The sequence below is a fragment of the Parasteatoda tepidariorum genome, chromosome 3, assembly GCF_982258835.1.
Source record: "Parasteatoda tepidariorum strain Cologne lab strain chromosome 3, Ptep-v5.0, whole genome shotgun sequence".
Taxonomy (NCBI): Eukaryota; Metazoa; Arthropoda; class Arachnida; order Araneae; family Theridiidae; genus Parasteatoda; species Parasteatoda tepidariorum.
The window spans coordinates 64579187-64723365 of NC_141757.1; positions in this window are offsets into that span (position 1 = coordinate 64579187).

Below are 144179 nucleotides of genomic sequence, written 5' to 3' on the forward strand. Positions count from 1 at the left end.
GGAAATAAATTTAAGCAAATAAATGGTTTTCATGCCCTAATCTAAGACATCATGATAAAATTATCAAATTTTATCACATAGCATTAAACCAAATTTTATTCTTAATTTTACCGAAATTATTATCAATGCGCATTAGTAGAAATCGACGAGGTTTTTTTGTGCTCCCCTAGAGCCTGACGCAGGGTAAACTTTACTATATTCGGGTAGATTTGGCCATTTTTTTCTCAATGCGTAAACAATAAAAACAAAAAAGTAGTTTAGTTCAGAATATTATTTTGTATGGATTAATTTTCTTAATTACAGTGCAGGAATATGATGACAATGGCTGTGCAGTAACTGCCTTTCTGTGGACAGCCCTTTTCAAAATTGGACAAAAAATTTATGCACCTTGAAGATCAAAGTTCAAATATTAAAACGAAAGAAAAACAAATTTTTGACATTCAACGACTTTATTGATACTCAAGGAACTACTGAAGTTAAGACCAAAAATATCGAAACCAGTTCGGTTACCTGACAAAACTTGGCGATGATTCCAATAATCATTTTTTTAGGCATCTCTATTTCTTTTGGAAATCAAGCAAGTCAATCCTGCTTGATTCATCACCACTTTCCTTGGTAGATTTACTTAAAATTTATTTTTTTGCTTCCAGAAATAAAACAAGTTTTGGTATTTTCAATCCCACCTTCCTTGGTGATTACTATAGCATTATTTTTTCTTTCGTTGTAAGAAATCAAACAAGTTTTGATATTTCTAATCTCACTTTCCGTGGTAAAAAAAATGACTCCTTAGATTACGACAGCATTTTCTTTCTTAAATATTATTTTAAGACTCCTAACATGTAAACCTTTTTTGCTCTTCTCTACTTTTTCAATTATTTAAAACTATATATTTAGAAATAATATTTATTAACATCTGAATATTTTTTAAAAAAAAAATTTAACCTGTTTTCAAGAATCTAGACCTTTTAAGAAATGGAATATGACAGCTGTCACATTATTATGAATGTAAATTCATTGTAACATTTTAAACCATTCATGACTTTAAGTGGAAGAAAACTTTTGCTCTAGAATGCAATATTTTCCCCCTCTCTAACCTCATACAGAAATAATAGTAAAACTCTTTCTGTTATTAAAGCTTTTTCAGGGAAACAATAAATCCAGTTAGCTTTATCAGCCATTTCGAGTTCTTTTTGAAACCAATTTCCGCTTTGCCGAAAGAAATCTTATTTCAGCAAAATATAATTATAACTGTAGAAACACAATAAATTATTAAAGTTTTAGAAAAGCTTTCTAGATGACACTTTAAAAAGTTTCATTATGATATTTCTATTTCTTTTGCTGTTGAGAGGATAGCAATTTTAAAAGTTCAGTGTATTTTCTCTTTTTATGTAGCAATGAAACATAATTAGAATGCTGCGTTTAAGAAAAACAATTAGAATGATTTTTATCCAGTATAACGGTAAGATATCTTATTTTTTAATTCTTCTATCTGTTAACGTCTATATTATAAAAGATTCTGGATCAAATTATGAAAAAAGTGCCTGTACTTTTTTGCGTAAAATTCATTTTTACCCGAATATGAATCGTACATTTTACAATAATAATTTCAGCAAAATCCCTGCTTTACTTTAATTAAATATATATTACTATACAAATTACAGAATAATATTTTCTGGTAAAAACTGATTTTTGGTAAAATAGGTTTTACGGATGAGTATTTCCTCTGTGTTTATGTTAATAAATTTGTTTATCTCTTAAATACAAAGACATACAACTTATTTAAATTTAAAAGCTTATTATTTCGAACACAAATCCCAATTTTTCTTTATTTGCATCTTCTGTTAACTATTGAAGCATATATATATATTTAAAATTCATGAATTATTTTCTACATTACCTCTAAACGAGTACACAAATCATACGTACGGTTAAAAAAGCAATTTTACAAGCAATTTTAAAAATACTTAATAATTTTAAAACAAATCCAATTTTACTCTATTCCTGTAGAGATGTCTTGAGAATTTTCTGTCTAGAGCAAGTCTTTATTTTTTGAGAAAGTAAAGTATGATTATGCAAATGTGTAATCGTAATTGAAGTTTTATTGAACATTTCTGAAATCTAACATGAGCTTAAAGGTTTAGTCAAAGCAAACATTCGAGATTAATCCTATTTCGTAAGCTCCGAATGTAATGGAAAATTTAAACTCTGATTCCATATGCTTGCTTAACTTCTTACGAGACAGAAAATTACTTGATGAGAAATACGTTTACCTTAACTATAGAATAAGAAACCAAAATATTATATTGTATTAAATTAAATGTACGGTATTTATTATCTATATATTTTATATATTTTCGAATTTTCATCAGTCATTATTTTTTTAATAAAGAAGAATTTTATTAAAAAATATTAATAATAAATGTTGTTAAGCAGAAAGATATTATGCACAAGCGCAAAATTTCAGATTTAGATATTTCTGATTGCGGGGAATACTGACATGAATTAAACTAATATGAGCCATCGAATAATGAAATAAAACTAAATTGCCAAAATAAACTATTTATTAAAAACTTTAAAGTAAGAACTTAATTCGAACATACTTTAACTTCCAAAATAATTGAGGGAAAAAACTTTGCGCCTTGAAGCTCGCATAAAAGCTAAAGTAAACACGTTGTACAAAATCGCTAATTCAACTGACAAGCAGGCAAAATATTCTACTTAGCAAGAGTTTCAGAGCGCATGCGTTACAAATCAACAAATTACAAATGAGAAGAGATTTCTCTTATCAAGTTATTGTTAGATTATTCATCTACGGCTGAACACTGATTTAACTTTTGCAAGAAGATTGGAACTAAAAATAAAGCATTTATATTAAGTATTAAGTCATTTTTTAATGAGTAAAGAAAAAGCCAATTGAGAACTTAAACATTTCTGCTCCATTATAATATAACTTAATTCTCCAATATAAAATCCTTTCAACGCTGTGTCATAGCATCGGTCCTTTGAACCTTATTACGGTGTATACTTGCTGAAACATTAATTATGCGCTAAATTGAACTATGCTTCCATTCAAATTGAATCAAATAGCATCATGTAATCAAGTTTTGCTGTTGTAAAGCAGCATGTGGTTATAATGTATAATGAGTTTCAATTTTACAGCGTACTATAGCGACAGGAAATTCGAATGAAATTGTGATTTAACATGCAGAGCAAAATCCCTAACTGTGTACTGTTAATAATCAATTGTGTTAAATTTGCTGTCCATAGTTTTATTTTTTATTTGCTAAATTAAAGTTTCCCCCAAAATGAAAAATAATTGAATAAAGTTTTATTTTGTGTTTAATGATAAACAAATCATATTATGATCTTTTCTATACTGTATTTTATAGTAAGAAAAGTTGTGTATTATCTTATAGGGAAAATTAATTATTAAGGGCAAAAAAAATTTTTAAAATTAGTTTTAACTACTTGAGTTACTTAAAGTAAGTTTTGGTCATCAAATTAAAAAACACCACAATTAGTGACGACTTTTTGCATAATTTATAATTTTGATCTTAAGTAGTTTTCTGATTCAGTTCTGCTTTCGTAAATGAATTAACAGAGTAAAAAGAGTTCACTCATCTGATGAGGTATAATACCAACATGCGGTATTCAATGTTAATTACTATTGGATTTTAACGAGAAATTATACACCTGAATCTCCATCCTTAACCTTTTGATACAGATAGAACACCAGTGACATCTTCATATATCTCATTCGATGATCTAATTACTCTTTAATTTAAAAAACTGTCTGATAGCTACTAAAAAATATCTGTCAGATTATCAGAATTATATTTGCTTTTAAATATAGAAACTAAACGAAAGTAATTTGAAGTTCTTAAAATTTATAAAAATTTATCAGTAATAGATTTTGTAAATTAAAAAAAAATTCAATGTTGAATAACTGTTTCGTTTGGACAAAAAAAAACTTCAAATTTGTGCAAATTTAAAAAATTATAGTTTGGAAGTGAGCTGCGTTTGGAAGATTTTACCTTTAATGCAGAAATAGTCACCGGTGTTTCATGTTGTATTTCATATTCCAAAAATTACTTATTTTGAACTAAATTAATGCAAAATAATGAAAAAAAAGTATAAAAAATATTATTGATAAAAATTCTTCGTCAAAAGGTTAACCATTTTCAACGCAGAGCCCTTTAACTTGAACATCTTATTTTAAAATTATTATTGCACACAAGAGTCTTAAAACTATTTGCGTTTAATATCTCCTTCTTTGCATTAGGATCTAATAAGCTATACACATTACAGAAATGAAATAAGTCTATTTATTTGGAATAATAGAGCCTATTTTTATGGAGTCACATTCTTTTTTTAATTAGTTTTTTCCGACATTTCACAATATTGTAAAAAAGTTATATTGGATAATCAGTCGTACCTGAGTAATGCAATAAACTCCGAAAAACTGACAGCTCCCAATGATGCTTCAGTTCAGTTACTTGTTTTTTCCTTATAGTTAAAAACTTTTTAATGCCATCATCTTTTTTGTAAATTGCCTTCTAAGTCAAATTAAAGCATCATTTTTAAAATCGATATTTTCTTTTTAATTGAATATTTTTTTGCTTCCCTTATAATAGAAACAAGCATGTGATTTTTTCAGTATATTGTAGTACAGCTTTCAGTATTTTATATACTTATTTATTTATTGTAATTGTGCATTAATTTCTCAAAATATACTGAAAAATAAGCATCTTCGTTCCGATTCAATACTTTTTCATTCTAATTATGCACATGTCTGTAGAAAATAATTTACTTATTATTTGAAAATATCACAACAGCTCGTATATTATCATACAAACAGCTATACCTCGAACATGTATCTTATATTAACCTGTTTAATTTTAATATTATTATACCTCATTTAAAATTCATTCTACTGAAACTCACCGCATACTGACGAAATCCTCAATAAAGATACTTTTATCAAATTGACTTCATATATTGAACAAAACTAAAGTTTTATAAATAATTAATAAGAAAAAAATTATTCACTAAATAACCAATGCTATAAAATCAAATATAAACATTTATAAATTTAAAATTAATTTAAAAAATATTTATAGCTCACTTTATAGTATCATTTTGCTGAAACTCGCCTATTTCAAACGGGATCCCCAATAGAGAAGTTTTCGGCAAATCAACTTTGTATACCGAATTGAACAAAAATGTATGAAACAATTTATACAAATTTTTTAGTAACTAAATAATCAATATTTTAAAACAAAATATAAACGTTAATGAATTTGCAAAAAGTGATTAAAATAAATTTATTAGTAAATCAAGTTATAGAAATCAAAAATAGTAAACCATAAAAATCAATTATAAATTATAGTAGAATAAATTATAGTAAATCAAGTTATTATTAGTTCAATTTCAGATAGATAGATTAAAAGTTTGATTAAAGCTACAAGTAAAGGTTTATTATTTTTTTTTACTAAGGGAAACTGTTCCCAGTTGGTTGGGCGGGGACTTCCTCCATTTGGAGTTGGTAGACTGGCTTCTTTTGCTTCAAAGAGTGGATGTAAGCTCTTAACAGGTACACAATCATGCTCTCAATAATCTTAGCTACTCCCAGATGCATGCGAAGATAGCTCCAAAAATGTTTAAAAGTGAAAACTCATGTCAGAACCCAGTTTATTTCTTTAATCGAAAATCTTCTTTATTTTCTTTTATGAAATTTGCTTTTTTACCTTAAATTTAAGAAATATTTTTTCCTGCTTTATATTTAATTAAAATCATAATTACCTTACTTAACACAATATCAATACAAGTAATTAGAAGTAATTTAATACTGCTGGAGTATATACATAATACAAATTAATTAAGCCATAACAAATATAAAATAAATTTAAAACCTCAGCAGTAGTATTGCAGCATATGATTAGTCAAATTATTTATTCTTATCCACCATGTTTTAAATAAGCCAAATTCATGAACGTACGTTTGCTTCATTTACTATGCTTATTATTTATTTTCCAATCATTAGTCTCCTTTGAAATCCTCTTTTCAGCGAAAATCTGAAGACTGAGGTTGATAACGGGATAAAAATGCATTTATTTTATGAATAATAAAAAGAGACTTTTCCGAAAAGGGTAAAAAAAAAGAAACATTTCGTTTATTTAAAGTGTCTCTCTTTCGAAACAAAATCTTCTTTACAAACGACTGTTGTTTTAGTACATTGAACGAGATGTGTCAACATAATCATTTCACTTTGATAAGATTGTTAAATACAAAGTTTTTCGAACGAAAATGGGTCATAAAAGATTGTATTGAACATTGAATTCTCAAATGAAACCTCTTTTTTTCCGACAAAGGGAAAAGGATTTTGTTTAGTGTATTTACATTGAAGAATATTTTGGATATTTGCTTATGAGTACTGCCTATTCACTTTTATAAATTAAATTTATTTTCTCTCGTCTGAAAACTACATTTATTTCTTTGTTCAAAAGTTCGCAGTTTTCTAAGAGATTACAGATATCCGTTTTATATGCAGTTTTCTAATAAATGATTTGTTTAATTTAAGTACATGGAGTAACATAAAACTATAATTAAGATTTTATCCAAATAGTTTTATTATGCATAAATATCTAAATATTTACTTTTATTATTCTAGCATAGTGATTGTATAAATGAATTAGTTGTAGAAAATTATGTGTTGTAATTTTTAATTTGATTTATCAATATTATTTTTACAAGTTAAGTTAAATTCTCACAGCAGTTATCCTGGATTTATAAAATTTCAAGTAAATTATTATTGCATCTATAACAGAGAGAACTAAATTTTATTTCATTTTGCAATAAAATTTTATTTCAATTTATGACCGCCGTTGAACAGTTGACCCAATTTTTGGGTTTACGACCACTAATGTTCAACGCCGTAGCCTTGTAATTTTGAACCAATCCAGAAGACAAGGAAACTCCTGGATCGGTACTCCCAGAGGTATCGATTTAAGGGAGTAGGGTCAGTGGTGTGGCGTGTGTGGTGATCAGTCACGTTGGCTGCTATTGTGAGCCATTCCGTGGTTGATTGTGTGATATGTATGTTTTGTTTATGTTGTGTTGCGTGTTTTACCTACTTTTATTATGAGTAGTAGTTGAGACAGTGTTTTGGTGGATCATGATACAGATTAGTGTATTATTGTGTGTGCGTTTATCGACAGTTAAGTCATCTCTTGTTTGTGTGGATCGAGCTTGTGGGTTTTTTTAAAATTATTATTATTACTATTAGCCTCACGGACAACAGCTTGTGTTGACAGACTGCCTGCCAAATGTTTGCTGGTCAGGGATGGGGTCAGAGTGTGTTTTTATGTCGTATAAAAATACACTCTGGCCCCATCCCTGACCAGCAAACATTTGGCAGGCAGTCAGTCAACACAAGCTGTTGTCCGTGAGGCTAATAATAATAATAATAATTTTAAAAAAAATTTTAAAAAAAAAATAAAAAAATAAAAAATAAAACAAATTTCAAAAAAGTAATTATTTGTAGTAGATTAATTATTATTTTCTACATACGTAATTACACATTTAACCGGTAACAGTAGCCAGTTAGAAATTCATGAATCACGAACAAATAAGCAACGCATTATATACTTTTTACTTTCTTCATCTAAAAACAAATATTACTTAATTGAAAATCTGACGAACTGCAATTTTTTTTGATTTATAAATTATTTTCTTGGAACTGAAATTGGTGTAAATTTAACAGAGTAATTATTTCATTATGATTAATATAAGATTATGAAAAACATCTGTGTAGAGAGCACAGAGCAAGGTAATTACTTTAAAAAAATAATTCTTCGAAATGCCGGGCAAGTGAGTATAGAAAAAAGTCCCATATATCTCTACTGATATGGATAACCTCCTTAATAAGATTATTAATAAGGAAAACTAAAACTTATCTCTTATTAAGGAAATAAATAATATCAACTTACTTGTCGCACCAAGAAATTTTTTTAATCTAATGCAAATAAATCATAGTCATAGCAATTTAAAGTATGAAATAACAATCAAAGTTCATAATGTGTATATTTTGCGTAAGCTATCCATATTGCCTCAGTCACGGCATTGGTCACGAATTCTTTTAATCTTTCCCAATATGTTGAACACAAAAACATTTTTAACTTTGCACAAATTTCACAGGATATGCGGGAAATGTTTTATAACTTAAAATTCTTCTTTCGTAAGTTTAAGACATATTATTTTAAACCAAGTTTACAGGTAACATTTATAAAATATAAATGCATTGGGACATTGCTGAATTTCCTATGTGTTTATTTGATAAGAATTTTTTGTAAATATTAAAACTTGATTTAAATTTTAGCTGAATTTCATGATTGATAATAAATAATTTCTAATGTAATTATTACAATTATTCCTTGGTATACTCTCATTTCGGAATTTCAATCAACTTATAATTTATCGGCAAAGTTCATGATACATGAATTATTTATTCAGATTTTAGTTAATAAAGTTCTCCAGAACTCCATAAATAAACAAATTTATTTAATAAATGGTACGTGAACTCATCATCGTTGCGTGTCGTCATTGATTAATTTAAGCTCAACATTATTGTTGAGTGTCACATATATTGCCTTTGCAATAAAGAGCAAACTCCAAGATTGAAATTGAGAATAAATACTTAATTTTATAGACTTTGTTTCAGGAGCCTTGAGGGTTATTTATAAAATGAAATAGAGAGCAATCGAAATCTCTCAAGATAGGAAAAGGAAATTGACTTCAAAGGCGAATTAAACTGGATAAAATTACTTGAAAACAGTCTATAAAATGTAACCGGAAATTTGTTACATTGAAACTGTTCAACAAGATTGCGTTAGTCGAAGTTTAAGAAAATTGTATTTTCTCAAACTTGAAAACTTGAACAAGGACACTATTAATAATGAAATAGCGTATCAAAAAAAGTAAAACAAACATTTTAAAGATGTTTTTTTCTCAAACAATAAGAAGAGCTTTTCTTGTACGATATTGTTTGAGAAAATAAGTAGTTTTTTTTTGTTATCTGATACAAAAGAGGTATTTTTTTTGTCAGATGAACTTTTTGTTTCTGCATATATTTAAAATATTTCTAGAAATTTCTGAACATTTAGTTCATTATTCGAACAAATGTTCAAAAAAGACTCTCAGGTAACCTTTTAATTAATGATTGGATTTTTTTATTGAGATGCCATCATTTAGTGGTTAACTTCTGAAAATGAAATTAATTTACATAATCAGACTCAAAAATTAACAATTAATGTAAGCAGATATTTTTTTTCTTTGACCATATGGGGATTCACGCATACTGATACCTGAAATAGTTTATATAGAAACTTGTTCCAATATTTCGAAGACTTAAAAATCTGACAAAGTAAAGATATGTATGTTGATTCAGTGAACATTGGTTTGGTTAGGTTGCTTGGGTTTTTGGCGCAAGAGCCAGTTTTGGCTATATCACGCCTGCAACTACAGTGAATATTGATTAATATCGTATCTTACCTTAATACGTTTACGCCAAAAAAAATTTAACATTTTTTATGCATAGTATAGTTTTGCGCATTTTGCAATCTATCTCTATGCAGCTATTTTTGAAAATTATATCATTTAAACGCATAAGATTATTATGTTAAAGCTGCAAAGGTTTCTGAGCTAAAAACTTTGATATGAGTAAAAATTATAAAGAAAAATAAGTTTATAACCCAATTGTATTTTTTAATGGTGGCTGAATCTTCTAAACTATTATCGCTCAAGAGAAAGAGAGTATTTCTACAAAAAGGAATCAAACAATTTTATTGTAATGTTTTTACCAAACATGTAATTTAAAATGATCGTATTATATAAATATATATTGTTAAATATTAAAAAAAAGTTTTTTTCTACAAAAGCAATACATTTCTTTTGTAGACATTTTGTCGATAAATCGCATCTTGACACCTTACATTGTTGATTTTGACAAAATCGTAACTGTATCTTTCTCCCAAACTCCAATCAATCATATCCAGAAAAACAGTACATTACTAAAAGAAAAGAAATTTAATATGCTGTTCTTTTCTTTCTTCAGGTTTCTTTTTTTTTTACTTTTTTTCAAATAGATATGATTAATACTTCAAAGTAGAAATGTATGAATTTCAGAAAATATTAATCAATATAGTGTGAAATGAATCAGTAAATCACACATAATTCTTGAAAATGCATTTGAAAATCGAGCATTAAAAGAAATAACGAACAATTGAAAACAAAACAAAGACGGACTTTGTAACAAAATATCTTTCCTCTCATGCAAATATAAAATCATAATTTAAAAATTAATACGTACTCAGTTAAAGTAAATGGTAATTTTAATTAATAATTTAGTAATTTTTTTATTACATTTAATGTTGGTGCTTAAAGTGGTAAATTATTATTGTTGTCTTGATACAAGTTACATTTTTAGTATATTTTAGTTACTTATTTTCTAATAGTATAATTTTTTTGAAAATTTTTTGGACGATAATATGAATTTATTTTATTGGAAAAAATGTACTATATTTATATGCAACGCAATTTGTTCACAAAAGTATCTCGAGAAAGAAAAATAGCAACGATAGTTTTTCATTGAAGAACGCATTTATCGTCTGTAATATAGATATGCTTTTAACTGAAACTCAGTTCCCATTTTACTATGCCTTTTAAAAATTCATACATTTTTAAAAGGTGCAACAGCAATTAACATAGGGCATTTACTTAGTGTAACATAATTATTGCCAACTTAAATAGAGAAATATCTGTGATTTTGAAGCCATTGAAAACTTATGATACTTTCCCTCAATGCATACTAGGCATTTTAACGTATAACATTCAAAATTTCTAAGGGATATCAGTTCCTTCCATCCATTGTATTAACACACTAACGAATATCAATGTTTCAATACCGGCTAAATTAACAGAACTGCTGTATTTAATAACATTTTATAGATATTTGTGAATTTGTTACTGAAGAAAATATTTTTTGGGGAAATTTCTTAAATATCTAGTGCAAAAAAGTTTCACTCGGTATTTTATATACATAAAAATATATTGAAAAAGGTATCATTTTAGGATATCTTAACAGTGGAATAGTTCAGCTTTAGAAAACCTCACTTGACAGAAAAACTTTCCCTTTCAAAAGGGATGTATTTGCGGGGAAACTGGGGAGTAAATATATATTTCATTCCGAATGAACCCTACTTTTTTATAAAAATGATCAAGTAACGTTTGCAAAAATCACATTTTGTCATATTTCAAACACAAGAGCACAATTCTTTTAACCGAACAACTAGATTTCTGGAAGTTGAGTTATAATACTTATAAATCACTAGAATAGTATTTTTAACGTTTCCAAAATAAAACAAAAAATATATTGCGTTCATAACAACGCAGTCAATCCGCGCAACAGCCCGTTGTCGGTCAGAAAGGTCATTAAGTTTACAACTCTACAATTTTCTGACTAAAGCAATGATGGGGACTATGTGGTCAGCATTGTGAACAGACTACCTTTCTTTTTTTTGACCTGGAGTTGGGTGGGTTGAAACTAAGTGGGATTCCTGAATCTCGATAGCTCTGAGCAGCGGCAGGAGATAGAGGCTAAGTCTCTTACGATGACAGTCTAACTGATCCCATATCATTAAATGTATAATTGAAATGAAAGCTTTGTAACCTGAAAATTTTTAAAATTTTTTTTATGCCAAAAATTTAGCTTGAAGTATTTACTGATATTTCAAAAATTTTTAAATCGACCACCAAATGAAATGCAAAAAATGTATTCTTTAAAGCAAATTTTCTATGATGAATCAGTATGCAATTAAATGATCTAAATGAGTGGCTGAAACAATAATCAAAAGAACTTGTAAGATCAGTATAATTTTGTTAAAATCAGTATAGTATTTGTAGGATCACATGAATAAAGAATCATTCAAATATCGTTATACCTAAAGAATAAATCCCTCTAACAAGTTTCTTCTTTTGACTAATCTTGTTGTTGAGTACAATGTAAAAAATCTGATAAGAAGTATCGATACTCAGAGTGCCAGCACTTTTTCCGTATAATCCATTTTTATCGGAATATGTTCAAAAATCAAAATACTGGTATATGACAAAAATCATTTTAAAAAGCAATTTTTATTCAAAGAAAACAGTGGTCAGTTGAAAAATAAAGAAAACAAGAATTGGAGTTGAAATATTCTTTTAGAAATTCAGCAAAATAGTTCAACAATTCTCTAATACAAACTATAATAATCTTAGGAATTATTTTCCGATTGGAAATCTATTACTTAAGTAATTATATTTAAATTTAGAAATTTAATATGATATAAATTCAAAACAACGATGTCAAAAAAATAAAACATTATATTTTTAAAATATATTTTTTGTAAGTAACGTAGCGAGTTTCAAAAGGCTGGAAGGAAATTAACGCCGAGTTTCTATTTGCATAAAAAAGGTAAATTATAATAATTAATAATGAATAAGTAATAGTGAAAGGTTATATTGCTTTTTTAAAAAATTAGTTTTTGGAAGTAATACAGCGTATTTCAAAAATCTGAAAAAAAATATATGGTTGAGTTTCTAATTGCACAAAAGGAAGAAAAACAAAAATTATTTATAATAACGAAGTAGTGTAATTACTAATAAAATATACATATTTTCTTTTTAAAACTTACAAGCTCGTTACATTATTTATATAAAAATTTGTACTTTGTTCTGCTCATTTATTTCATGTTAGGGAAAAATATTTCAAAAAAGACTAAAATGTCTCTATAAAATTATTATTCCATGGAATTTGATGATTTGCACTTCTTAGCAAAAATTTAATAAGAAAATATCCATTAAAAACTGCAAAATTAAGGTCTTATCAAATTGACCTTAATTTTATGCAAGCTTAAACTCTAACGCTATCAATAATAAGAATTGCTTACATACTAACCATTTGGATATACATAATTTTGCACGTTTACGAGGGTTTGATTTATAAAAATTCTAATTGACAAGGTTTAAGGGATCCAAAATGGTGTTTCGTTGAGCCCTTGGGTTTCGTGGAAAGGTCAAAGAAGTTCCACGAGTTAGTTGATCGACCACATTATCAGTTACAAAACCCTGTAATAAAGTGTGTATCCAATTAATTTTTCATTAGTTATTTATTAATCTGATAAGTATTCTCTAAGTTTATTTTCGCATTTTTTTTTTCCTTTTAATTTTATTTAAATGAGAACCAGCATTTCAGTTCATTCATTTTAAGTTTCAAATCAAATTGCAAACTAGTCTAAATGCTCCTTTAGGTCTGTAAATTCAACTGTCTAATATAAAACCTGACTTTAAGACTAGTATTGCTAAAACTATACGATGAATAATTTTCTTCGTCATTCACTTATTAAATATTTTAAAAAATAATTTTAGATAAAAAGATAAATTCTTTCGTTGTTTATTATTTTTCGCATTTGTCAGTGAATTTTTTCTAAGTCTTGGGTTTCCGCTATCCTTTATAGTTCCGTAGAAGAGCAAAATTTTGAACAGCTGGTCTAGAGAGATTTTTCTAGCAGAATTTGTTGATTTTTTTGTAAAAAAATTTTATAATGTTATTATACTGAGAAATTTGATTCCAAGTATAATATGATACTCAAAAACGTTCTAATTTTATAGCAAAAATATTGAAAGAAACTCTTAAACTTAAACAGAATATAACATGCCCATTATCTAAATTGGAATCGTTTGCAAACTCACGTATATGTTAGTTATTATAAGTTATATATTCAAAATTTTGTCTAGCATTTTCAGATCACATTTTCTCTCCTGACGTGCAAGATTACTTGACTTATTTCTTTATCAAATAAATTATTTTATAAAAAGGTATTCAAAAAATGTATTCTACTTTAATTTAAAAAGCATTTTTTTTTAATTTTTAATTTCGTAAGCTAGTATGGTTTTAAAAAGACATATTTAACTGCTTATTAAAACATTTCAAATCATTAACATGTATTTTGTAACTTTAAACATGCGCTCAAAACAACATACCATCTCTTTTTTTTCTTCAAATCTTAGTTTTATGGAAAATCAATATATAAAAATTCTTTCAACTATTTTACCAAAGTTTTTGCATGTAAATAACATATTTGCTTATATTAAACCCCTATAACAAATTCTGAATCCTAAGTTAAAATTTAAATAAGAAAAAAAAAGTACATAGAGTCTAAAAAGTACATAGATGTTATCTCAATGAAATTAAAACAATCTGGACTCCATAATTAGAATATACCCCTCAAATAACTAAACAACTAAACAACAAATTAAACAACTGAATCTATACATCAAATAAAATTAATTTGCAGATCATTAAAAATATAAAGTAAGTGTTATTTTTTCTATTTTGTTTTAAAATTGTAAACCTGAACGAAAATATCTTACACTCCGTTAAACAACTCATAAACTTGCTTTTATCGGTTTAGAAAACAATTTTATTACCTAATCGGTACTTCGAAAAGTCATATGTTTCATGTAAGTCACATAAAACGGTGTTTTCGATACTGTTCATGTTGAAAAGTTTATGCCTGAAAGCATTATTCGGCAAGAAACAAAAATACGATGTACGTTCCTCTTAACGCCATTACTTCAATAATATCCTTGTACAATTATTCACACACATCCATTAAACAGCAATTTTCTACATTGGTGTTTATTTTTAGACAGAGGTAAAAATGCTCTGTTCTGAATCTGAGTCATTTATTGAATTATACACCACATACTTGTATCAAATGTGTAGATCTTGCATATTTCAGTAAAGTCGCCACGTGGATATTTATAATTCAAAAAAGTTTAATTTTCTCTACTTGCCGGTAAGATTTTAACTTGTGTAATACTCAACAGAATTCTAAAATTAATGAAAAGTATATATATCTATCGTCGCCTGGTGGCTAAATGGTAGAGCTTCGCGCTCCTGTGCCACTGGTCTTGTGTTCGATACTCGGACCAGGCAAAGGTTGACTCAGCCTTTCATCCCTTCACCTTCAGTGGGTCGATAAATGAGTACCAAGCATGCTTGGGAGCTAAACACTGGGGGATTCTCGCTCGTCTGACCACCTAATCGTCTGCTTCTGCACCCCAAAGCCAAAGATCAAGAAAATTGAGATCGGCGCAGTATAGGCCTTGGCCCTCGATGAGCTGTAGCGCCACTGAGTTTAGTTTATATATATTTGTCTAAGTAACATGCAATTTTAAAAAAAAAAATTCAATATATTTTTACAAATTATGCATGTGAGCTTAATAAGGAAATAGTTTTAGTAAAACTACTATTAATTTTGTATAAGATATTATTGCAATCAGCATTCAATTAATATTTTTATTGCATGCATCTTAGATTGTATGCTTGTATCAGCGGATCTGTTTGCTGAGATTTAAGGCGTGTGAAATTTATTCCCTCAAGATAAATCACGTGAATTGAAGTATCGTTGCACTCAAAGAGTTTATTATGGGAGCCTTAACTAGTTAATATGTCTTAATTAAAGTTTTTTAAATGAATATTAAACCCAAACTGAAAATTAAAGATGAAAATTTTAGAAAAATTAAAATCTAAACAAGTTTCAGTATCTAAAAATAAAATCATTAAAAAGTAAAAATATTAATTAAATTTGAAAAAAATATTAATATAAAATAAAATAAAAAATAAATAGAAATTTAAATTTAAAAAAAACTAACATTTAGTAGAATATATAAATTAAAATTATCATTTAATAGAATATTAAAATTTTTTTAATTAAAAATATAATTAAATTAAATTAATTTAAAAATTCTAACGCTCCCACAACATCCCATAGTAAGCTCGCGAATAAATGAAGGCTACGGCTAACATAGCAGATGGTTACGAAGCGCAAATTCAAATTTCATTAAGCTTATATATAATATTTTTTAAATATAATTTAATGTCAACATTTTGATTTTAGCGCAAAACAAATAAAAAACTTTATGGCCTAAACCTAGCACGAATTTTGAATTTATTAATGGAAATTATAATACCGTAGCAATTAAATAATTTAATTAATTTAAAATAAAGCCTCCGCAAGAACAAAAGTATAATAAATAAATAGAATGGTTTTATTTTAATTTCATTTGTATTAGTCTATATCTGACAGTTATGAGTGTGATTCAGTACTGTTGTTTAATGCTGATTTAAAGATTATCTACTTTTTTTAATACAGTAAAAAGAATAGGTATTCATATTGTATTTTACTAAGTTTACTGATTTAAAATAAATATTTCTTTCTTTTACATTTGTTTTCTAAATCCCTAAATTTTGTTGAAAAAATGACGCAAATTTTAAATAAAAGCTTTTTTTGTATACAAAATAAAGTAATAAATGCAATTTCTCTGTTCACGAAAGATCAAGACTTTCTTTTACGTCTTTTAAGCACTCTGAAACACAAGTCGCAGTATTAAAATGCATATTTCTTGGAAACAAAAATCAACGTTTAGCCGTTTTTCGCTTTCCAAGCACACTTTCAATTTGTGAGTATTCTACAGAAATGTCTAGTAAGCAAAATCACCAATTTTAAAAATAAATTCTTTCTTCTACGAAAATATCTAATACAGAATCCATTTCGCAGCATGAACATAAATACATTTTGAATTCAAAGGCTTAAAAATATGAGTTGTATTTTTTCGGAATTTAAAAGTGTGTTGTAAATCACATGCAACAGAAGGCATGCAAGAAACATCTGAAAGTAAAATAAATTTCTCCAAGCAGACTTTCGACAACGGTATCTTTTCCCTTTCCTTACTCTTTAAAACGATGAAGTGCGAATTTCTTATTCATGAAATCCGCCTTCCAATCTCTACTCGCTGAAAGTATTCATGCGCATATTCGAAGTTTGTAACGGTTTTGACTTAGCCTATTCATAAAGTCGAGCGAAAATCTTATCATCAACTGAAAAAAATATATTGTACAATATACGGAAGATATTGTTCTTTTGCTTCAAAATATTGAAAAGTCAGACTTTGGTCGCCATAGGTTTAGACAAAAAACTGATTTATTTTAGTTGGGTTTAGAAGAAAGTAGGTTAGCATGCAAGGGAAAGCTAAAATCGAAACTTTTATGAAAATTGCATATGAAAATGTTATGCATTTAGATTAGAAGTAGAAAAAATCATTCATTCATTTTTATAACTCAAAAAGATTTAAAAAATGTCAATAATTAAGAAATACACTATACCCGAAACCGATAAAATAACAGTTTGTATACATTTAGTTTTAAGTTAAATTATTAAAAAATTGTGCAAGTCATAAAATGGAATGGAATTGATGATAGGTAATTTAGCTTTTAGAAGGGCACGTTGGAAAATGCACAATATTTAAATATATTTCTTTTCAAACTTTTTAAAATAATTCCTAAAACTTTACTAAATTTTGAATGATAACAATAAATTGTTCTTTCGTATATTTTTAAATTGCTTTTATCTTTTTTTGAGTATTTTTCAAATTGTAAAGTGATGCAAATTATGATTAACAGGCTGATACAAAGATTGAAATATAATTTATTGATTCCTTTTTTTCTGTATTTTATTATAAAAAGTATATATAAATATATATTTCTTCATATTAATGAATACTGTCCCAGAAAACTTGGATGTCAGTAATTATTTCGAACCTTTGACTAAGAAATGCTCTGGTCTAAGAAATGCTCTGGTTTCGTGATTTTATTCAGACGCAATGTTAAAGAAGTAAAAGCATTTGAGGCACAAATCTGGAATTATATAAGTAAACTAGCTGACCCGGCAAACGTTGTATTGCCATATGAATTATTTCTAGAGTATGAAAATATATCTATATTATATAAAACGCTAATACGTATGTATCAATAAAACCGATGATATTTCTTTTCTCGCGTTGGCAACAGTTTTCATTTTTAATTGATAGGATTCGGCTCGCAAGAGCACGTAGTGAGCATCATATGGCTAATCTATATTATATAAAACGCTAATACGTTTTAATTGATAGGCTTCGGCGCGCAAGAGCACGTAGGGAGCATCATACGTCTAATCGGGTGAATTCTCACCGAATTATCAAAAAAATTCTCACAAAATTATCTTCATCGAAGCCGATGCTTTACATCCGGCGTTCAGTACTATTTCATATTGCTTTACAACACATGGTTTTAGCCCTTTGGTGGGAAAGACTTTAAAACAAAACTTACAACAGTTACTTTACTCAACAACTGAAATTTAGAATAGTGTGATTAAGAAAAATATGCGAACTGTTTGCAATTTCAAATTAATATTGAAATGCACAGGTTTAGAACTTTCTACAGTGAAAAGTTTTCGGAACTTCAGTGTTTAAAAAGTATACAAAAGCTAGACGTTAAGAACGTATCCAATGAGCGAGCAAAGCGAGCATCGGATTGCGAAGCAATCCGAAATGAACTGTGAAAGCAGTTTCGGGGGTTGGCGAGCGCCAGCGAGCAGGGGGTGAAGCCTCCTAGTCCTATTTATTGTGTGTGCGTATGTGGTATATGAGTGGAAGAGGCATGGAGCGCTGTGAGCGATGACGGAATGTGAAAATAAAAACACACCAAATAATAGTTTTTTTAATTTATTGTAACTTTTTTTTTATAAATTGTATATACAACGAATTCCGAAAATATTATTTAATATTAATCTCTTAGTGCAATGGAGTGTACAATATCTCTTGTCATCCCGTCTTTAGCAAACACAAATAAATTGGATTGTTTCCCCACTCGAGAGCATGCCACGTATAATTGTCCGTGTGAAAAACATGGTGTGCTCAAATCTAAGACACAAACAGACATTGCTTGACCTTGCCATTGCAAATGCTAATCTAATGAGGAACTGAATGCGTTTAAATTGAATTGGCACATCTGTGGGTATAATAGAGATTCGTGGAAGTAATATACTTTCACCCCGGAATTTGTCATTTAAAATAATGACTTCGATAACATTGTTCTTTAATTTTTTAACGACTAATCCCGTGCTGTTGCACAGACGTGGTGGGTTCAAATTACGAAACAAAATAATTGGAGATCCAACTTTGAGTGCAAAATTATGCGGTGGTATGCCTGATAAATCCAATGAGTTTAAAAACTCTGTTGGAAAATTTGGAGCTGATGTACCGGCCAATTCGGTACTGCGTTATTTCGTCGTTGTTATTCACTGGAAGAGCAGTCACATTAGTATTTTCAACTCGAAATACTGCCATATTATATACTGCCTTTATTCACATACTTGCAAATATATTTGATGTTCTTCTTTTAAGGGCGAGCGTAAGTATTAAAGTTTAATATGACTTGTTGCAACGTGTGTGAATATTACTTTTGATTAATTATGTTTCTACGTCTAGTTTGGAATCGTTTAAATAAAGATATATTTAAAATATACGTTAAATTTGCCCAAAATATGAAAAAACATTAGTTATAAACCTATTCTCAGACCTACTGAATATACATATAAAATTTCATCAAAATCGGTCGAGCCGTTTAGGAGGAGTTTAACCACTAAAACTGTGACAAGAGATTTTTATATATATAGATGATATGCAGGAAATCATTACAACTAGTTACAAAGAACATTATTTTACTAAAATAATTTTAAAAAAAGGCGTAATTATTACTTTTAAAAATTTGAAACTAGACTGAGAAAAAGATATGATGAAAACTACCAGACAAAGGTAAACTTTACCGTGTTTCTGGGTCTACAGAAACTCCAAAAAGTTGGTTTATTATTAACAAAACGCTATTGGTAAAATTATCAAAAAATACGGTTTTATAATAAACACGGTGATAAAATTTGGCAAACGTATTATACAATTTATTAGTTTTAAATGGATACCTTAAAGTGCAGGACAAAAATCTTTTACTCGGTTGAATTTACTTTTCAGCTTTGTATTTTTTACTAAATATGTGGTAAAAAGGAATATAATTTGGCAGACCAGAATGTTTGACAAAATATCAGAACAACGAAAAACTTAAGGTTTTTTTTTAAATCAGAAATTTCCTTTACCAGTTACAACCAGAATGTTACCAGAATCGTTTTTTCCGCGTAATGTAATACAAAATAGAGAAGCTAAGAAAATATAAGAAGTTGTTTATTATATAATCACAGTGGCTTATAACTTTTTACAATTAGTGAGTAGTATATATATTCACAGTGAGCAACATAAAAAAATGGTCTATCCAGAATAACTTTTGATCCAATGATCGGATCTTCACGCTCTAGGACTCAATAATAATGCTTCAAGGGGTGACCTCAGATATGCTAACTAATTAGAGTGGACGATATCTTAAAGTATTAAATTAAACACTAAAACGTACTTTCTCTGAATAAGCATAGTACCTTTTTTCGACTGATTCAGATTTCTGATGCCTAAAATATGGGCCGTAGCCGGAAGCGGGGAAATGTGGTCCCAATAGTTTTGTCAGGAAAGCGGTGCAAAGTTTGAACCAATTGATGTTAATTGTGCTTTTTGTATATTTCCCCATATCCCAAGAATTTGTGAAACAAATTAAAAAAGTTTCACACAATCATAAAAGTCATTTATCCAAACAAAATTAAATACACAATATAACTTTTAGAAAATATTTATTATTTTATATCATAATAGTTGAAAACTTGTAATAAAACAATAAATACAATATTAAAAAAAATTATTAAATTTTACATCATTTGAACGAATGTAATTTTAAATGGTAAAATAGGAAATTTGAGCGAAATTGGTCGAATAGCTCCTGAGAAATCAAACTTTGAAAAGAAACGTATTTTTAAATATAGATTACTCAGTTACTATTCCACCGATTTCACTCAAATTTTGTGTTTCTCCATTTTAAAATTGCATTCGTTAAAATGATTTAAAAATTCCATACCTTACAATTCAAAATATTTTCGACTATCATTAAAAAAAAGTATTCAAAATTAATAAATAGTAACTAAAAGATATTTTTTGCATAAATTTTTTTTCAGATAAGCAAATTTTATAATTGTGTGCAAAAAATTCTCAATTCATTGGAAAAGTTCCCGTAATATGGCAAAATACACTTAAAGTAAAAATAACATTAAGGGATACAAACATCAAGTCACTTTTCTTACCAAACTGCAGAAACAATACTTTCCATTCAGGGGGTCAGAAATCCGAATCTGAGTAAGAAAAACGGTATGTTTATTCAGAAAAAGTAGGTTTTTGTGTCTGATTTTGCAACTTAAAGTATCGTCGTCACTAATTAATTAGCATATTTGAGGTTACACTATTGATGCGCACTGTGCATATATTAACGTATACATTTTATTTCTTATAGTTAATTAGCTATAGAGTATAAAACTACCATTGTTCGCATTTGTACACTAATATATCAGTTAATTTAGTTATTTGTTCAATTAATGTTACTACTCAGAGATATAATAATTCTGTAAAATGTAAACTAAATAAAGAAAAAAAGATTCTCGTACGAAAATAGAAACACAAACTTTAAACTGAGTTGATTATATAATAACGCTCTTATATTTAATGGCTCCTTAAACTCAAACTAGTCTTATTAGACTTTAAGTATCTTTCAATATAATTACATAATAATTAGATTATACGAGCGGAAATATTTATTGTCGATCGTTTTCGATGTAGGTAATTGCTACTCTTAAAATTATACTTTGAAGTCTATTCAAAATATCACATTATAGAGTAATTATACTTTACTTAATTGATAGAATTGGCTCATGTTTAATTTCATCAAAAAATGTGTTTAAAATCCATAAATGTTAATTAATTTTGAAATACAAACGCAGTTATGTTAACAATTTAAATACTTTGTTTGGAAAGACCAAAAATGAATATCCTAGTGGGAAATCAAGTTTACAGCAATTGCGAGATTAAAAGCATAATAGTAGAAATCTGATCAGCATCACTCACAGTTCACCATTTTTAATACTTTTATTAGTCGGTAATGTATCTGAATCTCTTTTCCTACAATAAAAACACTTCAAATATTTTTCGTCTGAGATAGCTTTAGTACACTATTATAAATATTTCAGCAGTACTTAAACATTACATTGCTTTAGCTTTCGGATACACTTATAGGATATGAATTTAAAACATACTATTCTGAAAATTAGTCCTGCCTTAATGACATTTTACTAAGGTTCAACTATAATGAAACATGGATCAATTTATCACATTACATATTAAGGTTATAATAATTATACTCACTATTTTAATTTAACATTAAACAAATTTTTCCCAGAGTATTGTGAGAAAATTCAGTCCTTAATGATTATCTGCAATTTAAAATATTAGTTTTGTACACGGAGAAAAAAGTACTACAGGAATATGGTATAATTTACTGTGTTTTTGGCTCTATGGGAACACCAAAAAGATCGCTTTTGGCGCTCTCATATAGCCAAATAAGAGATAGATTCCCATGCTATAGTAGTAATTTTGGTAAAATTAATAATAAAATATGGATTTATAAAATGTGATAAAACTTGGTAAAGGTGGGAAAATATAGTAATATTATCATGATAACTTAGAACAGGGCATAAAAACCATTTATTCGGTTAAATTTAATTTTTCTGTTTTCTCTTTTTTATTAAAAAAGTAGAAAACTGAAAAAGTAAAAGTACACTAAGTAAAAGCGTAATTAAAAGTAAGTAAATTTAATGAAAAAGTAAATTGCTGAAAAAGTAAATTAGTGTTTAAAAGAACTATAATTTTGAAAATCATAGCTGCCGGAAGTCATTATCATATTAACGGAAAAAGTCATTATCATATTAACGTTTTTTACCAGAAACGTCACTCCCATACAGTACGGTAACTTTACCATAATTTTTTTATTCTTGTATTGATATTTTTAACGGTATTTTGATTACAAATTATAGCTTAATGTAAAATTGTATCTTAATTTAATAAAATTAGTTAAGGATTAATAAATATATCCATTTAACATCATCTTTTTTAGCAACAATTTGTTTTAGACTGAAATTATGCTTTTTTCATCCTCCCATATCAATTAAATTATTGTAGAAAATTTTGAAAGATTAAGAAACTCATAATCAGATAAAGTACCATTTTATTACTTGACTTTGTCCAAACAACTTTGGTAGAATTTCATGCAACCTAATTGTTTCGAGCAACACTTAATCATCGGCACACTGAGATGGTGAAAAGAGGTGCTAAATTATTCTTCATCATCTTTAGACTTACACGTAGCAACTTTACATACCACGTGACAGGTTTGTTGTAATTAATTAAGTCCTGGTCTGAGATGAAACGCCTGCAAGTGTATGCAGTCCTCTCTTTTCCTTAATTTTCATCTAATTTTAGGAATAGTTTTCCACTCACAATAGGCTTTCAAAAATGTTGTAAGAGTTTAAATAAATTAGAGAAGCCTATCACCAATGAAATACAGTTTATATAAACTCTATATTTGCTGAAACTTTGGTGTATTATGCAATACTTTGTGGCGTTGTTTATTTAGTTGATGATGGTTTCCCCTTACTTAGTAGAAATAGTAAAATATCTAAGATTTTATAGTTATTAGTATTTATTGTCATTTGTATTGATAATTAAAAAGAAGTATGTATCAAATTTGATAAAACGCATTAACGGTTTTAAGATTGTAACATTTACACATTCTAATATTGTATATGGATGTATGTTGTTATTATTGCTATTATGAATTTTAACTAGCTATTAATTGATTAAAAACATCATTCGCCTCAAAAATATACAAGTTGGAAGTAACAGTCAACATGTTTCAAGCGCTCAAAAAATAGGTGCCCATTTTCATGACTTGCCTGATGAGAAATATCGACTGTTATTTCAAACTTGTATATTTTTAAGCGAATGAAGTTTTCAATCAAATAATATCTTACCACTTCAGTTTCTTGGGATTGTTTATTTAAAATTGATTTATGTTGGTTTCAAATACTTTGAGGATAAAATAATTTCAACTTCACGAATTGGAAGTTAAAAGTTAAATTAACAACAATAATATTAATAATATAAATTTACAATAATAACAACAATAATAATTATCAATAATAACAATGATAATACATTTAGTAATAAAAATTTTATAATAAATGCAATTAAAAAACATGAATGTAATTTGGAAGGAAAACTACGATAATAAATGTTTCTGAATAACTTAAAACTCTCTTTAAATCTTTCTCTTTAAATCATTTTTGTTGAAAACCTCTTTCATTTTTTATTAAATTTATATACATTTTTCCATTTTTATTTCCCTTTTTATTTTATCCATTTTAATTTAATGGGAATTTCAATGTTAAATTCAATTTTAAATAAATACCATATATTTAAATTAAAATCTTTTAAAATTTAATTTAGATATTTTAACAGCAAAAATGACTTACACCACACACATCTATTGAATTATTATAAGTTTTTAAATCATGTTTTTATTTTTTTAATAAGAAGTAAAATACTTTTTTTGTATTATTACAATCACTTATATGTATGGAGATTAATTTTTCCAACATTTTGACCCTTTGTAACAGAAATAAAAAAAAGAAAAATTAAATTTTTTTGATGATGTATTTAATCAAAAAACTAGCAAATCAAAATTTCTGTATTTGGAAATAAGATAACTTCAAATCGAATATATATAACTTCATACTGTGATAACTTTTATATAAAGAATCAATTTTTTGAAAATATTTGTTTATTTCTAAATAACATAATCGACTTAATAAAATTCAAGAAACTGGTTAGGATTTAACTTTCTATTTATAAAAAAAGAGAATTCACGCAAGAAAAATACATAAATCATATTACCAGAATAGTGACATTATGCTGCTTTGCGTAACTAGCGTTGTTCTAAATATTGCAAAATGATAACTTCTAGTAGAAATCTATATCAAAATAATTATAATAGAATAAAGCTATAAAGCATATAAAAGTAATGAATATTTTAAAAGTTTAATTTAAACAAAAATGTAAAATCAAATAGAAATTTAATGTATTTTCAGCCAAGCGTTTATCCATTTGAAAAAAAAAAAACAATTTATTTACTGAAAAGTTTCTTGAGCAATTAAATTAAATAATATCACTTGCTATCTTTGCATACCGAATGCATTCCAAATTATACAAAGGAATACCTAAAAAATTCCATCATAATAAGGAGAATGGACTGAACAATAAACCATGTAAAATAAGAAAAATGAAAAGTTATAAGAATGAATTTGATTTTAAATATTTAATGTTAAAAATATAAGATAAAATTTCATTTCTTTAAATGAAAGTATTTATTTAGAAAAAGAATTTAGAATGTTCTAAAAGTGTCTAAAGCAAATAAATTGAATGGAATTATTTACACTCTTTGGGACACAAATTTTATTCTGAATTATAAAAAGAGATACCTCTAATAAATTGTTTATCAGAATAATAATAACTAAATAAAATAATAAAGTGAATAAAAGTAAAAATGAATGTTCATCAAGATAGGATTGACTTTAAATATTTTATTCGGGATAAATTAATAATACAAAGAAAACATATTTATTTTCAAGCAGGTATTTCTTATAAAAAAATAGCATATTATCGGCAGAAAAATACCAGAATTTGATAAACTGAATAGTATTATTTATAATCTTTGGGCCACGGAAATTATGCTACATATTCAAACAAAAAAATTTTTTGAAAGAAAATATGTAATGATAATAAAATAAAACTTTAGAGGGAAAAAATTAAAAATGAATAGTTATTATGATAATTTTATCCTAAATACTTTTTCCATTTTAATATGAGAAACAATGAAAAATATACACTCATTTCTGAATAAGAGTTTTTTATATAGTAATATACTTCCAAAAAGTATCTAAAGCAAATAAAATTTATAATACCTTTTACGAGCCTTGTGTTCCGATGATATTTCAAATCTTGTAAGGAAAAATTTTCAAATGTAAGTTTCAATAATAATGGTAATGATATCATAAAGCAGCATTCGAGATAAAAAATTAATATTTATACAGACTGATTTTATCCTGAATATCCATGATAATGTCGAAACTAAAAATAAAAATAGAATGATTTATATTCAAACAAGTATTTCGATAAAAAAATGTAATCGACGAAAGTATCTAAAGCAGATAAACTGAATAGTATCACTTACATCCTTTGGGTCACGAATGTTATCCTAAATCCCGAAAAAAGAGAATTTCAAGTGGAAGTTCCCAAATGTTGGAGAGCTAGCCGGCAACTTGAGAATCATGCAGATGGGAAAAACTAAAAGAAAATCGAAAAGAAATAAAACAGCTGAAACTCTGTTACATTTCCGGCTTCAAGAAATATATTTGAAGGAAAGAACATGAACCAAACTATTGTAACTTTTTTATTTTCTGGAGAAAGAAGGTTTAAAGAGACAGGATAGTCTTGTAGAAATAATAACTAAAGCAAACATTTCTATTCTCCGAAGAATACAGATTCCTGTTTAACTCTGGTGAAAATGGATTCTTGAAAATGGAAGTCCAGCTTGTGAATATCGAATAAAAATTCTTTTTGCTTTTCGTCTATGGCATATCAGAGAATCATAGAAAGAATATGCATCAGAAAATTTGTAACCGAAGAGCATAATCAGATGAGGTAATTTATTCATTTATTATATTTATTTTTTAATTTCGATGGATTGTAATGATGGAAATTTTTTTAATTTTTTAAGGGTTCTTTTTGTTTTGACTTCAAAACCGTTTACACTATACCTCTGAAAGTTTGTTAACAAAATATTTTTTTCAAATCTACAACAAAGTACTAAAAGCATGGTAGGGTAAAATAGACATACGGAAAAAATAGAAAGATTTTGAAATTTAAGAAGAAAAGAAATTCGTAAGAAAAATTTAACGCAGCTTTATTTTAATGGCGCTAATTTATAAATTTACAGCTTGAAATATAAATATAGTTATAATTGAACTTATAATTTATTAATACAAGCCAGCATAAGGTTAAACAATTCACGAACTTATTTTTTTATCTTTTATACTTAAGGTTAAATTTAAAGTTAATGAATTAAGATCTAATGTATCATGTAATTGGTTCTAAAAGGATTCTAAGTCATAGATTATATTTTGTTACTATCTAATTATCATAAATTAAATCAATTTACAAATCAAACTTATTGACAAAATTATGATACTCAAGTTAGAGTCTGAGTATCATAATTTTGTCAATAAGTTTGATTTGTAATAATTTAGATTTGTTATAATTTAGATATTAAGTACAATGTGCTAGAAATAAATGAACCACCCTGAATAACTTTTAATTTCACTGTCAGATCTTTGCGCTCTGGAACTCAATGGTTCAAGGAGATGACCTCAAAAATGCTAATTAACTAGTACAGACGATATTTTAAGGTACGAAATCAGACGAAAAAATGAACTTTCTCTGAAACGACATAGCGTTTTTTCGGCAGTTCGGATTTTTGACCCCCAAAATATAGGTTGTAGCCGCATTCTGGGCAATATGGTTCAAATATTTTGATCAAAAGAGCAATTTAAAGTTTGGACCCATTTATGCTAATTTCACTTTCTTCCGTATTTCGCAGTATATAAAAAACTATTTAAGCGAATTGAAAAATTTTGCACGTAGTTATATAATAGGTTTGTCCCAAAATTCAAAACAAAAAAACTTTTTAGTAAATGTTTATTATCTTATTTAATATTACTCAATTTTTTTTGAATTGAAAAGTATACAGTTTTTTTAAAAGAATACAGTCTTTTTAAAAAATTTAATTTTGCATGGTGGAATGCAAAGAGCAAAATCGGTCAAATAGTTCCTGAGGAATCGAATATTATACATGCGATCTTTTTAAAAGTTTGATTTCTCTGAAATTATTCCGGAACTATTACGATATTTTAGAAATAATTTCACGATTTCAAAGCTTAATTTACAAAACTTCATTCTTTGCACTGTTTAGGGCATGGTTAAAAAATTTTCAATTTTTTTCGACAAGGAATACATTTCAAACTAACGAATGTCTATAATAAAATAATAAATAAATATAGTACCATTGAAAACCAACCAAACATTGAATGTCCTATCCTTATAAGCGCTATAAAATAAATTTTCAAATCCATAGACTATAGATTTTAACATTTTCTTAATTATATTAATCATTTCAAGCTCCAGGTACTAAACTATCAGGTATTCTAAAGCCATAGAACTAATATTGTGAGCATATTCGAAATTTTATTCGGTAGGATCTAAATTAAATTTGCCTATTCAAATTGAATTTTGAAATGGTCTTACGTAATGACATCTACTTTACATAACTTTGTTCAACTTAAACCTTTAAGCCAGGAAACATTACATGTTATAATAATCTCGAATGACACTGAATGATTTCTACATGGAAGGATGTTGCTTTTGCATATCTATAACTCATTGATAGTTTGAGAGGTGAAGTTAGAAATTTGAAGATATTTGGCATAATTGCTTTTCAGAGATTAATGCTTAACTTTTCTGCATAAGTGTGATTGTCGAATTTTGTATCTGAGAAGCAAGATTGTTATATATTGTGTATTTGTTTCAAAGTGTAATTATCAAGATATGCAAATTTAAGTATTAAATATTCTAGAACATGACATTTATCATCTTGTGTTATTGGTGATATTTTGGATTTGTTATATAATCGAATTGAGGTTTCATATTTGATAAATTTCATACATACCATTCCATGATTTTCCATACAATGCATAAAAAATAATCAAAATAATTAAAAACACATTTTTGTATAATTCTGGTATTCAACATAATCAAAACTGAACGCTTATAATTGACTTATTAAATTTTCTTATTTACACCAATTATTTATTAATTAACACTATTTATGATCATTAGGTATTTATTTTGTGCTTGAATATATATATATATATATATATATATATATATATATATATATATATATATATATATATATATATATATATATATATATATATATATATATATATATATATATATAACACAAAAATTATAAATTCTTTTATATGTATATATATACAACATTTATCTATATATCTATACAACATTAAACCTCTTTCGTTTTCATTAAATGTCTTTGGTAAAGAATAGGTGTAGAAATTCCATTTTTGGGAATTCAAGGCTGAAAACATTGAAGGCTGAAACCATTGATATATAATTAGATTTATATTTAAAAGGAGGAGTTATTTTTAGAATCTTGTCCCTCTTTCACTTCCATATATTAGGAAGCATTAAATTATTTTCCATAATGCGTAAAGTTACAAGGTATGTACGACTGGAACCTAATTACATCAAAATCTGTAATTATTTAAATGCGGGACCGATGGTTTTCGCATGACTCTTGCTGCATCATTAAAATTTTATATATATATATATATATATAAAATTTGAAAATTATCACTGAACAGAAAATTTCGAAACAAATGAGAAGATAAGCCTAAAATAGTATTTTAAGTTTCAAATTTTGAACCACTGCTTTAGTATTTCAGTAAATGAATTCGTAAGGATAGAATATACTCTTACTGTTTTAAGTAAACTAAAAATAAATAGAATTTTACAGAATATTTAATTGAGTAAAAAGAAAAATTGAACCGTTCTTCAATAAACCCTTAAACTTCAAATTATTGATTGTTAGATTCTTTCTAAAGTTATAAAATAATTCTTCAGCATAGCATTTTCTCAATTAATAAAATCGAAAGCACTTAACTTTAACATTTATTTACCATAAATCTATAAATATGTGTATATTAAGATTAAAACTGAAAGAATAACCTTTTAAAATTTTTTTTGAAATATCTAAGGACGAAATAATAATCGTTAATTGAGGAAACTCTATCGATTTTAGTTTGGTTTGTGTATTTCGTGAAAAAGAATATTGAGAAATTCTTTTCAACTTTAAGTTAATTAATAGATTTTCAAAGATTTTAATCTTCCTTCAAACTCACCCAGTTTCATTTTTACTGTAATCATTAATAACTCAATTAGGAAAGTATTAATTGTACTTAAAGTCTTTCTTTAATAATTAAGTATTTTCCGCAAAAAAATAAAAGGTTAACTTAGAATTGAGAAAACTTTTATTAAATATAATCGAACATATCAAAATATTTTGTTAATAGTTTGAATGTAAAATCTGGTGAACAACGTGTGATTTCAATAATAATTTGAAATAAGTTTTTAATGAAGATCATATCTTTATAATAAACAAATTTTAATTATAAAATTATACTTTTAAATGCTTTATGTCATTATGAATAAATTTATCTTCGATTTTTTTAGTGACATGTTGATTTCTGCTATTTATTTTCAAGTTAACAAATATAAGCTATCGATGTATTAGTAGTTTCTAAACAAGTAACATTAAAAATATCTTAAATAAATTTAACCATAAAGAAGCACAGGGAATATTTTCGGAAGAATAACTCATCCATTAAAAATTCATTTAAACCAAGTTAAACGTACTCTAAAAATTTCCCATTAGTTACACATTAGCAAATGGCTTGTAACATTAACCTATTTATGAATAGTTATTAACCATTTACATGTATGTTTTCCTGCTAAACAGACCAATATATTATCATTTTTATCAATTGGAAAACTCAGCATATAAACAATACATATGGTTCTTAAGAAATATGTATTAACATCAGCATATTATATATATTAACATATATTGTTTTCAACATGAATGGCACAAAGTGTCTGCTTATTTTTGCAAAACAAACTAAAATCTTGTAATGTTATTAAAAAACAAAATTAATCCAGGATTACTTAAGTTTCATACATGCTTACTCACTTCCTAACAGCCTTAGAGATCAATAATTATAGTTCATCTTTTTATTTTAAATTTAAAATTGAAAATTAAATTTCTATATTCATATAATTATTCAACTAAATTAAATAATTCGTCAATAAAAATCAGTCTTTTCAATTACTAGTCCATAAAGCTCGGTAAAACACTTCAATTTTTGAAGCTCCAACTTTTTATCCCTCTGTTAAATAATTCAGTAAGTATTTTTTTCGAAGCTTAAACTACCACGAAATAAACTTCAAAGAAAATAAAAACAAACTTGAGTATAAGTAAGATATGATGGATAAGAAAGCAGAAGATTGTCGTTTTTTTCCTTCAGCACCTATTATTCTTTTTTTCAAATATGCCTTTTGTATTCTTTCCTAGGTTACTTCCTAATGAATATTCAATGCAATGATAGAAATTGAAATGTAATTTCTTAACTAAAACTATCTCATAGCAACTAAAAATTTGACTGTATTAATTATTAACTATATTTTTATCTATGCATTTATTTAATTTTCTCTTTGAACATATTTTCAATTCGACTCTCAAATTTTATTTGGTTTCAACTATAGTTTTTAATCATAAAATAGAGATTCTCGATAAATTTGTAAGAATAATTTATCATACTAAATATTAGTATGTTTCTATAGATTCAAATTGAAACTATTCTACTTGAAAGTTAAAATATTACATGGTTAACCAAAAAAGATAGCTTAATAAGATTTTAAATATGCATATAAAATCCATATCTTGCTTATGAACTTACTACTAATAAATTAAATTTTAATAATGTAATATAAGCAAAAAATAATTTGTTATTCGTATATTTCAAATACATATATCTTTTTAAGCAGAAAGAAAATTCTATAACCTCGCATGTTATTTTCAGCAACTTTTCGGGGCGTTAGCAAGTTTCTATCAAAATTCTACAAAAATCTGGCATTATTCTGGTATTTAATGGGTTTCCATCAGATTCCTGAAAAAAATCAAGCTTTTTTTGCAAACATTTCTGGACTTTTGGGATTTTTGCGTGTGTTAATATCTCTATATATGACATGAAAAGCATGCCAGAGAAGTAGAGTGACTCAATTCACTACCATAACGAGTCGGATGTCTTACGGTCTGCTTGTCCTCTCAAAATTCAGAAAATTAAAAATATATGTATAAATGTAATTTAAGATTTCAAATATTGTTTAAAAGTTTTTGGAAAGCTTCTCGAACATTCCATGAAATCTCTTTCTTCCCTGTGTTGACTTACCTCACCCAAACACTTGTTTCCTAAACATTGGATTTTTTTTTTATAAAATTATTTCCAGTACATGCAAATTAGGGTTTGAGAAATAAAAATAAATAACCTTCAAAATAACTAGCTGACAGTACTCGATGATTTTTTTTTCTTTTTAATGAAAATTTTCTTTACAGGTTTTCACATGAAGAGAAAGTTAGTATAAAGGAGGAAAAATTTCAATGCTGATACGTAGACATAAATGTTTTGTTCTCGAAGGAAGCAGTTTTTTAAGCTGAATTGAATATGATAAAACACAACACAATATTAAACATAGCTCAAAAGTCATAAGGGTTCTGCTTTTTATTTGTTCCTACTTACGCATTTAACATTGCAATTTAAACAAATAAAGTATTTCATGCCAAATCGAAAAAACACGTGACAATTGTACAAATAACTATGACGTCATAACGGTTTGTATGCTCTAAAAGTTTTATTTTTTACTATTGTTATTATCTATTGCTTATTATTAAATACATAATACGTAATTGTACTGAGTTATGCAATTGGCTATTGCAATTTAGTTCCAATATAGATAAATGGGATATTTTCTCTTTTGTATTTTTACTTTGATTTGAATGAAACCATCACGAGTCCGTAGAACAAAATGCTAAGAATTTCCTGGTGAGTTTTTGCATAAGAAAAGTAGTATTTTCGTTTCGAATTGTCTTTTGAATTAAAAAAAACACAAACTCATAACTTATAACTCTAAAAAAAACTTATTACTTCAACTTTCTTAATACTATTCTTCTACTACCCTTATTTGCTGGTTAATTAATTCAAAAGAGTCAGGAAATATTCTACAGTTGGTAATCATCGATACTATTTGTGTACTTCTTTTAGTTTAATTTATTATTTTATAACGGGAGTTAAACAGCTGATCAACTTTTGAATTTGGGGCTATCAATCTTAAACTCCGCATCTTTTGTTATTTTGAGGAACCAAGAAGACAAAGACACTCTTGCATTCTCTTGTGTAGTATTTCGTATTGGAACTAACCTACACACTGTGTTGCATAAAAAGGGAAAAAACGAAAGCCAGCGATATCACAGTTATTCTAATCTCTGCTCTGCGTAGAACATTCTACGGTAGCAGCATGTTCAGTGTGAGCTGGGAGTAGAATTGACCAGTTATGTACAATGAAGGGAGTTTTTTTATTGCAAATAATTGTACCTACATAACTAATGGTGGGCATTATACTCTGTTGAGAGCAGAAAAAAAACCATTATCCCCATGGAAAAAGCCTGTTAGAACCATCGTGCGCGATAAATGAATGACAAGCTCCAAGCACAAACGAATATAAGCATCACCAACTGTTGAAATGATGTGGCACGTCCTTCATTTCGATTACAAAAAATAACATGAATTAAATTTCTGTCCGACGAGCTTTAAAACATTTATATTCCTTTGGTGTATAATATTTTAGATAAATAAAACGGAACTATATCCAGCCGCATCTTAATGCGACGATGATTTCTTAAATTCTAAACCGGAATGGTCTTTTCTTAGCTTGCAATGGAGTATAGTTATATAGAGCTGCATCGCAACATCCAGTAAAATTCAACGAAATATGTAACCAGTATGCTTCTCATACATAATGGATAATTTTGCAAAACAGTTGAGACCTCCAATTATCCGCAATACTTATTATCCGCGAGTTCCGAGAAAAATCGAAAATTTTATCTCACGTTATATTACAGAGCACGAAGCGAATACAAGCGACTGTTTTTTTAACTGTAACTGAACACTTTAATGTATAAACTTTTATGTATTAACTTTAATGTATAAACTTTTATGTATTAACTTTAATGTAAGGACACTTTTAGGAAATATGTATATACTATTTTTCCTCTATCATTTGTTGTTTCAGTAACTTAGACGTAGATTAAAGGTTTCTATTGCATATTTAATATATATGCACATGCAAGAATGTAGTTTAAATTAATTTTCTTGTTTCCACCTCACTGTTGGATTATCCGTGATTTTTTTAAAACCCGGATAATCGTGGTTATACTTTAGTTAAGAAGCATGTCACAGTGTGAAAGATATTGAACATACATTGGAAGAAGCATCTAAAACATCAATTGACGTGGACAACGTTGTAGATAATATCGACATGGTCTTATCTCAATAAAATTTTTGGTCAAATGAAAAAAAAAACTTATTTATTCAAAATTTCTCTTTTCAAGCAGCAAGACTGTAAGTTAAGTGAGTAGGTAACAATATCGATTCTTAAATTGTAACAGAGGCAATTAGGATACAGATTCAAATTTTCAAGTTCATCCGTTCTTGTAGGAGAAGATATCGATCTTCTCCCGTTGTTACCAACCCTTGCAACGAATGAATTGCTCTCGGATATCAACAAACCCGTATAAAAAGAAGCTCTACGTGTTTTATTTATATGAATTTCTTATATGCACCGAAGAGCCATTACGTTATGACCACCCTGCTAATAACATGTAGGTTCACCTTTAGCCCCCAAACTGCTAGCACCCGCCGTGGCATTGATTCCACAAGGTGCTGATAGGTAGTCTGAGGTATCCGGTACCAAGCTCTCATCAACTGGTCCTGCAATTCTCTCACATTGGGAGGGGGTAGCGTGGCAGCACAAATTTGGTTTTCCAAGTAGGACCCCAAATGCTCTATTGGATTAAGGTCAGGTGAATTTGGGGGCCAAGACATGACTTGAAAGTCACTGGAATGCTCCTCGAACCAATCTATGACGATTCGACCCTTATGACATGGTGCATTATCCTGTTGGTAAACACCATCCCCGCAGGAAAAACTGTTGCCATGAATGGGTGAACCTGGTCTGCAACTATGTTCAAGTAGCTTACAGACGTCAGGGATTGTTCTATGAGGATTATGGGTCCTAATGAGCCCCATGACAACATTGTTCCTGGGCAAGTGACCATGAAAACCTGTGCGAGCCCATTGTTTTAGATGGAAGGTGATCATAATGTAATGGCTCTTCGGTGTATATATATTTCCTTATTACCATGCAATTTTTTTAAGAAAATCCCATTGAACTATATAACTATTGCTTACAAAAAATTTTAAATTACCGAAATATCTTCAATTCAAGAGAATTTAAATACAATATTTTAAAACAGAGAATATTTTACTGAACTCTTCTAACTACTCCTGATTCAAGATTTTTTTTATCTTGATGCTGAAAAAAAGAGCAGGTGGTGAAAAAAGAATCAATACACTATAAAATACAGAATAATTTATCTCCTCCCCCTTTTAGGAAACCTTCAAGGTAGCGTTACATAAGATATACATATCTAATGTAGGATACAAAAGCACTTTTCTGCAAAAATAATAGTCTACGGCGAGATTATTAAATTTAACCTTTACCCTTTTCTCTTACTGCTATAAAATTTGTATTTCACGCATATTGCTCTTAATTTAATATAATTCACTCTAGCTTCTAATCAAATATTGTTGAAAATTTTTCATAAAAATGCTTTCCGTCCTCAGTCTCTTACTGTCTAGGAAGATAAAGCAAAATTATTCAAATTTTTCTCACGCATTTAGAGCAATAATGCATGTAAAGTTACCTCTGATTGCTCCTGAACCCTTGGATAATAGGGGATATATTCATTTCATGCGGTAAATATTTTTTGAATTTACAACAAACTATCAAATTTAATTAAATAATATTTAAAATTAAATTACTAAAGCCATGGGATATCCCCTGTGCATAAATGAAAAACTGCAATTTATTCATTCAAAAAAAGGGAATAGTGATAAAAGAAACTGAACTTTTTTTAAACATTTTTAAAAGCTATAATTTACTTTTAACTTATCTAAGACGTGTCGGAAAAAAGTGTTACTATAAACCATTTAACATTAAACAATTAGTAAATAATATAAAATGCAATTTTTAAATTTGCATGGCAGAAATGTAAACCGAAATCTTAAAATTATTTTTATTATTTACTTAGTAAGATTATGTATGTTCATGAGCTTATTTGAAGTCATGGATCCTGCTTTCAAATTCAGATACATGTTTCATTATTCAAAATTTCTCAATTGTGTACAAGGTCCGAATGCTAAGATAATAAATAAATATTTTTATAACTTTATTTGCAGAACATGTACTTATGCATTTTTTTCATTACTAGCATTTGTTATTTATTAGTAAAAAGAAAAAAAATTAAATCAAAAAGTTTTAAATTTATTACATTTAGAATGTACTTAAAAACAATTATATCATCAGATACCTCTAGTTTTTCAAGAGTTATCTGAAACTAATCATTATTACTGATTAAAAAGCACAAATGTTTGAAAAAATGCGTTCAATTATTGAGATTAAACATTACCTAAAATTTCACACTTTTAAAATTAAGTATCCTTTAACTTCACAACTATGTTTCTAAATTAAAATTAATATTTTCCTTAAAATGAGAATGGATTTTCAATTTTTCAAACATATGTAATTTTAAATGCTTTTTTCATACAATACTTTTTGTTTCAGTTGGAGATTATATTTTTGCCATGAAGCCATTTGAAATATCTGAAATATTTAAATTTAATTAAATTAAAGCTTTATGGATCTACGAAAGATTTTTTGTATGAAAAAATTTCATATTTTTGCAATCGAATATTAAATCAATGCTATAAGTACTTGTTTTCATAGAATTCAACAATTAATAGATTTTTTAATCACTACATAACAATGAAATAATGAATGCTCTACTTTTAATAATTTAAAATACTTTTTCTGATTACTTAATTTAAAATTTAAAATGCAAGTTACAATCTGGTTAAATCTCTTGCGTTTTTCACTTTCCCTTGCTGAATACCAATGAAATTTTCCTCCTTTACTATCATAATTTTTTGCTGTATAATTGTTTTTATTAAGCAAGTAACAATCCTTTATAAATGCTATTCAATTATATTTCATTCAATTCATCTCATTCAATTATTGAAAACTTTGAATTGAAATCATGACTAATATCATCGATAAGAAATTTATTTTATTAAAAAAACGATTATGTGCACGCAAAATTTTAATAAATTAATTTGTTTAACTTCGATGACCTTTCTCTACAATTTATCATTGTGAGATGTGTATAACGGCAATATAATGACTGCTCCGTACAATGGAACGTCGTGTTTTAATTATACAAATATTTATGCAAAAATTGCTATTTAAAAGGGGTTACATATAATTTAATTCAGGTTATGTTAAAACTGTGAGGACATTTGTTTAAAAACTATTCAGTCACCTTTAGAAAGCTGTATTTTCTTTAAAATTTTTTATGTATGCAAATACCATTGCTCATTAATCTTTAAATTCGGAAAACTGTATTCATATTATTTATATTTAAAACAAAATTAAAGAGTAAAAATGTAACTTAAACTTAATGTAAAAAATGATTTTCAGATAAATAAAAATGCAAGGAAAAGATTACACTATAAACTCAAGTTGAAATATGTACCATAACAAGAGGCACAAGAAATTGCCTAAAAATTTAGTCATTATAAAAGGCAATATTTTGATGTTAACCAAAAAATAGAATGAATTGCAGAATTTAAAAAAAAACGATAATAAAAATGCTTATTGAAAATTTTGCCCCAACATAAGAGTGGAAAAATATCTAAAAAATATTTGGAAAAGAATAATTTAAATTACGGTAATAATGTATTTTTTTTTGGGTTAAAAATGAATATTTATTTTATACTTAAAGCATAAATGACTTTTAACAACAGTTTTACGAATTTTCTTAAAACGGAAAGTTTATATTTGTGTAAATAAAATTTGAAAGCTATGGAAAGTTTTATAATTATTTTAACAGTTGTTTACCATAAATTTTCTAGTAGCAATTACACATTTACTTATCGTAAGAAAAGAATAAAACATGTTTCAATAAATATGAAGACAATTTCCAGACAAATACTTTATTTTAAATGGAAACTATTATGAAAACAAATATTCATTTCTATTATAGAAATAATTCTTTTATGCATAAACAGCTTTACTTAAAATTTAAATATAATTGAAAGAAAGGAAAATATTCAAAAAGCTGCTGAGGAGACAATGAGTAATTGGAAATTAAAACAAGATCGCAAGCAAGTACCTTAAATGCTTTTTTTATGATAAATATGTAAAAAAAAACATTTCGAAGTAATCTTTTATGTTCACTGATATAAATTTAAGTTTTTAAGCAAACATTGTTCAAAACAAATTAAAAACACATTCAGAAAATATTCAATCAATTTGAATAATTATAATTCTAAATACTTTCATTGTGTATGCAACTCCCTTTTTTATTTTTGTTATTAAGCTTATGAAAAATGAATATTTTGAAATTTAATGTCTTGAAATATTTCTAGAATTATATTTGTGTGTATTTATACAAAAGAGAGAAAGGTATTCACTATGTTATTAAATTCGAATCTAACCCTAATTCCGAAAGTGTTTCACTTTCTGCTACCCTTATTGCAACATGAAAGCGTATATATTTAAAATATTATTAAAATAGTATTGAAAATATAAGTGTATATTTAAAATAGGTTTTTCGTTATTGTTTTTTATTATTTTAATTTCTATTTTAATAATTGAATATTTAATAAAAGGTGCATTTTATCCCCTTTTTATTTTAGTACAGTTGGTGAGACTCCTTAAAATTTCTTTAAATGTATTACTAAAATAGACAATATTTTAATGTTTTTGTTTTTTTATTTTTGTCATTTTTCTGTAAGATAAAAAAAAAATCTCTGTACTTCGTTAGACTTAGGTTAAGCATTAGTGAGTCTGAATTCTTGAAACAAAACATATAGATACAATTTTATTTCAGAGAAAATAGTCGTTCAATTAAGCATGAATTGTCTTCTAAATAGTATGCCTAAATTTTTAAGCTTTTATTAGACATAATTACTTTTAACGATATTAACAGCACACTAAGAAAAATCAGTTCATCATTGAACCTTAATATTGGTATATTGAAGCGAAATATCGGAAAAATTTTGATGCAATCTTAGCAGTAGGTGCCTAAATTGAAAAATATTTTTGAGTTTCGAACTTAGTTAAAGTTACTGTTAAATTTTTTATTTCTGCCCTTTTTACGTGTAAAAAGTAAATTTTTTTCATATATAGAATACAGAGAAGAGATTCAATCAAAAAGATATTATTTTCCAGAAGATATGTTCTAACAAAAATATTATATTGTTGATCGAAGCTAACTTGTGGTAGTTAAAAATTACCATAATCAAGCTGGGGTTTTTTCCTGTATGTATCCCTTTCGTGAGACTGTAAAGTATTTTGATAAGGGTACTGTCTTTCCATAGTATCTAATCCAAAACTGCACAAAATAAGTAAAGTATGAAATATCCTAATATAACACGTTGTACCTAAATTAGTATATTTGATACCTATTGAAGCTGTACTCATTACCATAATACCAGTAGTACCTATACACAAAATAAATTGCACAAATTTGGCGTCAAATATAGCGAGGCGATTTTTTAATTTTTCTGATAAACGAATTTGCACCATTTTTTAATTAACTTTTCTATTTAATACATATTTTTTATTCAACTAGTATCTATTACCAAAGCTTATTAAGCATTATGGGCTTCAATAATGACCAGTTTTTACATTTTCCCTAAAAGAAAAAGTGCTATGTATTTATTATTTTTTCCATTTCGAGCATTATTTTCTATTTTAGTTTTCCTTTTAAATCAATTAGTACCTATTATCAAAAGTATTTAAGCAACATTAGCGGCAAAAATATTATTGCGAATTTTTGCAGCTTTGAATAAGTAAAGATAAGTACATAAGTTATAAATAAGTACAATCATTTTCTCCATTAGCTTCGATCTTTTAGCACATGTCTTCTTTTAATTTCAATTGGGATCTATTAACAAAACAATTAAATTTCATTGGCTTCAATAATAGTAACAGATGTGTTAACATGTATTTGGTAAGGAACATGACTGCTCAAACATTTATTCAAAAGTATGTATCACAAGAAGTCATTGTGTTTGAAACTCGAAATTTCAAATCGGTAAAAAGTAAACACTTTGGTCACATGTTTACTGAAAAATAATCTTCAAATTTAAAAAGAATGAACTCTGGAACTGGCTAAAGTCTTCAATTCTTTCAATCATTTTATTGCTTATTGACAAAATGCAAAACAAATTTTATTTTTTTAATCTTAAAAAATAATAATATAAAAATAATTTATAAGAAAGTAATAATAAAAAAATATAAATGAAATGCAAATTTAAATCTTCTTAAATCAACATGAGGTATATAAAAATACGCATACTTTCAATTTTCTTCAGATTCATTTATTATGTTGGGAATAGGGGACCAAAGTAAAATATTACTTTACTGTTACGTTACATTTTAAATTTTACATTTTTTATCTTTAAAATTAATATTTGCGCTTTTATGCATTAATGATCCATATTTTCTTGCTTGAATGATTAAAACTGTTAAACATTTAGGAGGATACTTTTTAGCAATTGCACTGATAATAATTCTTGTACATGTTTTCATAACCTCAATAAAATTTTTTAACAGATTTAAAATTTGAATTTTGAAAATAAAAGTTTTTTGGAACACCCTATCATATTTCTAAAAACTACTGTCAGAAAAAATGTTTTAAAATAAAAATGTCAAATGTATATGTAGGTGTATTTTAAGCACAAAAATTTTTTTTTTTAATTTTTTTACATATTTGTATCATTTTCAATTGCATAGAAAAGAGTAATATTTTCCCCGGTTTCAGATTTAAAAATATTTTGTAGACTTTCTTTCTCTCTGACAAAAAATCTCTTAATTTACTGACCAAGAGATTAGTAGTTTTGAATAAAAATACTCTAATTCTTTTAATATAAGATGTATACATTAGTGATATTTATCCCAAATTATTACTTCCCCCATTATTATATTTTAGACTAAATTAGCAACTTTTTATCGACATTAAATTTTCGAATTTTGAAAAAAAAATGTTTTGATGCACCTTATTTTACTACTTCTCTAAGAACAATGATTACAATATAAAAGTGTAAAAAGTGTATAAAGGGTATTTTAGAATATAAGGGATTTTGTTAAAAATTTTTTAGACATTTGTATTATTTTTAATTACATTGAAAACAATTACATTAAAAGAGAAAGATTTTGCAGACTTCTCTTCCTCTAACAAAGAGTCTCTAATACTTCAATAAAAACGATATAAGTAACGGTGAACAAACATATTAACGCTCTATTCTTTTGATATCAGTTGTCTATATATTGCTATTTATTGCAAAATATTATTATATTCATTAATATTTTTTGCAACCACATTAAAAAAAATTTATCTGCTTAAATTTTTGAATTTAAAAATTTTTTTTATTATAGCAGCTATAAACAATGTTTTAAAAATAAAAGTGAAAAAAAAATAATATAAGTGAATTTTAGAATACAGAGGATTTTTTTAGATATTTGCATTATTTTCGGTTGCATAGAAAAGAGTAAAATTTCTCCCAGTCAGAGATTAAGAAAGAAAGATTTCGTAGACTTCTCTCCCACTAACAAAGAATCTCTAATGCTTCACTAAACACGAGATAAGTAACTGCGAACGAACATGTTAACGCTCTAATTCTTTTGACACCAGCTGTCTACATTCATGATATTTACACCCAAAAAATTACATTTTGAAAGTGAGAATAAACAGTCCCGGTGAAAGTTTTAGTTAAATTGTTTGCATCCAATTTATTGAGTAAATATTAAGAGCATTTTAATTTTCTATAATAACGACTTTGTATTAGTACTTAAAATTGGAATTCCATTTATTCTAATTTTATTTTCTGTAATATCATTAAGATACTGTTTTTCAAATGTTGATTTTATTTGCTTCATTTATTATTTTAAGACTGGTAACAAAATATTGTAAAAGTCGAATAGTTGAAAAGCTGAACTGTAGAATAGAGAAATATAATTGAATGCGAAGCAAATGATTTGTGCGAAGAGGATATTTGATTATTTAAAAATTTTATTCTTTGGAACTAATTTATTTCTAACATGTTTGACAATTTATTTTTATGTTTTTAAACTTATTGAATAGAAATTGAGAAATTGCAACAGATTTTTAATTAGAATATTAGAACGTGATTTCTTATGGAGTTTTATATTTATTCTACTGAGGAAAATGTATGGCTGTAACTAACACTATATTTACCGTATATCTGGCTTAATGGGAGCATAAGAAAGCTGAGTAATTTTCACCGAAGCATTTCGTTAATAATTTTTTCTTTAAACTAGCAATAAAATATGGCTTTCTAATTTGTTATGAAAATTAGTAAATTTATCATGATAATTTAAAGTATGGAATAAAAAGAATTCATTCGATTGCATTTACTTTTCAGTTTGATATGTTTTATTGAATGTGTGTTGAAATTAACTTTAGTTTTAAAAACTAGGATTTCCTGCAAACTGTTACCATATAAATGAAACTGTAACCATTTTTGCTTGGTATGTTTTATTTTACATATTTTGCTTAATTTAATCTATTTTCGTTTCAATTTGTAGTTCCTCATACTATTGTATTGATATATTTGGCTTAGACTATATTAATACATTATTAGATAGAACACTCTTTTTTGAGAATATAATAGTGTGAGCTAGTGACGAGGTTGTATGCTTTCCTTATTTTGTTTTCAGACCTGTTTTTCTTCTCTTTTTTAATGCTAAATATTTTTTAAATATATTTTATTTCAGTATTTTTTTATCTTCTCTTTAAAAAAAAATTTTTTTTCCATGTCTCCCTTATATTTTGAGCTAATTTTATAACCCATATTTTATATCCCTATATTTATATATATATATAATATATACACTTTAAAAAAAATAAAAGGATGAATCAAAAAGTCATACATGTGATATAAAACGATTTTTTTTTACTTTATTCGCACTCTTTTAATTACTTTTATTGTTAATATTATGATATTTTTCTCTTACTCTAAACAAACTTGATTCAATGTTTTGATCAAATAAATTTCCAATCTAATATATTTAATGTGATTTATTGTTTATTTAATTACATTTACTTCATTTACTACATTTTATATAATTACATTTACACATTAATTACATTACTACATTTACGGCATTGTGCCCCACCTATAAAACACTTTTCCATTTTGCTCAATGCTTTCCTCCTTTTTGTCCTTTGAAAGCAATTATTTTAATTTTTTTTTTCAATTATAAGATATTTTCATGTATTTTCCTATGCAAAATTAATAAATTTCTATTTTTGTTCAATAAAAAAATTCACAATTGAAGTTTTTATTATATATATACTTGTCTTCTATTCCTTCAGAGTTTGAAATTGGAAGTTTTTTTTTTCTCTGTTGTTGTTTGCCATCTCCTCAAAAATCTTCGTTTTTCGATAGTTTCTTAAATATCAACAAACCTTGTTTCTTAAATGTAATTTGCATTATTCATCTGTATGATTTTCATTCAAACAACTCAGGTTATTGTATCCCTAATAAATTGCTTCCAATTTTGAATCTAACTAAAATATGTATTTTTTTCCTTCTGTCAGTTTACATTTTCTAAAAAGAGATGTTAAACAAGGCTATTTTTTATGCTCCGTGAAGTGTTTATGTTTAAAAATTATTTTCAGTTGATTGCACAATATTTTAATTAAAGTATTTAAGCTGTGTATTTTTTATTGAAGGAAAAACATTGCTTAAATACTTTCAAAATAATTTAAAAAATATATAGTTTAATGGAAACTTTTTAATTAACTATGACAATTAACACTTTAATCAATATTACATTAAACCTGCAAAAATTCATATTGATGTAATGAGTGCTGAGTGCCCTTTAATAAGTAATGAGTGCGCATTAATTAATTTAAATAACATAATGTCGTAATTCTTTTTTTATTACATACAGTCTTCCTATACAAAAATATTTATCTGACGAAACGAAAAAATTTTCATTGTGGAACTTTTATCATTCTCATATCATTTAAAAAATCCATTATCTATCAATAATTGAAAATGCACTATCTTGTATTATCGCATTTTATTTCTTATAAAGATTATAATGACTTAATTTATTAGATATCACAGACAAATTAAATAACACTTTGAAGAATTTTAATATTACTATACATCTTTCAAAAAGAGTCAAACGTCAGTACTTAAATTGCAATTTTGAAGCACAAAATATTTAGAGATTTTTATTAAACTTTGCATAAAATATTTAAATTTTTTGACTTATTTAAATCCGTCAAAAGCGCAAGGTAAAATTAAAATTACGATGGAAACAATGTTGTTGAACATTATTCATTTTGCTTGCAAACATTTAAATTCTACTATGCATAATAAAAACATTTATTTAATACAAAAACATTGAACAAATAAATATAAAATCATTTAGTCGAATATACATAATACTAATATGTCTGGAATAATTTTAGTCAAAATGTTAAATGAATAAGTTTGAAGTGCACTATTTTTTGTCAAACAAAGTGATAACTGTCCAAAAATATTTACCATTGAAACTTTCGAATCTAAGTCTTTAAAAATCATTTTTTGTAACTTCAATACTTAAGACTATTTATGCAGAAAACTAATAAAGGTTCGATGGAAAGAAAAATGTCAAATGTGTATTTAAAAAAAACTTGAGAAAAGAAAAATTAAAGACCTTACAGTCTTGTTCAGAGAAATAAATAAATATTTCGTCATGTACTATTTCTGTCTGTGGAAGTGATTACTGTCAAAGGTTGTTTAGCATTGTATTTTTCTATTCAAGTTCGTAAAAACATTGCATGTATTTTAAATACTTAAGATTATTTTGGCTGAAAATTAAGACAGAATTTATAACAAAAAGTATCATGCGTGCATTTTAAACAAATGAAAACATTCTCACAGTTTGTTTCAAAACTCTAGTTCACACCATTTCAGAATCACAGACGTTTCAAATACCTATCTTTCGAAGTCATTAATTGAACTACTAACTGCATGATCCAAGAGCTTTGATTAAATTGTGTGCTTTGATAACATATCATTAGCCAATGTAAGTTATTCGGTCGGATATAATAGTGTCTGTATCTTTTCAGATTCATTTATTTAGCTTGTATACTAAACATCAAAGCTAATTAAAGACTTGCTTCTGTGTGTTACACTGATTTCGAAAAGCTGATTTACTAATTCGAGCTGCGAACTGCAGACTATGAAGCAGATAAAACAGATAAACATGCAACCCCTAATTATTTCCACTAAGGGATTGTTACTTCATGTTTTGATAAAGATATTTGCATTATATAGTAAGCTCTAACACGGTTAATCATCAATCATTCAAATGATTAAGAAAATATGTTTCATCAAACAATTTACATTTTGTGAAAGTTCATGAATTATTTTTGATGGCGGGGTTTTAAATAATATTCAAAAAATACATGGAGAAGTAATCGAGATGTTTTTTGTAATTAAGTAATTTAAGCATTTTGGAAGAAGAAATGACCTAATAATAAAAATTTTGGTTTTAGATTCACAGATACGTAAGAATACATTAAAATTCACATCTTAATTTTGACAATCGTGTAATATTTTTATGTCAATAAAAATAATCATAAATATATAAGGCAATCCAAATGAACGTAATTTAAAATAGTTAAATCATAACCATGTTCAAAAATTATCGAGATGTATAGTGCAAAAAAAAAATTACTCTAAAAAACTTTTGATCTATTGTTCAGAATTTTAAACGCCAAAATATTTAGCTTTAAGACACAACCTGAAGTATGTAGCTGAAATAAATATTTACCAATAATTAAATTAATAAATCATATACAAAAACGTAACTTTTGTGTATGGCAAAAGATTTTTTTTGAGGAAACTAAAGAGGATGATTGAACGCAATCTGAAAGATATGGACCAAATAGTTTATGCAAAAAACCAATGTAATATTTGACAAGTAATGTTATTTTTACTTTTTGTGTACATCTAATTTCATCAATTGAAAACGTTACAAGCATATTTATAAGAAATATTTTTAAATATAATTTCATAAAAAACTTACTTTAATGTTTCAAAATTGCTGATTTAATTTTATGTTGGAATCAAATATTTTAACTTTAAGGTGAACAAAAATGTTTTTACCATTATTAAATTGAATAATAAAATTTTTCGGCATAAAAGTGAATTTTCTTAATCGGTCTATAAAATTTCTTCAAAGAAATTTTGATTTCAATAATATTTTCAGAAATATAATTAATTTTTGAAATATCAAAAACTTCAAGGTTTCCGAAATTTAGACCATTCCTTTTACTAAACTAAAATAATCATATCTCCCATGTTTAAGTAATTCTTTTTGATATTCCTGAGACGGCGTTGAATTATAAATTTTAGAACACAACATTTACATAAAATTCTTTATGATAAATATTTCTTTCATACTTAAACTTAAACCAATTATAAATCCCCTTTCTTATGTTTTTTTTAACTTCAATAAAATTTTAAATTTTACTTTATGGTAAAAAATTTCAAATATGCTCCTTTATTTTAACTTTTTCGATTGAATTTGTATATTACAGTCACCATTCAAAATATGCTATAATTTTAAATTATATCGTCTTTCTTTCAATACCTGTTTCACCGCCTTTCTTACAAAATAAATATTCTCTGCCAAAGAGATATATCACCTCTTAGGTCTCTGCTATGCCCAATTACTTCACAGGCCTTCTAATCGCAGTTAACGATTCCCCATGCGTCGCCTCATATATTTCAGTAGGTGAGTAGCAAATAGTCTTGATGTATCAGAAGCTTCTTGCTGTAAGTGATTTTTATCACTGTCATTAGTATCATTTATTATAGATCTAACTACCGAAATTCTTTCGTTTTGTTCGCGAATTCTGAAGTAAATATATGCAAATTTTAAAATTATTCTTACTTCAGAATTGCATTAAATATGTACATGCACGATCTCATAACTAATTTTAAAGCGGTTTGATGTATAATTTAAAAGAAATTCATCGATAAATAGCAAATAGTTTTGATTTATCAGAAGCTTTTTACCATAAATTATTTTTATAGCTGTCATTAGTAGCATTTATTATAGATTTAACTGCAGATATTCGTTCGTCCTTGTTTGTGAATTATGAAGTAAAAATGTGTGATTAATATTTCATAGTTACATCTAATACATGCGCGCGTGATTACAGAACTAATTTTCAGGAGTATCTATAAAAACCTTAAAAGAAATTATTTATAATTAAAAACCTTTAATCAAGTCCTTTTTTACCTAGATTAAACTGCACTGCTTAAAGGATATTGAGGTTAGGGTTGATCTTGAACCTGGAGAATTATTTTAATGATTGATACATTTTCGACAGACGTAGTATGCTATATGAGATAAAAATGAAATTTGTTTGGCTGTAAGAAATGTGTTTTATTGAGAATTTGGGTGGAAAAAAACATAATTTGTCCATATGAGAATAACAAATAAAAAAGGTGTTTCCTTAAGAGAAAATCGTTTTTACTAGCGAGTAGGGCATTCCCGGACGTCCAGCAACGTTAAACGTCTGTGAAGCATAGAATCAATGATGTCATTAATGTCGGGCTGGGCTATTCCGTCCCACTCCTCCAGAAGAGCTCTTTCCAGTCCATGGAGAGTTTGTGGGGGTGGTAGGCGTCCAGCAATTCATTTGCCTAGAATATCTTAAACATACTCGATTGGGTTCATGCCTAGAGAACATGCTGTGCAATCCATTCATATGATTCTTTCCTCTAAAAGGAAATCATTCACCAAGTCAGCACGATGAGGCACCTGCAATTGTCGTCCATTAACATGAGGTCATATCTAATTGCAGCAGCTTAAGGAACTACAATAGGTCTTAGAATCTCATCCCTATATCAGCGACCGATCAGAGCTCTATTTAAAATGATATGGAGATCAGTGCGTCCATCATTGGAGATGCCAGTATAGACCATCACTCCCCCAGCGCCAAATCTTACACTTTCGTGCACGAGCGCAGGATTGTTTCTCGTGACACGTTCCCTTCAGATGAAAATAAGCCTATTGTCAGGACGAGCAGAAAAACGGGACTCACCAGGGAAAAGAATATTGCGCAGTTCATTTCTCCTCCAGTTCGTATGTTCTGTTGCCAACTCCCTGTGGGCACGATTGTGCCTTGCTGTTAACTGGGCACGATATTGGTCGGCAAGCATGCAGACCTACAGCGTGAAGGCAGTTTCGGATAGTTTGCCTCGAAACTGTGGTGCCAGTAGCTGAATGAATGTGCTGTTCAAGAAAAGTGGTATTTATATTTTGGTGTCTCCTAGCCGTTAGTGGTAAATAACGATCTTCATTGGGCATTGTTACACGTCAACGCCCTTGATCTGATCTTCGATCTGCATTTCCAGTCTCCAGAAAACGGTTTCAGATCATGGAAATCACACTTTGTGAAACTCCAATGGCTTCTGCTACTTTGTGTTTGCCTCCCCCCTCTCTAACAGGCCAACTTATCTCTAAGCTTCTAATTCAATTAAAAGACTTCGTTGAGATATCACACCCATCGAAACAACGAGCTTACTGAATGTCGATCATTTTTTTCCGGTTTCTCTTACATTACAAAGCAAAATCAAATTCGTTGCCTCTGAAGCGTCGTCGTCTTCGACGTCTAGTTCAAAATTTGTATACCACGACATTCGAAAATAATAAAAATTTGCATTATTGACTCTCTTCCATTTTAGGCAACAAAAAAACTGCTTATACCGTTTTTTATACAAAACTTACAGCATCCTTTAATTGTTTTGAACATTGTATTTATACAACCTCTTATTAATTTTATTTTACGCATTTTTTTAAAATTTTCCCATAAGTACTGCTACTTTGTTACACAAAGTTATTAACAGTTACATAAATAAATTTTTTTTTCAACGGAAGAAACATATTTTTACATAATGTACCATAAAAAAAGGAATTTGGTTTTTTCCAAAATTAAAAGAAACTACATTTAATAAAAAAGGAACAGGTCACCAATTGGTTGGTTGATTAGTTGGCCTAAAATTTTATATCCTATTCTATTCCAATTACGTTGAATCTCTTTCCACAGCTGACTTTAGCCTCCAATATTTACATCTCTATTGCACTTGTTCAAATAATCCATTTAATATAATAAGCATATTGCATAATATAACGCAGTATATAAACATTGCTATAAAATTTTCATTTCTTCGCAATGTGCTACTAAAATGTTTTAAACCTCTTTCGCGAGCAGTATTTGATGTCAGAATCAGTTTTAAAAGCAATAGCTATAAGAACAATGTATTTCATTGTAAAACCATATTTTGAATGCTTTTTATAAAAAAAAAAATATTAAAGAATAAAACAGAAGTGTATTGAAATTAATGAATAGTAGCGTACGGCTACATCATTTATTTTTAAGTTGCGTTCTAAAACTTGCTTAAATAATCATTTTAAAAAGTTATTGTAACGAAGCACTTATAGTTTTCAAAAACCTTTGTGTAAGCTTAAATTAGAAATTTGTTTTTACTAGAAACTCTTTTATTTTTCAATTTAAAAATAACCAAAGGAGCAAGAAAAGGTGGTCTATACATTCATTGAAATGATGAAGGAAATCCTTAGATTTCCTAAAATATAAGGCACATGTTTGATGTAGCTCTATTTGATATATGTCTGAAATAAGTTAAAGTTAAATATATTTTTCTAACTTGCTTACTTTTATCATTCAAAACTTTCTGTAACTGAGTTTTGATTTTTAAAAAAATTATAACAAATCTTGGTAGGGTAAGCTAACCAGTGAAGGAACACTTAAGCTTCGCTTGCCTCTTAAAAAATCATATTAATTTCAAAATTCGTAATTTTAGTTAAATGACAGTGTCAACATATTTGTTACTAATTGCAAATTATGTAAAAAATTGTAGAGAACTTAGATAATATTGTTTTAAAGTTTTTGAGGTTCAAATAACAAGTAGTAAGAAGACCCAGTGAAGGAACAGCTCCTACCAGTGAAGGAACACAAAATTGCCCAGTAAAGGAACGCTTAATTTTGGTTATATTTTAATGCTCTTTATGAATTCATTAGCCATACAAATATATAAAAACAAGACTATTTATGAAATTATAGCATACAAGTACTTGTAAAATGCTAACTTTATTCTGTAATCATGAACTAGAAATTTAAGTGATGTTAAATACAAAATAAATTTTAAAAAATCGTTCTTTCCTATAATTTGACAGTCAAATCTGAATCATTGTGTCATCCGATGCTGTTTATTATCATTATTATTTTATCACCTTTTTGTTTACTCTTTTTCCTCTTATTTCTTGAAGCTTTCCTTTCTTTTTTAAGTATTTCTTCTTTCTTTTTCTTCTCCATATTCTCTTGTTTTAACTTTTGTTTAGATCTTTCAGCCTCTTGAAATTTTTGCCATTTCTCTGAAGTTAGTGCAAAAGGTAATTTGTTCATTTTTCCTCCTATTTAACCTTTCTTTTTATCAGCAATATTTGACCAATGTAAATGGTTCTTCCAAACTTCTTCTGATTTTTCAGCAACATTTCTAGAATGCATATCTCGAAAATAAACGGTGGAAAGGTGTCTTGAAGTTTGAGGAAAATCCATCTCTTGTTGACTTGTATCTAGAGGATCTTTAGAAGTACTGATTTTATTTATAGAATCAATTCTTTTTTCAACTAAGAGAGGATCAGCATGAGGACTCATTTAAAATTCGATATCTAAGATGCATTCATTATCAATGCTAGCTTCTGTTCCTAAGTTTGACTTAACTAAGTGGTCTCCTTTTAATACGTACTTCTTCCATATTGAAAAAAGTACAGGCTCTTGGACATTTTCGATATTAGACTCTTCAGTCAATGCTGCGTTAAAAATTTCAAACATATCTTGTGGAATTTCCCTCTCAAGCTTCTGAAGAAATTGAGTATCGTTTCTGTTTAACTCTGTTTTTTGTTGAGGAGCTTGCTTCTAAAATCTAACATAGTAAAGAAGTTTTTATAAATTATATAATCACGTTGCTATCCTATAATGATAACTTATTATCAGTTCTTTTTGCAAAAGCCAGCGAAAAAATGTTCAATTCAAATTTTTATGATTATATTTAACTAGTTTTCGATTTCTAAACATAGTTTATTAAGTTGCCTAACATTTGATGTAACTACACACCCCATTAATAAATATAAATTATAATTTTTTCATAAATTAAGCTATTAAATTAACATTTTGAACTGAAATTATTTTAGGAATTATTCATACAATTTTTAACAAAATTTCGGTTGTCCTCTATTTAGCAGAAGTACTTATCCTAGAGTCATGTAAAATCATATTTCACACATTACTGTTCATTCACTGGAAGTATTCCCAGTGAAGGAACATGTCTGTTTCTTTACTGGTTAGAAGTTGCTTTTCGTTTTTGAAACAGAATTTTAACGTATAATATGACTAAAAGTACAAGAAAATTAAAAAAATTTCTTTTATTTTAATTAACTGGGAAAAGGACCTAGTAAAGAAACACTTGTTCCTTCACTGGTTTTTCATCGTTTGGTGATCCAGTGAAGGAACATGCCTGTTCCTTCACTGGCTAGAAGTTGTTTTTTGTCTTTTAAACAGAATTTTGATGTATAATGTGACTAAAAGTACAAGAAAATTCAAAAATTTATTTTATTTTCATTAACTGGGGAAAAAATCCAGTAAAGGAACACTTGTTCCTTCACTGGTTTTTCATCGTTTGGTGATCCAGTGAATAAACACCCCCTTATCTCAGTACTCGATTATGCTATGGTGCTTTAAAAAAATAAAACGTAACTTCAATAACTATATTTTGAATTCTCTTTTTCACAGTGAGAAAAATAAGACTATTACATGCAATTAATTCCACTTCAAACATATAAATACAAACACTCACCTTATAATTTTTTCAACGAAACAAGGTGTTGCAGAGATAATAACAAATTTAAAATTTTTTCCAGAGAAGTCTATTTGACCAGGTAATCCAAAACATTGCTAGATGACTTCCTATTGTTTGGCAGTAAGCTATTGTTACCAATCAATCTAAAGAAAAACTTTCAAATTCTTATTTTTAATCAATATATATAAAATGTTCCTTCACTGGGTAGTGTTCCTTCACTGGTTGGTTTACCCTAACTTAATTTTTTCAAATGGATGTTGATTTGTTTTTAATAACCATTACTCTTTGAGACATAAGATAAAAGTAAAGATATAGTCAACACAACTGCTACATATTATTGCCTGTTTTATTCCATATACGTATTTTTTAAACTTATTTCTTTGTGGGAAAAAGTCAGTAACTTCATTGTCCATCGTTGTTATCAAATATGTAAATGTAATGCCTATTAAGAAAATTTAATTTAGCGATATTCACTGATATGTATATATTCAAAAAGAGCGTGTAAAGCTGAAATAAAAACATTATAAGCTATCTAAAATATATTTTGTCCAAAATCAGTGCTGAAATATCTTATTTACAAACACATCGTTTCTGTTAATTCTTCTTGATGAATTCTCGAAGTAATTTTTAATTAGCAATTAAATCTATGAAAAACTTACAAAATCTTTAATGAACAAAATCTGTCTGGCGACTTTAAAGGACACGATGGCTTTGCCGAAATATTTAATTATGTATATTATAGCTTATCCATGCAAAGGTCTTGAATTTAGACCGCAATTAAAATAAATTATTATCTTCTCTGACCTAACCTACATGGTATCCGCATTTTGCAACTCTCCTCGACCATTTAAATTCTGTTTGATAAATTATCCAGCTTCACAATCAATCTTACTTGCAACAGATGAGTTAGATAACTCGAAACTAGTAAGATAAACTAGATATATGAATTTATATGGAAGAACATCCTAATTTCATGTAATTGAATCTTATATGCAAATCCACAATTTATAAATGCATAAATAACTCTAATTTCATGGAAAAAACAATTCATTTTTAAACGCAAACATTGGTAATTGCAGTACAATTAATAATTAGGAAAAATACTTTATTTTGACTTTATATACATAATTTTAATACTCGAAAACTTAAAACATTGAAGTCGTGATTCAGTAAGTTTTTAAAAGCTTATTGCAGAATATTTGGTATTTTTTTCTCATTAATTTGGAAGCCTAGCATTTGAATGTTGCCTTTTATTTTTCAATTATTTAACTAGTTATGCCAATTCTATCAATTTAGTTAGCTTAGTAAGCTAAAACCTGGGAAAAATCAATAAAACAATGTTTTAATAACCATCTTTTTAAGCAAGTTTGCGGAACACTCTGAGAACAAAATTAACGAACAGAAGAAAACATTAGCTGACATGCAACAGAAAATTTTATATATTTCACTACCACTTAGCAGCTGTTGATAAATTTCGTGACTAAATTTGAAATTTATGACAAATGAATTTCTAGTTTCCTAAGCAGTAAGCATCAAATCATAAATTTTTCTCTCTTTAATTGCTTTTCTTACTATTGAATCGTTGATTATTTTTTTAGCTTCGCGAAATTGTCATTCGGTTGAATTTTGTAAACAGTCCATCCCTTTAACGCAGAAATTTTATTAAGCATGTTTTCTTACTTTTTCTATTATTTTCAATTAATTTAGTTAAAAATAAGTAAAAAATATTATATTTAGCATTCCAATAGTATATGGTTATGGAATACAGAATGAAACACAGATGTCTTTTCCAGGGTTAAAGGTAAAATCCACTGGACACTGCTCACTTCCAAACGATAAGTATTGAAAATTTGGTACTATTTGCAGTTATTTAGATCTACAAGATACAGTTATTCGTAATTGAAAAAATACTTAAACCTCTTCAGTTGCATTTTACATATTAGTACAAATAAAATTCTGATAATCTGGCAGACTTTTTTAATAACTATTAGACTTATGTTTATCAATTTATTTATTCAATGGGAAATCATTTATTCATTCAGTGAGAAATCATTTATTCATTCAATGTGAAATCATTTATTCATTTTTTCCTTAAATTCTTACTCGTGTTTTAAAATTAGATCACAGAGAAAAAATATGGCAAAAAGTAAGCAATCAACCAGAATGGTTTGAAATTTACCGTGTTTCTGGCTCTATAAAAACACCTAAAAGCACAGTGATTCTCTTTTGAAGTGCTTTCGAGTGAGTTTTTTAAAAAATAACAAAAAATATTGTTTTAATACAATGCTGTTTGGATGTTGTAAAATTTGGTAATTTTGTTATTATACCTTAAGAGACTTAGAGCATTGCTTGAAAATCATTTTTTCACTTAAATTTAACTTTCAGTTTACTAAATGTTTGGTAATAAGAACTGTAATTTCGCAAATTAATAGCTTAAATTATCATATTAATAGTTTAAATACCGTGTATTTTGGTTTTACTATCGGAATCCTGTTTTTTTAGAAGCTTTATTACTATTCAAAAACGATAACTTTATGAGAATTTTTTCCTTCATGTGATTCAAATGTTAGGTGAAATACTTTGATATTTTTTTTGCTAAAACTATTAAAGGCTGAGTTTAATACTATTAGAAACGAAATCTTTTTTTATAATTTATAAAGTATATTATTATTAAAAACAAAAGAGATATTTCAAACCACAATCTAATTTAGAAACTTTTCTAGAAAATTTGACACAGATGAAATGAAACAGATATCCAAAAAATAAGTGTTCTGTGTTCTGAGTTTTTATTTTCTAATATTTACTTTATTGACTGCTCTTTCTTTTATTGTATGAATGCTTTGAATTTTCGCATGAATAACTGCTTTGTAGTAGTCTTCATGAATATCTAGGTCATGTGTTTTTACTGGGAAAAATAGAAATATGTCAACCGTTAATAAAGTCGACGCATCTAAACAAGAATAAATTTATTCTATTGTATTTTCAAAATATAATATAATATACCCTGCTCTTTTCAAGAGCCTGCATTTTTGCTAACTCAATTATTTACAAATAAATAATTTATTTTCATGAAGAAAATATTTACTGCCCACGGAATAATTATTATATGTAACAAAAATGCCGCAAACATATAAAATATTATTGTTATATTTTCCAATTATAAAATATTTTTTTCTAGTTCTTCAATCAATATATGTCTGTACAGAGAAAAAAGAATGGTTAAATTACCGTCCTCTATGGTATTGAAATTTCTAGTAAATAAAACATAATTCTGACTAACAAAACTAAAATATACGACATTTACACCATTCAGTCGGCATTTTTTCCGCTCATATGATGATAATGGCTTATGGGAAATTATGGTTTTCAAAATTATAGCTCTTATTACCACCCATATAGCTAGCTATACCTAACTGTAGAGTAAATTTAACTTAATAATTGGCTTTTATACAATGTTCAAAGTCATCATGATAAAATTACCAAATTTGACCACATTTTATCATACATTATAAAACCATATTTTATTGTTAATTTTACCAAAACCATGAATAAAGCGCATCGGTAAAAATTTACAAGTTTGCGTGGTGTTCCCATAGAATAAGAACCACGATACATTTTACCATATTGCAGTTGTTTTGATCATTCTTTTTCTCTCAGTGTATATTTTCCGTGTAATTGTTTTGTTTTTTTCTAGTTTCAAAAAAAGTTTTTAAGTGAGGATTTGCTTACATAAAACCTAAAATAATAAGGTCAAATTTTATTTTTTTTCTATTTAAAAATAAAAACATTAATAAATTCATGAAAGAAAAGCAATCATCAATTAAAAAATTTTCACGTTAATTTTAAGAAAATTTTGATTCAATTCTAAATATTTAGTAAAAAAATAATTCTACGTGTTTGTATTTTAATTCTAATAAAACTACTTTTAGACCAATTATTATTATCACTAACCGCAAATCTAAAATTGAAAAAGAAAAAGATTTTGAAAATATTTTTTTCCATGTCGAAATAAAAATATTGAGAAATTTATAAGAGAAAAGCAATCATAGATTAATCATTTGAAAACTATTGATGATAATCATAATAAAATTTTGACTTTATTCAAAATATTAAGCAGAAAATTGTTTTTGTAATGGATAGTCTTTTTATTCTATTAAAACTACTCTTAGACCAATCATGATTATCACTAACCTTAAATCAAAAAGAAAAGAAGAAAAAAAAAATTGTAAATATTTATTTTCTTCGCTTGTCGAAAATAAAAACAGTAAGAAATTCATAAGAGAAAAGTAATCACCAATTAACTATTTAAAAACTATTGGCGTTAATCATGATTATTACTAATCATAAAGTATCGAAGATAGAAAATTGAATTTTTAAATGTACAAAAATATTTTTCAAATTATCATCAAAAAAGGAAAAAATGAGGTGCGAAATTTAATTTTGTTTATGATTTAAGAATTTAATTTCTTCTAAATATTTTGTCCTCATAGACTTGGTTATGATAACAGTGTTTATAATAATTTGTAAAGTTTATTTCTAATTTTTCCAATGTGGCTATTTTACATTTTACATTTTTTATGAAATATACAGGTATAATATAGAATTAAGTACTTTTTAGAAGCAAAATGGGATGACTGCAAGTGATGTATCTCTATCCTGAGTGGTGGTTGAAACATGGCATTTGTTTACGTTACAATAGCTTCTTTCCATTCTCTTTCAAGCAAGTCAAACCTGCCAAGTATCAATTCTCTAAAGTGATACATTCTATATTTTTCCATAAAGATTCTTCCACAAAGATTTTTCCAAAAAGATTCACTATATACTTCTTACTTAACACAAAGACTGGCACGAAGCCATGTAGAACATAAACAAACTAATTCTGTAGTATAGACGTTGCCAGATACAAAAAACAAAAATTTACCTTGGTTACAATAAAAGACATAAATAAATAATAAATTTAAGGTAAGTAAAAGAAGTAAAAGAAAAAGAATAATACTGCAACTAACTCACTGCGTCATACGGAGCTGTACTTCATTAACTTCACCTTAATTAACATTCTAACTTATGTGAAAAACGTAGCTCAAATTTAACACGCCATTTTGCCTATAAATGATCAGCTGGCACTGACGTCATAGGTCACATGTGTGGGTACCCGTTATTTTCTTCTTGAGGAGCAAGTACCCAATTGATATATATTTTATTTTGAAAGCATCCAATTTAGAATTAGACTTTCAAAATTAAATTTCCCTTCTGCTCACAGAATTAAGTTATATTTTAATTCCATAGTTTGCAAGTTGGTTATTATCACGCGCTCTTTAACACGCCAAAGTAGAATTATAAATATTTATAACTTTGTACTTTTCCTATAGATTTCAGGAATGCACTTATGGAAACATGAATAATTACGATAAATCTGCGTTATATTGTTAGTAGTGGGAGCATATTGAAATAAGTAGTCCCAGATTAGGCACATACCGTAAAAAAATCCCGTAAAATTTGCTGTTTCAAACTGGAATCTGAGTCGTTTGCGAAAAAACCATAAAACCTACATAGTATATCAGTAGCCTGAACGTTATCAGTAACCAGAACGTTTCGGTTCTGTACTTCAGTAAGAACGCGTCATAAATTTTATCCGACTATCTTCTATTTACGCTTAAATTTCACATTTTATAACCTGGCGAACTAGCTAGCCCACGAAATTAATTTTAAATCGTTTTTGCAAGATTTCAAACTGAGCGTCTGATCTCGCTACTTAGCTTAATTTGTCACTTTTTGTGTTTTATTTTGTATTTTTCTTGTATGTACAAAAAATCATCTTTAATGCTAAATTTGGATTTAAATTCAGTTGATATTTAATTTGATAAAAATATTTTCAAATTTAAATCAGTTTTTATACTTTTATTTACTGAAATGCATAATTATATTTTAAATAACGTAGGTCATCAAGAAACAGATAATTTTGTAAAAGGATATAAATTCGAAAAACTCCGCATGAGAATTAAAATATTTAATATTAAGAAATTATCGAATGAATCATTTATTAGCTTTTTTAGTAAACTCATACATATTCATTAAATCAATTTAAATATTTTAAATCCTTAGGAGTTTAAGCGATAACTGTGTAAAAGATAGCAGTTATGTGGATACATATTTTTTGAAATTAAAAATATATATACATGCATTTAATTACTAAAAAAACGTAACTTGGCTGAAATAACTGCAACTATGATAATTTTGAAGTATGATATTAAAACACAAAAAAAGTAATTGCTTCTGCAATTAATTCTTTTTTAATTTAAATAACTGAGTGTAATTAGCCACTAAGTAATGCATTAATTAGTTTGATCTATTTCCAAGCTAATGTTTTCTTCTATAATTGCAGTAAATATTTAGTAATTATTATTAATTTTTATCACTGTTTTTAAAGTTAATGGTTTCATAAGAGTTGTTTTTTTCCATTTATTATTGCCTCTAATTGACATACGCAACATTTTTAATTTTGTATAATGCAAAACTCTATCATTTAGAAAATTCAAACATTAACAAAGCTTTACTATTCTTTATTATACTTTTGTATTTAATAAAATTGAAGAATATAAACATGCGGCATTAGTTTTCTCTAAAGGTTACTTACCGTACAAGTTTCGAAATAGTAATAATAACAATCATATTCAGCACTTCATCCATCAAGGCATAAATCTGTAACATTCAGATTTGATGGTATTATTTAAGAGAAACGCGCTATGACAGCCACTCTAGATATTTGTCATGAAGTTTGATCAAAACATTTTCTTAATTCAATTATATTATCTGGCAATCACCAGATCTGACATTGAAATAACTGATAACACGTTCAACTTATCTTGATTTCCAGATGATACTTTATTTTTTTTTTAAATATTTTTACTTTTAAATAAGATAATATAAAAATTCCAAAGTATAGTTTTTTCCTTTTAAATTTATTCATAAAAATATAAAACAATATATAATTTTTTTCAGGGAAAATTTAAGCAGAATACCGTAAATAAAAATGTTTTATATTTTATGCAGATTTACTTCTGTATTTTCTAAGATGCTGAAGACTTCGAGTAAGAGTTAAACTCCGTCCATAATATGTCGTGGTATTTTATTTTATAACCATCGTTGAACATTTGACTCAATTTAGGGCTCACAACTTTCAATGTTAAACTCCGTATCCTTGAAAATCTGAATCCAATCCAGAAAACAATTAAACTCCTGGATCAAATATGAAATTTGCCTTTGTGGAGGACTTTTAGATGGAACTAACCAGCATTTACGTTACATGGTGAGAAAAACTGCAAAAACCTCCCGTGGTTGCCCTATCGGTAAAGAAACTAACATATGATCCACTACGAAAATTTTACGTCAGCTCTGTAGTCCGTGCTAGCCAGATGCGAAATTTATGTCGACCAGCCATACCTAGGATTTTGACCCGGTATACTTGATTCGGGGGTGAGTGTTCTATCCCTTGAGCCACCCTGGCTCATGTAATGGAATTTTATTTTATAACCCCCATTGAGAAGACGACCCAATTTTGGATTTACGACTACTAATGTTCAACTTCGTGGCCTTGTAATTTTGAGCCCAATCCAGAAGACAAGAGAACTCCTGGATCAAGTATTGGGAGAAATTTGCCCTCATGGAGGACTTTTTCATAGCACTAACCAGCCTTTGTGTTACATGGAGAGAAAAACCTCGATAATCTTTCATGGTCAGCTTAACTGCAAGGGGACTCTAACCCAAGATCCCTCTATCACACAGGATATTTTAAGTCAGCACTGTAGTCGGTGCGAGCCGGGTGCGGAATTCGTATCGACCACCCGTTGCTGGGATTATTTAGGAACATCGCATAGATTTAATAATAGTAAAAGTTTTAAAAAAAACTTTCGATAAGTCTTATGCTAGCTTTAGAATACAGGCTTAGCCGAAATGATGCATCCAGTATAAGAGAATTATTTTATTAGGAGTAGAAGACGTACAAAGTCAGATGTTACATGGAAAGATACGTACACTCACTAGGCTTACAGTTCATTTTGCAAATTTTCAATCTGCTCCCCTTTGGTAACCCACTATCCTGCCCAATTGTAACAAAAACTATTACATTTAAATTGACCAAGTATTTTTTGTTCTGTGAGGTAATTGAAAAACTCAGCTCTATGCAAATATCACTAGCATTTTGCAATGCCCCAAGTCAATTAGAAAAGTCTTTTGTTTGTCGTTTTCGAATATGCCCGATATTTCAGGCTTATTACAATCAGCTCAAATGAGTTCAGGCTGATTAGGGGAAGTGTGAAAGATTACTTCATCAGACTGAATCGGTTTAAGCTTTTTGCAATAAATCTTTGACATGGCTACTTACAATTAGTCATCACGATTCTAACTCTCTGAAATAAATCTGGCTAATTGAGCAGAGAATAATGTGATTTCTAATCATCTTAATAGTATGTGTTCTTGCTGCAAATAAATGCATACTTTCAACTTAGTCTAAAATTACAGGCTAATTGGAAAATTTTCCAATTAGCCTGACACATTACGATATAACTGCGAGTAGCCGGGTAGTGCAATCATCATACGACACATAAACTATAATCAATAAACTGTACGATAATTATGTGTAAGTAAGTGTAACAGAAACTATATCTCATTTTTCGAATGAAATAACATATCAATAATCCTATCCATAACATATCAATAACGATAAATGATAATCTCATATCCTCTTATTTATTTTCTCTTTTAGATACTTTTGAAATTTGCAATATGGTGATTAAATCCCATTTTAAGACTATTATTATCCTAAAAGATTAGTTTTATAATAGTTTCTGCGTTGAAATAAGATGTTATCAGGGTGAGATAGAATTAAAGCTGATAAACACCTGTCAAAAGAATTATATGGTAGGAGTATTACTGTCCAGATATCCGTCTGATGCTCATGACAGGTACTAAGCTAGGTCTTACTGTTTGGAATGTCAGGCATTAGGTTAAAGTACGGAAAACTTATGTACGTTTGCAAATAGTTTACTCAGAATATTTTATAGTGAACAATTTTAAAAATCTCTTTAAATATTGTAAATTTATTTATAAAAAATTGAAAAATTATTTTTCGATATTTACCGGTATACAATACAATAAAATGAATTATATATCCAGATTCATCTATATCATAGTACCCTTTATATTTTAACGGCAATTATAGTAATTAAAGTCAAAATAAACCTTTTTAACAAAGGAACTAAATATCCCTCCCAGAATTAAACTCTGTAATCCAGTCGTTTTCCACAGTTAGAATTTTATTTAGCGTAAGAAGCTTTTATGATAAAAAAAAATCTGAGCCCACTTCAGAATGATATAGCTTTGTAATATTTAAAGATTTAGTCTTAGCCTTTGTTCTCCACAGAATTTTTCATCTTTTAGTAAACGTGGGGTCCCACAATCCTAAAACATATGTGTTGCAACTTTCTTTCCTCTCTCATCGTTACAGAACCGTTTGTTCAGTTTACTCATATTAACAAACGTCATTTACATTTACTGATGTATAGCCGTTTCTGGCATTTCAGTTGTTAAATTTTTATTCATCTCTACTCAATACTATACATTCATATACATTCAATACTATACCAAATATACAATGTGAATATATCTTTTTTACTTAATTAATTTTTTTTAATTGTTTAGATAATTATGTTCTTTTTAAAACAAAATATCGTTTACAGATTTTAGAATTAGTTACAGATTCGTACAGGAATTATCATTTTGTTCTTTGCTTTGCTTCAAGTGTAAACTCTTTATTCAAAAGGCCTTCATTACAGGATAAGTAAGCCTCGTTTAAGAAAATTTTATGTGAGGAAATACAGAAACTACCAATCAGGTTATAAGCTTTGACACCATTTTCATATTAAGTGCCTACAAAAAATTTAAAAAAAAATATTTTAATACACCGCAAAGTTTTGAAAAGATTAATTTAAACATATTTTTATCATAATATGGGAAATTAAAGCAGCAAAACGCTAAGACCCCTTTTTAAAGAGGTCACAGAGGTCGTCAGTGTTCAAAAAACTTAGTTGTCAGTTTGGAGCAAACGAGCTTATTTCCTTAAGCAGGGGCAGCTTGATACCGACTGGATTTCCAATCGATGAGTATATGATCTTATCTGAGTAGTAAGAGTTTTTAGTGCACAACACTGAAAATATTACAAATATCATGCCTTTGGTTACAAAATTAGAGAGCCTTGGCGGGCAGTCTGATACCAGCTTGGTTTTCAATTGATGGGCATGATCTCATCTGGGTAATAAAAGTTCTCGGTGCCCAATACAGAAAATATGGTCACCCTCATGCCATTGATCACAAAATTGGGAAGCCATCAACTCCTTGGGCGGAGCAGCTTGATACCAACTCAGTTTCCAATCTAGGGGTATTGTTTTATCAGTGTAGTAAAATCTTTCGATGCACAATGCTTAAAATATTGCCACTATCATGTCATTGGTCACAAAATTGAAGAGCCATAAATTTCTTGGCCTGCTACTCTGCAACTAGGCGCTTCAGCAGTGCTTTTTTACCCTTGCTACGGTACCTTGTTTTTATTTCTTAGGCCTTAAACTTTAAAGAATGAAAGTACTGCATCTATCAGCACTGAATTATTTGAAACAGTAAGATTTCATATAATTAAAATGTACTATGCTTGTTTCATGGGTTATGGATGTTTTAAAGAAGACATATTTTGAAGTATCTTAGTACAGTTTTAAATAGTTACTTTTATTTGGAGCATATTAAATTAAATTTATCAAGAGTAAAATCAAATGGGTATTCGAATAATCCTTCATCCATTTTCACACACCAATAAATTCTACAAACTATAAAGTTTACCTTTTGAATAGTTGATATTGAGAGTGTTAATAAAATGTGCTTAGTTTAAACAGTTAGTATTATAATTGTTTTGAGTTCCCTGTTTGATATCAATTATATTTATTTCCCTCTACCAATGCTCATAATATTTACCTTTCTGTAGAATAGTTTATTATTTACAATTCTATAAGTAAATTAACAAATAATTGTATTTCATATGAGATAACGATTAATATTACTTCGTTTAAATTTATTTACTCACACATTGAAACATTTCACAGCAGGCAGCAAGACCATTGTTATCAACATCTGCTTTTAAGTAAATATTTCTCTGCCATAATTTGATGGCAATTTTTATTAAGCATATATTTACCTGAACATGCATAAAGTTTGAATAACGGAATAACTAGAAGGAAAACTTTAATAAAAATTATATAATATTCAATTTTATTAATTGGAAAAATATATAAAAGGAGACAATAAAATTCAATATATAACGCGTAAAGGGAACAGTAATATGCAAAAGCATACAACTCTTCCGTAAAAAGGACCTATTCAATATTTTCAAATATTCAACTTAGTTCCAAAACAAACTACAGATAAATTTCATTTCATTTCATTACTTACCATAGCCATTATTAGCTCATCAATTTACTAGCAAATAACGAATAAAAAATGGGTTTTTAAATTTATTTCGTAGCATATTGATTTGAAATAATCTGCAGTTGGCTTAAACTTTGATATTTGAAGTTAAATATCATTAAGTAATTATGAAAAATAATGCTCCGAAAAAAAGGCGGTTATTATTTTAATAATTTATATTGAAAATAATTATCATCATCTTCTAAAATTCAACAGTTAGGTTTCGAATACTTAACATCATTAAAGTTACATTTTAAATACCAATTGTTGTTAGAAGTCTATATGTTTCTGCCAATTAAGTACAGGTTTAAACTCTTTATCCTCTCTAATCATCAAAAGAGGAAATTTATCTAACTGTTGCATTTTGCCAAAACACTTTAATTTCTTCTTTGAGTTTTCATAAAAATAATTAGAAGTATTATAAAAACCATTTCAATTTATTTTTTTTTACTTTACTGACTGACATGAAGCAATCACAAGGAGAATTTTAAAAGAAATTTTTTTTTAAATCTTCTCACTGGATCTAAAATTGGCTACTCAACATGCAAAAGTATTGTGCAGTATTATATTATAGCACTTGCTAATTTTCTTTCTTGTTTATTATTTCTGTTCTTATTCATTTATTTTTCTTGATTTTGTTCTTATTTCCTACTCTTCACATTCTTGATCTCATTTTTCTATTTTTTCCATTCTTCGGTTCATTTTGTTTTTCTTACATTCTTTTTTTTAATATGTTAATTATTCTAATCATTCAGTTCTTCACACTTCACTATTCTTCTCATTATCAGTTTTTCTCAATCTTATTCTCATATTCCTCCTTTTCTCAAAGGTATTCTTCTTTTTCTTATTCAATTCTTCGATTTCACTTTTTTTTACTCTTAATAATCTTATTCTTCTTTTAATTCTTCGTTACATTCTTTTTCCACATAATACATAGTCAATATATTAATTGACTAATAAATTTATATTACAAGAACCTAAATGAATTAAAAAATGAAATAAAATAGCTAAATAATACCGAAACTAAATTATACTGTTATTAGTAATTTAAATTGGCTTGTAAAACATTCGCAAAACAAATGTATGAAAAATATTCCTTTAATGGATTTATTACATTGGAATATAACTGCTTGATTAAATTTTAAGGCTCATAATTTCATTTCCCTAATTAATTAATTAAAATAAGCTTAATTTTTATAATTTTGGAAAATAATTTTTTTCTTGTATATCTATCTATAAACCCTTTGGAATAAAGCTGAAAAGAGTTGTTCGAATAAAATATCGTTACAAAAAACAATAACTGAACCAATTTAAGTATTCCAATTAAAACTTGAGTTAGTTATTTGACAAGTTAAAAGAGCTTCTCCTAGATAAAACTTAATTATTGTCACTTATAAATATTTTCTTTAAGGTCTTATTCAACGTTTTATTTTAAAGAGAAAACATTGAAAAAAGTTTCTGACGCAATATTTACTTTTTTTTTTTTAAATTTGAAATTGAAGTAAAAGAAATATGTATTATTAAACTGTGAAAAAAAGTAAAATACATAAAATGAAATTAATAATTTATAATATAATGTACGCATTGCCATATATTTTAATTATCTAATTTTCGTTAAACACACTATAATTGTAACAGAACTTGCATTTTGGTCTGAATATACAAATGAACAAACTGCTCTTTTCTTAGAATATTATGACATTAAGAGTGAACATTTCAGCATAAGTACGTATTACTGTTAACCTTTAGTAGAAAGTTATAATTATTTATGCAGAATAAACAATTACAGACAGAACAAAAAGTTATTTTTATAAAGTCTTATTTGAGCAGTTTTTGATACCGTAATTTTTAAAATGCAACAGAAAGGCTATTATTTACCTTCATATACTTCGACTACCCTTTTTTAAGAACACTATTTACAGCGGACTTAATGATATTTTTTAAATTTAATTTTGAAATAATAAAAAATAAATCAGGCAAAAAAGATTAATAATTTTTTGTGAACTAATAAATATGTGAACTTCATAGTGTTGACATTCTCCATAGAATGTCAACAATCACGTAGCCACTTTCGTGGATAAAAGAAATCTTTTCAAAGACGTCTTATTTACGTGTATGAGTGAACACAACATAAACAAGCTGAAAGCATTTATGTTTTGTTAAATGTCAATACTACTCACTTATCAAAAATAAATAATCAACATTATATGGCTAGGTATGCGAGAAATTTATGTAACGGAATCTTTGTAGTCAACACTCATCATAATTATATTCTTAATGTATTGATGAAAAGAAAGGTACATAGTCAGTATTTGGGACAATATCTAAAGTGAATATATGAGAGAAAATGTTAACTGGATGATGTTAAAATTTGCCCATAATTTAGCCGTAACTGGAAACGTTGCATCATTATTCCATTACACTATTAAATAAGTGAACAAAGTACAACATGATTTCTCTATTATTTTTAATCTATTTTTATTATACTTTTACCATGCTACATAACTTAATTTTCTTAATTTCAATTACCATTGGTTTTAGAATTCTTAGGATAATAAAAATACGTTTCAAAAGTATAAATATAAACAAAATAAACATGTGGTAAGAATAAACATAATTTAATGAATAAGATAAAATTATTTGCATTAATCTACGAAAACTTAAATAATTGAAATTATAAATAATTGAAAAAAGAAAAATGTTAGCAATTTATTGTTCATCAATTCAATTTTCACACATCCCCCTCAAACATACTAAGTGAAATTTTTGAACGATTTTTAGGAATAATTGTTCTTTGCGACTAGTATCCTAATTTAAGGACGGCATGTGGCAAATGTTTCTGGAGTTTCAATAGGGAAACACAGTTAGACAAACGCACGAAATAATTCTTTTTTGATCATAGAATATGTGCAAAACTATGATATTTTCTTAGAAAATACAATTTATGAAACATGAAACGGGATTTTCAAAACATGAAACGAGATCAGGAATGCCTCGAAACCTTTACGTTTCTTGCAGAAATATATCTCACCTAGAGATTTGACTTTTAGCAAAGTTTCTTCAGTTTATTTCTATGAAAAAAAATTCATGATTGCGTATTTGCTGAAGAATTGCAACTGAAAAAAATATTTCAATGAGAAGATATCAATAATAACTAACAAATTCAGTTGGGGAAATAATTGTATACTTAATGATTTTCTGTTATTAAATACACAGAATCAATGTTAAGTAGAAATTGTTTTTAAGAAGCCGACAGAAAATTGTAAAAGCGGTTAATACAATATCATGTTTAAATTAAAAATATTACATTGTTGTAGACATGCATTCTAAGTCTTAAATCTGGAAAATTCGAATTATTCTATGTATTCCATAATTCTTTCAGAAAAGTTTATTTTAAAATTTAAAAAAAAACATATTCAGCCAATTATTGGCGGCTTCAACTGTAATAGTCATTCAGTAATATTTACTGATTTCCTGTTACTTGAATACGTATCAGATATATCAAGACATACGTTTTAACTACTCAACAAAAAGCTACTAAAATAACTGCTGCAGTATGATATTTAAATATCAAAAAATATGATGATTGTTTTTGACACGAATGATTAAACACAATTATCGTAAATCTGGGGAAACACTTATATTCAATACCATCTAACTTAATTTTATAGAAAAGTTTAAGTACTCCAATAACTTTAAATTACGATTAATGGATTCTATAAAATTTTACTTTTCCCGCCCGGTACACGAATAGCCACTCTAATTTTCCCTTCGTCCTTGATATTGTAGATTGAAAGGGAAAAATCCATAAATATATTTCTCAGGCGGCATTTTAGAGTGCATTAAACTTTTATGAACACTTAGCTGAATTTCGCATTTGAGAATTTACTCACATGGAAAGAAATTGTCCACTTTATGGTTTAAGAGAGTTTTCAATTAAGTTTTACTGACTTTACAGGTAGTGACTACATAAACATTCTTTCCTTTCGCTCTATTCTAATTTTGCACAGATAGTTTATTAAAATAAATATTGAAATAATTTTATTGTCTTAACACTTTTTATATTTAAACAAAACATACTGAAAATAATACCTTTTACGTTATTTACATCTTTATTTATTATGAAGGAATAAATATTATTTACAAAAATGTTTTTTACAGCACAATTTCGATTACGCAATTTTTTTCTCGAGGTATAATGTAAGTGAATTATATTTTTAAAGTTATAATTCAATATTTTTAATTACACATTTTTGTTATTACACACAAATGCATACATATTTTTCGTTGTTGCACATGAACACTTAGCTGAGTTTTGCATTTTAGAATTTACCCACATGAAAAGAAACTGTCGAATTTATTGTTCAAAAGAGTTGGTAATTAAGTTTTACTTACTTTACTGTTAGTGACATAAACATTCTTGACATTTATTGTTCTATTTTCCCACAAATAAGCTGTTTAAATAAATATAGAATTTTTTTCATTATTTTAACAAAACATATACTAAACATTATATTTAAACAAAACAGACTTCAAATAATTACTGTTTAAAAACATTTATATTTTTAATTATTTTGAAATAACAAATATTATTTATTATAATAATATTTAAAAAAATTCACAACACAAATTTGATTCAATCAAATTCCTTATTTTTTTTAAATAAAAGGTAAATGAATACATGTTTTTAAATTTATAGTACAGCATCTTTTGTTACCACTCATACATTTTTAAACGTTCAATACCTGTGCAATTAATAATGTTATTTTTCATTTCGCTCTTTTGAGTACAATTGCTTTTAATAAATTGATATATTGCTCTTTTGAAGATTAAAATATTGAATTGAAAGCATTGTACTTTTAAGTATTTTTATTACTATAATTTTCCACTTTTAATTTAATAAAACAACTAATGTAATAATATTTATTTCAATGATTTTTTTGCTTTGTGTCTTTAATGAGTGATATCATGATAATGATTTTTTATCATTCCTATATAATTATTTAATTTAAGGGAATTATTTAAATAATTTCAAAAGAAATATTTATAATTTCTCTTTAAACTCAGCTAAATTTATTCGAGTTGAAAGTAAATAAATATTATTATTCCCATAGTTATATTTCCTTAATTTGTGTACGTAATTACACTCGTATTTAAAATTATTTATTAATCATTTCATTTATAATTTTATAAAGCTATTTATCATTTCATTCTCTTAACATATTTAAACAATATCACAAAAAGCAACCCATATATCAAAGAATATCGGGAAAATGTTGTTGTGAGTATTTTTTTATACTAAGTGGATATTTTTTTCTGTCACCAACCCATTTAGCTTTAAAAAAGTAGTGTACTTTGTTTCATAACCCAATTATAATAATTATAGACATTTACAATATTAATATATTATGGAGGACAGGACTACCCTATTTCTTCAAAATCAATCTTAGCAATGAACCCCTTGTACTACCACTTTTCACTTTTTTGAAAAAAAGTAACTTTTTAAAACGGCGCTATCCACAAATGGATTAAGTTACGTTTATTGTTATAGTTGCATTTTATTTGTTATATTACTTATTACTACACGCAATTTTTGCTATTATTTTTTTAATTATTCTTTAATGTATTTGTTTATCAACTTTTACGTTTATATTTTAAATGGTTATAAAAAAAATTTACTGTAAAACAAATTCAAAGTAACACTTATTTAATATTTATTGGAAGATCCATGAACATACATATGATATAACATTATAAGGAAATTGCAATACACTTGCATAAAACTAACATAGATTTATTTTTATGACCTCGTAGATCTGCGTAAAATGAGATCCCAGAAAGACTGTCCTTTGAGAAAACTCTTAATCCAAAAGATTCTAGCGTGAGACACAGAAAGAAAAATGTTTTATTTACTATTCTGTTATACTTTACTGCATTAGATACTAAAGATATTAAGCTGTTTACTTGCAGAAACATATTGTTGAAGGACGTCATAAGCTTTATCTTTTAATAGTGAAATATTTAAGAGATGCCTTAGATTTCATACAGTTGGGCAATTTTATTGAATACATTAGTAAAATTAAGCATACAAAATTTATAGGACAATGTAACAATGCTATAACTGATTATGGATCAAAGCAACATAGAAATAAATTAAGATAAATATTTATTTTGGTATACTTTGCTGCTTTAGATAATCTAGCTGTTTACTTGCAGAAACATATTGTTGAGGCATGCCATAAACTTTCTTTTGACAGTGATGTATTCAGGAGATGCTTTAGATTTTGTGCAATTGTGTAATTTTGCTGAATGCTTTAGTGAAATTACGTATACAAAAATACATAGAACAAAGTAACAAAGCTATAAGGGATTTTGAATCATAGCAAAATAAGTCAAAATAAACATTTACTCTGTTGTCTACATTAGATAATACAAATATTAAGCTCTTAACTCTCTGAAACTTATTATAGAAGTTGTATCTTTTAATAGTGATGTATTTAAGAGATGTCTTAAATTTCATGCAGTTGTGTAATTTTATCGAATATTTAAGTGAAATTATGCATAAAAAAATTTTCGAACAAAGTAATAAAGCCATAAGTGACTGCGAATAAAGAAATTAGAAATAAGGAAAAATAAATATTTCTCCTGTTACATTTTGCTGCATTAGACAATAAAGCCATCAAGTTGTTTACTAGTAGAAGCATAATGTTGAGGTATGTTATAAGCTTTATTTTTTGACAGTGATGTATTTAGAGCAAGTATTAAGCCGAAAACATCCTCTATTGAAAAACTGTTATTGCTTTCTTAAATAAAAATTAAAATATTTTTTCCTATTACAATAAAATTGTATTTATTTATTTATTTATTTATTTATTTATTTATTTATTTATTTATTTATTTATTTATTTATTTATTTATTTATTTTTTTATTTATTTATTTATTTATTTATTTACTTATTCATTTATTTATTTATTTATTTATTTATTTATTTATTTACTTATTTATTTATTTATTTATCTTTAGAATTCATCTAAAATCCTTTTTCATATCTCTAAGAATAAGAAATATTGATATATATATATATGTACGAAAAAAATTCATCGCTTATAATGCTGCAATAAATCAATGATGACAATTACAGTTTACCAAAGACAATCTAATTTTCTCAAGATTTGAGAAACCTACATTTTTTTTCGGCAGTATTGAACCTATTAGGTTGGAACTGACAGGTTGACAGCGGAGTGTAGACATTTAAGTTAATAAAATTATCAGTGAAAAATTATTTAAGTATGAACTCTAAGTTTACAATTTAAAATAAAAATAGAGTTTTGCATCAATAATCATTCATACAGTTTAGCATATATACAATTTCAACTTGCTTACACTATTAGAATTTTCATTCTAAAATTATGATATAATAACCAGCAGCAGTCTGTACACCTGTTAACGTTCACGGTAAAGAACGATTTTTACCTTTACGGTTTTCAAATCATTTACAGCTAGAATGGTTATAATACCATGAATGCAAAAATATATGATTTTCTTAATCATATAAAAATATGAGGGTATTAAAACTGCAAAAAAGAAATTTATCTAGATATTGGAGTTAGTTTAGCAGCTTTATGGTGCTGCCATCTATGCGTGAATGAGATTATCGTCTTCAAATATCCCATGGTCACAAATTGGGGAGTGCAGGACGCTCTTCATTGGGAAAGGAACGGAGGAAATATTGTAGTGTCAAAGGTGGGACATAATCCCCCTTCCATGATCGTGGGTCATGATGAAATTGACAGATTGGCCGTTTCGGCTATAATATCCATTTGCAAGGAGCTAAGTGGCTTTATTAGGTTTGTCTAGTTGGTGCGATAAAATTCTAGTTATTTAACCATATTTAGTGAAAATAGTTAATAAGCGGGTTTTTTTCTCGGTTAGCAAGTCGAATGCCATCTTATTTATGATTTTTTTTACTGTTTTGTTTGAATATGGTAAATAAACAATTAAATAAATTTTTATATAACCATTTTTTTTAAAAAAATTACGAAAAGTGGATAATGATTAAGAATAAAAAATGCATTTTAGTAATTTTATATTCTACACAAGTCTAAAGCAAAATAATCTTGATTTCAAGAAAATGAGCTGTAATCATTGTCGTAATAAAATTCAAAATTCACCACTAACAGTGCGGAAATTTAACTTCAAAGATATTAGTATATTTTTTGAAAAGCAAAAATAACTCACTGTAATCTTAAATATGCTTTTTCGCAGAAACTTCAGTAATTAGATTTTAGATTAATGTAACTTAATATATTTTTTCAGTTTTTAAATTTTTTTGACTTTTATCTGCTATGTAATGCGAAAGTTTAAAAATCAGAAACTTGAACAAATAATGATTTATTACTTTAAAACTATTTAATAAATTAAGTACCATGCATTTAATATTTATTTATTTAAATCGTTTGATGGTGGTTTGTGGAAAAATTAAGTACTTAAAGAAAGTTTCTATCAATTTTTTTTACTTTTAACCATTACTTTAAATCAAATCATTAATCAAGTACGAAAAATACTTAATCCTGCTGGAAAAATAAAATATTAAGTGCAATAGTTACTTTCGATAAACGATACTTAACAAATTTATCGAACAACGCTTGTTTGGATGCCCACAAAATTGCCGCAAGTAAAAACTCTTGCATTAAAGTAGTTTAGGGTAATCAGTTTCTTTTTTTATAAAAAAATGAACTCAGAAAGCAGTTTTACTATTTTTTTTCGATCAAAAATGGTTTCTGTGGAAATTAAGATGCTTTAGTTTTTTATACATTTTTTAGGTAGTTTAATATCAGCTAGAAATAGAAATCGCATTAATAAAAGTACTTTTTTCGGACATCATTAACTTTTATGTTTCGCAATAAAGGAAAAAAAAACATCACAATTATCTTTTTTCATTTCATACTACATACTATAAAAAATATGATTTATTTTTAAGGAAAAGATCTTTTGCAATATTTATGTTAAAAATAATTATTATTTGTATCTTAAAGGATAAAAAAAATAAAAAAACAAAAACAACAAAACAACAAAATTCGTATGTAAATGGTATGATGGTCCGTTTCCACTAATAGCTTTATTAGTCAACTAAAGTGTGAAAATTCTTCCACCAATCATGCTTTCATCATTTCCTTAGCCATTACAAGCTTCTTGGAAGTTTACACTACACTTACTTCTGCAACTAAATTTATAGATATGTATACAAATTCAAAACATACATCATGTATTTAACGTATCAAGATCGCGTGCAGCACTGCAGCACTTCTTTCTGCACACTTCTTCAGCAGTTCTCTTGCGTCCCGCGGTTGGCTGATATTTTTTCGTCTCAATATGTTTTTTTAAATTTTTTTTAATCAAATATCTATGTAAAACTTTCACATAAAATTTCATCATCTTTAAAATTATATTTCAATAAATAAACTTGCAAATTACTGTCGCATTTTTCAACAGTTTGGAAAGGAAAATAATTGCTAAAAGGAAAACAAACAAGGGATAAAAACAAAATCCTCCCTGGATCAAAAGTTCCAAATTCTAACAAAAAGGGAGAACACAACCTAGTATTTTTTTTTAAAGAAAAGTTCTCAAACTTATTCTTGGTGGTGTCAAAGAAAATTGCTATAGTAAAAGAATTGGAAATTTAAATAATTTTTAAAGATTCTCATATCATTAAAAGAATTAACTGGTCTACTCATATAGCCAGATTGTTTTAAAATCTTCCGTCAATAAATTTGTGACAAAGTCTTTCACTGGTAAAAAAAGGAAGGTAACGATTTTTGATCCTTTAGAATACGGTTTTAAAGTTATTATAATAAAGGACTGACTGTCCAAAATAGTATAAAAAAAGGTTGTCCTGGAGAAATCCACAGAAAATGGAGTCGATTCACCCTGGACTGCCGTGCCAAACATGATAATGCTGCACGGCCACGGTTATTGTGCATTATAAAAAGATTCAATTAGCAATTAATCAAAGCGCAAAGACATAAAATACAGTATTACAAATTTCATCAACTGTGATACTAAACAGAAAACATTGTTACCATTCATTTATCTGAAAAGCCATTAAATAACTATAATTGAAATAAAAGGATTTATTAATAAATATCTTTTGCAATTTTCCGTTGTAAACGTAACAGTTCGCATTTGCATATCTTATTTTTCATGCGTACAGGGATTTCTAACCACATAAAAATTACTCAATCTATTCTATCAATTCTATCAAATGACATAAACGAGAAAATGGAAAACTTTTCATGTTTTTTTTTTATAAATTGCTGAACGGTAAGATACTGCACCGTTTATTGTGTAACCACAACTATGCGATTTTTTTATTTCTGAAGATTACTTTGAAGTAACCAGTTTTTACTTTGGAGTTTTAAAAAGAACAATATTTTTTGGAAAATTAAAAAAATCATAGTTGTACTTTATAAAAATCTTAATCAATTGATAATCACCAACGTTTTTCGTGTGAATTACAGTGCTAGTGTATATTTCTAGAATGGATCCCTAGAAGGAAAAATATTTGTAATATTTAATTACCTGTAAAGCTATTTTATTATTAATATACAAAAAAATCTATCGCTGGTTCAAAATTAAAACGACACATCTGCAAACGTGTAATGCCTGCAGATGTGTCGTTTTAGTTTTGAAGCAGCAATATTATAAATGTCCTATGTAGCTTTAGTTAGAAATGTATGGCACTCTTCTTAAGTATGCGCAATTTGCAAGAATTTGGCAATGTATTAAAAAATTTCAGACAGCAGAATCAACTAAAATAAACAAAGGAAGTTTTTAGAGCGTTCCCCTTCCAATGAGGAGAACCGAATTCAAATCCCAGTGATGGCTGGTAGATACGAATTCCGCTCTTGATTCGCACCGACCACAGTGATAACGAAAAATTTTCTCAGTGGTAGACAGATCATGGGTAAATGTCACCTTGCCATCAGGCTAACCGTGGAAAGTTTTCGTGGTTTTCTTCTCCATATAACGCAAATTTGGGTTAGTTCTAACAAAATAGTAATCCACGAAGGCAAATGTCTCCCAATAACTGATCTAGGAGTTCTCTTGTCTTCTGGATCGGGTTCAAAATAACAGGCTTACATAGTTGTATATTTGTAGTCGTAAACACAAAAATTTTATCAGCTGTTCAACGACGGTTGTAAAATAAAAAATTAAAAATATTGACAAGAATGTGATTTCATTCTAAAGCTTCTTATGACATTTTGAATGATACCGAATAATGTTAATCAAAATCTCAACTACAATAAAGTTGGGAAATTATAAATGTTCTGAAAATGACTTCATAGTTATTCAAGCACACTGCAAAAATAATTACGAATACAATTGTGGTACAAAGAACCGGCATTTTGAGTGCATCACGCGTAAAATTCATTTCACCGTTAAGTTCATTTTTACTGCAAAATATTCTACCGTTATCTTTACAGTAATATTTATTTATTTTGAGTGATTCAGTGACTTAACGATAATTATAGCTTATCAAATTTTTTGCTCCCTATCATATTCTGGTAAAATGGGTTTTACCATAAAAATTTACAGCCCCCTGAGTGCCTTTACTTTTCTAATTTGATTCAGTACTTTTCCGGTACTTTTGTAATTTGATTCAGAATTTTTTACATTGTGCAGCGATTAAATTTTCAAAATAGTGGTACCAAATAGTTATTAGTTTATAACAACGAAGCAAATATAAGTTGTTGTTTTTTCAAAGAAAACACATTATAACATTACTGCTATTCTAATTTAAATTCAAATTTTTTTCAAAAATAACTGAAGTAAATGTCTTTGATAATTATTATTAAATAGCTGAATTAATTCAATTTCCTTATATATTCGAGTAGAAATGAAACAGCAAGAGTAATTACTAGAAAATTAATAAATCGCATGCTTAGATTATTGAATATTTAAGAAAACGAATTTAATAGCGAGTTAAGCATAAGAAAACGAGTTTTGGCACAGTAAAACGAGTAAAGTAAATAAAGCATGTGTTTGAGAATGTTTGCAAAAAACGAAGTTTATTACCTCATAAACATTCATTTACTCGCAAGAAATCTCGCGAGAAAGCTCGTGTGTAACAGCTGTGACCATAAAAAAGACGTTTGTTTCAAATAAAGCACAACTTTCAGTTCGAAACGATTTCTAAATCATTTCTTTCCTCTGATCTGTGGTATTTTTCAACCAATGGTGAAAGTTGAGAAAAGTTAAGCTAAAATGCGAACTTCTGTCACATTTAATGTTCTTAATAAAAAATTTTTAAATTAAAATTTCAATACATTGTTAAGAGATTTTAAATTTCGTAAAAAGCTTTTCTTTCTATTCTAAATACTCTGTAAGTACCAAATTTTTAGATATTTTTCGGTGGGAAACAGTCTATGAACATAAATTCTAGAAATATTATTTTTGCTCTGTATATTGCTTTGTATATTATAACGTATAATACTTTGTGTATACTATCTTATAAATTTGCTCCAAAATTAGCAGTCAAAGTTACAAATAAAACTTCACTGGGATCATGCACTATAAGAATTATGGTACAAGTATTAATTATTTAATCGCTCTAATTAAATAAATATTACAAATAGTACAACATTATATTTTTCAGTGAAAAGTGATTTTAAGGTCAAATTGATGCACCCAAAGTACCGGCACTTTATACCGTAATTTTATTCGGAATTTTTAACAGTATAATGTAGAGAAGATGTTACTGTCTCTTACTAATAGCAGTTATGTTATACGAGAGATATTTACTGGTACCCCTAGAGAATTAACCTCACTCTGAGATTAAATAGTTTACAAAAATAGTTCATTAAATATTTCACGAAATTTTATTTGTTTAATAATAATTATTATTAAATGACAATAATTTTCCAAAACTTGAAGTCTAGGATTTTAAAAAGAGTGACACTCCCTCCTCCCTCTTTTCCACACACAGTTAGCAATTTCTTTTTATGACAAATAACTTGATCTTAAAAATATAACAGTCTGTAACATAAATTGAGAAGGAAACAAATAATTATTTACTGGAAATCATAAAGAAAATGCATCATTTAAATCATTTAAAAATTTAAATACACAAGCGTGAATATTCAATTCAGTGAAAACTTCTCCATTTGAAACATGAGTGTTTGTTTTGGTAAAATAGTTCGAAAATTTCACTAATTACCTTTTGCAATGTAAATAAAATTCAGTTTTAATACTTTTCGAACAGTCAATTACAGAAATTGAAATAAAATTATAGAATTGAAATAAAATGATAGATAAATGAATGAGAGATATGGATAGATAGGTATAGATGTATGTATACGTACAACGAAATCTGTTGGTCTCTGTCTCTGGATAATTTTTATATTACGGTTTAAATAGTTTTAAAAATCATTGCATTTTCTATTTTAAACTATGAATATCAAAGGAAAATAATTAGCATTAACTGTTTTTCTAGGCACAAAATAAATGTTTTGCTCAATAATTTGCTTGTAATTTGATTTTATCCAAAATGTAAAGTTTCAATTCAAAACTATAACATCTAAGCAATATGAATAAACTATATTTTCATAGATATTTAAGAATTTGTTGGTAATTTATAAGCAACAATGATTCATTAAAAATCATCGATGGTAACAATAACTACTGTCACTCTTTTATAAAATTTAATAACAATTTCTGACATCTAGTTGAAAAATCATTTTTATAATTACTTTGGAACTAAATTTTATAAGTGAACTCATTTAAATTTTAAAATAACTGTACATATCAGAAAAAAACTGCTTGAGGATAAATACAGAATTTTTTTTTTTTTGTTTTCATTCTTTACCCACGCCCCGGGAAAAAATCATGTTTTTATTGCAGATTTTCTTTGTATATATCAAGCTGTATTTCACAAAACAGTTTTTCAGTCATATTCACAATATTCATAAGCAAATTAAAGCTGTCAACTCAAATTCTAGTTTTTGTCATGCAGTTTTGCTTATCATAATACAATTTTATCCTTTTTCAAATCATTTTACATAAATTTGCTATACTTTCTCTTACTTTTCAACAAATTTTGTGTGGTTTTGAACATCATATAAATAAAATTGTAATTCCACTATATTGTCAAATTGATTCTCTACATGATTATATGTCTTTAGATATGAATTAATAGTTAATAGAACATAGTGTTGGCCACTATAGTTTTAAACGTTCTTATTTTTAAATATGATTTCAATAAATAAACTTTTGAATTAAAAACATTTTAAGACTTTTCTTCACAACCAAACGCTGGATTCGCTGAGTCTCAGGGGGTAGAGCTTTCACATCCTAGTGAGATAATCCGAGTTCGAATCCCGATTTTGACTGGTCTTAAAAACTGCTCTCGTCTCCTCTCGACCTCAATGCCGACATAGTTCTTATATTGATCTTTTTTTGTTAAAATAACAGAGTTTTTTATTTTAAAATAATAGAATTTGGTTGTTAAAATAACAGTTCTTATATGCTGTAAACACAGGCTTCCGTTTTCAAATAACAGTATTTTTCTGAGAAATAAACGCTTTTATACCGGAAAACTAGCTGACAGTTCTTTTATTTTCTAAGGTAAATTCAAACATTTTTACAATGTGTATGAAACATAAGCATCGTTTCTCTACATTTGTATGCGGCTCGAAACAAACTACATTTCATATTACATTTAGAATTCCCACATAACGAAAGAATTTCTGTTCAGTGTAATTTATCATTTTAAGTGATAAATGGTATTGCTTGAAATTATACTGATCATAAAGCTATTTGCATATTGCTGATGAGAATAATGATAAATTTGCCTCACCAATAAATGAGAATTTAATCACTTTTGATATGGAAAATAAGAGAAACTCCATTGTTATGTACATCATAAAATGCAAATCAAAAGAGGGTGATGAATATAATGTTTATATGATAAATTTAATGATCTAACAATACTTATTATTTACCGTAATTTAAATTAACAGTTTAAATTTGTGTATTTAATCGAAGCAAATGGCAATCGAAAGTTTGTTTTAAAAATATATTTGATATCGTTACAGATGTTTTTTGAAATAAACTAAAGGACTCATTTTTACCTTTAATCTATTAATATGAAACATAATTTTGAAAAATGGATTCTATGAAATGAGCGATAATTTTCGTAATTATTTTGACAGAAAACTAGCATATATATTGTAAATAAAAACTTTTACTTATTCTAGTCTAAACAATGTTTCAACATTTGTTTTTAGTATTTCAAAATATAATAAATAATATTTTATTTATTTATCACTTGTATACGAATTCAATTTTTAAAATTATACATAGTTAACAATTAATAATTAACGTGCAATGGCATTTTGTAAATTTATGAAATTGTTTCTTTTACTTCTTTAAACACAAATTAAGTTTAAATTGCTTGTTTGTTTTTTTAATATTTTTTTTTAATTAAATTTTGGAATTATTATTATTTGAAAAATTTTAAAACATTTCTAGCGAAATTATTGCTGAATAAATCGTTAATCCAAAGTATTAAATAAGTAAGGAATGTAATCAGTTATATAAAAAAAAAATGAAGCATTTATTGACAGTTAGCTTTGAGGTAAAAAATTTACTAATGATGCAAAATAAGATCAAAACAGCTTTTCTATTGGATGCTTAATATTGAAAAGTTTTCTCTAAAAACACTCAATTAAATCAACAGTAACAAAAATTTAAACCTTTCGTCCTAAAAACTAACAATTAATTATTTTATAATTTAAAGCAGTAGAAAATACACATTAAAGTATATTTTAACAACAAAGTTGCTGATTAATAAAAGTTTACTTTGACTTTCCTAAACAAACTCCTAATTTTATCAAAGAAGAAAATTTCAACCTAAAACCTCTTAAATAACCCTCTCTCAACCATAGTCAAAGATTAATATTAAGTCTTAAAGCTTCTTAATTTTTTCCAATATTTTTATTTTTATCATTTCTCTATTTTTTAAGAACTTTGTTTGCAAATGAAATATTTTTAAATACTGAAGAAGGAAATTGATATTTTTTTACTTGAGCTATTCTCTGTAAAAGAAATTAATATCGTATGTATAATATTAACACCTGATTTCAAAACTATATGTCTATGAAATCAATGTTTTCCTACATTTTAGGATTCGTCTAGTTACCGTTGCTCTCAACAGGCATTTATTAATAAAATTATTTTGTTATAATGTTTTTTATCCATACCTAAACTTTCAAAATAATGTCGAACGTAATTATAACCTTAAGTATTAATATGCCTATCATTAATGCATTACCCATGAAAAGGTGTTATAAGTTTTGGGCAGGGTAAAACCACAATATCGTGTAAATTTTCAACAAGAAAAACTATTTTACATCAACTGTACCAAATTTACTGCAACTAAATTTGGTTACAAGATAATTTATGAGCTTAAGTGGAAGCACGGTTTAAATTTAAACTTGTTTTGAAGGTTAAAGGAAAATCTCACATACGGTGGAACACAGATCAATTTTACAGAAGGTAACATTTATTGTGAACGACAGATACAGGAAAATGACGATTTTGGGTTAATATAAAATATGAAATAATAACTTGAAAATGTTAAAAATAATTATGGGATTATTATTAGTATAAGAAATTTTCTATACTTACTGCAGACAGATTTAGGAGGCAAAGAAACGATAAGTAAATCCATTTTTTTTATTTAAAGTATTTAGAAATTTCAATTTAAGCACTCTTATTTTCTTATAGCAACGTATAATTTTTTGACATTTCTAACAGATTGCTGATCCTTTTCTATTAGGTCCCGTGGGCATAGATTGTACCTAATTAATTCAGCAGCTTCGAGGCTTTCTGTATACGTTGGCACTGATTGTAATCTACATCGGTATCACTTGACACTTAAGCTTCTACCACCATCATTCGATCCCAAGATTCTACATTTTTACCAACTGATGCGGAACCATTAAAATAATACCAAAAAATGTAGTAAAACGAAAAATGCGGGAATAGTGGATCGAGGTACGACTCTGTATTCATAGTGCAGATTTAAATTTCAATATTAATAAAGCGAAATAAGCAGTGTAAGGCACAAATAAGGGCTAAAAATGGACATACTAAAGATTCGGCTATATAAACTGAATATTCCTCAATATCGAAACACAAAATGACAGTATAAATAAATTAAACAAACAAGCTGCAACGAGCAAAAAAGTGTTTTAATAAACATAGTAAGAGGTTAAAGCTTAAACAAGATAATATTTCATTTATTTTGTATAACTTGTTAAAAGGGTATCCAATATAAAAATAGGAAAAGTTTAGCAGATTAGTAAAGAATATATTTTTAACCTTAGAAAATACAACGCTTTCAACTACTACATATTTTGACTATACTTTATAAAATTTCGTAAATATTGATTTGGAATATCCTACTTTATATTTAAAGCAACGAAAAAGAGACAGTGAGAAAATATTCTTCTGTCGGGAGAAATACAGTTCTCTCTTTATCATATCAGTATCTCATTTTTATTCCAAGTTACATACTAAATCTCAAGGGAAATTCAAACACATTGTCTTTTTTCTTTATAAATCTTGTTTCATATCGTGTATATTTAGTATCAAAAAATATCTAGGTATATTTTTTGTTGCTAAAATCAACGATACTGTTTGTAACAAGACGGCCATAAATTATATTTTCTGTGCTACTCATTTTTTTTTTCATCTTACGTGAAAGGAAATAATAAAACAGAACTTACACAACATTTTTATTATATTAAATTATTTGTTGTATCATAAAACTTACTTTCGTCATAAATATATTTTGTTCAGAAAAATAGTTTCGAAATAAAATGTTAATAGAATTTGCAAAGAAAAATTTTTTATTGCTTTCATATTAATTTGAATCTAGAAAATTTCATTTAGATTTTAGTTTTAAATTTCAATTTTTTATATTCCCATAATAATTTATTTTATTAGAAGTGTTGAACGAGTTGAAATTTTTGGGATAAATGGGTGATATCAAGGAATGTTTGGGATAAATGAGTAATACTATTGAATTTTCGGGATAAATGTGTGATTCATTTAAAATTTTGAGATAAATATGTGATTGCTAAGTGCATTTATAATTTTCCCTAAATGGCTGTTAAAGTGCTGAAATTGTTTTTATGTTACTACAAAATTACCAATCTCAACAAAAAAGGATCAATTACAATCAATTTTTATTCCATTCAGTCACTTTTAAGTACGTGTATGCATTTACACAGTTAAGTTTATGCGTTCATGTACATTATATATTGCTGATATAATCTTATACTTTTATTATACTTTACATAATATTTCATTTGAAGCATTATAACATTTTAAAATACTTATATTTTTTGGTACCGTCATAACAAATTAAACTTATGAAACTTATGCTGTTGTAAATTTTATAAAATAATTATTTGTTTCATAAATTAATTATTCACTGATAAATGCATTTAAACAAAAATCATGACAATTAGTATTGTTGTTATTTAAGTAAACAATTATCTATCCTGTTTTTATCTTGCAGTGAAAATCTGAAAGAATTTAGAATGAAAGCGATGTTAATACTATCTCATTTAAAATTCTATTTTTGAAACTACCTTTTGAAGTAGCATTTGAATAATATTTGAAGAAGAAAAATGAGTACAGCATTAGTCACACTATTAAAGTTCTTGAAAAACCTTTCTCTCTTAAAGGAGAAGTTGACGTTACAGGTATGTAGCAATTATTTTTATAATGCTCATAGTAAGGAACAAGTAATCCGGATACGTCTGAGTCTAAGCTAAAGCAAAGGCCTACGAAAATAAAAACAATTACGTAAAGTAAATTACTCAACGTTAATTTTCTCTAACTTAGAATTAAATGTTTTGTTATTCAGTCATATTTGGTTTGCGTGCGTAGTCAAATAATAATCCGTTGCTATATTTATTAATTAAATTTTAAGCCTAAATTTTAAGCTAAAATTTATTAATTAAATGTTAAGCCTAAATTTTAAGCTAAAATTTATTAATTGAATTTTAAGCCTATATTTGTTAGTTAAAATTAAGTCTAAACTGTATGCATCTCAAAGCACTTTTACTTGAGGGGTTAAACTGATACTGAAGTAATTTTTTGTTTAAAATACTCACAATTCAATTTAATTCAATTGTAAATAGCTCTAAAATCGCTATAAGCCAGGCAAAAGAACTGGTCGAATGTACGTAGTAATTAATCTTATGATTACCAAGTAGAAGTTGTATTCTGGAGGAACTTGCAGGAATTCTAAGTAAAGAAATTAACCAATAAAAATTAAATGACTTGTAAGAATCACATCACGAATAAAGTATATAAATCATTGCAGCCAAATAGAATGAAATATTTAAAAGTCAAATGAAATTTTTTGTTCTTAAAAATTAAGAAATGCTCACAGAAGCAATAATCTTGTATTTTTTAATATTTTATTTTATCTTATGGGTCAAAAATGTTTCCTTAAATTTTAGAGGAAAGGAAATCTCAACTAAAAGTTACCGAAAGCAAGAGAAGTTGTCGGCTACTATAAACTCATGCAGATGGGTACAGAAGAACTAAAAAAGAAACCCATCCTGATAAATTCTACTTTTCCAGAGACAAAAAAAAAGATATTTGAAGAAAGAAAACTATCGACCATATCGTTGTAACTTTCGTTTTCCATTCCAAGTGGAAGGTTTTAGAAGACAGGATGGTCTTGTAGGAATAATAAGTAAAGCAAACATTTCTATTCTCAGAAGAATACAAATCCCAAGATATCTCAAGGGAAAATGGAATCCGAAATAGGAAAGTCCAGTTTTCGAATATCGAATAAAATTTTATGCTTCACTTTCATTTAAGAGAAGATCAAGAATAGCGGCATCAAAATTTCCAAGTGAAGTAGTGAAACAGGCTTGTTCATGGAAGTTTAAAGATAATAAATTAATTTAAACTTATTTTTGGTCAATTATACTTAATACTTTTAAATTAATTTTGCAGTTTTTGAAAAAGTTTATTCTAATATATTTTGTATCCATTCATTCGGAATATACACGCCACCATTAGATATTATATAAAATAAGAAAAAAATTATGTCTGCCCTCTGCTAGAAAAATATGCTTGTAATGGTTTAATAAGCTCTTCGAATAAAGTATTCTTAATACTCTAATAATTTCTCATTTAGCTGACCGAGAGAAGCTTCAATCATTTTTTAAATTCCACTTAACAAAATTTCTTGTTAGATTCATTGAAAATGCTTACGCCTACCTGATTAATTGCGTTGTTTGACTCTTACCTCGCCCTTCTCTTGATTTAGGTAACATGTAATAATTATCACATGTATATAAATGTAGCAAGTGATATAAATCAATAATAATAAATGTTTTCATTGCATGAAATGTAAATTCATGAAAATGTAATACAAATTTATTTCATGAAAATGTAATGTAAATTCCTTTCATGAAAATGTAATGTACATTCATTTCATGGAAATTTCTTTAAATATTTCAATATTATAACTTTTAAATAAATTTAAAATCTGAATTTTTCTGGAAAGAATAAGTTGTAGGTTTAGTCAATAATTAAAAACAAGATAAAAAATAAGAAATAAATCAAAACATGAAATAAAAGGATGATTGATGTAGTACAGAATAAATATATAACGGAAATTCACCTTTCCACTCTTTAATTTATTTATAAACAGTGTTAACAGTTAAATAGCATCAAAAAAGTAAAGTGCAAATTAAAACTTAAACTTTTAAATGATTTAATAAATGACTCAATGATTAAATAAAAATTTTAAAATGTGAAATATTTATAGACTGGCTGTGACTATGAATAGTGATTCTTTTACAAGATAAAATAAAATGCAAACAAATAAGTAAAACTGGCTATCATCGGAAATTATTGACTGGAAAATTTGTGCGAAACAAAACTTGAAATAATTGACTGAAATTTGTAAGCAATTATAATTTGTAAAAGAATTTATTGTTGCAATTTAATCTTTAGTCAGACCTGAAAAATTCTATAAATCTGTAAATAATTCGAAAAACAGATATTAACCTTCATTAAAAATTTAAATATGAGTTTTTTCGATCAAAATCTGCCTTCGTGTTTTGAATAAAATTCTAATCACATCTGAAAATTCTAATTACAGCTATACTTTTTATTACATTCTATTACGTCTAAGTTTTTCTTATTAAATTTAAATAAATGATATTGATTGGTATCCCATTAAAAGTACGCTAAAGTAACTCTCAGTTTTATTATTACTCTGTTCGTCATTAAAAAAAGCTTAATTTCCATTTATTAATCAGATGAATACTAAAATATTATAACATCTATAAATATTGAAATAATATAAAAACCACTTTACTAAAATATCGAGGAAAATGCACTTCAAATGCAGCAAGTTAGAAGTTTCTTTTCGATATTTTTTTTCACTATTTGATGCTTTAAGGGATTTTGAAGCTGAGATTTATTGGGCTCAAAAGATATAACGATTTACGTTAGATTTTTCTACAGAAAATACTGTAGACAAAACTGCATTCGATATTTGTCCATACTTCCTTTATTAAAATTTTCTTAATTTTTCATCTAAGCCACTTGCTTTAGTTACTCAGATAGTAATGAAATCAATTAAAAAGCACTTACTTTTGGTAAAATTAAAATAAGTTCATTTTGTCTTTGAAATTTATATAGTCTTAATCGTTAGTTAGTCTTTTAGTCTTTTCAGTTATATGTATACATTAGTTTCTTAGATAATTGAGTATCCTTTTCTCTATAAATAATAATAATAAATGCGTTTGAATATTCTTGTTTTTTATAGTGAAACTGGAATACCTTATGCCCAAACCTACTTGGGGTAAAGTATCTAAGAGGCCCATTGTGGCTCTTACCGTCAGTCTGGGTATAAGGTTCTACCTATATTTCTATAAGTTGACATACATATATACTTAAACAATCAAATATGCTCTTAAATTGGATTACATTATGAAAATTCAGAAACACTAAACATTATCAGTCATTTATTTTTCGACTTACACAACAAAAAATGAGAGTGGGCTAATTGGTCCCAAACGTCATCGCAGTGTAGAATGATTTTAATCGATTTATTTTGGAATTGTTTGACATATCGCTTACGTAATCTTTTTGTTATGGAATTTCACTCCACGACTTTTTTAAAATGCACCTAATATATTTTTATATACCATATAGAAGAGGATTTTGATTATTTCGATTATCTATCTTGTAACTATGTCCACTTTTTAACTTTAAAATTTACCAACTGCACAAATACTGCCAAATTCAACAAATGATGGTGTTAAAATATTATAAGCATTACATATTTCACTAGCTTTTGAATTTTCTCTATATTATGACATTCCATTCGTATTTATTCATTCCTTACCTTTTTCTTACATGAAACTAATATTAAATTCAATTCAACTCATTTTTATTCAATTTTACAAAGTACAGATGTAAATATTTTATTCTTATCCTTTCTCAACGGCTAACGTTTCATTCAATCTCATCGCTTAATAAATAATTGTTCAAAGTTTAAGTAAGTACCAAAATCTATTTTTTTATCTTCATTCCCTCAAATTGGTTTCGTTTTCGTATAAAAATGTTTCAGTTACAAGGCTGTATTAAGTTGTAAAGTCTTGGTATTCAACTTGTATGACGAATTTCGTTGAGAACATTATTATCTTTGAAACTAAAAAAAAAATGCTCAAAGAATTCTATAAGCAAAACTGTATTCAGTTTAAAAATATGATGGAGAGTTGGACAAAACCGGGTTGGTGGACGTCTGAGTTTTTATCGAATTCGATTAAAAAAGTTACGACTTCGATAATTTGATTAGAGATTTAATATTCTAGTTTTCATTTGCATGATTATTTCAGTATTGCTTGTAAATTTATTATCAGTCTCTTACCTTACTATACCTATTTTTTAGCTAGTGTTTTCAATTGCTCGAACAGCTTTTACATCACGTTCAAAATATACTAAGCATTTCTGTCTGTTAAATGGGCACTTTCGGACACTTTAAGTCAGAAATAACTGGGTAGCTGTATTCCAAAATAACTCTTAAGTCAAAATTTCTGGAAAATTGGTCGCAGTGACTCAATTGTAAACGATAGACACATGGAACCAATAGTCTTGCAGAAAGCATGATAAATGTTTTGCTTCTGATTTATGTTCTTAAATCTGATAAACTACCTTATTATGAGATAAATTTCAATAATATCCTAAACGTTCCCTAATTTTAAGACCCCCTTTATGTTTCTTAGTGAAGAAGGGCTATAATATCAATTTGCGTCTGAATAAATAATATTTCAATAAGATGAAAAGAAAAGTATATAGATATATACACCCGTCCATGCTATCCAATCTGAATGAATGAAAGATATGTGTTGAGGGAGTCGAGCTCTTGATCAATTGCCTGGAAGACTGATTTCTTTGCTTTTTCAATTAAAGTATATGCATAGAATTAAGTAGCTTTGCTGCTTTATAAGGCTTTCACATCTTTCGCGTTTAAATTTTTGCTATAAAAGTGGTAAATTTGAACATAACGAAGCTTCTAAAAGAATGTTATTTACTACAATTATCCTAAAATTAAAGCAAAAACTACATTCTTCGAAAATGTTACTCCATACGAAATACTTCTATAATGAAATCGATTAACTTTTGTCATTAAAAAATAAAACAAAAAGTAATGATAGAAAGTTAAAACTCAATTAACGGTTTTGTATAAGTGTAATTGATATTTTTTAGAATCTAATCGCTTTAATAAAGTTAGTGCTTCGTAAGATTTATATAAAGTACTTACCATGTTAAGCCTTTTTAATACAAGCTTTCGATCTTCTTTTGTTTCCTCTAGTGATACTAATTTCGCTAAGAAAAATTGGCAATTTCATATAAAAAAAAACATTGTTTTCACTTTCAGTTCCTAAAATAAAAAATATGCTTATAGTTTAAAAGAAATTAATAATGTATTGTCCGTTATTTCATTTTTTAATGCTATAAGCTCTGGATATTGTTTAAGAAAGTGTAACTAATTATTGTCTAATAACAATACATAAGATTATTTTCTAAAGACTGTGTCTAACTAAAAAATGTACCAGATGTCATTTAAAAATATTGTCATTTTTTACGTTAAAAAAAATTAATTGATCTTTTCTTTTTTCGAAATATATAAGTGAATTTAATTTAACATTGAGAATATTTTTATAATATATAAAGAGAGTATATCAGTTAAAAATAAACTATTTGTTGCATAAGCTTTTTGCTTTTTCTCATTCTTACCAAGAAAATAAAACTCCGAAGAAACGGATATTTTCTTTAAATTTTTAGAAACCAGCTAAATTTTAAAAAAAACATTTATCACGTTAAATGAACTCAAATTTAAGAATCAATTAAAATATAATAATTAACAAAAAATTGACTAATCATTGTTTCAGTAAGTTAATTATTTATTTATTTTCAAAATTTTAAAGAATTTTGTTAGCTTTCGTATATTTTAACAAAGAGAGTTTTCTTAAAAAAGAAGCTTGTGTGATTTTGTTATCTAATTGAATTAATTTTGCATATTTTACATCGATAAATATGGCGTAATATAAATTAGCTATATACTAAAAGATTATTAATTATTTTTTTAAAATTAAAAAATTTTTACATAACTATTATTTTTCCATGAGACTATTGATACATAATTACATGTTTTAATTAATACCTAAAAAGAAAGACAATTTCAATCAAGCTAAAAAAATATACTATAATGTGTTAAAGAAACTAATTGTCTGAAAGTTTTTAAAAAATATCACCAATTACTTTTCCTAAAGCGTAATTAGAATCTGAAGTTAATTAGAAGAACAACTTGTTAAGTAAATAAATACTTCTCCCGACTGCAAAATGAATTATTCTATGTATTTCAGCATTTTTTGTAATAATTAATTCCTAATAATGAACGAAACGATTACCTTTTTTTTAATCGTTAGTCTTACATAACAGAAGTTTTGTAACAAATTTTTAATGATTTATTTAAATAATTTTGTAAAACCTCACTATATGGAAATCAATTATTTCTTTTTAAAACTTGTATATTATCCGCCGTTAAAGTAAATAATCTTTAATACTAAAGTTTACAAAAAATGGAACACTTGATAGTATATTTGAATAGTATATTTATAGTGTATTGATAGTATTAATTGAGTCATATTCTCTCCTTTTTCCTCAAGTAAGCAATCGCGGTTATATTTTTTATTCCTCATTTTAGGAACCCATACCCATAAATCATCTTTAAAATTCATTTTTTTTTGCAAGATGAAAGCTTTAAAAAACCTTTCATGTGACTAATATTTAGTTAAGCAAGTAGCAATTTTAAAAATTTTAAAGCCAGTCACATTTTATTTGAATGTGACTTATTTGTCTTTATTTTGAAATTGATATAAAAAGTGGTCCATGAAAATGCTTTTTTTTTTCTCGAAAGTAAATAATGCTTAATAAATACATGGGTTTTTAAGACATGAACTAGTCAAAAAACTATGTTTCTTTTATGCTCCTACATATTTTTTTTAAAATATTAAAAAAACATACGCATTTACGTAGTTTCAAAAAATGTTTTTCGTCTTATGGAAACATTAAAAAATCCCTCTTAAATTATTATGTTTGTTCAATTACAGTTAGTAACATGAAATAAAGAGTCTTTAATTAAAATAACGGGAATAATTAGTGACAATATAAATCTCCGTATTAGGATGAATCGGAAAATAGATATCATACATAAGTGGCTTTTAATAATACGAAATATACAATATAAATACATGGGTATTTATTCTTTTATCACTTTTCCAAGTTTAAGGATATCAATATACAATTTTATTGCTATAAGTAGCAACTTATATAAACTATATATTTTTTCACACTAACTACATCATATAATGGAATATATAAAAAATAAATGTTGTGCTTTGGTTTAGGTTCAGGTACAATATATAGTGATGTCCAAAGGTACATTGTACAGTAGTGTATAAAACAAAATTGTATATTTGCCTCCAAACTCATAGCATGCTTAAATTTTGAGCACCTGTGAACATTATAACTTTTGTTTATACAAAAAACTTTCTAATACTATTCATATTACGAAAAAAGTTTGAAAACGTTTAATTATGATTGTTAGTTATTCAAAACCTAGTTATGCAAATTGTCTTAAGCACCAACGATATTTCAAAATTAATTATTAAAAAATAAACTTTTAACTATTTAACTTGATCCAAACTTTTTAAAGAAGAAATAAAACCTTTTCTCTTCTGAAAAGTACTTTTTTTCTAAAGCATTAATAATCCTTCTGATATCTGTTACCTACCATTGTTAAATATTCGTTAAATTGCAGTTTAACTAACACTCCAATAATACAATTCCAATTCACTACTATACACTGAGTGGCCAAATTATTATGACCACCTCAGAGTTTTATGCAAATGAGTTGTTGCGTCACGGCGCTGCTGCTAGAGGGCAAGATAACTATAACACGGAAATGCTGGACAAGTGAGTCATCAGTTATACTGTGTTGCTTGCTCAGATATGGGAAAGAAAAGTGATTTAACTGAATTTCAACGTGGAACGATTGTGGGAGCGAGATGTGTCGGGACGAGCATTAGCAAAACGGCTGCACTTGTGAAGTGTTCTAGAGCAGCAGTTGTTAATGTGTACAAAGAATGGTCAATCAAGCAAAAAACCGGGTCTCAACGTCAGACTTGTGGTCGTCACAGGGTACTGAATGCTCGATCAAAGAGAAGGCTGGCCGAGTTGTGCAGCGCAACAGGAGAGCAACAGTGCGACAAATTGCAATTGATCTTAATCAAGGAGCAACTGTGAAAGTCTCTGAACGGACTGTTCGACGCGCATTGCGCCGTATAGGGTATGGTAGCAGACGACCTGTTCGTAAGCCTCTACTGTCTGCTTTAAATAAGCACAGACGTCCTTAATTTGCAAATGAGCACAAACATTGGGCAGTAGATGACTGGAAAAGGGTCATGTGGTCCGATGAATCACGATTTCAAATTAATCGCGCAGATGGCAGGATGAGAATATGGAGAAAACAGCACGAACGCATGGACCCCAACTGCCTTGCCGCGACACTTCAAGCTGGTGGGGGTAACGTTATGGTATGGGAAATGTTTTCTTGGTATTGAATGGGTACTTTAATTCCTGTACCACAACGCCTTAATGCCCAAGGGTATTTAAGTATCATCGCAGATCAAGTACATCCGTTTATGTCAATGGTGTACTCTGGCGGGGATGGATACTTCCAGCAGGACAATCCAATTGAGAATTTGTGGGATGAAATTCAACGGGAGCTCAGGCAGATGGATCCAGTGCCATCAAATTTGCTGGAATTGGCAAGCGCAGTTCAGCGAGTATGGTCTGGCATACCTTCTACCATCTACCAACATCTCATAGAATCCATGCCCAGACGAATTAAGGTAGTAATATGCGCAAAAGGTGGCCAAACAGCGTACTGAAGAGGTGGTCATAATAATTTGGCCACTCAGTGTATAAGACGCGTTAATTCGATATTATCTTGAGGTACCTTTTGATAGATGACGATTGACATTATCGGTAACATTCTCCCCACAATATCTAACAATTTTCTTAGAAAATAAAACTTACAAAGATTTTCCTTTGCTTTGAAATTATTCATTTAACTTCAGCTTACACTCTCAGAAAATATAACTTATATCTTAAGAGTATAAACACATAATCCTGTTTAGATATTAAAAATATTGTGGCACAAAACACTTCACTTTCATCCATTCCTAAGAATTATTTTCCTTAGTTTAAATGTCTTTCAGAAGTATCAAAATCACAAAAAAGAATATTGACACATTTCTAGACATGCATACTATATTTTTAAGAATTCAAAATTTAAAAAAAAACGTTCCTCGGTATCAAAATCTTGATTATCAATCACTAAAATTACATATTTAAAATTTGGCACTAGAAAGATATATATTATAAATCCTCCTGATATGAAACTTTAATAAAAACTTATTTATATTATTAATCAAAAGAAGTAGCAAGAGAGTAAATGTTATTATAAATAAAGATAATAATTAAAATAATACTATTGCTCCACTTTAAAAAATATTTTACAAAAAAATTTTTAATTACTTACTTTAATTAAATTAAAGTGAGTAATTTATGAACATCTTTAATTAAAGGCAAACTCTGTTGACTTAATTGTAAAAGAAATTCGCTTTTAAAATAAATATTGTATGCTTTTTATATGTGTTTTATGGAAGAATTATTCTTGTCAAAGAATTTTCTTTGAGATTTGTTCTTTGAAAAATGAAACATAAATTTTCCAAATTGAGATTAATTTATCTTATAGGAATCATAATTAAGACTTTTTCCTTTTCAGTAACTATTGTGTATGAAATGCTTAAAGTTATTTTTTGCATTTTTAAAATTTTGCAGAAAAATTGACAAACAAAAGTTATATTTCTCTCGAGAGAATATTTTAGCTTCAAAAATACAAGAATGTATTCATATTTTTTGAAAGATTTCCGAATCTTTTATATTTTTATCAAATTAATACTTTAAAAGAGCTTCCGGAAACTTTTTTTTATTCCCCTACTTATTAGTAATATTTAAATTTGAAATTTCTTTTATCACCTGTATCACCTTTTTAAGAAGTACCTATATAAGTATTTTTATGAATAATTAAATTTGAATTTTGAAGTATTTAAGAAGAAGAAAAAACAAAAAGAGCATCAAACCTGTTATTTTATTTTAATACAAAAAGTAAAATTAAGATTTAAAAATTGATTTATTTTTATATTGGCTCGATATTTGTTGAACGAATTATTTTATTTTTAAAACCAAATTTAAAAAAAATAAGGTGACAATGGACTTTCAAAAAAGCAAAAATTTGTCAAAGAATCGATATTTTGCATTTTATATTTTTGAAATCTAGGCATTTAACTGAACATTTAAAAAAAAAATTCTGGAATGAGAGCAAAATTGATGAAGTTATGGCCATTTCAGTTTTGACCACACCCCTTTGCTTACCTTTTTTTGCCTGCTTAAAATTAGTTAAAATTAGTTTCGTTTAAAATTAGTTTTAAATTAGTTGAATATTTTGTTAATTTTTTTAAAAAAATTTTAAGTATATAATTATTAAACTAGTTCATTAGACAATATTTATGGGTATTTATATCAAAAACAAGAAATATTTGTTCAGAAGTAAAATTTGCAATGAAAGAGTAGTAAAAGTCATTTTTCTCAAAATGCCTTTTTTGACAAATTTACAAATGCCTTTTTTGACAACTGTTCCAGCATAATGAATTTTCAATCTATTGACCTGAGAATTTAATGCTATATGTTTATGAATATTATTAACATTTTGTTGGAAAAGTTTTTTGAATTAAGAAAATAGAATTTTTTTTATACATGATATTTTATAGAGGTATGATGATTTCTTCCTAAAAATGTAAGTTTTTTACTGTTTTTTTAATGTTATTCGTTTCTATAATAAAAAATAGAAAAAGTACTCCCAACAATTTTTTCAATATTACTTAATATGTAATATTTTAGAAGAATTTTGTCATTTTGACAAAATTTCAGACGCGAGGAGTAATATAAAAAAACATAATAAATTCTAAAATTTAAATTTTTTAATTTCTTAAAATTTGAAATATTTTTTGAAATTTTGTATGTTTGTTGTTGTTGTATGTGTTTGTTGTATGCAGTTGTTTTTAACAATATAAATGAATTCCGAAAATTGCAAGCAAATCCCTTGATAATTTCAAAAAAAAATTTTGAAAGTCCTTCGTCGCCTTATCACTTGCTTGCACTTATCACTTGCTATATAATACAAAAAAGGTTTACAAAAGTTCTTCAACATTTTCAAAATCACTGTTTAAACAGTTTAAGACCGATATTAATATTATTGTGCTACTTTTTTGCAATATTATTAAGATGTCAAGCTGAACTCTTTGTCTGGAAAAATTAATAATTTGTTCTTAATAAAATTTAATTAAAACTTTTCCGATCAAAATTAAAACATTACAGATTTTTTTTTGTATTTGTGAAACAATGTCCGTATGTCTTTCTGTTTTTATCTATTTCCATATCTATCAAACAGTTCAAAAAATATTTGATTCCAGGTTACACAGCAAGCCATATTTTTAGTCCAAACTTTTTAGGTTTATCTTTGTTGCACTAAATAACAAAGTTTTAACAAACGAAAGCTGCTAACGCTCCGAAATGTTTTTTTTCTTTCTATAAAATACAAACTAAAATTTTCCACATTTCTCGGATGGAAAGGCTAATTCGACATTTCAAGGCCGATCACGAGCTCATAGCTTGAAATTAATGAACTCCTTACGCAACTACAAGGGATTGGCGACCAGCAGCGAGCAAGAGGTAGATTTTTTTTGTAGAAAAAAAACCTTGTCCAGAGTCGGTCTACACAGTTGATATAAGAGATAAACAATCCAGCGGAAACATTATGCTATTTCCAAGTAATACGCACAAGTGACTATAGCGGTAAATTAGCGCTATGGTTGTTTTGGGTAAAGTCAATGGGTTTTTAGTTTATACATTTATTATCTAACATAATAATATTTCTCTTTAATGATTTTGAAGTTCAAGTAAAAAAAAGTTCAAAAAGTTCAAGTAAAATTCAAGTAAACTTACATAATTAGTTTAGAACTTCACACCTTTCAAAGCTGGTTTGCGATCAAAAAGACCAACCCGACCGATCTAGTCGTAAAGCAGGACAAACAGCTTCAAAGAAGAAGATTGTTAAAAGACTCTTAGTACCAAAGATAAATTTTCAATGTTTGGATTAATTTGAAATCAATAATTGTAGTTCTGTGGTATGCCGCCAATCTCCAATGCCGCGAGACTAAGGTGAATATGATATTAAATCACTCAACACAACACATTTGCTTTTAAGAAAAATATAAGTTTCTTTGTCACTCCGGGGATGTGAAAAGATGTGCCAAACTTGAGACAAAAGCTTCAAATAAAGTGTGAGGATGTGAAGCTAGAGAATCCGAATGTATCCGAGCAGCATTAAAAGCTAAATCTAAATTTTTGTGCCTCAACTCCCAATAGAATCAGACTTTAGATGTGCAATAGATATTAAAAAAGGTATCTAATCAAAACAGTCAGCTATGGAATACAACTTTATTTGAAATCATAATAAGTAGGTAGTTGCAAATATAATCTATATTCATTACTGAAAAATTTAATGACAACTACCATGTGTTGAATTATGGGTCTCTATGCTCTAACAAGACCAGAGATAAACTGCACATTGTAAACTATGTAAAGTTGCTAAATTCTTGGGGGGGGGGGGGTTCCTAACCCGTTGCACAAACAAAAAAATTTATATTACTGAACAGAATTTAATTTATTTTAGCAATTCAAACTGGGAAACAATGATAAAAATAAAAAGTGTTCAAAAAGTCTCATCAAGCTTAACAAAATTTAATAAAGGCTCTGTCTTTTTCAAATTTAATTAGTTTCAAATACTCTGGATAAGCAAGCGATATTGACCGATTTTAAGTTTTTAATACTGTTCTTATTCTTAATCCAACAGCCAACTTTTCAGTACTAAAATGTTCTGACAAAAAAGCGTAAGTCTACTTAACCTATTATATATTGTAATACAAATACGAACGAATTCAGTTGAATAAAATTTCAATATTAAATGCATTAGCATTAAATTAAACTTCCACTCTTTTCTAAAGAATATGAAAAATAAATAAATAATGTCTACTTTAAATGAAGATTAAATGATTCCATTTCGAAATCTAAAGTGCATTTTCCGAATATAATGAACAAACGAGAACATCTATCTGAAAAACAGACTCCCTTTACGATTATTAAATTTACTCCTTTTACGTTTCAAGTCAATCAGATTCTGCGCCTTCTTAACTGACACGAAATTTATAATATACCCCATTATAATATTCGCTTAATGAAATTTGTTCAAGACTCTAATCGAATTTTGTCTTGAATATTCAGAAAATCTTTTCTTTATAAATACTTATTTTCTAGTAAAAGTAATGAAAATTATTAGCGCAAAACCTGTTCATTTATTCAAAAAAAAATTATAGGTACATTGATTATGTATTCTTCTCACTGCGTACAAAACAGAGTTCTGAATTTCCTTCTGAATTTCAAGGCTTTAAAATAATTAAAGAAATTTTTCAAGCAAAATTAATTTTTAAACATAGTAACCAATTATTGTTTAATATTTCAAAATTAGCACATGAAAGGTTAACAAATATCTATTGAATACTTTTATGCTTGTAAGTACTCCATGGATGAAGAGAGTCTTTAATTAAGACTTTTAGGCTGCTTATAGCTATTTTGAAACACAATTTAAAGTAGTTAAAAAGATAGTTATATTGAAAAATTCACGCAAAGAAACTAAACTGAAATTAAAATCTATATTCCTTAAGCGACTTTCATTATAAATGAGTTCTTTCAGTAATTCATGAATTTACTTGCTTGCTTATTAATGTACGAGTATTTAGCTCAGTTTTAAGTTATTTAGCTTTATATAGCTCCAGATTACTATTTTAAAAAAATTATCGCTATGATTAAAACATCACTAATCGTTGTCCCTACACCTTTTCATAGCTTTCAAAAATGCCTTTATATATATATATATATATATATATATATATATATATATATATATATATATATATATATATATATATATATATATATATATATATATATATATATATATATATATATATATATATATATATATATATATATATATATATATATATATACGTTTTGGTTTTATTCAAATGTCTTCAATATGCACTAATGCTATTCAGACTGGAATTAAAAATAGCGTAATTCTTTAATAGGAAAATAGATTCAATAATATTGAAATCCATAACCAAAAATATTTGGGGTTTTTCTTCAAGAAAAAAAAAAGTGCTCTGAAAAATTTGAAATTAACTACTTTGCCACTATAAAACTTTCGCAACCTGAAAAAAGATTTTATTGTATAAAGAATAAAACCATTTTTTTTTAATAATGCTCAAAATATCATCCATTAAAACTTCATAAATGGTATTGAAATGACATTTAAGATAAAATTCAAATCGGAAAAAGTTTTTTTTTTCTAGATAACGTTTTAAGTCTGTAAATTGTTCAATGCAATAAGAACTTATCTAGTTGTATTTTTTATCATTTACTTTACCAATGGTATTCATTTTTATCTCAGAATAATATTCCCCTTATCATGATATAACTATAAAAACATCAGATAAAGGTTGATGAAAATCTAATTATCTGAAGTGTCAGAACTACATGCCTTTCTGAACGAACAATTCATCGCAAAAATAATTTAACTAATTATTTAGCGAACAATTTATTTAAATTCGAATAAGAACTCTTTATAATAATAATGAATTAAATGAACTCATTTAGAACCAAAAAATGAACGAATTTTTTTCTTAATAAAAAATATGGAAATATTTAATCATTTTCAATATGACACTTGGCGTTCCTTAGTCATGCAGAAAATAAAATACTAAAACGAAGAACGTGAAAACTAAAATAATAATTTGAAGATAAGGGAACTAAGTCAAATGAAATTGCTTTTCAATTAAAACTTTTCGATAATGAGTTTATGCTAGAATTTATTTACGTAAACAAACACTAAACCTCTTTTACTTCATGAGGAGTTTAACAATCACCGTTTTTACGCAGCAAGAGAAAATTAGATTATGAATTTTAACTATCCTTCTGATTTTGACAGCACATTTATCATTTGGCGATTTACTTTAGCATTCAGTAAATGGAAGCAATGCACTTATTTCGTTAAAACTCCACTGTTTTCTTACTTTTCTAGAAAGTAAACTGTTTAGGAAGCAATTTGTTTTCTTTTAATAGAATTTTTGTCAGCTGAGTAATTTTAGTTAAAATATTTCTCAATTTTAATTTTTTATCTAGTCTTTAAAAAAATTATCTTCTTTCAATTTTTTGGTAAAATGCATTATTCAGAATTTTAATTAGAATTTATTAATTTATTGTACCTTATCAAGAGTTCCTAAAATAGATTGGTGCATTTAATAATACTAAATTGATTATATTTTAAACTTTTCACTTAAGAGAAAGCAATTTATCATTCTACTGATACGATATAAGACTTCAATTGAAACGGAAAAATTTAACGGGGACATTTTATTGTCTTTCCTTAGAAAATATTACAGATGCCCATAAAAACAGCATTTTAAATTTTTATTGAAATATAAAAATAATTGAAGAAGATTTAACATCTTCACAACAAATAGCGATAGAATAGTCCATGTGTTCCATCGCTAAATCGTGAGGATTAGTGCAATGACATTTTAATCCCTTCTAGTTTTCGCTATGAAATTGAGCAGTAATAGTGTTAAAAAAATGGCGATTGAATGCAAAAGACACCCATATAACATTAAGTATTGTACGACCATGGTTAAGCAGACAGTGCTGTGGCAGAGTTTGTGCAAAGTAGAGGCCATCCCTTCTCTGTCAGTCGCCTGAGTTTTGTTTATGGACGTTTTAGAAACTGAAACAATCAATGGTACGCGGTACTGTAACACTCCGACCAAATAGAAGACTATTTGGGAAAAGCAACATAGTCTTCTCAAATCTGGCTCTACATCTTTGCATGGCAATGCAAGACGACACAAGGCGATGCTAGACCACACTCAAAAATGAGAATGGACCACTAGTTCTGCGAAATCTGCAAGTCAAGTTATGTGAAAAGGATTACGAATTTATATTTTTTTCTATCGTAAGAATCATAAAAAGGAGCGGATGCTTTATCACTGTTTAAAAATCGTTTATTTTTTTTCTCCTTATATGGTGAAACAACCATAATTTTATCCCTCCAACTAGGGCCACGGCAAATGAAAACCGAGTATAGGTTTTTCGAGAGCTGCAAGCCAAGCCATGTGATAAGGATTACGAGTTCTCATTTTATTTTCTATCATAGGATGCGTGACAATTTTAAAGTAATAAGTATCTTGCAAACCGCTACAATTAGTTCCTTGCAGCTGGGTACCTAACTTAAACTAGAGGGCTAATCAGTCAAAATATCGGCTTAATGAGATTTCAGATCAAAATTTTGGCAGCTCAACATTTCCTTAATTAAATCAATGCATGGGGAGTTTCCAGTGCCCTGCAGTCTTCAATCGGTAACCTGGACTATTAGAACACGAAAATATCATTTGCGCATAGATAGCAGTATCACAGTACTTAGAATTTCTCATTTTTCACAATAGATGGCACCACTAGATAAACTAATCAGGTCATACTTCACGGTTTACTTCGGAAATGACAACTTATCGACAATCCAACCCAGTGTTTCCCAAAGTGTGGTACGCGTACCCCCAGGGGTACGGGAACAGTTTAGCGGAGGTACGCGTTCTTATTCGAAATATCTTGCAACAAAACGAAAATTTCAAAAACTTTTTATTTAAAAAAAGCAAGTTATGAAAATTTACGCCTGTTTTTCTAATGGCCATTTTTTTTTGCAGAGTTAGCAGTTAATAATTAGTGGTGTCAACAGCCAGTTGTGATTTTAAGCTTGTGTGCAATTTTTTTTCTAGTAGAAAAAAAGCATTCATTTTTTAATTAGTGGTACACAGCGTTACGAAAAATTTAGAAAGGGTACACAAAAGTTATAAGTTTGGGAAACACTGATCTAACTCTAAATCCAAAAAATAACGAAAATCCTAACTCCAATATCCAGTTAAACTTTCGTTTTACTGTATTGAAACTATGCTAATTGTAAATAACAAAGCCATATATTTATAAGTTTTTTAACCATACTAGTTGTAAATGACGTCAAACAAGTAAAGCTAAAGAAATGTTCCTAACCTTAAATATTACGGTTACTTGGCTGTGCAGATGTCATTCGGTTATTTTTACAGTAATTTTAGAATGGCATCTCCAACACTGTAAGCATTTCCTTAAAAAAAAAAAAAAATACTTAAAATAATTTGAATGCTTCTGAGAAGTTGATAGAACTATTGCTTTGAAAAACTGATAATAATTAGGAAATAAACATATTTTGCTTGAACTACAAAAATCCCGTCAGAGGCATTAAACCTAGACCATGACCTCACTGTGTATTTTTTCAAATTTGAACAAGTCCATCAAACATAACTATTATTTAAACTGCATTAACATTGTTTTGGCACAAAGATAAAATCAAATAATATAAAAATTACCATCGCTAAACTCTCTATTAACAGTCCCAAAAACACTTTCATGCCAAATTACCCAGTTATAACTTCCTACTTCTATAAGAATTCTGATAATAAAAGAGTTACCGTATTCACCTCTCAATAAACTAAGTATGCCGTTCAAATGAATATAATGTTTGTAATTTATTATCAGTTTACAAACATCATATTCTGGAGTTCATAGGATACTACATTTTCAACGTAACGTCTTAATACTAGAAATAGAGTTAGTCTCAAATGTAGTAAATGTCATTTTCAAATGTATATTTTAATTAACGTTTCAAAAGACCCATCAAATATATTTTGGAAATGACATTTTAGTAATCCATTTTATAAAGAGCTTCTATTCATGACGCATCAAAACGGAACTCTTATTATAGTAAATAAAATAAGGACTCTATAAGGATATCTATAAGGACTGCAGTTGGTGTTCAGAATAGAACAGAACTATTTGCATTTTAACTATAAGAGAAGTAACTATAACTTAACTATAACTATAAAGAAGAATTTAGAAATTGTTTACTTCAAATTTAAAACTTCTATTTATTATATGAAACGGTAGAAACACATTAAAAAGATATTCCTAGTACGACTAATAAAAATTAAAGGGCAAGGTTGCTTACAGTATTGCGATTGCAACAACACTGTTTAAATTTTTACTGCAAATTCTTAATAATGTCAAATAATGCACATGTGAACGTCAAATGAAATATTATTAACAAGGGAGCTACAGCTCCCAGCTCATTGTAGCTTGCCAACAGTCATAATGCTTTCGCAGTTCTTTTTGTATCACTTCGAGATTCGTGCTCCTTTCGGTCGCTTACAAGTTATTAAAATAATTAAAATATTAGTATGCTCTAGATAGGCAAAAACTGTGAGGAATCTCTGCAGCACTCTAAAAGCAAACGCACTAAGTTATTAATTATTGATGAAATAATACACACAATATTTAAAAAGATTTTTACAAACAAAAATATATGTTCGGATCCCTGCAGTGACTGGTCAATACGAAGTCTGCATCCGGCTTGCACTGACCACAGTCCTGATGTAATATATCCTCAGGAGTAGACGGATCACGGTTTAGAGTCCCCTTGTAAAAAGACTAACTGTGGAACGTTTTCGTGGTTTTCCTGTCCATTTAATGAAAATTGGATTAGTTTCCTGAAGGAGTTGTCCACGAAGGCAAAATTTTCTCAATTCTTGATCCAGGATCCCCTTGTCTTCTGGATTGGGTTCAAAATTACAAGACTACGGAGTTGAACATTAGTGGTGGTAAACCCAAAAATTGGTTTGACTTTTCAATGGAATGAAATAAAAAACAACAATATATAAATGAGGCAATGATTACGAAACATCGTTTGTCTCCAAGAACGAATAGAGTGTGAATTTTTGACATAGTAAAACAAGAATTACTAACACATGAAATGAAATATGATGTGTAGAAAATATGCAAATTGATTGTAATGAGTTTACATTTATCACAAGCGCTGTTCACATTTCGCCTAAACTTCATTTATTTATTTTATTTATTTATTTATTTATAGCACTTATGGCTTTTGTAAAAGGAATATAATTTCAATCATTTTCAATTATTATCAATTATTATATGAAACTAAAAGGAAATGAGGTAAGCAAAACGTGATTATAAAATTATGTCAGATGATTGGTTCTTAGTAAAGAATTAGACTTTTTTTTGGTTAAAAAGATATTGCTGCTTTGTTTAAATACGAAACTTTATTTTCTATATTCGCTACAAGGTGTCTCTGTTATTTGATACTATTTAATTCAGCAATATTCTAAGGCAAACAATAAAAGTTCTCTTAGTGTCAGTTAGCTGACACTGTATTAACAAAACTTTAAAGTTAAATGTTTATTTATGAAAAAAATGCTTATTTTTTCTGGCTTAGGAATTATAAATTTCTTAAAATTTAATGTTTTAAAATTTCGATAAAGTTTTTACCAGACAAAAAGGAAATGAACATATAATTCTTTTTTTAAAGTATTTAAAACATTTATTCAACAATGATGATTTTCTTACCAGAAAAATGGGCATTGTCTTTCGTCTGTCATTTAAAAAAGAAAGTTTATCAAATAAATAAAATTTGAATTAGAAATTATGAATATTTGAATAGTAGTTATAGAATAATATTTGAAACTTTTCAATCTACATTTAAGATTCTCAAGTTTCACTATTTTATTTAAAAAGTTTTTTTGTTTTGAAGAAGAAACCGTTAAGTAAGAAAGGATGCAAAACGCGTTCGAAACAGTATATTAAACTTGTTTTAAAATTGGAACATGGTATGTTACTGCAATTTCGAAGAGAAAACTATCTAAAATTAAAATTAATGAGATTTGAAAACTGTATAAACTAATTTAATCATGTTTCTTATACCAGACTACTTAAATAAAATTATTCTTGAATTGAAGAAACATTATAAAACCATACTACTCTCCAATTAAATTTAAGTTAAATTTATCTTCATATTTTGGGGTAAAATTAGAAATTACACAACCTTATATTACTCAACCATATTTCTCAAATAATTATAATCCCTAACATTATAATTATTTTCAAATAGCTAAAAAAAAATTTAAAAACTTATTCCTTATCTTTAGAGTAAGTTTGTAAATGTTCTCTGTCTTCCTTGTGAGGTGATAAACACCAGTTACTATTTAAGGCTTTTCGCAAATTTTCTTAACAAAAATTTTATTTTAATAGCATGCATATCACTAACGTTTAAATAAGATAAAACGTCATACTTTATCCTTCAACTGCTTTATTCAGAATTTATTAAGGTGTTTCACTACCTTAAAAAGTCGAATTTCCATTAAATTTTCGAAATTGAGATTTTTTACTGTTAAAAATAATTGGAATCTTATCTTCCAATTGGCGGTAAAATTTCGCTGATACAATGTTTCTAATCCGAGATATGTACATTTGAAAAAGTATTAGCTTCAGTGAAAATGCACCGGAAGTGAAATTTCGAAACTTAAAGTAATCATGTTTTGACAGATTCACTGCATAAATTATTGTTTTCCGATCTTTTTTGTTTTCAAAGCACTTTTTAAAGTAATTATAAGTAATTCGAAATATTTTAATGGTTTGAATTGTTTTTATTACTTAATAAGTAAAATCATAAGTCATTAATGATCATTCTTCTATTCATAAATAATTTTAAAAAAATCATGATAGATGAAAATTTAGAAAAACTCATCTTCCCGAAGGAACATCACTATCTGATTTTAAACTATTTCTATTATAGTCGCTTCAGCTATTTCATTTCACAGTTCAATTTCCATATCACTTTAAACAAGCTTATATTTACTGTGTCTTTAAAACTTTTTATAGGATTCATTGCTTACAAACTAAAAGTTAAGATATATTCAAGCTTAATTCAAATTTAAATTGAATGAATGTAGAAAAAAATTATTGAAAACCATTTTTTACCTTTTGGGAAGCTTGTAATGTCTTTAATATTATGAATAGAAAAATTTATAACAAGCTGTGAAAATATTATTGTAATATTATGCAAATCTTAAGCTATAGAAATTGTTTTCAACTTTATGATTGATGTCTCAATATTATTACGTTTGCATTTTATGATCGTATATTATGATTATTAAGTATTTTTTACGTAACAAAAATAGTTATAGCTTATGAATCATTGCTCTATCATCTCCAACTGTCCGGGAAGAAAACACAAGCATTTTCGTAAAATCTGATTTTGAATTTTGTGCAAACCTCCGTACAACACTTAATGTATCTCCATCAAGTTATGTGAGAAACTCCTCAAGTTTGCTATTAAACTTTTACATAATAAAGACGACATTTGGGGAAGATTGTTCGCCACTCCTTGGTAGCAGTGGGTAAAGGTTTCGTTCTCCTGCTAGTTAAGTTTGATCCTGGTGGCTGTCAAAACAACAGACGTGTATACGCGGCAAGGTGCACGGTAAATCAGCTGTGCAAGTCATCTTGTTGGATTTGAGGAGAAATTTTGGTCTCCACACAGCCACACACACATGCTCAGGTGTTCTCAACGTCATCAGAAATGGACTTTAGCTAGTTAAGTTCGATCCTGGTGGCTGACAAAACAACAGACTTGTATACACAGCAAGGTGCACGGTAAATCAGCTGTGCAAGTCATCTTGATGGATATGAAGAGAAATTTTGGTCTCCACACAACCACACACACATGCTCAGGTGTTCTCAACGTCATCAGAAATGGACTTTAACTAGTTCAGTTCGATCCTGGTGGCTGACAAAACAACAGACGTGTATACGCAGCAAGGTGCACAGTAAGTCAGCTGTGCAAGTCATCTCATTGGATGTGATGAGAAATTTTGGTCTCCACACAACCTCACATACTCAGGCGTTCTCAACGTCATCGGAAAAGGACTTTAGTTAGTTAAGTTCGATCCTGGTGGCTGACAAAACAACAGACGAGTGTACGCGGCAAGGTGCACAGTAAATCAGCTGTGCAAGTCATCTCATGGATGTGATGAGAAAGTTTGGTCTCCACACCACAACCACACATACATGCTCAGGCGTTCTTAATCGGAAAAGGACTAAAACTAGGAGACATTCCTACCATGGCCGTTAAAAATTAAAGCCCTAAAAAGGGGACTGGGTGCCTGACCATAGTTATTCGATGATGATGATTATAGTTTTTTTTTTGGAATACTAAGTCATGCAGTAGGACAAGACATTTTTGAAGGTCGTTTTAGAAAATGTCTGTTTTGCACTCCAAATAGTCGAGGACGATTGAAAGAACCTAGCACTCACAAGTGAAACTCCAACCAACATTCTCAACTGGCCGCATGCACTCAACGCAAAGTATTCACTGATATTAACTTTCCGGACAAACTATGTAGATAATATATAAAGCTATTATTTGAAATTCTCAGACTAGCTAAAAGTTCGAAGCATAATTTTAATTTTACATAAAAAAGAACTACAGGAAATAAAATCGGAATGTGTTGCATTTTAAGAACGGGTCATACTTAATTTAAAGAAAAATATTAAAATGATTTAAATTCATAAATCATAATACTTTAATAAAGCAGTAGTTTAAAACAAAGAAATTATAAATATAATCTTTCATAAAATAAAAGCAATGTTATAATCAGATTCTGAAACTCTCTAGCATATAATTTATGCTCTAACTCCTTTTTAAAATTACTATTTCAACGAAGCGTACAAAGAAAAAAAAAGCAATTTACCAAAAAATGTGTTAAATGATTAAAAGAACTTTGAAAACTTTACACATGAATCAGTTACAATTTACTGACTAGAGAACACTGTGCATCACGTGAGTTGTTTTTCCAGAAGAAAAAAACATTCCTCCTATATTTTATCGGCTGAGAATTCCAGATGTCACTTGGAAAAGAAATATATAAACGAAATCCAACAACATGCAATTACTTTGGAATGCTTTTTTTTTTTAATTTTCAGTCTAGTCTTAAAATTAAAAGATGAAAGATGTGTGAAAATTTTTCTAGAGGCCGATTACAACAATTCGTGAAAAAAAACAATAACTTTTTATTTGTACCTTGTAATTGATTTCACAACATTTTTATAAGAATAAGAACAAGATTGTTTTATGATGAGAAAACTTATTTTTAAAAACTGTGTTGATAGATATGTTTGCTTTTAATATAAATTTCTTTTTTTTTTTCGAAATATTTTATTTTGGGAACATTTTATTATATATTTATAACCCTATTAAACCCTTCTATTTTGACACAATAACAATACATGATTTTGTTAATTATCTTAAAATATTTTTTTAATGCAGCTGTAAATCATACAATCAATAATATGTTTTCAAAGTTTTTAGAAGTGCAATTATCTTTCAAATCGCATCAATAAGGCAAACAAATCCGCAAAACATTCAATGCGTAAGCAATTTTATTTTTTTACTTAACCTATGCTTGCACGGTAAATATATTTTGAACTTAAGCTATTGTCATTTAGTCACGATTTCCATTTAAATTTTTTATGACTAATTCTCCGAAATTAACAGTTAAAACTTTTACTAGTTAACACTTAACTTTAGGAATACATAATCAATTCCAAAAGTGAAGGAATAAACAAATTTTTATTGGAAGCTTAAAAAATAGTGAATTAAATTATGTTAAATTTTATATGAAAAAACGTCAAATCACCTATAGTACAATAAATTAATCCCTAAACCCACTCAGTTTCAGACCGACGGATGACAATTTGTCAGGGAAATGAATGCGACCTATGCACAATGCTGTCCACTTAAACTCAAAAATGACGTTGGTCACGATGTCATGAAGCCTTAACCTTCATGACCCCTTTGCACACAATGAATTATTGTGTGAATGCCTTACCTTTGCTTTAATAAATAAATACGAAATCAAGAGTTAGTAGTCAACGAAGAAAGGTTGTCCAAAGCTTCTGGAGGTTATAAGATGATGTATGGCCACCCTGACTGCAAAGCAAAACTCTCCAAATAGTTCACCAAATGCATTCCAAATATGGTCCACGCTATTCAAATTCAGAGATCTTGTTGTTCATTCCTCTTCTAAATATCTTCTATTTCAAGATATTCTTCTAAATCCTTGTCTGTATATGCATGTTGTCATTTATGAAATGATCTAGACTTGACAGTTCCACTAAACAATCTAGCATAGAGATTTAAATTCTCTGTCGTATAATCAGAAAAGTCTGTTTGCTGGATGCAAAGATTTCAGCGCATAGTGAGTAACGGTAAGATGATTTCGCAGCAATTCAAAACTTTATTAGAAAAAAAAAATGATCGTGAGTTTTTTCATATGATTCAGATATGAAGAAAAAAAAATTATCACTTAATTTCTTATAAAAATTATAAAGATAATTTATAGAAAATGCATTAATTTAAAGAAAAAAAATGATCAAATGATTGAAAAAGCAAGCAGCAAAATTGAAGTCAAAAACAGCAAGCAATAATATCAAATCATCTTTAACTTTTATACAAAATATGAATGCGTCATATGCCAATTTACAATACAGTGAGCATTTTGCATAGCTTTGAAGGAGGGAAATCAGCCTTTATATTTAAAACTTACTAAATTATAAGCGAAGTATGTCAATATTTCAGAAAAAGTCTTCTAACTCGAACTATATTTTTACATTGCTATGAGTTAGTAAAAGCGTAATACGAAGATAAATCCAATTGATTTGTCAGAGCTATATATATTCCTTACAATGTTAAGGCGCCTTTATAAAACTCAAGACAAAAAGTGAAGCCATCAATTGGATCTGGTAAATTGATTATTAGATGCAGGTACATACAAAATAAATACAGACTGACCAATGATACTCACTGAGTTTAAGTATAGGGAGAACCATGAAACCGGTACCTTACCTCCAACATCGTGGAACTGGGACACTAAGGAGGTTAGAGGATTATGGTCTGGACTGTGTGACATTGCATAATCAAACGACCTTCACGAATTTCAGGTCTGCACCCTAGCATTTCTTCAGAAAGAAATGAGATTCTACTTTCTGCAAGCTAGCCTATATGAAAGAAATTTTCTTATTTATGAAGTAACTAATTCATTTTCTTTTTGTTTCTTTGAAGTGTGTTTGATTGAACTCGATTAAATATTGTAAGTCTTCTCAAACTTTCTGAAGTTAGCATAACGGTACTGAAAAAGTTCTAAAAATACTTTTTATGCTTAAAATTTGGCACCTTGTTTTAATACAATAAAGTCAATGAAACAAAAGTATTTAAGAAGTTAAAAGTTTAATGAAAAATAATCAAATTTAATAATATCCTTAATATTTGACTAAAAAAATATCCCCAGTTACTTTTTTCAAATAAAAATAAAATAAAATGAACATTTTATGCGTAATAGATATTGCATTATGCAATAAATTTATACTCAAAGAGTGTTTTTGACCATCATATAAAATAACAGTTTTAACTTTAACAGTAAGAAGTTTCTAAGGCACTCAGTAAATCATCAAATCATTAAATTTTATAGTTTAGTATGAAATTTTGAAATTATTTTTTTTAAATATTCACGACAGGCAATAATTAGTTGTTATTCCCATATGCATTAAAAATGTAACTATAATTTAACATCACTTAATTTTAACTGGAATGTAAGATTGGTTGATGAATTACTATAACAACATACGTTACTACAACGAAGTAAAACTGAATTTAAAATTGTATTTGTTTATAGATATAGAAATACCTGAAAATTCGGTTTGCACTAAATGCAATCTGAAACAAAAATATAACTGAGCTTGGTTTATTCCTTAAAATAACTTTCGATTACAAATGGCTTGAAAATAATTCTATAGTATGTCGGATAAATCTTTCACAATTGACATTACAATACATTAAAGATTTTTTACTATCCAATTGTATATATTAGGAAAAATGCATTTTTAAAAATATCTTTAAAAAAAAAGAATGAATCAACTGCTAAGAGTAATCCGAAAAAAAAATGCATTGCTTAATTAGCATTGATTGGTATAAACTTTTGATATGAAATGAGAATGGATTTGACATTTAATAAAGAATTAATTTAAAGCTAGATAATGGACTTCATACTCGCTTAAATTTTTAAAACCGCATTTTTATCTTTAATGATCATTAATTATTTAGAGTCAAGAAAAAATAATTAGTAATAAAAAAAAACTATTTTTAATTCCATGGGTTTTTATTGTGTATACATATTACAAGAAAATAATGATTTCCCCTATAAACTTTTTAATAATGAAGTACTTAAAAAACTTATAAGAAATTCATATTGTGTAAGTAGTTTAAAGAAATTCATTTAATGTCCATTAATTTTATTATTAATTTTAATGAAAGACTTATTTTATTACTTTTGAGTTTTTAGATTACAAATACCAACGATTTATTAAAACATTTGCAATAGAAGTTGTATACAATTCATCAACCATTCTAATTATCTATTATAAAGTTGCAAGCTTATAAAAAACTTTTAAGAAAACCAGCTTAAAAAAGCTTTATAAAACAATCTTACAAATAGCAACAGAAAAACAAGTTCTCAACTTTAAAAAACAAACAGTACAAATCTTCTATTTATTATAATACAAAATAAAAACATACATTCAACGAAAATAAACAAATAAAATTTTCTGCTGTTCAAAAATTGAAAAAAAGAAAACTTCGTTTAAAAAAAAGCAATTGATTTATTTACGCAAATTTTCCGCAAGTTTTTGAAGTTTTCTTGACACATTTTTGTCACTCTTTAAATGCTTATTTACTTCTTTCCTATTTTTTTTGCTATATTAAAAGAGTTCTTTTTTATTGAATATTATATTTTATACTTTTTTTGTCTTGATATATTGAAAGAATTATTTTTTTCAAAACAATTAATTTTTTTTTTCTTGTGATGAAAAATGCTTAATATATTTTATTGTTTCTTAGTTCGCCAAATAATTTTGAGGTAAGCATTTTTCTTTCAGTTTCTTTTTTTTAAATTATTAATTAAAAAGCACTTTTTTATGCTTAATTGTTTACGCTCATTATCGCAGAAAAAATGTGTTTTTGTGTTGTTTTATTATGTTGTGGAGGAAAACATTATTGAGATAAAAATGTTATGTAATGATTTGAAAAATTATCTCAGACATTTTTTTTCACTTTCAAACACAGTTTTTATGTTTTTTTAAATATCATCAAAAAGAAAATAGTACTTAAGGTATAAGAAACCATAAATAAAAATATTAATTACTGAAGTTTTTTTTTCCTTGGCACTTTTTACCTTTAATTTCTGTGGTATATTATTTAAATTTTAAGACACAATTTTTTTTCAAATGTTGAAACATTTTTTATTTGTTGCGTTGTGAATTAAAAAAAAAAACTATCTGCAATTTTTATTGAAAACTTTTGCTAATAGAATATAAACTGTTAAATCTATTGAAAAGCTAGAGTAATGATTTAATGCAAATAAAATAGCTGTATTTAAATAATATAGAAAAACATAATACATGCTAAATATGTGCAAAGTTTTTAAATTCAGATGTCACCTGTATTTCAGCCTTACTTATTATTTAATTCCTACGTAACTGCCGTTCTAATAAAGTTATCCGACATATTTATTTACAAAATTCATTTTTACTTAAAAGATATTCAATTTTTAATCAACGTCTCTACATTTAGTTTAAATAAAAGCTTACTAATTTCCTGTAGCATGTTTATTTATAAATCTTTGACCAATTACTTCCAGTGAAGTCACCCGATATAATCCTGTCTTTTCATTTTTAGAAAATAATAGTCCTTCAAATGCAAAATTTAATTACGTCAAATCCGAACTACAACAAAGCACACAACACCATTTGGCATCAGTGCAACAAGCCAGTTTTGAGGTTGATGGCAAACATCAAAAATCCATTGTATGAAAAAAACATTTTATAAAAGTTCAATATAAAATTCTCGCTGACATTTTTGATTATTATATCTACATCTCGCCTTCTTTAAAATTAAACGCTATAGGGCGAATTTGCTTATGAGGCATAGATTTCGGTTTCACTAACCTGAATTTTTATTTTGTTTATATGTTAGAAATGTGATTACCATACACTGTTAAAATTTTAATTTTATAATTACGGTAAAATAAACGGCAGCAGTCTGTCCATCCAGGGAACCGTATTGTTTATGGTAAATTACTACCATAGTTTTTAAACTGTAAGAAGGAAATTTAAAAATACATTGGAACTAGACTTTAGGTTAGGTAATGGGTGTTAGGTTGTGGTTGTGTTTTTTCTTTCAAAATGTGATTTCAACCGTGGAATGTGATTTTATTAGATTATCTGGTTGTTTCACCCATCCTAAGAGATGGGAAATACTAGACATTTTTGTGTTAAGCAGCCTTATGGTTCTGCCATCTATGCGTAAATAGAATATCGAAATCTAATAGTCCAGAATCATTTGAGTAGTGTAGGACACAGAAACTCTTCAAGCGCTGAAGGGTATAATAGAAATATTGTTTTGCCAACGCTGGAATTCAATACCGTACTATCTTTCATTAGCTCATACTCCAGTACACAGTTTAGCTCTTTCGGCTATAATATGTTACCAGCTGTAAGAAATTAAGTGGCTTCATATCGCGAGCCAATTAAGGCTGGTTAAAGTTATGCTGAGTTTTTTGTTAGGTAATGGACATTAGAGTTAGGTTGTGGTTGATCTGTGGTTAGAAAATGAACTTGAAATGAAAATGAGAAATGTGGCTTAATCAGTTTTTCTGATGGTGCCATCTATCGTGAGATTTAGGAATTACTAGAGCTTTTTGCGGTCAAAAAGAGTGTGGTAATTCCAGCTATGAGTGGATGAGAGTCTTCTTTTCTAAGAGTCCATGCTCAATTATTGGGGAGAGCAAGACGCTCGAAATTTTTCATATGTTGAAGGTATGAAAGTGATGTCAAGACTGGGATTCGAACACCAGTACAGTCGATCGACAGCTTAGCCCTGTCGACCTTGAGTACCCAGCTGCAAGGAATGGATTTGTATGACTTTATTCCTGGTCGAGGCTTTTTAAGGAAGTTTTTATTCATATTGAAACGCTTCAACCTTAATACTTATACACTCTTAGAATTTTCATTTTCAAATTACATCAAAATAACCAGCAGCAGACCGCCCATCCAATTAACTGTAAAGTTTACTGTTGGGAAAATTTCTCCCCTTTGCGGTTTCGAAACCGTTAACAATTGGTATGGTTAAAAAACTGTAATAATGAAAGTTAACTGGACATTGGAGTTAGGTTATGCTTGACTTTTCGTTAGTTAATGGGCATTAGAGTTATGTTGTGGTTGAGTTGCATTTTTAAAAATGAATCGAGGAATGATTCTTAATCAGCTTGTCTGGTGATGCCATCCATGGTGGGAATTCGGAATTATTAGACTTTTTTGTGTTAAACAATTCTGTAATGCTTCCATGTACACGTGACTGAGAATCTTCTTTTCTTATAGTCCAGGGTCATAAATGGCGAGAGCAGAACACTGGAAACTTTTTATATGTTGAAGGAATGAAAGTGATGTCAACAATGGGATTCGAACACACAAACAGAGATGAGCGAGAGCTGTCATACGATCGACAGCTTAGCTCTGTTGGCTACAGTAACTACCCATCTGCAAGGAACTAAGTGGCTTAAAATGGTGGGCCTAGTTGGTTCAGATGAAATTCTGGTTGTTTAACCATTATTAGGTGAAAACAGTAAAAACACAATTTTTCTCACAGTTAATAGTTTGAATAATATCTTTTTTATGGTTATTTGACTGTTGTATTTGAATATGGTTAAATAACAATTAAGCAAATTTAACCATTTTTTCAGAGCTATTTCTAACAATGTACAGTACAGTAATTTTACAAGATTTTTTTTTCTCTGTGTAAGTATTTACCAGCAATTAATATTCACTATTTTTTAATCGTACTAAAAAAGTGATGCTAAAAATTTTATTTCATGAAATTACATTAAAAAAAAATTTAAAACTGCATGTTTTTACATAAGATTTTCTTATTAGTCTTATTTTTATTTAATTATCTATTTTTTTCTGCTGAAAACTTTACAATACAAAACATATTAATATTAAGATAAATTCAGAAAAATTTGATAAGTATATTAATGCATCTTAACTCACTGGCTACTTAGAAAATGGACAAAATAGGGAGAATGTTCACTATTGATCCCTTTTCACTATTCTCTTTTCTATTAACATTAAAAAAACAGTATTTGCTATGTGGAGGAGACTGCAGGTCATTATTAGGGTCCAAAGTATCAGAATATGATAAAATTTACCGTATTTTTAGCTCCATGGGAACACTCAGAAGATCGGTACAGTGCTTTATTAATGATTTTGAGAAACTTTACTATAAAGCATTGTTTTATAATGTGTGATGAAGTTTTCTAAATGTAGTGAAATTCAGTTTTTTTATCATGATAACTTTAAGCATGGATCAAAACCATTTATTCGGTGAAATTTACTTTTGTGATTTTATTTTTTATTAAACGTGTGGTAATAAGAACTATAATTTTGAAAGTTTTAATTTCCGATAAATTTTTATAATATGAGTAGAAAAGTTACAAATGGTTTAAATATCATATATTTTGCTTTAACTCACCAGAATTATTTTCTTTTTTTTACCAGAAACGTCATTACCATGCAATACGTTAACTAATTTTTCTCCATGCACAGGTGTTATATTTTCTTCAATAAGCATAAAACACGCTTTAGAAAAAGATAAATAAAAAAAAAATTCCGCAAGGATTTAAAAGTAAAAATTGAAGAAATCTTTTCCTTGAAATGAATTTCGTAAATTAAATATAACCTTATATAATCTGTGAAAAACTAATAAATAAATCTGAATCAACATTTTTTTTAAAAAGAAATATTTTTAATAAGAGATATTTAACGTACGGTAGCTTAACTATTAAAAAAAGTAATTAAAATTAATAAAGTGATTACTTCGATTTATTATTGCTAAAAACTATATGTGTTAAGTTAATAATTTTAAATTCAATACAAAAAGAAAATCAAAAATTGAAACAATACTAAAAAGAGAGAAACATTCATTTGAACTCAGATGTCACAGATATATAAAGTTTAGTTAACGACAACTTATTAGTTATATTGCTTTTTTCAACTATTGAATAAAATTTAATTTCGTAAAAGGACTCATTCTCTAATCTTAAGCAAAAATAAAATAGTAAAAATCAAGAATCCTATTTCAATTTTCTATAGTTTTTTAAAGTTAAAAATTTAATATCTCGACTACTTTTTCGAGTTTGTAACGTCAGAAGAAACTTTTTGAGGAAAATAAATGACTAAACGGGATGTGAAGGTGACCATTACTTTGCACGCCTGCCTACAGCTATGTAATTGGAGTTCCAGCAAAGAAAGAACACGAAAAAAAAATCTTGGTTTGAAAAATGAAAGAGACACGTAATATAAATGGCATTGTGTTCCATTTTTATCTTGAAGTTTCTCTTTTACCAAAACTTACAGATTCCAGAATGCTTGTGAAAAACCTAAAATATAAATACTTTTATTATTTAAGAGACTATATCAAGAAATTTATGAGGTAATGTAAAAAAACTGTAAAGACATTTTTAATACTTGTAGATAAAAAAAAGTGTAAGAAAGAAATTAGAAATCTCATTTGAATTAATTATTTATTTAAAGATAATTCAAAGCATTCTAAAAAAAATTCTGAATTTATTTCTATAATAAATTGGTTAGAAAAAATATTAAAAGATCCTAAATCTTTCGCGCATCATTACATTAATATCAATTGAGCTTTCTTTTACACGAATTAAATTTTTCCTTAAGAGGTTTTGTTAAAGAAGTTTTTCTTCTTAAGACTCAATCGTAGCTCAATCATCAGTTCTTTACACCTTCTATGTTACTTATACACTGTTAAAATTTTCATTTTAAAATAACAGTAAAATAACAGGGAACAGTTCGTCCATCCGATTTACCGTAAAGTTTACAGTTAGGAACATTTCTTGACTTTTAGATTTTGAAACCGTTAACAATTTATTCCCTTGTGTGGTCACCCTTAACCATTAGTATAGTTGAAATATCGTAAGTATGAAACTTTACTATACATAGAAGTTAGGTTATGGCAGACTTTTGTTAGGTAATGGACAAAGTTAAATTGTGATTGAGTTGTGTTTTGCCAAATGAACCGTGGAATGTGACATAGTTACTCTTTCTAGAGATGCCATCTATCGCGAGAGTTAGGAATTACTAGAGCTGTTTGTGTTGTGCAACTCTACGGTGCTGCCATTTATGTTTTAATGAGAGTTTTCCTTTCTAATAGTTCAAGGTTATCAATTGAGAAGAGCAGGACTCTCGAAACTTTTCATATATTGAAGGAATAAAAGTGGTATCAACTCTAAAACACCATTTGAACGCCAGTGCAGTAGGTCATGAGATCGACAGCTTAGCCATGTCGGCGACAGTAAGTATCCAGCTGCAAGGAACCAAGTGTCTTCTTCTTATTGTGGGCCTAGTTACTGTAGATGAAATTATGGTTGTTTAACAGTATTAGGTGAAAGCAGTCAATAAACAATTTTTCTCACACTTGAAAACACACCAATACAGTTAAATAACCAAAAAAATGATGGTATTCAAACATACTTTTTTTGTATTCAAACATACTCATAATTAGTCTGCAAAAGGTTGTCTCATTTTACAAATTAGTCTATAAACAAGTCTTATACGATGTATAAAATTTGTAAAATACATATTTAATTCTTATAAAATGCAGAATTAAGAACAAAGAAATTTAAATTTTTGCATTTTTAAATTATTTATATTTTTCAAGAGCTAATCATAATTTTTTAAACTTTTTTTTTCTGTATATTGCAGTGTAGCAAATAAATCTCTCAATTTAAAAATTTCCCAACCTGATTTAAATTGAAAAGTATTTTTGATACTTTTCGGACACATGAGATCTTTTCCACAGTACTTAAGACAAAAAAAGTTTATGAGCAACCATGAATACAATGAAACGACAATGAAGCTAGTAACAAATCTCAAACACAAGAAACTAGTAACAGTTTTTAAGAAACTAGTAATAAATAGTTTGACAAGTACTAGATTCTTAGGGTTTTTTTCTTTTTCTCCTCTTACCTTTTTTCTTTAACTTCAAATTCTAAGCTTTTACAGTTTTTTTATGTTTAGTCCTTCAAATACAACTTGCTTTAGTTTTGCTTTGAATAAAATCGTGAGCAAAGGTATTTGAAACACTCACTCTTTTTGGTAAGATCTTGTTGCGTTATAAGGCAAAATTGCTTCAGAACAAACTGCTTCATTCGACCAAATTTTATGAGTAGCAGTGAAAGAACACTATGTTTATCTTTGTGATGTTTTTTGACTCTGGGATCCAATGTTTTCTTGATTGGTCATTCTTTTTTATTAAATTTAGCATTATGCTTCGCTCAACATAAAAACAAATAATGATAAGGAACTACAGTTCGCATTTTATGCTGACAAAATAACATGAAAATCGCTTTCAGATTATTGCGAACTGCTGCACTACAAATCACTGTAATCAATACTGTGTTTAGCTGGCAGTTTAGTGATTCAAAGGGACATCTGAATGGAAATAAATTAATTTTTTGTCCAGTAGTTTAATCCACATACTTAAAATAAATACTTAATATGATTATAGAATTCGTAGAAATAATTTTTTTTCTGTCTAACAAATACTAAATTCGTAAAAAAAGTAAATTATGACCAGTGATAAAACTTTATTTGAGGGAATATTTTCATTTTCCAGTTGTCAGCAATTAAAATAATATAAGAAAACAACATTTGCGTTACCGACATCTTTGCATTGAAGTTCTGTGTTATTTATCATTTTTACTAAAATGATATCTGAAGCATTAATTATTTTTCAATCTTCATATCTGTTTCAAAAAATGTTGACCATTATAATAAGATTTCTTATGATACTAATCTTTAAAGTTAGCATAGATTCATAATAGGATATATAAATATTCAATATCATTATATTAGTAATAACTTTAAGTATGTATTTTATACTACTGAAATTATAAGATTGATAAATTTTAGTCGAAAGATTAACTGAAACTTTTTTTCTTCTATTAATGCTTTGTTTATACTGCTTAAAAAAACTATTCCTGAAAATATTGAAATGTTTTTTACATCAATGTCTCTTGAAATAAAAAAGAAAAAAAAGAACTGATTAATACGCATCATAAATATAACAATTCATGTAAATTTAGATACTTTAGTTTAATACAAATAGATTTATAAATTGCAAACAAACAGTAATAAAAGGAAATTTCTCCTTATGAAATTTATTCTGCTCTGATAGTGTAGAATTTGTTTCATAATTCTTAAAGAAATGTCCTTAAGCTTCTATCAATAATAATGTATTATTTTATTCATTTTATCTATTCTTTAAATTTAATACTCTTCCTTATTTCTTGAAATAAAAGAAAAGAAAAAAAGAAGACCATATCTGAAGATTAAAATTTTACCTCCTTTTTTGTTCGTAAAATATTTCAAAACCTTCTTATTTTTCTGCAGATATAAATTTTTTATTCCTTTCAACTTTCAAATTCTTTATTTCTTTCATTCTGTTCTTTCACAATAAGAATTTGTGTACAAAAATAGAAACTTTACTACCAAAGATTCAGAATGTTTCATGTTATTTATTTTATTTTCTTATTATTCAAGCATATATTATATTTGAAGAAAAATCGTACGTAAAAGAGAAACATCGAAAAAAGGGTCGAAAGGGGGAAATTGTCCCAACTAGTTTTCTCGCATGCATAATGTTGTATTCTTAATCTTTAATAATTGATATTAATGGGTATAATCATTATTATTTCACCAAACTGAAATAATTAAAGAAAAATAACGAAGATCTTGAAATTGCATTTATTAGTTTCTCTCAAAGGATTAGGGTACTCTGTTTAATAAAAGAAAAATAGTTTTTCTTTAAAAAAAATAATAAAATAATAGAATTTTCTTCGAAAAAATAAAGTTTTTCTATAACAAAATCTGTGTTCAAGGTTCCAGCAATGTGCAACAATTGATGCTTAACTGAATTGATAATGAGTAAAACCATGACTTCGATAATGCCAAATTTATCTTCCACGCCCCTCATATTGATTCATCTTGATGCCCTCAACCCTTCTACATAGTTCTTGAAACGGCATCATGCCCTGATTTATCTGTCTTGTTTAACGAAATTTTTCTTGTTTAGTTTTCCACTTTTATTTTATTTTCGTTTTCTCTCTGAAAAACTTTCACTCTCTTTTTCAAAATTTATTTTGTATTCTTCAACTACCTCTGCTAAATCTTGAGAATGGGTGTCAGCTTCTGAACGCTCGAAATATATTTACTGCTCTTTTTACCATATTTTTAAAACCTAATGGAAGTTCTTCCGTTATCAAATAAGTCTTTTCAGTAAAGTTTCCTTTTTCGTTTTATACTGAACCATGTTAAAAAACTATTAGCAGCTAGATCTGAAGTGTCAAAGCGTAAATATTTCAAGACTAAGTGCATTTTCCTATATTTTATTTGACTATGTGCCAACAAAGTAAAAGGAATATACTCCTCGAGCCAGAAATATCCTTCAGTGTTGAACTCCCTATCTCGAAAATTCTGAAAATTTTAGCTAATACTTCAGCTAAACATTCTATAGCAATTATTAATTAAAGAAACAATAAGTTTGTGAGATACATACCTCAACCAATAATCAATAATATCTTCTCTTTCAGCAGGATGGCTGCTTCATTCACACATAGAGGCTTGCACAGACGTGGTTTGGCAGAATGGCCCCGTTGTTACCCCGTTTGGCTTATTCTTTAACAAAGACATTTTATGAAAACGAAAGAGTTTTAATTCTTTTATTAATACAAAAGTGCTTAATTTTTGTATTACAACCCCCCCAAAAAAAATTTTTGGTAAGCCAATATAAAAAAATTTAGAATACTTTAAATTTAAAATTTTTAGGTTGGTACGACTGTTCCTTTTTCCCTACTACAAGTAATATTCTTTCAATTGTATGTGAAAAAAACAACAATTTCTTACAGTGACAAACATAAAAATATGATAATGCAATTTATCTGTTTAGGCAACTAAACATAAAGAAAAATGAAACATGTTTATAAACTATTCTACTAAAATTTTCAAAAACATTTTCACACAAAAATATACAAAATTTTTATGCAAATGAACTGGACAACATGTGTTATTTATTCAGAATTTAATTTCAACATTTGTGGTTTGTGATATTTCCTAAGCTTTGATACACGTACTTTTTCAAAATTTCGTTTACTTAAATTTCTTTGTATTTATTTTGTAATCAGTTTCCTGGTCATTCTTTCTTTTTCCTATTTTTCCATTTATTTTTTGTTTTTGTTTTTGTTACCCTTTACATATTTTTTTGTCGATATTAACCTGATAATGAACGCATCCATTACCTAGATCTATCTTCGAATCATTTGAACTTTTTCGACATTCTTTCTTTCTATTTTTTCGATGTTTACTTTTTCTGAAACATCCTTAACATTCAATTTTTCGATGCTAATTTTTTTTGAAACATCATTAACTTTTCTTTTTTCGATGTTTACATTTTTGAAACATCTTTTTCATCATTTTTAACCTTAACATTTTGAGAATTCTGCTGTTTAATGTGCAAAGATAAGTTGTCACTTTTAGAATTAGCAGAGATGATCAGTCTCTTACCAAATAGGGTAACAACTGGCCCGACACAATCAATAAAGAAACAAAAGTCCCTGCTTGTCAGCTACCCTACTAAAGCATATGGTAAGTCAGTATCAAGTATAAAAAACTTAACTGATTAAACAATTTCGCCTATCGTAATAAGGGAAACTCACAAATTTTGCTGAGTGTTAACTGTCCTTTTGTTTGGGTAACATATAAGTTTTCACATTTTTTAAATAGGAATATTTAGTTTTGACCAAGTCCGAAAAAGTAAGAGAATTACAAATTTCTTTAAGTTTATTTGAAAACTCTTCATCGTTAGGTTTAAAAGAAAGTTCTGAAAAATTTAGAATTTTGCGTGGTTAAATCTTGAAAAATCATTAGAAAGCAAAAGTTTAAATAATGACTTAATTTTGCAATACTTAATTTACAATACTATATCATAATTTTATATTAAAAAAAATGTATAAACACAAGAAATACAATCTAACTCTTAATAATACTCTATTCCATTATTCATTAATAATACTCTATTACTACTCATATCTAATATTACTAAAGTCTAACTCATATCTTACTCATATCTAACATATCTAATATACAGAGAAAATCTGCAATAAAAACAGGAATTTTTTTTCGGGACGTGGGTAACGAGTGAAAACAAAAAATCCTTATCTTAAGCAGTTTTTTCTGATATTTACAGTTATTTTAAAATTTAAATGAGTTCAGTTATGAAATTTAGAGTCCAAGTAATTATAAAAATGATTTTTCAACTGGATGCAAGAAATTGTTATTAAACTTTATAAAAAAGTTACAGTAGTTATTGTTACCACCGATGATTTTTAATGAATCATTGTTGCTCATAAATTACCAACAAAATCTTTAAATTTTGGAACAAAATCTTTAAATAAAAAATATTTTGGATAAAATCAAATTATTGGACAAAACAAATATTTTGTACCTGAAAAACAGTTAATGCTAATTTTCCTTTGATATTTATAGTTTAAAATAGAAAATGCAGTGATTTTTAAAACTATTTAAACCGTAATATAAAAAATATCGAGAGACCAGCAGATTTCGTTGTACAGTCGGCAAAAAAAAAAAGATATCACCCTGAATAATTTTCGTTCTAATGATCGAATTTTCACGAACTAAGTGTTAATCTTAATGGTTCCTGGGGGTGATCTCAAATATGCTAATTAATTAGTGCTAACTATTAATTAAGTTACGAAATCAGACACAAAAACGTACTTTCTCTGAATAAACATATATTTTTTCTTACATATTTGGATTCTTAACCTTCAAAATATAGGGGGTAGCCGCAATCTGGGAAATATGGTCCCCATAGTTTGGTCAGGAGAGCGATTCAAAGTTCGTACCCCTTAATGTTAATTTCACTTTTTACGTTTTTAGTCATATTTTAAAAACTAATAAAGCAATTCGAAGAAAATTTCACCCAGTCATAAAACTCATTTACCCAAAGATAATTTCACGAAAAAAATAATTTTTAATAATTGTTAATTATTTTTTATTATTTAATTAAATTAAGGATGAAAAATTTTTGAATTATAAGGTATGAATTTTTTTATACCATATTAATCTACATATTTTTCAATTGAAAAATCTAAAGTTTCAACTGTTTTTATTTATTAGAAGCTAAGAAAAATTAAAATTAATTATTTATAAAAAAATAATTTGGCGACAATGAAGAAATGATTAAATGGAGCGATTAATATTAAAATGTGATAAACTTGCGAGGAACTTGACTTCGCGCGCTTAGCATAAAATTTCATTCATATTTTTTTCGCTAATAATCGTTTGCTTATCTTTTCATTTTTATTTTTTTAAGCTATAAAATACGATGTTTCTTCTTTAGTCGTCTAAAATTCTATTTGCAATTTAGTAAAGAAATTTGAATAAAACATTTTATTGAATAAAATACATTTTATTCAGAGAATGTGGAGTTTTATAAAAGCATGCTTCTGATAGAATATGATTATACAACAGATTGTGCTTCTTTAATGTGATTTTTTTTTATTTTTATTTTCTCAATAACTGATAAAATTTCAATAATATACATACGAATGAATAAATTTGGAATAAAATATTCATCAATTTCTTGAATATATATTTTATAAATATTAATAAAAATACGTAGTCAATATTTTTAAGCATCTCTCACAACATCGCAAATTTCTCAAAATCTTATAGGGTAAACTAACCAGTGAAGGAATACTTAAGCTTAGCTTGTCTTTAAAAAAAAAATCATAAAAATTTCAAAATTTTTAATTTTAGCTAAATGACGTATTTGTTATTAAATGCATGTCGACATATTTGTTATTAAATGCAAATTATGTAAAAAAAATTTAGATAACTTACATAATATTGTTTTAAGCTTTTGGTGGTTTAAATAATAAGTAGTAAGATAACCAAGTGAAGGAACAGTTCTTAAATTGAATAAACACTAAATTTTCCAGTGAATGAACACTTAATTTTGAGAATGTTTGATGCTCGTTAGGAATCCTTAGGCCACACAGATATCTGTCGCCCTGTAGATGCCTGAATTGACTGATGTTAACACAGGAGGGCATTAGGAAAAAAAAAAAATCTTTTAAGTTTTCGTGCCCCCATTTCAGTATCTTAAGGGCCTTACGAGCTCTGTTTAAAAAGAGAGTATCATATCATATATATATATATATATATATATATATATATATATATATATATATATATATATATATATATATATATATATATATATATATATATATATATATATATATATATATATATATATATATATATATATATATATATATATATATATATATATATATATATATATATATATATATATATATATATATAACATAAAAAGCTTCAATTAATCTTTTTATGTTAGTTTCTTTGCTATAAAACTTCATCCTAATTAATTATTCTAAGCGAAATACTTTCTCACACTTTTAAAAACCACATCCTGTTCTTAAATTTATTTTTGGCTCAAGTATGCATTTAATTAAGAGCAGGACATTTTTCCCTTTGCTCTTGTGTGGGAAACGTTCGATCTATTTCATAAACCAATAGCAACTACTAAGAGTTCCCTCTTTCCCTAAATTAAGACATATTACGGATTTTACTTTGCAAGATTTTCCCTAACATATAACCAAGGAGCGCAACTTTTCATGTGCACTTTCACTCATTCTCATGACTGCTCTTGTCTAATAATTAATAAATAAATTTTGTACCCTCCTTCCCGACCTATGACCTGTTTTAATCCTTCCACTCGGCAACGACGTTATATATATATATATATATATATATATATATATATATATATATATATATATATATATATATATATATATATATATATATATATATATATATATATATATATATATATATATATATATATATATATATATATATATCTGATATATATATAACAAAAATAATCATAGTAGCAGTATTTGGTGGTAAATGTAGCTTATCGTAATTGAAGAATATGCTGTGCGACATTTTATGGTGAATTTGCGAACGTAAGTTTCAGAATGTATCGAAACATGTGGATGCTATTTGCTAATCATCTTTATCCAAAGAAAACCATGTAACGTAAATATCTAGCAAAATGAAGCAATTTTTTAAACAATGAATCATACAATATGCAACATATTATTTCTATATCTTATTCTTAAACATAACATATTTCAATGTTTTTAAAATGCCACTAAACATTCAGCAATTCATTGAGTTATAGAAAAAAGAAATCGTAAATTACAGAAAACCTTGTGAATGTGCATTAGAATTACTATACAATCTACATTTTATTTTTCCCGCACTTTTTTTTCCTTCAAACTTTCATGCCTAGAAGACTCGATTAAAGCTGTAAAAATCATTATCCCTAAAATTTTGTATATAGCTATTATAAGTTATGTTAATTTGATTTTAGTATGAAATCCTCGAATAAACATAGCAAAAATAGCATAATCTAAATAATATCAGATAAAAAGTTCATGTATTTAAAATCTGAAAACTTATAAATCGATTCAAATTTTCTTTTCAAAAGAGATTAAAATAATTTTTTATTTTATTTATTTATTTTGCTTTTTGGACATAAATGAACTTAAAAATTGTCTATTGCCTAGAAACTTCGAGGTGTTTTCTATTAACTATTAATTAAACCTCTCAGAGCAATCACAAAGCATTATTTCAATTTTTTTACAGTCAGAAATTGGTTGCCTAGCAACCTAGTAAAATTAAGCGTTTCTCTTTTGAATCAGTCAAGGGTTATCTTAAAATATTTATTTGCGCAGGCGACTTTTTTTGGCGGTTTTCTGGACTATCGCCAAATATATAAACCTTTATTGCAACCCAATTTACGACCCAATTGTTTTAAAATTTTGTCTACCCCCCCTAATTCAAGTGTCTAGATTCCAAATATGTAAAAAAAAATATATGTTTATTCAGAGAAAGTACGTTTTTGTGTCTGATTTCGTAACTTAATTAATAGTTAGCACTAATTAATTAGCATATTTGAGGTCACCCCCAGGAACCATTAAGATTGACACTTAGTTCGTGAAAATCGGATCATTAGAACGAAAGTTATTCAGGGTGATATCTTTTTTTTTTTGCGGACTACGTCGTTCGTTGTACGTATATATATATATATATATATATATATATATATATATATATATATATATATATATATATATATATATATATATATATATATATATATATATATATATAGATAGATAGATAGATAGATAGATAGATACATTGTAGAAAATGGATGCTCGAATTTCACAAAACTTTCTCTGTGTTTGAAGAAACCGTTTTCTGATATATGCTCCAAGCAAAGCGACGAAATAAGTATCAACAAGTAATAATAAATATTTAAGGAAAGTATAAGTATCAGTAAAAGTATTTAAGGTAAGTATAAGTATTTAAGGAAAAGAATTTCGCCGAAATTAAAGAAATATTTCGTCATTCTATTTTTTTTCGCAAAAAAACTCTTAGCGGCTGATGTATCTTACTTTCCTAATAGTCAATCTACACTCTTAGAAATAAAACTCTCACTTTTGACGATGAAGTATTCCTTAAATTGTATTTCGTTAATTTCGATAATTATTTCGTCACGAAATCGCGTTATATGTGACAAAACGTTAACTCTCAAATATACAACGAAAATGTTTCCACAACGTGGATCCTCATCGCAGTGCCTTCTGGGAGATTGTTAATTAAAATGGAAAAAAGTAGATAATACGATAGAAACAAATTGGTGAAATTAGCCTACCGACTGTGTGGTGGTCAAACAGTTGTCTTCATACTAGGAAGATTCCGGGTTCGAATCCCTCTTTCGGTATGCATGTAATTTATCTGTTTTCTTTTTCTACTTTTTGAGTGACATTGTTCCACCTATATGGTAAATACAATGGAGTGAACGTTCAAAAAAATGAATTTATCCTATTTGTTAGCGTCATTGTTAATTTTGATAACAAATAACTTAACAATAATCTAGATAACTGAAAAATGTTTTAATGGTAAAATTCTTCGCGTTAAAAGGTGGTAACATGTTATTAAAGCTTACAAAATCAAATACAACTTAACTAATTCAAAAATTAGAGTTATATTTGTATTTAACTCAATTAGTTCGTAAATTAAAACACTTCTAAAAATCATGTATTAAATTAGTAAAGTGCTCTATGAGTTACGCTTGCACAGTGGAAAGGAGCTAAGTTGCCACTTCGAAGAACTGAGGCTTGATTTAATGTGGCGGCTTGAAGCCCATATCGATTATCTATGAAGCTTATCTATGAAGTAAAGGTGGTTGGTACGCAATTCGGATTAAATTACCTCACTGGTCACAAAATTGTTTAATCTTAACATTTATTTTCCACTCTTTGTGATTAAAAGGCTGCTGAAGCAAAAATTTTATCTACATGGGTTAAAATATCTAATGGAATAATTTTTTTTTTTCAGAATTGTTTGTATGCTTAAAAAACTATCCAACAGGCATTTTATTATAACCCATACCGGTTTTGGGGCAAGAATACTAGCTTTGAATTTTTTAATGAGTAAAACGTAAACGATGTAAAACAGAGTAGCTTTACCATGAGTGCACAATCATTTTTATAACAGCAATAAGTAAGATAAGATGGTTAAGATAGTCCCCGTTTTAACGTATATAAATGTTAGAAAACTTTATCACATCTCCTACTATCTTGGATTTATAAATGATATTTATTTAATTTGATTTTTTACAGGTTAGTAATAGAAACATTATCATTTGTTTCTATTTATTTTAGATATATTAAGTAAAAATGCAACTGAAGTTTTATTTTTAATTTAGTTTCAATATTTACAGTATTTTAAATAACTAAATTTGCGCTTTCAAGATATTAATGATGAAAGTAAAATTTTCTCATTACACAGCGCAATAGTATATACAATGCAATACAATACTTAATAGTCATAATAGTCTATTAATTGAAAGCTGATTCTGTAGCCTAATGATTAAAGCTTTAACTATGACTGGTTAGTTGAAGACTTTAAGTTACATCATACATAGAGAAACTAATTACACATAGAGAAACTAAGCATGAAATCCCCTCTTACATCTATATTCCATTCCTTAAACTGTTAACTATTCGAATAATAAGTATGAAACATAACTTTTAAAGCTTATGACAATCGTCAATCCTAATCGTTCAATATTTAAACTGATTTACATTAAACAAAGGCATTCCAACTATTAATATTTTAAATGTAATTAAGAAATAAATAAATTGGGAGCGAGATGAACTTTAAAATATCTTATATTACTTATTGATGGAAGTACCCTTCTAAGATTATTATTTTTAACATACTTAATTTTAATGTTAACAACAATCGCGAGTACATATTTCTGACTTTCGAACAGTTCTCTTCATTCGCTTACTCAAGAGCAGAAGAAATAAACAGAAGAAAAAAATAAAGGCATGACAGTTAATAGTATTTTTAATTTCAAAATAGCTCTTATAGAAAAGTTTCGTAATGAAAATCGCAGTAATTTGGATAAATGGTCTGAATAGAAATTCATGATGAATAATGATTAAATTTATATACGTGTATAGTACTAATAAAATTATTTTAATTATTTGATTGGCTGGAATAGCCTTGTTGCAGGTCGCTGGACTCATATTTGAGAGAGCGGGAGTTAGTAAGCCTGCCGCCGAAGACTCCCCGTGCAGTAAATGGTTACTGGTGTCCGTTAAATCTGTTAGATTACAAAGTCCTCCATGTTCTCATAACAAATCAATACCTCTGGAGGCACTGAATTGGAGATTGATCGCTCTCTGGTTTAGGTCAAAATTATAATCTGTGGACGAATGAATGGGTCCACCTTATAAACAGGTGTGATCTATGGGTGTGACCGAAGTCGAATTCTTGGCCAAAGATGGTGCCACTGGAAAACAAAAACAGTAGCACGCCCTCTGCCTTAATGGTCGACGACAACAACAGCAATTATTTTATTTTTTTTTACAATGAAAGCAATAACGAGGATTTATTTTGTTTTGGATATGTTTAAGTAGATTCTCTCGAATAAATGGGCTATTTGCTTGAGTTAGATGTTAAAAGTATAAAAAATGAAATTAAACAAAAATGACCAAAATTTAAGTACAATGATTCGAAATGAAAGAGCGTTAAAAGCAGCATGAAACCAAACTTGTGTTTTTGTACACAATTTAAATTAATGTGGGAGAACCTAAATAAAAACCAAACAAAATTTCAAAAATAATAAGCATGTCAGCAGGAACAGTACTTTTTTGGGGGACACACTGCTTTGCTAACATGCTGGAGCCTTTCTGTACTCAGTGGTTAAACCAAATACTGACTTTTTATCATGATGCTTAGATCTTAAGTAAAAAGAAAACGTTTAAAGTTGGTTATAAAACATGATAAAATAAACTAAAAAAAACTTAAACAGACATAATCTCGAGTAGTATATAAAAGTTACAGATAAAATAAATGAATATAAAGAGAGGTAATTTAATAAATTTTGTGGGAAGGGTTTTATTTTATAAAGTCGTCTTTTCTATACTCTATCTTGCTTACTTTTCAGAAAATAATGTGCTTTGCCTAAGCAATATAAGAGACGTCAAGAGAGAAGTAGTAAATCTCCATTTGTAAGAATTTAAGTGAGTCAAGTGAAAAGAACAGAGATTTCTTACATTTTAAATTAAATTCCCTCAAACTAGCAAAAAATATATTTATATGTTGCTATTTATTCTAAGATAAAGTTATACGTTAACATAATTAAAACTTTGTTGCAAATATTGCAGTTTAAAAATACAATCAAACGAATATCTTATTTAATAAAAATTACAATTCTTTTTTTTTATTGTGTTTTTTTTTTATTTGAACATTTTTTCTACTCTGCAACAATCAGCAAATATACTTATCAAATAAAATATTAACACGTTTCCTTTATTCACTTAAACAACAGATTTAAATACATACATATAAATAAAAATGGGTAAATAAAGAAAAATGAATTGGTTATTTATATCAAATGATGTAGGCAATATAAATGTTCTGAAATAATTTATCATGCAGAGTGTCCCAGAAATATGGGGACTAATTTTAAGGCGAAATAGGAGACATCATAAGGATTCAAAATTGCATAACAATCTATGGTTGGAAACATCAAAAGAAAGTAGTATGACAGGTACAAGAAACAGAGCGACAAAAAACTGAGATCATCCGAAATATTTATTTGGTCAAAGATATTACATGTGCAGTGGTAGATGATCGGTGAAAACATCTTAAAAGATGTTCAAAGTTTCCCCCATTGCTAGCAATGCACTATCCCGTCGTTCCCCCATGCGTTACCCCGTCTAGCCATGGAATGGTGCACTCGCGCGAAAACACCTGGATTTTATGGAATAACCACTGCACCACAGATTATTTTTGCAACTAGATTCAGCTCAGAATCCATTGGTGAGTATCTACCAGATCGGTGCTCGTAAAACGCTTCATACTCCTATACAGATGATGACTGCGACGATGTAGATCTGTTACCACCAATGAATGCCATAGTGGCTCAGGGGATAAGGCGCTCGCCTCCCAATGAGGTGACCCAGGTTCAATCCCAGTGATATCTGGTCGATTCGAATTCCGCATCCGGCTTGCACCGGAGACAGTGTTGACGCGAAATATTATCAGGGGTAGACGAATCATTTGTTAGAGTCCCCTTGCAGACAGGTTAACCGTGAAAAGTTTTCGTGGTATTCCTCTCCATGTAAAGCAACTTTGGTTTAGTTTTATCAAAAAGTCCTCCACGAAGGCAAAATTTCTCCCGATACTTGATCCAGGAGATCCTTTGTCTTCTGGATTGGGTTCAAAATAACAAGGCTACGGAGATGAACATTAATCGTCTCAAACCCAAAATTTGCTCGGCTGTTCAACGACGGCTATAAAATATAAAATAAAATAAAATAGACACGATCACCTAGCGTTTTCAAACTTGGCTTACTATGCAAATCTGAATCCTTGTGATGACCCCTACCTCCTCTATAGTTTGTCCCAGTTACACAATCCATGAGACATCCTGTCTAATGTTATATAATTAATGACAAAATAAAATCACGAACCATATATTCTAGTGAATCATGTTAAATAAGAACAATTCAGTTCTAAAAATAATTTTATAATGATAGGAGAACTTCAAATCGGGAGGACTCTCTGTTTTCGCTTTTAAAAAATACACCACAGTATATCAGGGATGACAAGTTTTTTTTCCATAGTTAGAAAAAGAATGGAAAAAAACTGCTTGGAATGAAGCTTTTTCTTACCCAAGTTGAAGATATAGAAGAAACTCTTATCAATAAAAAGATATCAATCATTAAATGAAAATTTACGATCAATCATTAAACATTTTATGATTGCAATGTAATTTAAATAATAAAATCATTTTCATCGGTCATTTAATAAATCAATTTTAAGTAAGTTAGAATAAAAAAAGTAAAAATTGGAAAATAAATAAATTTAGTAAATTCATTAAGAAATTAAAACAGCGGTTTCTTTCAATATTATACATAAAGGAGTATAGTATAATTTTATTTTACAGTTATGCAAAGGACTTTTAAAATATCCTTATAAAATCATATATTATTCTATATTATATAGCAAATTGCATATTTTATTCATAATTATCATTTCATAATTATCGTAACATACTTAAATTTATAAACAAATGCGGTATAGCATGAATACTGAAAACAATTTTTAGATTATTCTGAAGGGATTTATAATTAGATATTTTTAAAACGGATTTAATTTTTCATATCTAATCATAAAACTTTAGGATATTGAGAATTTTTATTATAAACAGCGTGTTTTTAAGCGAATGTTTTTAACTGTGAATTCCATTTTTTCTGAAATTATATGCTTAGTTGTAAATAATGATTTTAAATATTATCTCGTATAGAACATAAACACAAGATAACACTGATATAAATAAAATATAACAGTGACAGAAATATTAACAAAACTATAACAAGTCTACTTCCAAAATGTTGGCTTTTTTCCATACGAATAATAAGCTCTCTGCAAATTCTTGTAAACAACATAGATAAATTAATTGTAATATACTGAAATACGAAGAGTAGAAGCTAGAGTTTCAAGTGTACAATTACTCCTTGCTGATAGACCGCTGTTGCTTACTTAAAATTTTGCATTAAGCTTTCACTGGTTCTAATTGCTCTTTTCGGCGTAGAAAATATGAAATTCGGGGAAAGGTGGAAGAAAGGAAGTTATATTTACAACTTAGCTGCTTTATCTTTGCCTCTATTAATTAAGCCCAGCTCCCGACACGTGCTATGTTAAATGTCTACCAGGATGTTTTGAAATAAATAGCCTTTAAAGTATGCATTTACCCAATCTCTGCTTTCATATGATGAAATGTTTTCAAGAAAGGATATTTTATTACTTGGTTGTATTCTAAATTGAAAATTCTTTACAAACTTTACTTGAAATTAATTATAGAATGCTTGGAATCTAAAAATGTCTATGTTTCAAACAATAATTTGCCTGTTTTTAAGTTTTTCATTATAAATATTTTGTCTATAAAATAATTATTTTCTTAGGCACAGTAATTGTGGTAAACTTTTAAATTAAAATAATATAAATGCGAGAACTTGTTTATTTATAAAACCTAGCAAGTTAAGAGAATAAAAAAGCTAAGATGACTCTGTTTAATAAATTTGTATTTAAATAAAAAAATTATTTGCATTTATATCTTGTCATACGTAGTTGATTTATTTTCCGACTGCCTCAAACTAGAGGGTCACTTAATTGACATTTTAAGGTTAATTAAATATTTACAATCTAGACGAACAAATTGAAGTGAACAAAATGCATTCTTTGCATACTAAATGCATACTTGTGATCTAGTGATTTAAAAAAATTTTATTAAGGGGTCACAATACCCTTGCAACAATTTTTAATAAATTAATTAAATAAATAAATTAGTAACATTTATGTCTTCTCATACGTAGTTTATTTATTTTCCGACTGCCTCAAACTAGAGGGTCGCTTAATTAATATTTTAAGGCTAATTAAATATTTACATGCTAGACGAGCAAATTGAAGTGAGCAAAATGCATACTTTGCATACTAAATGCATACTTGTGACCAAGTGATTTAAAAAAATTTTATTAAGGGGTCACAATACCCTTGCAAAATTTTTTTTAAATAAAGTTATTCATTTTGTGGATGCTTTACATGCTCATTTAACTTATAATCAATAATTTATCTTTAAAAAAACTGTTTAATTTTTTTTAAGTTTTAAAAACAATTGAAAAAATTCAAAATTTTTAAATTCTTAAGGCTTTTTGATTTTGACATATTTTCAAAAAAAATTCTTAGTGCTTACAATATTAATCTGAACAAATCTTCATTTGTTGATATATCAATTAGAATATTTTTTATAGATTATTTCGTAAAAAAGTAGAAAAAAAAGTTTAAAAATTCCTGTTAGGTATATGTAACATGCTGCAAAAATTTTAATACCTCATAAAATGCTTATTCCATGCACAGTTTAAATAAATGTATTTTACTTAAGATAGAAAAAGTTTGCTTCAAAGCTTTATTCTAAATAGAAAAAATTACTTAGGGGTTTAAGTAACATTAAAACACAAAATTGGGAGAAAAATCACTTTAAATTCTGTATGCTGAGCAAGCTTCTGGGGCAATCTAAAATCATTCATAACTTTTTTTAAAAATGTAGATAGAGAGATTTTTTTTCAGTGCATTTGAAATAGTTTGAAGTTTCACTATAAGCAATATTTTTTTGTTGATATTTTGGTCAATTTTTATGTACTGTGGTCAATATTTTGGTCAATTTTTAGGTCCCCTTAAATACAGTACTATCTCACACGACAAACAATTGAAATCTACTTAATTATTATACAGCTCAACGATATAAAAGTGAGATCTTTCGTCACTAAATGTAAGTCAGCTTCATCGCCATTTTCCATGCGTGAAAGTAGCTGAGAATAATCACACAACGACATATAATGACGCGAATTAGTAAAGTGACCACTACTTTTAAAAATACATGCCTTTTATACCGGGTCAGTAATTGCATGCAAGCAGGTCGACGTCACTCCTATTATCTGTGAAGGAATATATACTTGTTGCCAATACACGACCGAAACTCAATTCTGCTAATTCAATATGCTCAGACTAGTAACATGCCACTCCATCAAATCCTCTTCTCAACAACAGTTCTTCTGGTAGGTCATAGACAGTATTTTATTTTTTCGAGTGAAAATTAAACAAAATATAATAAACAATGAAATTAACAATTTTTTTAATACATCACCTCATAGTATCTTACTCGTTTTCAAGTAATTTATTAAACGTATTAAACATTTTCCAGTTTAGTAAGAACTTTCTGTTAGCAATTAAACTTTATCTGTTTATAATGATGGTCTTCGTTCCGGATTTATAATCTGAAAGGGAACGGTGAACTTTCTCTCATCGCTAATTTAGATTTTATCCTCATTTCAGAAATCAAGGAAGGTGTTAAAAGTGAAGTACCAACACTGTAGAACTAATCACAAACACGGTAAATGAAGATTCATCAGAAGATAGAGTTATAAGTGCTTTCCTTCAATAACAGTGAATGGAAGCTTCGAAACATTAAATGGCTGAAAATTTTTGAATTGCCTCCAGGTTATTTAAATAACGAGCCTGATGAAGAAGAAGGAGACAATTTATTCAGCAAATTTGGAATTGTGCGTCAATTTATGACATATTATGAATCTTAAGTTAAAGCGTTCGTTGTTGTAATCATAAAGTTTAATTAGACATGTACGCGTACATAAATTAAATAACTCGAGACTAAAATTGAAAAGCACTGATTTCAAGTATTTAACCATTTTACTTGAACCATTTTTAGTCATATATTGAATAAAATTAGCATTAAATTAACAAGTTTTAATTAGTTTTTCTTGTAAGTACTCGGTTAGTTCCATTTCAAATTTTTCTATTAAGTAATAATTGCAATTTTTGAAACTTGACGCTTTAATTATTATTATTATCTGGTTTTTATAGGTCACAAGGATTGGCAAAAAGTCGCAAAGATAGGTCACATAAGTTTGCCAATTAATAAAGAGGTTTTAAGAAAGGTTCTTTATAGTCTGAAATTAGTACAGCTCATGATACATTTTATTTTAAACGAAAGAAGAAAAATATTAATACTTATGCACTTTTAAAAAGATATTTATAGTGAAGTATAATATCTAAAATTGTTTTCATAAATATTATGATTATTTCTTCAAATGCAAAAGCTATAAATTACTTTTCTTCCTTGTTTTAAAAATAAAAAATTTCTAATCTAGTAAGAAAATGAAAAAAATCTCTTATAGACTAATTTCTTATTTAAATCAATATGTATTTCATTTCACTATAAGTAAAACACTAACGTTATTATAATGCATCTGATTAAAAGTTACAAACATCTCTTATTAATTTATTTTTTACTCATACCATTGCGTATTTTATTTCAGTGAAAATAAAAGGCAAGCGTTATTATCATGTGCTATTGGGTAGACCGAAAAACCGGTTTAAAGTCAGTTTGGTTTCGGGAAGTTTTATTTCCAAAGCTCTAGAGTTCCAAAAAATATGCCTTATGTAAAAAGAAAAGAAAATGATGTAACAATTTTTAAAATGGGTTTTTATCTTTGTAAAATCTGAAAAAAAATCGATAATTTTTCTAAAATTTGTTAAAACCACTTAAATTTGAGCAATTGATATGTTATAATTTATGCATATTTTATAGTTTAAAAAAATAAGTTAAAATTTCATTATAATTTCGAAGCATACCGATCGTGTAATGGATTTGAAAAACACAAAGCATCTATCTCTACAGGGTCTAATTACAGAATTAATCAACTAATAACTATTTGTCATAATTTCTCGGATTTCGTACAAGACAAAGAAGTATTCGTTACAAAGAATCGTCAAGACAAGGAATTAGAGTAAAAAAAATAGAAGTAGCTTAAAGCAGATTTGTGTCAGGATTAAAACATTCACCACGGGGGCTACATACTCCCACAAGATAGTCATAAATATCTTAATTCAATCTGGATTCATCACTAAAGACGCCATAGTTCCATTCAGTTGCAATCACATGCGATACATATTCGCCCCTAATATTGAATTGTGGTGTCATGACAGCCTAAATATTTGTCCATGAGATCTTTTAACCTCATGTGCTGAAACTTAAGACTAAGCTCCAAAAAACCATTTTTCAACAAGACAATGCTTGGCCATATACAGAAAGGGTGTCACAGGTATGTGTCCATGACTTTACCACCCTTCCCTGGCCTTCTTGATCTTTTAATTTTTCACCAAATTATTATATTTGAAACTACTTAAGGTGGAAAATTGGATGGCTTCCGAGTTTAATCGATTTAGGGGAGTATTTAGAGTAATTTTGGAGCAAGATGCCACAAAACATCATAAAGCCCTAATGGCTGACAGTATCGCATACTGCATTGCATCTAGAGATGACCTTAAAGGGCAACAAAACCTTTTCTTCATTTGTATTTTTTCATGCAATAAATAATTGTCGATGTTATAATTTTAATTAGTATTAAAAAATTTTTAAAAATTTTAAATTTTGAAAATTTTTAGAAATTTTAAAAGCAATGCGTAACCGAAAAATATTAACTAATTTTTTAAATTTTTTATCAATTTTCTTCACTTTACCAAAGACATTTTTTCCGCACTACTGGGCTTTGAAAAGAAAAAATTCGGTTTTTTTTCGGGCCACATTAATGCATAAATTGTTGTTTTACGATTGAAAAAGTTGTCAGACGTGATTTCTTTCAAACAAATGTCGTGTGATTATGGTGTCAATATTAAAATTCATGCATAAAATGTTGCTTCAAACTTGTTAAAAAAAATTTTAAAAATTCTCAAAAGCGATATTTTTCGATGAAATTTAAAATCTGTTACAAGTAACTGTTATCAGACTTATTTCTCATTAAAGCTAGTGCAGTTTAGTTTAAATAAAAAGCAAACGTGAATCTAAACTTTAAAGTTAAAAATTCAACCACCTTTTCCAAAATATTTAAAATTGTTTAGACTTGATGACAACTGCATAAAGAATGATTAATTTTTTTAAACCACAAAAAGTGAATGATACTGAAAAAAAAACAGTAAAATTCATGAATGATAATATCACAGATCCTTCTCGATTTTAACTTTACACGGAGAGAAAATTATGATAAAATTACGAGCTAAATGGTAATGATATTTCTGGTAAAAAAATCCTCTTTCTGGTTAATAAAACAAAAATAGACGGCATTTGAACCATTCATTTGGTAGTTTTTTCATTTATATGGTAAAGGTTTAACGGATAGTCTGATTTTCAAAATTATAGTTCTTATTTACCATATATTAAGCAAAAAGTACAAATTTTCCATTTAGTTTGTACAAATTTAAAAAATAAATTTAACCAAATAAATGGCTTTTATGCCATGATCTAAGTTATCATGATAAAATTACCAAATTTTACCATATTTACCAAACGTAATCGCATGGAATAAAAATATATTTCATATTTAATTTTACCAAAATCATTTCTAAAGCAGTTCGGTTGCTTTTTGGTGCTTCCATAGAGCCAGAAACTGGGTGAATTTTACCACATTTTAATAGTTTGTTCAATACTTCCTTTCTCAATGTACAATTAATTAAATACATGGCCTGATTTCAAAATTTTTTTTTCTTGAATCTTTTTTAAGAATCCTACTTGAGTATTTTTCGTGACAATGGGCAATTTCAAAATACATTTATGTAAACTAAGCTGCTTGCATTGCATTTTTAAACCATTTATTTTTAAGAACTCATTAGAAGCAAAATAAAAATAAAAATTGCAAAGAAATTATTGGCTAAAAGCACACATCATTATCATTTTTTTAAATTAATTTTTTTTGCATGCAAAACGAAATGTCATATTCACATAAAATGTAATATCTCATCTTAAATGCATGCAAATTTTTTACGAAAATTCTGATACACATTCAAATTGCTTTTAAATAATTATTTATATTTATTTTACGAGGTTATAATTGCAACTTCTAATGGGAAAGATCAGAAAAGATTCAGATTGAAGTAAAGAATATATTTTGTACTACGACAAACTAAATTAATAATAGTACGATTCAAAAAGATCATACGAAAACTATTCTGAATATTAAATACTTTAAAATCAATTTCTACTTCATTTCCCTCCAATTTAATACTCCATGCATATTCTTTTCAATGCGGAAATTTGTTTGATAATTAATTGTAGCTCAGTTCCAATTAGAAATTAAAAATGATAAAAATTACAACCTGTGGCTAAGAATTTACTTTTCTATATGATAGCATAAATTGCTCAGATAAAGCTTCATTATTAAATCATGGGTTCTAAACAGCTCGTTTTTTGATAATTATTTTAAGAATTCCATGCTTCAAAATGATTGTTGGGCTGGTTATCTATGCATTCATAGTACTCCGATTTCTGGCAATTTCAGCCTTCCCCTTTTTCGATTAGGAAGAAAGAGTTGATGCTAAAAAAAATTAAGTATCTTGAATTAATAATAATATATATTACAAATACAAAGTAAGTAAGTATAAAAATTTTAATAAGGAAGTAATTCAAATTTTTTTTCACATAATTTTTAACAACTTACAATTCCCTAGAAGACAGGAAATATCTTTATAAATACTATGTATTTTAAAGACTACTCATTATTCTTTATAATTTTTTTTCACTCTTGACAACTCATCCATTTTACTTTTTTCATTAATACATTTGAATATTTAAATTTAATTTACGTAAAACTAACTATTTTAACTGTTTAACAAAACTTTAGTTCAAAAAAATACTGATTAAGTCTAAGCATAGATGTTTGATATAAGCATATGTTTCGAAAAAGAGATGTTTAAACCATTTCTACAAAACACATAGGATAAAGAATTTTCAGTACAAAATACATTCCGACCTAAAAGGATAGAAATGATGTCTTCCACTAGCTAATATGATCTCTTTATGGAAAAATTAAATAAATAATAAAATTCATATAGAGTTTTGCCATAGGTTTAAAAATAACTAACAAAACTTTTAAACTTGTTTAAATCGTCGTGTTTTCTAAATTTGATTTTCGGAATCTTTGAGATTTTCTAGCTGTAAATTCATTTTCTGATTGTAAGGAAATAAAATGATTTATAGCTCTTAATTCTTACGAAGTTCCAGAATCTTATTAACAACCCTATCCGAGAGCTCAATAAATCAGAGAAACATATTCCATGAATCATTTTAGAATATTTCATTTTATATCTTAGAGATATAATTTTTGATATCTGCATGAATCAAAACTGAAGCTATATAAAAGACAAATAGCTTTGTAAATATATATCGCAGTCATATATAAAAGAAAGTAAAAAACAAGTATCTATATTTTATGTTAGTAAATATAACAGAGGGAGGTTCTTAAAATTAAAATAAAACGAAATACTACATTTTTGTAATGATACTATGTTAAACTTGATACTTATATGTCATAAGTTTTTTTTAATAAATTCCATTGCCCCATAAATGAGAGATAACACAGATACCATAGCTTGGAATATCTGAGTTTAGAGTCGATATATTCAATCTATAGTATCTATATTTTAATTAAACATTCAAAGCCATCGTTCATGCCCCCTTCATTTTAATTGAGAAATATATTAAGAAAACAAAAAATTAACCATCATCTAACTCCTATTAACTATTTATATAAACTACCATTTTAAATGAAAACCTTTGAAGTATAAACAAATCATTAATAGTCTATTTGGTAAAAATTATAGTCATCGAAAGCAATCAAATGGTGAAATGAATGATAATTCTAAGTAAGATTTTGGTAATTTTAAGTGATATTTTAGAGCATTGATCAAAAACTGTTTACTTGGTTAAATTTACTTTTCAGTTTTGTATTTTCACTAAATGTGTGATATTCATAACAATAATTTTGACGAATGTAAATATGAAAAGAAAAATACCAAATGAATGGCTTTCATCCCGTATATTTTGGTTCAATTATTAGAATTATCTTTTCATTACCATACAAAAATAAAAGTCTTAATAGAACTTTTTCTCCGTGAAGCTTACTCAAATGCGTGGCTCCCAACAAGGATATCAAATGTGACTTTTAATCCCAACTGTTTCAAACACACTTTGAAGCTCCAACTATGCGTCACCAATTTTTATTGAAAATTAATAACACGATTAAAGTTTAGTTGTTTTCGCAATTTTACGTTTCTGTGTATGATTCCTTACCTTTTTCTTACGACGCTTTTTTTTCCTGTAAGTATGCACTTGTGTAACTTGTTTTAACTTTTTTTGCCATAGTATTACCAACCAGGATATCATATAAGATTTGTAGTCATGTCCCCACCATACGCACATATCTATCTAACTTCTCTTATTAAAAATATTATTATTATTTTATTTGACATTGTATTTATTAATAGTTACACTGAAAAGAAAATTCTGATAAAATTACCGTACTGTATGGTAATGGCATTTTTGGTAAAAATAAAAATATACTTCCGGTTAATTAAATTTGAAAGATGCGGTAATTATTCTGTTCATATGGCAACTGTGCACCGAAAATTCCGGTTTTCAAAATCGAAGTTCTGTTACCCCACATTTCGACAAAAATACAAAACTGAAAAGTGAATTCAACTAAATTAATGGTTTTCATACCATGCTCTAAGGTATCGTGATAAAATTACCAAGTTTTGTTATATTCACTAAATTTTATCACTTAATATAAAACCATATTTTTTTATTAATTTTGACAAAATCATTACCAAAGTGATTCGGTAAAAATTAGCGAGCTTTTTGGTGTTCCCATAGAACCAAAAGCATGGTAAATTTTACCATACTTTGGTAGTTTTGATCTGAGTCTTTTTCTGAGTGTGCAAATAGAACCGTAAATTACACTCCTAAATACGTATTATGCATTTATAGTACAATATCCATTTTTGTGTTCCAATTGAAATAAATAAGACTTCAACATACAATAATCGGGGCTTCAGACAGTTAGTACAATCCAAAATACTCAATTTATTTATAGATAATATTTCAGAGTAGCAAAACTTTCAAGTATTAAACTTAAATATTTTATGTACTCTAATATATTTAAAGGGTACATTATATAGCTGAATTTCATAATAGAATCTATGTATCTATACAAGAAACGAAATATTCCTCATCATATGAGAAACACCTGTGATAGAAATCATAAAAAAAAACTGTATTAATAACATGGTATAAAAGCATTTCGAAGTAAAGTAAAATAAAAATAAAAAATATTTATTCACTATATGCTTACTATTCAGTAAGAATGTGCAACAAGATATATATATATATCTATGTATATATGTTTGCGTGTGTCTGACTAGTACATGCTTACTATTTATTCAAAGAGGAACATTTTGCATTTTGATTAATCAAACAAAACTAAATATTCCTTTGCACCTTTTTTCGAGAGTGCGATATGCAATGCATAAATCTTTTTAAAATAATTTTATCACAGTTTTTGTAAACATTTCATTTTATACTATATGTCATAAAGGAATGAAATTGATATTTTACTAGCGACGAGTAAATGTTAAAATTTTATGAAAGAGCGTGTCCTACATATAAAGTATAATATTAAGTAACGTTGTGACAGATAAATATGGTAGGAGTTTTGAATTTGAATTTTTCATAAAACTCACTTAAAATGTATGAGCAACTATTATATATTTTTAACCATCTCGATATGTAATTTTTTTTTATCAAAATAAGTTCAGAAGCTGAATATTTTTTTATTGTATATTTCAAATCTACTTATATTTTGGAGTGTTTAAAACTTTTATGTGAAAGATTTTGGATTAGAATATGGTCAGAAATATTAAAAAAGAATTATCACTTGATCATATAAATCAAAGCAAAACTTCGAAAATTAATTTTGACTAAATTAATGAATAATTTAATTAATGAAAGGCAAAGGTAAAACGTGTATACTAATGGAAATAGCAAATTATTTAGAAACATTAAAACATGAGCAAGTAAACTACGAAACAAGACCATGTTTGATAAGAATTCCAAAATATATATTAGGGGCGGTGATAAAATAACAACCTAGACAACTTTTCCGCCTAAAAATTGTTTTTTTTTTTTTTATTGAAAATTATATTGCAGACTTAGAAATCTTAGAAATTCATGCAAAAGATGAAGTTAAATGTATCAAACTGTGAAATGTACAAAATTCCGGACTCTGGTACAAAAAAACATCATTCAAAACAATAATGCAAATTTCTGTCAGAAAAAAATGTTTTTTGTTCAAGTTTTGGAATGATAATCTGAAAACAAATGTTTTAAAAAAAAAAACAATTTAATGACATAATTAGTACTGGCTTTATTCTTTAGAAATTCTGCATATTACTAAGACAGAAATAGGCAGCAAAGTTCAAACATTCATGATATTTGAGTTTACATTTATAATCTATAGTTTTAAAGGAAACGAAGGAAATAAAAATGAAATTATGACCACCGAAGCCGACGTCTTCAGGGGTACCGGCCCTGGTAGTCATAAAACAAAACCATTTCTAATTGAGGAATAATATTTCACGTTTTTTCCTGGACTTCTATGCAAAACCATCGGGGTACTGAGGGAGTTAATTTAGGCATTTGCTTCTCCCTCAATTAGAAATGGTTTTGTTTTATGACTACCAGGGCCGGTACCACCTGAAGACGTCGGCTACGGTGGTCATATTTTTATTTTTATTTCGTTCGTTTCCTTTATTGCTACTTTTTTTTAAATTTCTGCTGCTTTTTAGCGCGTTTTTTTTCAAAGAAGTTTTATCTATTCAGAATTAAAAATATTTGTGTTTTCTTTTAGTACTATAGTTTCAAACACTTTACAAAAATAGAGCAAAATCTTGTTTTTCATATTTTTTTAAACATTTTTTATGAAAGCTTAATTGTTACAATAATTTTAATTAATTAATTAAATAAGTGCTTCGATTGAGCGTTAAATTAGACCCACTAGCATAATTCATGAATAGTTTCAGAAAAAAAATACTTTTTTAGATTGGAGAATTTAATGGGATTTAAGAATTAATAACACTCGCGCAACAATAGTGTTTAAAAAGCTAAACACGGCAGTGGAAAAAAATATCTGCAACTGTATAGTTCAATCATGGAATAATGTTGCATAAGTCGTTGTCTAAAATTTTAAGTATATTTAAAATAGCTGATATGATCGATAGCGCTTATTTTTACTACTAATGCTGTATTTAGTTCAAAAGATGAAATTCTTGTTTAGGACACAATCATTGCGGAAGTGCGATGTACATTCTTACTTATTATCTTTCATTATTTATTGTTGCGAAATACTGTTTGGTAGGAATTCAAAGTTTTACTTCATAGTTAAATTAATAAAAGTATATTACAAAAGAGTAACATTAATTTATACTTTTATTCCTTAAATTCCTCTCTATAGAATGTAATGTTGTTTACAAAAGATTGTTCGATTTCTTTATACGAATTATATACAAAAAACAGCTTTTCGAAAGAAACTTAATGAAAAAAGTCCCTTTAATAAATACATTAAAATCATTCTAAAAAGGCACAAGTCTAATTTTAAAAAATGTTTTAAATGAAAAAGCATGTAAGGTAACTTCTAACAGTATCTTTTGTTTCATTGATCGCTTTTTATCCATTAGTGGTATGATACTTTCCAGGTTTCCCACATAATGGCAGAAAAAGATTTTGATAATGGAAATACTTTCTTCTAAATTTAGAAAAAGAAGAGCATCGTAATTAAAAAAGTCGTATTTATAATGAACAAAACAAGTTACATTGAAAGAATTTCTTAAAGTTTTAAAGTCATTTGAGAAAGAAATCATTTAAGTGGTAACGCGAATTTTTTTTTTCAGACTTAAATTTAAAAAAATATTTGAACGATCTAACTGGTGAAATTTCTAAAATATCATTCAGTTTTTGTTATCCTTCTTGTATTTATTTTCTTTATCTTTTGTTATGTGCACTTTAAAAAAAGGGTTCTTTATATTTGACAAAAATACTTTCTGGATAATGCTGCAAGTGATAATATCATCACACTGAAAAAATTAGTATCTTCAGTTGTTTGAGGACTTGAATTCCATCAAAGGCTTAATGTTGATAACACGATTGATTAACTTAATTAGGAAATACAACAAAGAATAAAAGTTATTTGAGCGAATGAGTATTTAGTCTCCAATAATCGAACCCAAAAAAAACCTACTTCACAAGAATGAGCATAAACCACTGATTGACCCTATGAACTGGAGGAACTTAAATAAACATCTCAGAAGCGGTCCAAAAATGCACAAATATGACATAAATTTGTGGAAACAATTTCGTCAAACATTTATTAGTACTCATTTTGACAAAAATCACGTAAAATGTGAGATTCAAAATCATTATCTGGTCTACAGAATCGCCAAAAATGAAAAACAAAATTTCAGAATGTGAGCAGTTACACAAATCAGCGTCACTAAATACCATACTTACATTTTTGTAGATTAAATTTTAAATAAAAAGTTAAAATTATAAAATCTTTTCTAAGTAGGTTCTTATAAATAATAATTCCAAGTAACTTAAATATTTTGTGTGTGCTATTAAGTCAGCCGAATATTGCAAACTAAAACGCATTATTTGAAGAAAAAAAATTTGAAAACAACTAAAAATGAATTTTAATTTAATTGCATACGCAGAGAAAAAATATTCTTAGAAAACAACTGTACTAAATGGTAAGAACATAGCTTGTGAAAACAAACATAATTCAAATAATATAACGAAAATATACGATATTTAAACTTCTCATTCTTTCATTTAGTTGTTTTTCCGTTTATTTGATAATGGTTTAAAAAATTATAGTTTTTATTACTACACATTTAGTAAAAATTACAAAACTGAAAAATGAATTTAACGGAATAGAAGGTTATTATGTCATGCTCTTAGGTATCATGACAAAAATACCAAATTTTACTACATTTATCAAATCTAATCAAATATTTTTAAACACTATTTTATTGTTAAATTTGCCAACTTCAATATCAATGCGCTTTGGTTAATATTACAGTGTTTTTTAAAGTTACCATAGAACCAGAAACAGGGTAAATTTTACTTTATTCTGATAGTTTTGACCATACTTTTTTTCTCAATGAAGATATTTCATTTTCTCCAACAAAAAGTCTATATTAACAATAAATATAATAAACATTAATTACAGCAAAATATTATCTTCACAAGAATAAACATAACAGAAAATTTGTTCTAGATGAATTTCATTGCATACACAAAATATCCTTTTCGAAAATTAAATTTTGCGTCTATCATCTTTTATATGCATTCTATGCCAAAACTATTACATTTCAAATACAATATGCAATACATTTGGAATTTTTTGCCACAGAACTAGCAAACTAGTTTCTTTACGTGTTCAACCATACACTGTAAAAAATTTTAGAGCATCTAAACGCCAAAAATGGTGGCAACTAGTTTACACCAATGTGGAGTTTCACTAAATGCTCCACTACACCAAAAAGAAAGGGTAGTTCATGGTGTAGTGAAGCACCAAGAATGCTCCTTTTCACTATTTGGTGTTTGATTTCACTATTTTTGTTATTTAATAATACTAAAATTTATTGTAACTGTAAGATATAACACAAATATGAGTCAGTAAAGATATTTTTTCCATGTAATACAAAGAAAGAATTATTAACTTAGGAAACTTAGGACGTAATTTATCGTAAAATAAAATTAGTTTGTTCATCAAACATACACACAGCACAGATATAATATTAATATGAATTCAAACAAAAACAAGGTAAGTTGAAGTTAAACATTATAAAATTTAATACAATTGGAAGATTTATGCAAATCTTGTGAGAACATAAGTATATTAATTATATAACTGAAAACATGCATACATTTTATAACAGTTTATATGAGTAGTTTGTCAATCCGACATGAAGACTGAAATTGCTTGGAAAATAAACGATCGCAATCAATATTCCTGATCAATCGGTAAAGACACGTACTTGGTATTATATAGGCTATGATCAGCTTGTTGTTTCACGGTGGGTTTCAAACTTTTAGTGCTTAATAGATATACTGAAATAAAAGCACAGTTAAAACTGGCAGAATACGGTTAAATTTAACGTGCGGGCTATTGAAACATCAAAAAATTATTTTTTACCGAAGTGGTATGGAAAGGATTTTGGTATAATTAATACCAAAATGTCGTAAATATCGTTTTATCATGGGTGCTAAAATTTTTTAATATTAACTTGATACTTTAGAGCGTGGCATGAAAAATTGGTTAAATTCATCATTCAGTTAAATTTACTTTTTCAGTTTTGTATTCTTTACTAAATGTATGGTAACATAAATCATATTTTCGGAAACAGGAATTAACGGTAAACCATTACAGAATGAATGGAGAAAATAAGTGTACATTTTAAGTACAGCATATTTTGGTTTATGTGCAAGAATTATGACGTTTTTTACCAGA